The sequence below is a fragment of the Agelaius phoeniceus genome, chromosome 3 (assembly GCF_051311805.1).
Source record: "Agelaius phoeniceus isolate bAgePho1 chromosome 3, bAgePho1.hap1, whole genome shotgun sequence".
NCBI classification, from domain to species: Eukaryota; Metazoa; Chordata; class Aves; order Passeriformes; family Icteridae; genus Agelaius; species Agelaius phoeniceus.
In genome coordinates this window covers 60,876,310-61,017,836 of record NC_135267.1, presented here as the reverse complement: position 1 = coordinate 61,017,836, position 141,527 = coordinate 60,876,310, and the positions used below count along the sequence as shown (strand labels likewise).

The 141,527-nt window shown below is 40.3% G+C and overlaps 1 protein-coding gene and 1 long non-coding RNA gene across 2 annotated transcripts; one reads left to right on the top strand and one right to left on the bottom strand.

The window, feature by feature from the left end:
* Positions 1–31,220: 31,220 nt before the first annotated feature.
* Positions 31,221–32,354, bottom strand: LOC129118901 (uncharacterized). Its single transcript, XR_008534027.2, has 2 exons — positions 31,781–32,354; positions 31,221–31,424 (listed from the first exon to the last, which is right to left on the bottom strand). It is a non-coding gene; the product is annotated as an uncharacterized LOC129118901 (long non-coding RNA).
* Positions 32,355–79,289: 46,935 nt separating this feature from the next.
* Positions 79,290–140,358, top strand: CNKSR3 (CNKSR family member 3). The gene is made up of 13 exons (XM_054630401.2): positions 79,290–79,451; positions 107,415–107,578; positions 114,147–114,349; positions 115,567–115,654; positions 118,180–118,221; positions 120,075–120,194; positions 121,938–121,997; positions 124,747–124,815; positions 125,526–125,672; positions 127,252–127,376; positions 129,752–129,960; positions 130,424–130,513; positions 131,988–140,358. The coding sequence occupies exons 1-13, from the start codon at positions 79,400–79,402 to the stop codon at positions 132,284–132,286; spliced, it is 1,668 nt and encodes a 555-aa protein (XP_054486376.1). The 5' UTR covers positions 79,290–79,399; the 3' UTR covers positions 132,287–140,358.
* Positions 140,359–141,527: the final 1,169 nt, after the last annotated feature.

The following is a 141,527-nucleotide window of genomic DNA, read 5'->3' as shown; positions in this document are numbered from 1 at the left end:
TTTCTAAAAACATGCTCATCACTTAGAAAAGAACAGCTCAGTCAATGAAAGCTTTGCACTGGAAATGTTAAATGGGAACAAGCAGAACAGAGGTAATTGCATATACACACATAAGGTGTGGGCCAGGACAAAAGTCCAAGGAATTTTAAATAGCCACCACCTTACCCCGGGATGATAAGGAAAACCCTGGCAGGAAAAAAAAACCAAAACATTAGCTACTTACAACTGTTGCAGGAGAAACTTACATAACTATGCTTTCTGTATACTTGTGTGTTCCTATTTCAATGTGTTTACTGAAAATAGATACTATAAAGACAATATTTGCTATTTACACTATTAACTCTATTTTCTAATAGTATATGTTTCTGACCTGGCAGTTAGCTTTTTCTATGAACCATTAGATTTCTCTCCAGATGCCCTAGAAAAAAATTACTCTATTCAGTTATAGGTTAGGATAGGTTAGGATGGGTACAGTTAGGATAAAACAAGTTTTAAAAAGTGATCTCTTGAGTGTAATGCTCAAATTCTACCAGAGGAAACATTGTCCTTCTTGAATGTTATTAGGCAACACCATCTGCATTCTTCAAGCTCGGCATGAGCACATGTTCACTAGTTTAGGTAAGCCATTAGTTAGACCATCTGCAAGAATTATTGACCAGAACAGAGCAAAGGAATGATGGCAAATCCATTTCTACCTCCTCCAAGAATGAGACTTATCTGTGTAGGCTCACAAAGAAAATATAAACATGTAATAAATACAATTGCACAGAAATATTAATAAAACAATAAAATCACAGGGTATGAAGGTCAACCACGTTGAAAGGATAGGCAGAAAGGAGTAAGCTGAATCTGCAGTGTAGCAGATGACAGCATGGCACACATGGAGCTTGGCAAGAAGAAAAACACCCCCTGTGTGGGCAGAATCATTTGTCCTCTAAAGTCTAGTGGTTAATAATACCTCTTAATCCTTCACCTATCCAAAAGATTCAGGAGTCCACAGACCTACACTCTGCTATTTCTTGGCCTATAACTAGCACAAGACAGTAACTAACATAAAATTATTTGTAAACTCCATCCAGGGAAGGAAATGCTCAGCACCTGAGTACACTTAATTTTAACACTTTTGAAGCTACAGTTTCCTAAAGAGTGTTTGCCAGACCAGAAATCATACAGAAATCACCCACCTGGTTAACCCTGACAACCACCTGCTTGTGAGCATTAAAGCCAAGAATGCATAAGATAATATTTGGAACAGCACACTGTCACAATGGTTGCTGGTGCCTGAACTAATGGAATTGCTGGGGATAGAGAGCAAAATGTTCACTATTGCCTCTGTAGGAACACTGGTATGGACTTCTCAGTACAGTCCAAATGCCTCTGTTTGCTTTAGCTTTGCTACAGGACAACCTGTAATCTACCTAGCCTTTTTAAGTAAATACCTTTACAAACAAGGTATTGCATTGCCATGCTTGATATCCCTATGTACCTATGATACCCCACCTTCAACTTTCAGGCTTCTAATTTAGACTTCCTAAGGGTATTTATAGCCAAAATGTAAGATGATGAGAGGTATGTGGCCTATATAGCCTTTAAATTCCATATAGAACTATGATATACAGGCAAAAAATTAATGCTACAAGGATGGAAACACTAAGAAACTTTATATACACTTAATATAAGACTCTCAGTGTAATAAAATATTATTTTTTTTTATTTACCAAGCAATAACAGGTAGATCTTACATTGGTCAGAAGTTATGGGATGAGGTATTCAAAAGCCCTTTACTGGCTTTCTTAAGACTTTGTGGCTGTAAGATTTGAATTGTTGATTCTTAGAGGAAATCATGTTGTCTGGCAGAAATCATCCTGTCAAGTCTGATGTTTTTTACAGTGGTCACTACCTTTAAGGGCAAGCCTTAAGAAATTAACACTGCTATACTGTGTCTCGATTGAAAAACTGTTTTGCCACTACAAGAACATGAATATGCAAGAACATTTGGTTATCATCAGATCTGCTCTTGACGTGAATGCATTAGTCAAAAAATTGCTCCCATTAATTTCAAATAACTCAAAAGATGCTAAATGAGGCATTCAGAAGCACAGTAGGGCACAGCAGAGACAAGCTTTGGATGTGTTCGGGGGGCTTTCCAGTTCAACAGCAAAGTGATGTTAATAACAGTGCTTTAAAAACACACCTCCCCAAAATCCTCCAGAACAAAATGCAAATAGTAAAGCTTATCTCTCCAGACTAGAGCTCAGCTGCTGTTATAAGCCAGGTGAGACTTCTCAGTCTTATGCTTACCTTGCAAAATTCACAGAACAAGATTATATAATTCAAAACTTCTTACACAACCCAAAACATGGTATGTGCTGGCCAGCTGGCCAGAAAACCTTGACCAAACTGAGTATTGAACTTCATATGTATCTATTCAGGTATAATTAAATTGAGAAGAAACTAACCTGCAATCTGCAAAAATATCAGTCTCTTAAATGTCCAGTATAAAACCACTGTAAGGATGGTACAGAGATAAATCAAATGCATGTAGTAGGCAAACAGCATAAAAAACTAAAAAATATTAACATATTAAATTTTCCCCAAGTTTAAAAAAGTTTTCAAATGCAACCTTGTCTTGGTTTAACTCTGTCAAAATCCACGTAACAAGATGTACTAAGATTTATTCTTGTGTCCTTCAAATAGAAGATACTGAGAAAGTGGCTTCTGATGAAAGCTTTCCCTGAGCCACAGTTTTCCTGGCATGCTGGCTGTGTTCACCAAAAGTTTTACAGCTGCATTCCCCAAAGGGAAATTTGCACCAGCAGTCACACTTGACAGGTTAAATGTCTGAAAATGCCCTAGCTCCTGGCCCCTGACTTTTTGGGGACACAGCCTTGTAGTCTCTTTGCAACTTTGGCTGGGAAAGAAGTATGACACAAACTTTTGTTCAAAAACCACATGGAGGAGAAACAATTCTCTGGAGCATGATCACAGTGTCATGAGCCATCAGGACCAGACACCTCAACGCGAGCCCTGGCCTCGCTCATCCAGCCGCAGACCGGCAGCTGAGTAACGCTGAGGGCAGCACTGAAAGGGGAAAAGATGGTGGCGAAAGATGCTTTTGTGTTTTCGCGCTGCACTTACAGTCCTGAAGGTTTTTTCCTCCCCTTGCTGCCCCAATAGCCTACAAGGCAGTCCCGGCTCCCCGTGGAGGCAGACCTGCTGCCCCCGACGGCGAGCCCCCAACAGCGGCACGCGTCGGGCGGTCCCATTACTCAAAGTTCAGGCCGGTGCTTCCAGCCCGCTGCCGGAGCCCCGGCATTGCCCGCGCCTTCCCCGGCACGGGAGCGCCCCGGCACCGCCCGCGCCTTCCCCGGGCCCGCGGCCCCTCAGGGCCCGGCCGGCCCCGCCACTCCCGCGCCGCAACGGCGCCACCTGGTGGGGCGGAAGAGGAAAGCGCCTTCCTCGGGCAGCCTGGGCCGTCCTGCCGTCCTCATGTCTCTCTCTTCCTTTTTTCTTTTTTTCTTTTTTTTTTTTTTTTTTTTTTTTAATTTTTAAAAATTATTTTTTAGCGAAATAAGGTTCCCTTCCCTGCGGTCGGCATTCCTTGTTTCCCTGCTCACATAACCCCGCTGCACGCGTACCACCGAGGGCTTCACGCGTACTCCCCGCGGCGCTTGCTCCAAGCGCTTTGCAGCACAAAATCTGGGGGCGGGCGAGTCCCTGCCCGTCCGCAGCTGCCGACCGGCCTCCACTCCCGGCTCTCCTAAAAATCAGTGCATCCTCCCCAACAGCATGGCCTTAACAACCCACCTGAAAAGAGGTGGCTGGTTCATTAGCCAATCTTTTGTATCTCCTTCTACCATTTCCCAGTGGTGGAAGTGATTTTAAAAAACAAACAAAAAATCCCCACTATTCTGCTAGCAATCTATATTCATAAACGATTCCCTTTACTTGCGTGCTGCTATGCTAATTACATATGCCACATCAAAACCAAAGCCAGATTATTAGCATATGATTTGCACTTCAGCTATAGTTTTTGCTGATTTTTATTCAGTTTATGTACTTGCCCCCAGTGTGCTTTGCATACTGAGGACCATAACTTGTGAACTCAGCTTTTGCCCATCAATCACCACATTCATACAGAGCTCTGCTCAAATAAATGCAAGTGGTGAATCACCTATCTCCTCCTAGTCATTTATGGAGAAATGATACAAAGTGTAAATACATATGAAATGGGAACCTAGTAGTTTATTAGTGCCATTATAAACTCATTAATTTTCTCAATTTAATGACTCGGTTTTGTATTTTTAAATTTTTGTTGCACTCTGAGAAAATATGGTTCAGTCACAAGCTACCTAAAGCCTAGGAAAATGACTGTCTCTTACAAAGGTGGGACTCCAGTCTTAATTTTGGCCTCTCAAAGCTCCTAGTTTTAAGCACTGGTGAATCTTCAGACTTCTTTATACAATTCTGTACCCCCTGATTTAGCATCAGGTAAAGCACATTGGTAATACAATATAACAAGGCTGAAGCTATACATGAATAAAGTCCATTATAACCATAGGCATAAAGTCTGTCAGCTAAAGCACCTGTATTTGCTTAATAGGTCTGACAATCCTTTAATTAAAGCACTAACTCTAATAAAGGGAAACCCGGCACTAGTCATTTATGCCTGGTAGGTTCTCTTCAAAGTGTGGCAAATGATGATCTAAGTACAAAAAAAAAAAAAAAAGAGCAAAACTCCAATTCTCTCTATGTTCAATACCCAACAAGTTGTTCATGAACCAAGTTGATGCTAGAAAATTGACAAAAATAATCAAAATATAAGAAGACTCTTTAGTAACAAATGCTATGGCAGGCAACAAAAAGGAAACAAGCCTATGCTCCTATCCAAAAATACTGCCAAAATAATTAAGTTAACAGTTACATGTTCATGAACTAGTAAAAAGGTAATATATGGCATTTGAACCTTCTAAGCATGCTGAGTAATGGTAGGTCATAATTTCTATAAACCTGATTCCTACATTCATGGTGGAATCAACTTTTGAGAGAGAAAAAGAAGTATAATACACCCCTAACTCAACATGCTATTCTTATATTGGAATTCTCTCTGAAAAAAACACCCCAAAACATAACAAATTAAAAAAGCATTTATTACAAAAATTTGGTCCTAATAAGTCACTACAGTAATTAATCTCAAATCTAACATCAAATTGTCTGCCTGAGTTGGTGGATCTGAGCAATCCCTTGAAGTTTTACAGAAAGGAACAAAGGATCAGACTGTAAGACTGTAACTCATGTTGACAATTCCCTGGGATTTCTCTTCAAATCTATTTGAAGAAAGATTGGCTAGACTTGGAACACAAGGATTCAGTCATGGGCAAAGCTAGATTTCATGCTTCTGTTGCTCGTGAGAATAAAACAAGCAACAACTGTTCCTCTAATAAGGAAGGTACAATAAATGCTATTGTGCACAGTTTCTTTACCACAAGTTAGATGTAGTCCTTAAAATTTTGGTAAGTTTCCAGTGCCATCCTTCACACAGAGTTACCTACCAAGAAATTAGTATTGAGTTTTCATCTGCTGTGACTTATTACATATTGTTCTTTCTCTAATACCTACACAACATATGAGCCTTGAGATTTGAGGAAGACCTGGAGAAAAGTGGAAAGAAGAAAATGCTACAGAAGAAAAACAACTTCAGAAAGCAGGTTAACACTAATTAGACTGTAGTTAAATACAAACAAACCAAACCCGTTTAAAAAATCATGATATTTAGATCACTAATTCTGCATTATTTCTGTCCAGAGACCACTTCTATGTAAGCTTTACTCTACCAAGTAAAGGAAAAAAACAGCTTGCATGCATTTTGCAGTTATTATTAACATGGCTAAATTCTATTATCTTGAAAGAGTGGTGCATAGTTCTTTAGGCATCATTACTAGTAATACACTTCCTCTCCAAAAACATGACTCTCAAAACCATAAAGTAACACCTTACTTTTCCAGGTTAAAAGTCCTTACTTCACTCTAAACTATACTGTTAATACTGGGTTTTGTGGAAAAGAGAAATACTATATCAGTTTTTCTAAGGAGGCATATAACATAATTAAATGGGGAAAAAAAAAAGAGATAGATTTAATCTGTCCATATCTAAGGAACATAATGAAGAGTTCCTCCTTCTGAGCAAAACGCCTGACAAAATTAAGGTATGGAGCAAATACTGCTTTAAGAATAAAAGTGTTGTTGTTTTAACAAACCATCTTACACCTAAGATGTAAAGAACACACTACAGGGTGATTACTCTGTTTCTGTTGGGTGTCTATCCTTTTCCCTATTCTCTTATTGGGTAGTTCCCTAAAAATAATTACCTACAAAGCCTCAGCACTTACCTGAAAAGCCTCTCTTAGAATAGGTAAGAAAATTAATGCCCAGTACTAGCAAATTTAGACCACTGTACAAGGAGTGGGATTTGGCCTAGAACACAGCAATTTTTATGATGAACTACAGGAAACCAGGGAGGGTGCTCTGGTTGATTCAAACAGAGAAGCTGTAGTAGCCTGGCTCTAGAGAGATAGACACCAGAAAAATTGCAACCCAGCCACATAATCATAAATAAAGTTTACACAAAAAAGAACAATAATAAAACAGACAGAAAAGCTTTTCCAGAACTACTTTTGTATTTGAAAACTTTAATGCCTGTATTTGAAAGATTTAATAAGGCAGCCTTTTTTCTCTGTCTTTTTGAGTGCATCCTCAGCTACATCTTTCTTCAGCCAGTCTATCACAATAGTACAAAGGCTTCCTCAGTAGAAGGTAGAATAAGTGAAAGTGAGTCAGAGCTTCCTTAGGCACAAGAAACAAGAGAGGAGCTCACACTCTGCCTAAGTACCCATGAGAAAAAAATCCCTTTTTTTTATTCTACATAATTAATGTGCACAGCAGTGTCAATAGAAGACAAATGCTTGCTGCTACTTCTTAGAAAAGAACCAAGGAAAAAGAATCCACTTAGCTCTGACTTAAGACTGCCTTGACACCTAGAGCAGATGCAGCACTTTTCTTGCCTCAGACACAAGTTGCTAACAACAACTGGTTCTCCAAAAACAGCTGAGGTATTTGAATTACTTCAGTGATGTCAGTCAGACACTTCCTTGACTGATAAGCATGGGCAGACTTAAATCAGGAAAAAATATTTCCATCCTGATTATTTATCCCAGCCTTGGAAAGTACTACCAAGCCCAACTAAGCACCTTTTGGTGTACTAGTTTATAACTCTGCATATTTAAATACTTCTTGACCTTAGTGTGGCAGACCCAAAGCCACAGCTCTGGGACTCTGGCTTGACACGAGGTTCAGCTTTTCCTGCCAAGGAGCTGCAGTCACTGAAAGAAAGAAAAGAGAAAAATTAAGTTCCTTTTCTATTTTATATCCCCTTGTTTTCTTGAGTTTATGCACTTATATTGGATGGTAAACTAGTTAAGCCAATTCTGTAGCAGCAAAAAGAGCTCATAATAGAGGTATAAATGCTTTGAAAGTTCTAAAAAATTGAAACACTTTAAATTATTAGCATATTTAGATTAGAATGTTACAATAATTGAAAATAGCAGGCTCCTTTTCCATTGTAATGAATATATATACTGAACATTTTACATCTTAGTTGCATTTATTATCGAGGGAACAAAACAGTAGATTAAGTACATAAACCACCTTGTTTTTTGGCTTGACTTGTCTTTGAGGTGGTAGTGTGAAAAAAACCCACCTTAAATAGGTAACTTCATCTTCTTGATGAGAATAAGATACAGGTGACAGAAACCTACTTAAGGTAGTTTATTGTAAGGGTAAGCTATTAAAAAAGGTCTTTATTAGCATATGTAAGGAGGTTAGAGGGATTTGTTTGTAGCGGGGGGGGGGGGGGCAGACTTGTTTGTTTGTTTGTATCTTTTCTCTTTCCCTAAAAATTAAAATCTTGATTCTGGTGTTTTGCAGCTAAGAGTTTTTGATGTGCACGCTCCTGTTAATAAAAGATACAGCTTGTCTACTTCTCCTTGAAAGGCATAATTAGTTCAGGGACAGAGGAAATCATGCTGTGGCTGTATTGAAAAATATGTTAGTCTGTAAGTCTTTTACAGAAAGAAAAGACAGTAATGCTTACAGCTACTCTATTATTGGTAGTCTTCCATGCTGTGCTGCTGCGTGGGCTTCTTGCTCATCACTGATCAAGGTTGATGCTTTCTCTTAAAGCCTCACACAAATGGATGAAGTGGCTTACAAAAATTGAGCATGTTAGAAAAATGAACAAGGAAAGGGAAGTGATAAGATTGTCTAGGGAAAGAATTTGTATTCAAGGTAGAAAAAGAAAAAGACCCTTGTGCTGTTTAGTGAGCTATCTCTTGTGTAGTTTAATTAGTATGTGGCTTGTGTGATGAGTAAAAAAAAATTCTGATTGGTACTTTTAATTTAGATTCCTATAGGGCCTTGATATAGTAGAATAGGCTTTTATTGGAGGGTTCAGGGTTTTTTGGTAGCTTGAATTCTCAAGCTATGTGCTTTGTGTACTTGTCTTGTTCTGTCATCTCTAAAAGCTGAGATGGGACTGTCTGGACTTGAACATAATGAAACTTTAAGCCCTGATGTTTATAGTAACCTATAAGCTAAGGGGAGTAAAAATTACCTGAGAAAAACTACTAAAGTATAGTAGCTCACATGAAATTATTGACTTATTTTCAAAAGTGGCACTGTTTTTAACCTAACTGAATATTATTGAATTCTAGTACCTGTGAGATAGTGCTGCCTAGAGTCTTGAGTTGTTTTGTCTTTTTTATTTGAAATCTCCGTGAAAATACTGATAGTGTGATGTAGAAAGTTATTAATATTTCTATAGAGGTATCTTGTTCATTACAACATAGGAGAAGTTTAGGGAAACTAGCTTAATTCAAGTAAAACTTGATATCTGTTAAAATACAGTTATAGTTCAGTTATCAAGTATAATCTTAATACAAAAAAAGGAAGCTATACAGTCTTTGTTTCAGTTACCTCCTTTTGGAACAGAGCTGCAGCTATATGATGAATTACATGGTCACACTCCTTGTAGAGTTTGAGCTTTGTATATAGAAATTTGCAAAACCAGCGTTACTCCCTTTTCACTGTAGATTTTTTATAGACAGGTTTGTCGTCTTGAGAGCTAGTTTCTTTTTCTCATGGAGAATAAGCTGTCACCAAAAGTCACTCTAAGAGTAGTAGGAGTTGAACACTTAGTTACAAATATGTACTTTTCCTTTGGTCTCTTATGGGGATCAGACTGTTCCCTGGACAGTGTTGGGTGCAGACCTCTGGGGTCATCAGCTTCAGGCTGCCCTGGGGTAGGGACCAGTGCTCAGGTAAGGAGCAGAGGTGGCTGCTTGAGTTAGCTAGCCCTCAAGAGTTGAGGGTTTTTTTGCCAAAGTCCAGCTGCCAGTGAAAACACTATGTAATGCCTGCCTAATTTTTTCTATAGCCCTTAAGCCAGAGCACCTCCCCATCTCTTTTTCGGCCCATGCTACTGAGGATCAGTTAAGGCAGTTTACACAGAACAGGTCAGAATAAGTTTTCAGTCTTTCAGAATAGGTTCAGTCAGTGGAGATCCTCATCCAATGACACCAAAGAGACGGTGGCTATCACACTTGTAAATTCAGTCCCTCTTAGTCTCAGTAAAACTTGTGTATTTATTCTCTTAAAGGGCTTGTATGTAACTTGTGTTCTGTTCCTTTAAAATTAAACCAAGAAAATCCTGCTGAATAATGCTTATCTGATCAAGAAAAATGAGAGAACAGAACAAATCTGGACATGCACACTGTAAAAATCTGTTTTAGGCCCCAAAAGCAGTGCATGGGTGTGCTCCAGTTTGCTTTCCCTCCTCCAACTTTGGAAGTAGATAACCATTATTTTGATACAATGTTACTGGGTTAGATGCAAAAAGGTCCCTTGACATCACATGGCTAATTGGGGCTCCTCAGTGAATAGGATCTGGCCTTTTAGCTGTGTTCTGAATGCACTATTGACTTGCTGACAGGAAGCCCTGTAGCGATAACAAAGGAAGAAATGATTCAGCAAACACCGGAAAGCCTCCCTTGATTTCACATCTGCTGGCCCATCTATTTCCATGCTGGTGGAGCTGCCTTCACATGAGTGCAAAGTCTCTCATTGCTCAGCACTTGTTTCCTCTCTTTTTTCTTCCTTCTTTCTTTATTTTTACTTTAAAATGTCGAATTTTCCACAGGCAGTATCAAAACCAAAATAAAACAGCTGCTAGACTGATGGAGTGTCAAAAAGTATTAAATACTGCTGGCTGTAGCAGAAAATGGATATGTGAAGACAAAGTGCTGCATTATGAATGGCAGAGTGATTTCCAAAATTAACTGAAGAAAGTCCAAGGGATAAAGGTATTGTCTTACTCAACTGTGGCAGGCCATTATGTTTCTAGTGTGACTAGACTCCAGCCCTTTAATAGCATAATCCCAAATCCTGCTTTATATAAATTGGTTTTGGTTTGTTACTGTAACAGAGGCAGCATTCAAAGTTTAAAATGCTTTTGCTTTGTATTACAGAACCCAATGTGCCTAAACAGCTAAGAAAATACTGGAGATTATTTTACTTAAATAATAAAGCAATAAAAAAGCAATAAAGCTAGTTTTTCTGTTGACTCATGTTCCTTGTGAGGGTACAGCATATACCAGCATATTTAGCTTGACTTGGAAAATTCTCTCACTGTATTTGGGCAATACATAAACCAGCATTACTTATTTGGATACAGTTTTACTTATTTGGATAAACTTAAAACATCAGATGTTCTGGTCTGGATATTGGAATACAGTCAAAATTAATAAGTGCATTAGGAAGTGCATACAGTGGTCTAACCCCAGTATGTTTATTTCAAAATGTGTCACACACTGTGTTACACGTCCTTGTTTTAATGCAATTTGTGACTTAGGAACCTCCAAATTTCTATAGGATATCAAAGCAGTTGTCCATATACTTTGTCGTTTATTCTCCTAATTAAAGAAACAAGTCTGAGGGATCCCTGAAGTTGTTTTTGCCTTAATTAAATCAGAGGGAAATACAATTTGCTCTGCCTGCTCACGGAGAACACTGTCTTCCTGAATCAGCTTATCTTTTCCACACTGTGACTTGGCTAACTCCTTGCACTGCTCCTTCTCCTCCAGCTCTTCCATTTTTTCCAAGTGTCTGGGTTTTCCATGATGCTATATGACTGCATGGTTTCTGAGGTTTTTGTCATTGTAATTTAGGCCTCTGGATTAACTTCCCTTCTGTGAGGGAATGTAGGAGAGGTAAGGATTGTTTGCTGAGTCATCCTTAAGATCTGGTATGAGATCTTTCTGAAGGCGCAGGGAAAATCCTGGCAGACAATGTCCTTTTGCAGAGCTGGTGGGGATGCAGTTTTGTGTCAGAGGCATTGGAGCCCAGCCAACACATGGCAAATTTCTGGTTAATCCTGTCTGGGGAGAATATAAAATGATTATATTCAAAACAATGAAAGTGAGTCCTAACTTTAGGTCATATCTTTGGAAAATGGTTGTAGTTACTCACCACTGTAGGATTCTGCACAGTAGGATGGAGGTGACCTGGGGAAGCGCAGAAGGCAAAACACTTTCCTCCATAGCCTGAGCAAGATCGCAATCTCTGTTAACGTTGTCAGGGTCAATATGAAATAAAATGTTAAGCTGGTGTTAATCTACCAGTGACACCAGCGCCCATATACTCACTCCAAGGCAGCAGTGTCACATCCAGTTATGATCCTTAATGGGATTTTTCTGGGGAGTGCCTATGGACCCCAAAGGCAGGAAGCATTTCCAGTGTGCTTTTGCTGTTCCCAGCAGAACTCTTACAATTGTTTTTGGGAAGTGTTTTAGGAGTGCTTTAAAATTCTCACAAGAGTTTTACAGAAGGAAATATGACTCAGGAGCACAAACCCCTTGGTAAAGGGAGTGTCAAGCTTTAGTTAAGACTTTCTTGCTGTGTCTAAAAGGCCAATCTGTGTCTTATGGAAAGCTGGGAATAAAAATAATCACAAAATCTTAAGAGAAGGGAGGGAGGAGGGAGAGAGCATGTATTTACAGAGCAAGATGTTCCTTGTTGATAGGGAATTCAGCTGTGAAAATGAAATGGGGATCTAAAGCACCATCTTTATCACATAAGAACCTTAATTTGTTATAGATACGAGAATTCTTTGACTTATCAGTGTTTCTTCATCACACCTAGCACTACCCTCACGCATTAATTGCCGTACTGTTTGTCCCTGATATGTGCTGATATCTACAACCAAAAAAAGTGCAAATGCATTGTGTGTTTAAAGGTGCTTTTGTGTGGAACAAGTAAATATTTACTTGTAAAGGGGAGTGTATATGTAATAAAAATAGATATATTCATAGAATGCATATAGTTCTGTGATGTGGACATAGCTCTATAGATATATTAATAGAATATGTATAGATCTGTGAGCATGACGCTCTCTATATGTCCTTACCGCAGTTCTGCTCCCAGGAGAGGCATATGCGGTCCGGAGCCGGCTGCGGCCGGGGCTGAGCGCAGGCGGCTCCCGGCGCTGGGGGGCAGCGCTGGCCCGCGGCTGGAAAAACCCCTGGATCTGGGGTGCGAACAGCGCGCCGAGGGGCTCCCTGAATCTGCAGGGCAGGCAAACGCAGCCCTGGACAGATGCCCTGCACGCTTCACTCTCTTTTTTGTTTTAAATCCCTAATCCTGTTTGCCGTGCGCATCCTTCATGCACTCCAACCTGTTAGCAGGGCGGGGGGAGCTCGTAAACTCTGGCCCTGGCTATGAGCAGTTCTGAGCCAAGCCGTCTCCACAGCCCATTTTTGCAGATCTGTCTCTGCCCGTGGAATCACAGCAGTCCAGTCCCTAGAAGGCCTGGAGTGTGTGGATTGCACTCACAGAAAAGGAAAAGTCAGGGGGATAAGTCTGGCTGTCCCAGGCAGTAAAATCACTATCTATGTCCAGTTGTTTATAGGAAATGTGTCATTCCTGTATGTCTGTAGGAATATAGAGATTAGTTTTGTGTGTCTGCATGCTTCATCTTTACATGTCTAGCAGCCCAGTGAATGCTGAAGAGATCCTACCTTCTGCTGGATTTGAAAGAGCAGTCTATTACAGGAAGCTGCACATTATGCTCTCATGGAAACATTTTTTTCCTTCATACTGCTATTTTCCATTAATTCTAAGTGAAACTTACAGCTCTTCTCTGACTATGTGAAGTATTAGCCAAAGTGACAGAAGATGTATCCCATATAAAGAAAATTCTTGATCACCAGTGAAATGAAAGTCCATTCTAAAAAAAGCTAAATATTTAGTGAATGATGCTCCTAACATGAACTTTTTAGCTGTCCTGGGACAAGAGGACAGCAAGCAGTACTGCATGTGTTCTATAAAACTGTATGTGGCATCCAGCTTTTTTTCTGTCACTGAGGAGGCTCCAATTCTTCAGGAAACCTCATATATTTTTTAAAATTGTCTCTATTAATGATTGTCTTCATTGATGACTTTGTTTGTGTCACTGGGAAATGATATTTTTTTCTTATCTGCTGTCTTGATGCTTTCTTTCTCAGGGAATCAGATTCTCTGAGCCTCTATTCACTAACAAAACATAAGGTGATTGCTTATGGACTTCATTTGTCTGTGTAAAGACTGCTCACAGTGCTAAGATTGCTGTGATCAAGCTATTTCTGTGTGGGTTTCTTACATTGAATGTAGGAAATCTTGCATGATAAATAACACCTCTCACTCCTCTGAGTTTTTAAATGTAGTTCTTATACCCAAGTGGGAAAATGATGCTGTGAATGAAGTGCATTTACTTGTTTTATTTCCTGATGGAAGAGGTATCTAGTCCTTGTTTATTTTTAGAGCATTAAAACCACAATACCAAGTGGTGAGGCTTTCCTTTGGTTTAGCAATAATGATAATATCTGGTTCTGATATCATGCTGTTGGATAATATTATTTCCATTTCATACATGGGGATCTGAGCACAGCAAAGTAAAATGAATTCCTGGAAAACACCCAAGAAGCACATGGCAGAAGCTGGAAAACAATCAAGTATTCTCAGTACTAGTCATCTGCTTTGTGCACAATAGCTCTCCTTCACTGAAACTGGAAGGATTTTCTTGGGAATGAGGACATCAAGCACTGTGTGAGAGGCATTCAGAATCTAATGTAGCTTCAACTAGCTGAAAAAAGAGTACAACAATCTGCACTTTTTGATAAGTAATTAACTTAAACATTTTACCAAAGATAATTTTATGTAATGGGGGAAGAGAAGGACTTGGAGATGAGATTTCAAAGCAAAGGAAGAAAGAAATATAAGTAAAAAAGTGAAATTGCTGTTACTATATTGCGATAACTAACCTGTTCTAAGGGTTTGTAGGCTTAATAGAACTAACCTGTCAAGGCCTATTTAAAGAACACAAAGTTCAGACTAAAATACATCTTATAGGTACCTTCAGTTCCATATTTTCATTGCTCTTTTCTTCCATGTTAAACAGGAAGATGGCCTGTCCCATATCTCCCTGCTGTAGGTGGTCCCTCAGCCACTGTGTGCCCTGAAAGGTGACAGACCCTGTTTGCAGGACAGGTGCCATAAGGCACATGCTTGTCAGCCATGGCTGAGCTACGCTTTTGATCCTGGCCAGTCACATTTTCCCTTTGAACCTACAAGCGCAGAAAAGTGCCTTGTGATGCTGAAACTGCTTCTTACAAAACATCAAACATCCCACTTTGGACATCAGGAAACAGACTTGCTCTGTCAGACTGGAAATAAAAATCTCTCTTCTTCCATCATCATCCTCTGATCTTGTGCCAGTAGGTCACAACAACGGTGGTTGTCATTACAGTGCTGATGCACCCTACTTTTCTTGTCCACCTCCCCTTGTGACTCAGCATAGTATTCTCCAGTATTCCAGCTACCCTTTATTCTACCTCTATCCTAATTCTAATCTGCCTCTATCTGCCTTTTTTGTAGCTCAGCAATAATTTTTCAGGGGTGACAGTATGCCATATGACACTTCATGTTATCTTAGGCCAGGCTAATTTGCCTTTTTGTCCATCACGAGGTGCTTGCTCTGAGCATCCTGTAATCCCCATACTGTTGCAGGAGTAGGCAGCCGGCTTTCCTCAGATGGAATTTCTGCCTGTCCATGGGTTGATATTTTTGGTATGGGCGCTCTGACAAAAATAATAAGAGTCTGCAAAGAGATTCATGTTATGGTTTGACATTAATTCTTTTGAGAAAACAATCAATGCATCTCCAAAGAGGTACTTGCTTGAAGGCAACAAAACTTCAAGATTACTCTGGGACTACTAAAAAATATTAGTACTTCCATCTTATGATCCCTCAGAAAGTGAAAAAAATATGCCAGTCCTGGTGAGATTTAACAGTCAACTGGTTAACAATTAAAACCCTGAATAACACACAATGCCTATTCACTGAGAGACTATGTAAAAGAGAAACTAAAATTTTGCTTTCTTTTCATTGCTGTGATTGAAATTGGGGAGTACTGTTTATTATATTAGGGGCCTCCATTCCCTTCCTGTAATGAGTCATGTCATAAGAAGACTTTGGTAAGTGGAAACTCTCCAGTATTCCAGGATATTACAAGATGATGCCCAAAGATGTGCATGAGACACTGAAGGCAAGAAGAAGTAATTTCCAAAACTATTTCATTTTGCAACAGGTCTTGTTTATGCTGTTAAACATGTGCAACACTGTGCAAGACAAAAGACAAATATTTTTCAAATGGGCTCAGGTGGAGACACAGCTGATTTGCTGTGCTCAGGCAACCAGGAATTCTGCTGGTTAATACTGGTGTGCCTTAAATGACAGGGAATGGAAGAGAAGGGCTGCCCTGTGGTCTTACATGCTGGAAATACATGGCAATGTTTGTGAGTTTCTAATTGGAAAGGTATGTGCTGCTTTTCCAGAAAAATTGAGCTAGAGATCTATCGTAGTTATTTCTGGTGATCACATGAGTTTGCTGGTTTCTTTGCAATACATTACTATTTAAGAATGTAAAAAGATGGCTGTTCTGGTGGTTTTAGGAATAATTTGTTCATTACAATTTCAGTGTTATGTTTCACATAAGCCTTTATTTTGACTGTAAAAATGTAGTTGGAAAATAATGTTAGTCCCTTCGGTTTTTCAATGTTTCAAGCATTATTCAGCTCTAATAAAATTCTATAATTTATAAATATCTTTGAACAACCACTGCTGCATAGGAAAAATTTTCAAGTTCTTAAAGACACGGTTAAGGGAGGTGTATGCAGGTTTGACAGATGACCTGTCTGATAGCAGCTTGAATGTGAATTTTTGAAGGTATAAGCAAGTGCAAATGTAAGCATTCTTGGTTTTAGTTAGTCAGTGTACATACAAAATGCTTAAAACCTTAGTCTTAACTATTTAAATCAAAATATTGCAAACAGAGTTTTTAACTTTCAAGGAAGATTTTAAATCAGGTTTGATGAAGGAAGAGAAACTGAGGGCTAGAGGTGAGAGAAAACACTGCAAAGAAAGGGATGGGAGCAGGGAGGTGAGGAGAGGGAAGTGTGCCTGGCAGAAGACAGTCAGGAAGACTTTGGCATTGCCAGTCAGAGGGGCAGGGTGCTTAGAGGCTTATTTTGTGTGTAGTGGCACTAACACACTGAGCCTGGGTGGCACAGGAATGCTGGAGGTCCTAATGCAGTCAGGAGGATGTGTATGAACAGATTGTGCAGTGTCATAAGGGTGCTCTCATGCCTCTTTCAAACCAGATTTTTGAGCTGGTTAAGCATGTGCAGGGCCTATGGCTGTGTTGGGTTTGTCTGCAGATGGACAGGATGCAAGCATTGCTTAAAGCCTTTTCTCCCTGCCTCAACTTTTAGTACAGCACTGATTCAGGCCAAAGAATCTACTGGATTTCATCCAGATTTCCCTTGTTCTTAGGGCTGTATTTACTAAAATTCAAAGAACAATGAAATGTGAACTGATTTTGCCAATCTGGCTTTTCTTTAGGTCTCAGACTTCTTTGTCTCCTACTACATTATATATCCAAAAGTGATGCAACCACAGGTCTGGCAAGCCAGGATGTTGCTAAAACCAGTGCATGTAGGAATAATGTAGTATATGGTAGAGATAATTCATGCTATACATGTATAAAATATTGTAGAATCCAAAGTATGTCTTTGACCACCCTGGCTGGGAGCAGAGTCTTATGTTTATTCAAGTAGTTCCCTGACAACATTAAGATAATATCGAGTCTGTTAAGGTATGAATGAAACCTTCCCGGACCATGAGTGCTGACTTCCTTGGAATGCCTAAGCCACTCACGAGGACCTGCACCTGGGAAGATTGCATCTACCACACTCAAGCACCAGCAGCCACTCTGCTACATGCGAATACAGACTCTGCTGAGGTGCTCAGACATCCTCTGGACACCTGGACTTACCTTTGTCTATTCCTGCACATGTATGGCCCCAGTTCTACATGTGAAGAGACACAAAGGAACGTTTGGTCATCCCTGCCTCAGGCAGAATAAACTGTATATAAGCTAGTGGCATGAAGCAGTCGGGGTGAGCCACTGGGGAAATGCTGGCACTTTGTCGGTCGGATCCAGGTTCGCCCAGCGCCTGCACCCAGGGTTGACGCTGCCTTGGCTGTGGTGGTTTTTTGAAATTCTATTTTTGTTAACGATCTAATAAATCATTGTTAAATTTTCTTATAAATTTGGCTGCCGATTTGATCATTTATAACAATAAGATCTCAGAATGTCAACACTGGCATTTTGAGATCTAATTGGCAAATCTGAGATCTAACTGGCAAAGCTGGCTCCTGGTCTGTGCTAAAGATCCAGCAGTAGAGAGTTCTGGTATCCTTGCATTGATATCGGTCACTCTGGTTGATGCTTTACATGCTCAGACCTTTGCATCCAGAATCTTCCCCAGAGCAGCTGCTGCCTTTGGTGAGCCAGAAGCACAGCCTAAATATGTTCTGGCCCCTTGCTCTGGGCTAGCTGGGCCAGAGAGCAGCCAGAGTAATAACTCCAGTCCCAGCTCAAGTAAGGCTCCTTCTAAACAACACCAAGAAGCACAGCTCATTTGGAGGAGAGAAAAAACCACTTTCTTGTTACTCAAGTACCAGCTCTGGTCAACCAGTTAAGGAATATTTGGTGGTGCTTCAGCTTCTCCTGCCTACTAATGGCCAAGCCACAGGTCAATCTATGGCAACTCTGGAGAACTGTTACAGGTCTCAGTCTCCCCATGTAGCTGCTGAGACACGTGGGATGTGTACATGTGATGGTGTGTGAAGGCAGTGACCAATTGCCCAGAAGAAGAGGTGGAGAATGTTCATAGTAATAACAATGTGAGCTGGGGTGACGGCTCCTTTCCGAGCACTCTGTGAATGTCCTGTGAGAGTGTCTGAGCATTTGTAGGGTGTTTACATCTCTTTCCTCTCCAACCTGCTAACTTGCAGCTTGTTCAGAGCACTGAGATCATGTAACAAAACTGACTCTTGGAAGCATTCAAGTTTGTGGAAATAGCTTTAAATTCTCCTTCCCAACCAGAATTTTCCAAACCTAATATCTGTTGCTTTCCTTCCCAGTGTGTTTGGGGATTTTTGGAAAGTGGGCTTTTGGTTTTGTTTTGTTTTCCTGGTGCTCATATGGTCTGAAGCAATGCAAAGAGAAGTTGCTTATTTGAATACCAAAATTTTAAGAGAAGAGTGTTCTGATGTGAGACTTTTTTTTTTTTTTTTTTAGAACATGTGAAATAGTGCTTTGATAGAGGAACCAAAGGCTGAAAAGGCTGTAACAATTTCTTTGCCAAAGTATAAACATGCTTATCTATTGAGCAGATTCTGACCAGGTAAATAAACTTCTGAAGTGTATATAATTTCTATAGAATTGGGGAGGTATTTGGAGAGGAACTAGAGATAGAAGAGGGTTTGTCTTGGAAGGATTTTCAGGAAAGCTGGGGTTTTCGAGGTTTTTAGTAAGCTGCGAGTGCCAGAGGAAAGATGATGCAAAACAGCCTCTCGTTGTTCTGTGTGAGGCTGGGCACACTGGCTGCCTCTGCTGCCAAGTCATGGGCAGTCCCACAGGGGTCTGTGTCTAGCACCTCTTGCCCCAGAGGCTGTGGATGCACAGTGCCAGCAGGCAGTATCTGTTCTAAAGTTAGGGGGACCATCAGTCTGACCAGTGATGTTTTCTTGGAAGATAAGTCAGCATGGGATTTGACTCTTGTCCTTTTTCTCTTGAAGTTTTGATTGCTCTACTCATTAATACAATGAAGGTTGATATGTTGCTCTATTCTATTAGCTTATTTCTAGCTTTAAGGCCCTTAAGCCAGTGTTGTCTGCTTGCTGTACAAAAGGTAAAAAGGCAGGAAATGGAAAAATGGGTTTGAGTTGATGGTCAGGAGGTTTTCTGGGTTCTAAAAATGTTTTGTTTCATGGTTTTGAATAGAGTATTGCAGCATGGGGGGAAAAAAGGTTTGGTTTTTTTTTTTTTTTTGTGTAGCAGCAATAGTGATAATGTAGTGTTGCTGTCTGGAAGTATCATGTTTAGTGGGAGTACAGGTGGGAAATCTGCTGTGCAAACATCCTGCCAAAAAATCCTCAACCCCCCGGGAACGCCTTCCCTGCTTTCAGAAGTTTCCAGTTCAAATAACTAAGACAGAAAGGAAGGCAGTCATTGAAGTGCCTTGGAATTGCTGTATGTAGAAGTTTGCTTAAGCTATATACTAATGTATCTCTTAAATAGCTAGAAAAATATAGAACCTATAAACATGTATAAATCTATCCTTTCCATGTTTATGGGGCCTTTCTATGACCTGAGAATATTTTTCCATCAAAACGCACTGCACTAGGGTGAGCATTCAATTACAGCACCTGTGTCCAAAGAGCTTGTAAAAGCAGCATTCCCTCATTCAGTTAGCATTGGATATGGCTGATGAAGGTGATAAGGAACCTCTATGGCCAAGGAGTAGGAATGGCTCTTCTATAGGAACTTTTGCTGCATGAGGAAGAAAGAAAAACTATAAAACTGAGCTGCTGCAGCACAAGCACTATTGTGTGATGTTCTTTCCCTTTGTAAGTAAATGTAAGTTGCTTTCCCATTCATCGTCACATGTTGGTGTGTATTTAACAATTCTTGTCTGCTCCTAAGTTGGTTTGGGGGTAAGCAATCCAGCATTGTGGAGATGCTAGCTCTGGTATTCATGCACAAACAGAGAACTGTTCATAATCCTCTTCCCTAGCTCTGTCCTCCTCAGCATGGAGAGAAAGTATTCCAGACAATAGCTTCTGTATTCTGTAAACACACCAAAGGTCATAAAAATATACAGTGCTAACATTAGCTCTGGCTTTTCAGCCTTTGCTTCCCTCATTTGACTCCATATGATTGCATAAAAAGGTGAATGAATAGCTGTCTTCAGCCTTAGCAGCGAGGAAAAAGTGAGTTTGAGCACTTCTGTGGTAGAAAAAAACATTTCCTGTGTTGGTGTTACTGGCTTTTGAGAGTTCTGTTTGCTTTTTTTGTTTTTCTATCCTGCCTGCACTGAGGACAACCATAATAGGCTTTTGCCTAGAGTTTTACTTGAGTGGTCAGAAAAAAGTCAAAGTTGCCTGTGGTTAGATACAGTTGCCTTACCCCTTGGTTAAAGTTTGCATACTCTGCTGTCTGGGGTCGTTCATTTGACTGAGTAAGTGGCAAACACAGTAAAAATGGAGCATTTAGCAGAGTCTAAACTTTTAATGGCACAGGCTTCCTCTTTCCTGCTCTGATAGGATTTTATTCTATGGGTTTTATTCTGTGAAAGTAATGAAAGAAATCTGTGCTCTCTTTGAAATACTTGATGAGCTCTTTCAAGAGAGGCTTTAAGTTACATGTCAACAAATTGAAGTCAGGCCTATAAAACTGAGCTTAGTTTTCTTGTAACATTCACTGATTTCCAGGCTCTATGTATCTGTCAAGCCTGGCAAGGCAGTGAGGACATCTGTTTCTGCAAATGAGCAGAAGGTGTGTTTCATACTATGGTATCATATTTTTGCTGTAAGAACTTTCAGGACATAGCTTCTGTGTGTTTAAGGTTGGTGGCAAACAGTGTGAAACGTATGGAAAGCTACTCCTGCTGTTAAGTCACACCCCTTCCTCTCCTCTCTTGTTAAAAGTATCTTACCTACCCTCTTAAAGAACAGGTAATGTTAAGGTGCTAACTTGCTCCAGCCTAAGTAAAAGGATTTGGAGATCCATAACCTCACTGTAAGTTGATGTGTCCAAGTGGGCTGCTGGAAAGAACTGCATTCAAAATTGGCAACTAGCTCTTTAAACCCTTGTTTTCAGTAATGTTTGTTTGGAAATGTATGATCTGAAATCTGCTGTTTTATTTAGATTTTAAAAGTTTGCCTTTTTAATCTTGTTTGCTCTGCATGGCTCTGAGGATGCCATCCTGACCCCATTGCAGCCAACAGTAAAACTCTTATTTGACATTAGTAAGAGCAGGATTGGACTCCCAGTGTTCTGCATCTGGCTCGCAGTGCACAGTCAGCTTCTCAGCTTTTCAAAATGTTGATCTTACTAGAATAAATCTGAAAAGCCAGCAGGTTTGGGGGCCTCTTGCCTCAGCCAGGTACCTGGAGTCCCAGAGCCATAATTTAGGCAGTGACTTAACCCTAGAACTGCAGTCCAGGGCAATGGCCATAAAACTGCACTCCTCTCTGGGGCAGCAGCACTTCCAGACCATTTCTTCCTTGCATGGAGCTGGGGAGCCTTGGGCTCTCCAAAACCTACAGGAGGGTGCAGGTTGTCACCATCCAGGCTGCTGCATTGCAGGAGCTGATGACACAATGGGCAGTAGTGTCATACTGTATGAGCACTTTTGCTAGCAAGCAGTGCCATTCTGCCCCATCTTGTGTATTCCTTGCTCCTCTGGAGTCATGGAGAAAGAATGTCTTTGCTTAGGCTGTGTTAAACATTACAGGATGTCATCCCCTGTATTTGGCCAGATACTTCTTTCACATGAGCCTTGCAGTCTTTTTAGTCCAGCTCTATGCCTCCAGCTTCCTTCTTAATTCTGTCTTTGCCTTTGGACTGACTTGAAATCCAAGGCCATCCCATACTGCTGTTTTTATTTAAATATGTGACTCCCCATGCCCTTAAAATTCTTTTAATTCTTTAGTTTTGCACTAAAAGCAATGATAGCTTAGAAAGAAAAACAAAAAGAGAGCACTTTATGTAACCCAAACTTCAGCTCCCCTGATTATTGGCTCCACTTTCACAGCTTGTGATGTCAACACAAGTCTTGAAGATTAAGAACTCATATCAAGTTGCACTGGCTAGCTTAAAGTTACCCTACTGGGAAATGTTGCTTTTCCCTCTGCCAAGTCCCTTTTTCTCTATGCCAAGTCAAATTTTAGGAAGTTTAATAAATAAATAAATAAATAAATAAATAAATAAATAAATAAATAAGGTCTGAAGAAAAGGCTTCTACTGAAATGAAATGGATGTGGGCCTCCAGAGCAGGCTGTGCACTCTTCTGGCCAGGATTTGTCAGCACACTACCTGCCCACCATCAGGAGTTCTGCTTCATCCCTTGGTACCACCACAGCTGTCACTCCTACTCCCTAATCTACACTTGGGCTTCAGGTACTCTTGGTTCTTGCCTAGCTGCTCTAGGTCTGCCCTTTCTCCAGTGCTGGGATGCTCTCAGGAGTTTGTCTTTTCTGTCTTCTCCCCACACCATCAAATAAGAAAATCCAAGCTTCTACACTGTGTTTCCTTTCTCTAAATAAATCTGAATTTTTTAAGATCTAAAAATGAGGTTGTGATGAAGTTTAATACAGAATGGAAGCAATGGTGTGTTTCTACTTATAATGTGTTTGTGTACATCTAACACAAGAACTTTGTTTTTTCCAAGGGAATTGCATTGTCAAAATACAAACTTTTCTTGCAAGTCCTTCTAATGTGGTGAAATATAGACCCAGCCCTTGCTCTCATCTGCATTCAGCCACGCTGTGGTCAGCAAGTGAGGAAGCTCAGTCTGGATGTGTTTTGACGGTGGCACCAAATCTTACACCTTTGCTATGCACTCACTGCTAATCCCACACATTGCTTGTTATCTGCTTGTTCCCCGGGACAAAAACTGTGCCTTTTGGGAATTCAAACACATAAGAGGAAGGACTAATTTAAAGAGTGATTGGGAGTAAAGGGTCCAGCTTCTGGGACGGCTTCCTGCTTTCCCTATCAGATCAGGCACTGGGTGATGCTCATGGAGGAAGCAGAGCCTTCATTCCCTCTTGTATTTGCATCAGATAAGGCAGTAATCTCTGATTTAAGTTTTCCATGGGGGCAAACTTTCACTTCATTGACACTGGCGTCATTAGTGGGCTGGGGTAATTCGCCGTGTGATCCAGCCCCGGCTGTGACCTGCACGGAGCCATCCAGTGGCAGTGCTAATTAGTGCCTTAGTGCCACGTGAACACTTCCCCGCAGCCCCTTTGGCTGAGGTCACGACTAATTTCGCATGAATCACTAAGCAGCCATTGCCTGGTAACTAATTTTGACCTCTAACTGCTTCGGCAAGACCTCCAGCCCCGCTGCTGAGGATAAATGACATCCTGTTGTTATCTGTTGTCCGGGCAGCTGCTGGATTCCCGCAGCAGCTTTGGTTTGCCCTCCCTGTGGGAGGATAGCGCTGCAGGCATTGCAGCCTGCCCCTGAAATGAACGTGAAGAACGGCTGTGATCAGGGCTGGCTGCACTGCGACCCGTCAGACCTCGGTGGCAGAAGCTGAAGTTGGAGCCTGGAAATATTTCTTCCTTTTAGGTCTAGTTTTTGGATGAAGGGGGAGAAGAGCTAGGAGCAGAAGTGCTGAGGCAGGGCTAAGAGCTTTCTCCTGTTCCAGGATACACACCCAACACTTCTATGCATCCACTTCTGCCTCTGATCATTTGGTGTGGCTGTGCAGCTTACAGCTAAGTGCACAGCACTGTGAGAAGCTGCAGGGGAAATACCTATGGTGAGGGATTGTTTGGAAATGCAGGGGAGGAGAGAAGTGTGTTTTGGCAGGGGTGCAGGAGAGTTTACCCAGGAGATGTAGGAAAGCTAATTCAAACTCTGATTAGCTGTGTTTTGGAGCTGAGCAAGCCCTTGGAGTTAGCGGTGTTAAGTGAGCTGGTACCTACAATGAGAAAGTATCTTCTTGCCAGTAGTCCAGAATGTTCTCTAGTCTTGTTAAACTGTAGTTTGGTGTTTATCCTCAAGGGTTTTCTAGCTGTTTTCCTAGTGTTTACTGTATTAGACAATTGAAGCAGCCCCTGTTGCCTCAAGAACAGGCCCTGTGTGATCAGAATGAGCTTTCGTGTGTGCAAGCGTGTCCCAAGAGCATGTTCTGACTGTGGTGCTTCACTGAAACATCCCAATGGAGTTATCTTCGTCTGACCTGTTGACAATAGCTAAGCTAAAATGCTGTCTTCATTAAACCTTTGGGAAATATATCAAGAAGAAAAATGGAAAACCTTTTATTGGAAAAAAATCCATCAAACAAAACTCTCATACCACCCAAAGTTCAAAAAACGCCCCCCAAACCCAGTGTTAGTACAGAAATAAAAATTGCTCCTCTGGCACTGGTTCTTAAATGTAATTGCTGTTACAAGTGGTCTCAATTGGGCAGTATTCTGGTAACTAATTTTGAATATCTACTTTTGAAATTTTCCCTGAGGAGACAGTCTCTATGCTGGTGGAGTTTTGGTGGTGGGGTATTTTTTTTCTCAGGTGTTTAGCTTGCCTTTCCCCATGAGAAATCAACCCTTTTCCACAGAAAAGCTTCAGAATTGCAGTAGGCAATTCAGTAGAAAGCCAAGGGAAGAAAATTAGGCAACTGGAAATTCATAGTATCTTTTACAGATGGATTATCATGTAAAGATACCCACACAGTTCAGTAAGTCTGGATATCTAGCATTCAGGGTGTCAGGTTTCAGCTATGGGACTGTGCTTTACCCTGAGATAGATATTTATCTACTGATGAAATGAGATGTGTGGGTTTGAACCTTTGCAGTGAAGCAGAAAATCAAAGCCATTGACCATTTGCAGTCAGTAAAACTTACACTGCCCTGTTTATAAGGGTCTTATTCCATGACTCAGGATATATTTCAGTTTGTGTTGATGCCTGACCTGCTTAAAATATTTTCCCCATGTTTTCTGTATTTCACTAAGGTTGTACTCTTTCCTTTGCTCTACAAACCATCACTGTATACCATTCAAAAATTCCAAATTGATTAAGTCTAGTGAAGGATGAAGTGATCCCCATTTGTGTGTGTTTTTCTGAAGCACTGCTGACAAAAGCTATGTAAATGTAACACATGACCGCTGTTTATGGTAGATTAAGCTTGTTCAGCTTTTGTAATGTACCCAGTTTGCAAGTAAAAGAAAAGGATTTGTGATGGGGTTGTTTTTGTGATTTGTGTTAATAATTAACCTGATCTGACAAAAACTGTCTGGCAGAAATTGTTAGACTGGACAGATATGTGGCAGAAGGCTCCACAGCAGGAAGAAGGTGACCTTTGGAAGTGAACAGCAAAGCCAGTATGTTAACTAGCAAGCAGCCTATCTAGATTTTTTTGTTTTTCAACAGTGAAATATAGTTTAAACTGTCTCTTTTTCTGTTGTCCCTGTCAGCAGTAAGCTCTCATTTGCAGACCCCTCCAAGAACATAGCTCTGTGTGATAGCACACAATGTTATGCAAGCAAATATTTATTATTACTATTATTTATTATTAGAGAATTTCTGGACTCTGGGAAGAAAGCTCTATAACAGCTTTGACCTGTGGAATCACACTAAATTTTCTGTGTTTCTGGACTAATTTCACTTCTGCTTTACCTGTGTAGTTTTCTGTAAAAGAGGCAAGCTTCATGTGAGAAAGGAAAGCTACAGTGGTCATTGTCTACCAGGTTTGCGAGAGTAAAATTGGTGAGAAACTAGTTTGGATCTTGAAGCTACAATGTGAGTGGAAAAGAAACTGGTGCTGTGCCTGATGGCACAAAAATTGAGAGGAAAGCCAACATGTGTGGAGGGATGTCTTGGATTTTTTGGCATTTAACAAATTCTCCTTGACCTGCCCTTGCATTTTGCCCTTTGTATATAAAAACTAATAAAGAAAAGAAAAAGCTTATGTTTTTCATTATCAAGGGCAGTGGAAAATCTGCAAAAATTCAGGACTACAAAAACAAGGCAGATGAAGTTAGTGGGTGGTCTGTGTTCACTGCAACATCTTCTCAAGTGTCTGGACATTGAAATTGCTGTAATCGCTCTCTCTTTATAAGCATATAACTGGGTGGGAAGGGAGTGGGGGAAAGAGAAAAGTAACAAATGTTATTTACTGGACTATATGTTCCTACCAGTACTGATTTTAAAAAGTAAAGATTTTTTTTTCCATAAAGGAAACATAAATCAGTGTCTTGTTAAGAACCACATTGTTTATATTTTTTGTATCACAGTAGAGCCTTTTGTGTCACTGAATTTAATTTCAGTTTAAATCTTGCTTTTGTTTCTTATTCAAATGAAGCCCATGTTAAAAGCTTCTGGTTCCTTTTAAAAATGCTGATCAGCCCACGGATGCTTCATCTCCTTGCTGGCTAGAAGAGCCAGACTTTGCTTGTCTTTGGGTTTTGGGGAAATGCCTCCATATGTGGAGGCATAATATGCATTTGCCAGTAGTGAAGGAGGCTTTTCAGATGCAGAGTGATGGACACCAGCAGGCAAAGCTTTTAAAGCTTTTTTCTCTCTCTCTTTACAGAAGAACAATGCAACTTTTTTTAAAGGAATGGTTGAGAAAGCCATTTTGTATTTAGTGTGTCTGTCCAGGGCAGCCTTCACTTTCCCTGTATAACAAATATAGTATGGAGATCACTTTCCTGTGCCAGGGATGGCTGTCCTCCCCGTGGGGTCACTGAGGAGTTCCCTCCCTACTGCCCATGGGTGCCAGGCTCTGTGCAAGGTTATCTGAAGAGGCCTTTAGCAAACAGTTTTTAATCTGGTTCTCAGCCCGTGAGCCTCGTGCCTGCTCCTGAGCTTCAGTCTGGGTGCATGTGCTGAACCCCTCCCTGCAGTCATGGGACAAGACCTGGTGAATGTGTCCCCCCTCCTGCTCCTGCATGGGGAAATTCCTTCATGCTTCATGCTGGGGGGCAGCATGGTATTTTCTGGCATGGTATTTTCTGTCATATGTGCAGTCTAATGAGAGAAGGACATAAGGTCCTGAAGTGCACAGGTTCTACACACCCGAGCATATCGGGGCAACCTCAACTGCATGAAATCTTCAGTAGATAGTACCATGATTGTAAACAAAATGCCACATTTCCAAACACCGGCTGTATTACATCACTCTCTACATTATTGTTATGACCTTTTTGGGCACTTTCTCAAGGAGTTATTCTTTATTTTTCATTTTTTAACACAGCAAGCTGAACTGTGAAGGTGAAATTGTACAGGGAGTATTTTTGTTCTAAGGTAATCGGGTAGTGTTCTGTATTGCTGATAGCTGAATCTGATTGCCTTGCATTGCTGTGTTGTAGGAAGTCCCTCAGACAATGTAATTTTGTTTCCTGTTTCTTCCAAAGCCAAGAGCCAGAATTTTTCATGTCTACATCCTCTGTACTCCTCTTTCCCTTGGCTTACTGGATAAAGCTGAACTCAAGCAGAAAATCTGACTGCTTCACAGATGGGTGAGGTTTGTAGCAACTCTGACCTAATGCAGAAACCAATTACATTGTTAAGTTGCCTCCTGTGATTGTTTTGTTCCTAACTACTGCTACTGTGTGCCACCTCAGAGCTGATATAATTCAGCTCTCAGACACTTTCACACACTTTCCTGGTTGGGTGGTTTTTGTGTTATTTTTTTTTTGTTTTTTTTTTTTTTTAATAAAAACTCTTTGGTACTCACTGTAGTGCAAAGCAACTTGCAGGAATATGCAGTGTGCTCTCCCTGGAGCTGAGTAACCCTCCCCATCAGTACCAAGGCCATGTCCCACTTTTGAGACCATTTTCTCTTGGGAGTTGCCAAAGATGCAGAAGCAGCTTCCAAATGCTTTGAACTACCTTGTGTTATGTGCAGGGATGTGCCTGCAGCCCATGTCCTTGCATGTGTGCATAGTCCTGCTGCCTCTGAGCAAGCTGTTTGCAAGCACAAGAGGAGATATTTTCTGCCTGGAGAGTTCTCCTTGGGAAAAAACATAGTGGGTGAAGGAGGAACAATCCATATTCTGGATGTGGTAGAGAGGTTATTACATCTGAATAAAAATAAATTTAATTTTAGATTAACATTTTATTCTTTGTAAAGGTTAAATGCCTCTTATGTTATTGGTATCACAGAGGATCTCAAAATTCAAATACTTTTAAAGTGTATGAGTGAATTATGTGCTGTGTTTTATGCCATGCATTATGTAGCAGCTAATTCAAAGTATCCCACAATTTCTCAGGACCAAACAAATGGATATGAGGCCTTGCATATCAATGTCCCTTTACCATGTGCAGAGCATTGTAGAGTTGTTTGGATTTTTTAGTTTCTGTTCATTTGCTCTTTGTCTTGTTCATTTTTTTTAAACTAATGGTGGTATGCCATTTTTATATTATACAGTTGCATGCAGCTTAAGTGTACTTTCTTCAGTTTTATGAAGGTGTCCTTTCTTGCATGATCTGTATCAGTACTCAGCCCTCTGTATTACCAAAATGGTGCAAAAGATGAATGAAGACCAAAGAAAAACTAATTTTGCTGGACTCTACAGATCTTCCTTCTCTGCATGTTACCGACTATAAAAAATTAGGATTTATTTATAAAAAATTTTGGTGGATTCAAATTCAAACTAGTCTAAGTGCCAAAACTGTGGATTTAATTGTACGGTATATCCCTACAATTTATAGTAGAAGTTTAGTTAGCTGTAGAATTAAATGACTTTGTTTTCCACTGCTGTGGGTCTCTATTGAATTTGGCACAAGTTCAAACAGCCTTGTAGCATCCAGCATTTGCTGGATCATAAAGCAAAGACCCTCCCTAGGAACACAAATGGAATTTCTTTCCACCACTGCAGTGAGATTAATGACAGTTTAGCAGGGTTTGTTCTCCCTCTTTGTCCTGTAAATCTGAGCTCTATCCTACTGAACTGCTTTTTAAAGAAAACAAACTAAAACTCAGGCTGCCGAAGTTCTCCTGAGGCACCATTCAAGGGGCGGTGTTTTGCTCTCCCCACAACCCTTTCAAGGCACTGAATTTTGGGCAGGAGATGTATACAGGATCAGGCATGCTGGCAGAGACTACTGGATTGTAGGCAAAAGGGGCTGCACATCAGCTGATGCTGCTGATGTGGTGTTGGATTAGTGAACAGAGAAAGGTTCGCATTGTGCCATAAATGGAAGGATTAGCAGCTGCCCTTGTTGAGTCAGGCTAGAGGGAGGAGGATGAGGAGGACAGCAACATACTGTGACACTGGTCTGTATTAAATTGCTATCAGCAGCCTTCTCTACCACTAATCTCCATCCCTGTTCTTCAGTGATAAAAATAAATTTTATTTATTCTTTCCTCTTTCTTATGCTTTTTTAAAATTTCTCTGCTTATTACATTTTAAGTTTTCAAATATCTTTAATAGGAAGTAACTTCCAGAGAGAAAAGAGTTAGTAGTACTATCTTAACTGCAAGGACAGATCCCAGCCTGACACCCAGCCCTAACACCCAGAGAGGGTTGTGCATATGAGTTTATTAAATGCAATAATGTGTGGCAAGACACTATATTCTCATTGAGATCTGCTCCTTCAACATGAGGTTTGAATTTAGATCCATCTCTAAAATTCATAACCCACAATATTTTCTGTTAATCTCCTAAAAAAAAGGTAAATTGGTTGCTTATGTTGATTTTTATCAGTTAGTTCCTTAGGCCCCCTGTTTTGATGCAGATCAGCAGTTAAGAGCCTTATGTTTGGCACAAGACCTGTCTCCGTAGTGTCACCAATAATGCCATTGCTGGTGGACTCTGGTAAGAGGAGCTTTCTCAGACACCTGCTGCCTCTTGCTCTCTGCTCTCCCCTTTGCTGAGGGCTGCCTGCCACTGAGGTTCACCAAAAAGGTCACCTGCTGATGACTGTGTTGAAAGGGGCTGGAGCTGAACCTTAAATAATTTCTGAGTAAGGCTCTGAGCTCACTTCTTGGGATGAGAATGGGAGCAGCTCTGTGACTGTGTAAATCTCCCCTGCCTGCTCTGCCACCAGCCTGCAGACCCTGGCCAGGTGGTGGGGTGTGCTCTGTGGCTTGGACTTCCCAAACCTACTGCAGCTTGCAGGGCTGTGCTTAGGTGTTTTACTGAGCTAGGCCACTGTCCCTTCAAGTACTTCTAACACTTTTGAGTGCTATTTGGCCAAAATGAATTGTACTCCTCAAGGAAACAGCTTTTCATCAACCAGACACCTTTGATCTTAGCAGAGAACTCAGTCTAATTGTTGGAAGTGAGTGAAATTCCCCTTTTCTTTCCATTGAAGCCAGTGAAGCTTCTCTCCCACAGATGAATCTAAAGTTAGTAAAAATGAGGGCTAAACCAGGGGGTTTAAGTTACCTGACTGTTGAGTGGTGAGACAATGCAGTGGCCAGAGCACTCGCAGGGCTCACTGTTCCCAGCCACTGCAGCTCCCCACCCCCAGGTCAGCAGAGCACAGAGTGCTCATGGGGACAGCAGCTTTGTTCAGAACCCAGAACTTCTACTAGGGGCAGCAAAATTTGGCTTGTACTAACGCAGGATAGTGATTTGTGGTATTTTTTTAAAGCAAAGAGCTTTGTGGATTAATATTGGTATTTTAGATCTAACTACAGCTTTTAACAAAGAGAAACCACGAGATTGCTAAAATGTGTTGTATTTTGGTACAGCAGAGAAAATTGATCTGGACAGCTTTGCATTAGCCAGCGTGCCACATCTCTTCACACTTCAAATTTCTTTTAATTTAAGGAAAAATACAAGCCTAAATTTAAGTGCTCAAATTCTCAAACTGAAGCACTTAAATAAAAATCTCTAGTTCATTAATTTATTTTACCCTGTATGGGTCAAGTTCTTGAGAGTTCTTCAGAAAACAGGGCCATTTTATCCAATGTCTCACTGTGAATGAAATACTTCATTTGGGTTAATCCAGTTGAAAAACATTGTCTTTACAAGACAGCTTGCTCATGTAAAGAATTTTACTGACAGACAAAGAAAGTTAAAGAAGCTTTTTTGAAAATAGCTTGATTTTAAAAAAATACTGCTGGGAAGAATAAAAAATATAAGTGCTGTTCAAAACAGATGATTCCTCTTCTTTGAAAGCAGAGTCTCTTTGCAGTGCTTGGAGGTATTTGCCGTGTGGGGTCTGCTCAGCTACATCTCTTCTGAGGAAGGACAGAGAAACATTTGAAGATGAGTACTCCTGGTCATTTTTTAGAATCATGATTTGCTGCCTTATTTTGTGTCACATAATAATGTAGAATATTTGAGATCTCCAGTTGAAAGGAAAAAGAGGCGCTGTGGGTACATGTACTGTTTAGAGAAAATGATAAGAAGTTGCCAAATAAGAAAGCATTTCACTATTTTTCTTCTCAGAAAGTTACTTGGGGAGTTAGGGGAGAAGGAGGCTAGGAAGAATTTGGCTGTATCTCACTTCCAGATTTTTCTTCTCCTTTGGGGAAAAAAATCCATTTTAAAAGCAGAAGTTAGAAAGAAGAGAAGAGTTTACTTAACATCTTACCTTTCTGTCTTTAGGCTGCAAGAATGAGTTTTTCCTCATCTCTAAACATTATTGCTGCATGAGGTTGTCATTGTGATGGGCACTGGCCAGAGCTATAAAGGACATGCCTAAGAGAGAGCTGAAATCAACTCTGCAAAACCACCAAATCCTAAAGAGTCTGAAAGGATCTCATGATATTCTGTAGTTCGAACTCTCATACAGAAAGTAGGCCATGCCTTTACCCATCAGCCAAGAGTACTTCTGGACAAGATTTTGGCACCTTCTGTGTTGACATTGCACAGGTGCTCTGGGTACTTGTGCCAGGCCTCCAACACTTTCCTTGAGAGGAAAGTAAGGAATTTCTACAACACGTAGAGCAAACATGCTCTCAATACAAGTATGTACCAGTCACCGTTATCTGCAGAGAGGAAGATGATGGAGAAGATGACCTTTTTGGTTGTTTTTAATCCCTAAACACAAGAAGGTTTTGTAGCCTCAAAAAGAAAAGGGTGAAGTCAGTACTCTAAGTTGTTTGGAAAATGGATGTGAGAAATCTTTACAGGAGTTACTCATGGGATCTCAAATTCATTCCTTTCTCTCTTACAGCTCAAACCGTTTTGTAAAGTACTCCTGTTTTTTTTTTTTTTTTTTTGGTTTTTTTTTTTTTTTTTTGTTTTGTTTTGTTTGAGTTTGTTTTTTCTTTCAACATCTCATAGAAGCTTAACATGCCTCCTTCCCTTCCAAAGTACAATAAATTTCTTTCGTCCCATGGAGAAATAGCAGGGTAACGAAGCCCTTCAGCATACACTCCCCATGTGCACAAGCTCCTCCCTGTGCTCTGCCAGCTCCTCTGCCAGGCTGTGGGAGCAGCTGTTGCCAACCTCCATGCAGATGGGTGCATCCAGCTGGTGTCTGAGTACATCAGGAGCTTATGCTAAGATTAATCACTTTCTAACATTAATCACTTTCTACCCCTTTAAAAGTCTGTGGTGAATTGGGCTGAATCCTGCTTCCACAACAAGCAGTGGAAGCTCTTTAATGCATGGGCCCAGCATGGCCTTCAGCTGGGCTGGCAGAGCAGTGGCATGGTTTCTCTAGGGCAGGAGGGGCCTCCTGAACACCTGAGTCACAGGTGCCTTTCAAACAGCTCAAGTGCTTGTGCTGTACTGCTGAAAATGCTCATGACATCCTGAATTTCTGCTGACTTCAATGCAAAACCGGCCTTTAAGCAGGTAAAAGGCTGTGTCAACATCTACATTTTATTTGAATTATATTCCTGTATTATTTCAAGAAGAGTTTGAATTATTTTGACATAGCCCAAGATCTACCTGCCACAAAAAAATGCTGAAGACTCCATGGTGTCATTTTTTAAGTCCTCAAGTTCATCTGAGAAAATATTATATATTTCTGTGTTCTAGAAAGTTTAGATATGACCTTTTTGAAAAATTGTACTTATGCACAGCTCAAGTATCAAAGCTGTTGGAATTTTATGAAATTTTCTTTCACTTTCAGAAGTATAATTTTTAACATCCTTCTTCAATAGACTGATAGCAACAAACTACATTTTCAGCAGTGGATCTCAATTTCTTTTTCTGCATTCAGGTGCTACCTGATAGGATTGCTAGGACATTGTGAACACAAAAGGCCAATTTCTTTGTCAGGAAACAACTTTTCCTGAATAATTTATAGCTAAACTCATAACTGAACTAAGTATGAATCTTCCATTTAGTTCAGTGATAGTGAGTCACTTCCCTTCCTTTTGTCGGCCATTCAACAGCAAAAGATAAGAAGATATCTTGAACTCTGTGAAGTTTCCATTTTTTTATTAAATGGGCTTGTGCTTGCCAGTGATCTTTCAGCATTAACACTGGACGTGACTCCCGTCTCATGCCACTCTCCAGTTTTTAAATTTTAACTAAATTATCCCCAATACATAATAAAAACATCATTTGAGAATAAATGCATTTGAAAAAAACCCAACAATGTAAATCTCATGCCATCCAAAGACTTGCTTTTGCTTTGGCTCCACTAACTGATAAAGCTACAGCAGTGATGTATGCACATAAATTTTCCATATGAGATAGATAAGCATGTCTAAGTCCAGTTTGTAGAGTGGGTCACACCCCTACCATTCAAAGCCTCACTTTCCTTCTTCAGATAAATGTATTCTGCAGTTACTAATAATCAAGTACTTTACTCCCAGGCAAAGGGAAGTGGGGGAAAAGAATCACTAAGAATTTCTGAAAACCCTCACAATCTGTGGGCCCTTGAAGAGACTCACAAATGCCATTCAGTCAAGGGCCACAGTACAGTGCCACAAAGGTGATGAATTTTTAAAGTGAGGTTACAAGATCTTCACAAGAACAGCAGAAGATACTACACCTCTGATGATAACATCAAGTCTTCATTTTACTGACTTTTGACAACCAGCTCTGGTGGCATTTGAATCTCCCAGCTCTGAACAGCCTCCTTTGAAACACACAAAAAAAAGAATAGTGTTTGCACAGCATACTCAGCCTTGCCTTGCATTGCCTTTCACCTGTCTTTCAGAAACCCAGCTCTGACAGAGTTGCCACTTCCACCCCTCTTTATTTTCCACACACATAGAATCATAGAATCATTAAAGTTGGATAAGACCTTTAAGACCATTGAGGCCAGCCATTAACCTAGCACCGCCTTGTTCACCATTTCCCAAAGTGTCACATCCACATGCCTGTTGAGCACTTCCCTGGGCAACCTCTTCCAATGCCTGATCACCCTTTCAGTCAGAAATTTTTCCTAATATCCATTCTAAACCTTCCCTGACACAACTTGAGGCCATTTCCTCTGGTCTGGTCACTTGTTACTTGAGAGAAGCAATCAACTCCAACCTGGCTACAGCTTCCTTTCAGGTATTGCAGAGAGTGATAAGGTCTCTCCTGAGCCTCCTTTTCTCTATGGCTAAACAACTACAGCTCCCTCAGCTGCTCCTCAAAGGACTTGTGCTCCAGACCCTTCACCAACTTCCTTTCTCTTCTCTGGACATGCTCCAGTGCTTCAATGTCTTTTTTTGGGGCCAAAACTGAACACAGGTTTTGAGATGCGGCTTCACCATTGCCAAGTATAAGGGAATGAAAGACTTCATGGTTTCCTTGTGTGGTGCTCACACGAAGCACAGTGGATTCTCTGCTTTGCAAGAAAGTTTCCTCTAGAAAATATGTCCTATGGGATAGGCACATGTTGAAAAACTTTTTCTAGCTTGGGACCATAGAAGGAGTGCAAACAGATTTTGCCTTGTCTAGCTGAGATGTGCAATAAGTGTACTTTAGATAAAGATTTGAGAAGAAAGATGAAAGAACAGTGGAGAAAGAAAATGCAACAAATATTCTAGGGACCTGATAGAGCTTGTGAACCCCTCCAAATGTAACAAAAGAAATCGTCCTCTTTATTTCTGTGCATCTGTGGTTAGAATTAAAGGAGTCTTTGATAGGAGTCAGGCTAAACTGAAGCTAGAGCTGCTTCATCAAAAGACAGCACATTAATGCTTTTAATTTATGAAAATATGTGCCATTGATACATGAGGTAGACAAATGTTAAACAAAAAGTCTGTACTATAAATACAGAAAAGAACTGTGCAGCCTTATATGTTACCAAAGACTCAAAGCTGGAGATTGTTTTCCATGTACTAATGATATATCTCAACACTGACATCCTTTCAAGAGAGCTTAGCTCAAATGCTGTTTGGGATCTGGAGATGGTAGCTAGCTCTAGTGAGCGATGCTACTGCAGGAATCTGGCTCAGATTCAGGTATGCAGGAACTTAAGACTGTTTATCCAAAAGCTTGAATCACCCTCACTTGCATCTGAGCAGTCTTGGCTGACAATCAATCAGGAAAGCAGAACTCTTCATCAGCACAATGCTAGAGGCAGGGATCTGTTTTATGGATAGGGAGGATGCAAGATGTCATTGCTGAACTGGGAGGAAAGGAAGCTGTTGCTATGATGAAGGAATAGAAACAATCAAGTGACTTTGAAGATAACAGCATGACTGTGAACCTAGACATGTCTCCAACCTGGGAAATGCTGTAGTTGCCCTTCTGGCAGCTTTATTGGTTTATTACTGCTTACTTGTGTTCATGGGAGTCTGTTCTCCCTAAGGTTGCTTGTCTCCCTGCAAGTCACAAACAAAACTGTTGCTAAGGGGAAAGAATATTGTGTGAATCCAGATGCCATTCAGATATGGAAAAAGAAGTTAATATCTGATGTCTGCTGAGGTTAAAGTTACTTTGAACTACAGAGACCACAAAACTGTAAAGCACTGAGTTCTGCAAAGCTCCTTGGCAGCCCAAGGACTGGATTTGCTGGGCACAAGGGTCAAAAGGCTTCAATAATCTTTCTTTCTATATTTTTTTGAAAAGAAGCAATTTGAGTAGTGGTCAGAGTGTAGAAATAAAAGAGGAGAGATACATTTGGGTTTCAAAACTGGAATTCAAGCATCAGAAGGCAGTTTTGGCTCAGCTCTTGACTTGTTGTGTGGCCTTGGACAGCCTGGTTTATAAAGAGGGGAGGGGAAACTGGCACTGGAACATCTGAGGATTAAAAGATGTTTACAGAGTGCTTTGTACTTGATAATTTTATCCTTTCTAAGTGTTTATTATTTTGGACTAGTCTCTTATGCCACTGTAATAGTACTGAACTTCCCTCAGCTGGATCTGTTTCTTCACAAAAAACCCTCGCATGGACATGAATAAGACAGAGCACTCTGCACAAGTTCTAACCAAATAAGCCTTAATATCATCTTGTAGGTATTCACTGTTGAAAAAGATTGGAATCCCAAGGAGGAGAAAAAGACTTTGTGGGATAGCTGTCTCATGAAGGCTTTCTTATGTCTGCATTTCTTGACTGCTCAGTTAAGAAAATATTAATTTGACTGAGAAATATACCTTATGTTTTTTTAAAACTCTCTGCCATTTTATTTTATATTCATTTAGTGACATATCCTGTGGCACAAAGTCCACCCACAAGTGGATGTTTCTGAGCATCCAAGCCTTACTTTTCTGTATGAGAATAAAGGAAAAGCAAGTGCTAGTAGATCATCCTGCCCACAGTCAGTGCTATGTTTGTTTTGAGAAACAAGAAATCACATATTAATCATCATTTCAGTATGAAACTTCTGAAATGGAGTAAATTTCAGGATTTGTGCATAATGATTCCCCTAAACCATTTGGCTGCATGGGCTGGCTGTGTTCTCTGGGAGACACTGGCTCAGTTGAGCCACTGAGGGAAGTTGGCTTGTGAAGAGCAAATGAAAGGGAGGAGGAAACCTGAATTCTGAAGTCATGCTGATAATTGGTATTATCATGAACAAAATGTGATGAGTCAAAGGTCTGAAAAAATGCAGAGACAGATGTCACAAATTTATGCTGTGAATACTCAAGAATAATGAGATTCAGTCATAAAGGAAAATATGAAAAATATGAACAGAATGAAGATTGTGAGCAGTTGCACAAACACATTCAATGCAGATGTAGGAGATCACATTTTTTGCATGCATACACTGAAAGTCTGGAGTTCTATGTACAGGAGCTGTAAAGGAAATATTTCTGTGCTTGTTTAAATGGCTGATGGAGTTCAGGAGCTCAGGAGCTATAAATATCTTAAAGTGGTAGCTAATATCTGCCACTGCTGAACGTTGTACATAATACATTGTAGTACTATTTGCTTTAGCAAAGCAGGTCTGAGCATACAAGCAGTCATGTGCCACGTGTTTTGGGTGGCTGGAGCCCTTGGTAGATTTGTGGTTCCTACTTGCAGTTCACTAATTGCTGAACTACAGGTACATTTTCAATAAGCTTGAGAAGCAAACTAGTCAGGGAATGGACAGGTACACCTGGTTCCCACCTTGAATTTTTCAGGTGTGGAGTCATGAGAGAAACCCCTTCAGACTCAAGTACCTTGGTTCAGAGAAACACATTCAATGTTGATGTATAGAGATAAGCAGTCTGATTTCCAGGAATGGCAAGACGCATACAAACTACAGACACAGAGAGATTTATGTAGCAATCAACAACTCTGAAAACCAGGCCCCAGTATTAGGTGCTTACCACCAGGCACCTAATCTTGAAAATGTTGGCCAAAAGCTACAAAACTGTGCTCCTTTATGCAAACAGAATCTGTTTGTTTTTTTTTTTTTTTTTAATCAAACTCTGCAGTACTGGATCCTTATAAATAATCTCAGGTATTTCTGCTATAACATTAATGAGTAAGTAATTTACCAATGGAGAAATAGATTGGCTAGTTTTTCTCTCATTGCCCTTTCTTCTGAGGTCAAGGTTGAAACACTAGAGCTGAAATGATTACTAAAGGAAGAATGCTCTCTGCTTCTGCCTTTGCAGCTAAAAAACTTGTAAGAGAAAGAGTTTCTCACTCTTGGCTGTCATTCCTGGGAGTTCGGCAGTTCTCCCCCCAAACGTTGTTCAGTTTGCTTGAAGTGCTTCCCTGTGCATTTTTATTTAGTGTCTATGTACAATTGGAATTAAATATTCTCATAGGTAGTTAATGCAGGTTGCAGGGTATGAAATCTTCATGGTCTAATGATATTCAAACACAGACTGAGTGAGACTATTATGAAGGAAGCATGGCACTTGTGCTCAAAAAAGTGCTGTTCAGTCGCAGTGTCTGTTACCTTGTGGTATCTCAAACCACCCCTAAACTTCTTAAGCCTTTTTCCCACTTTCAAATAATTTATTCAGGAGTAAAATGAAATGAGAGTGGGCTGGAGTATAGTATTCCCAGTGGATATATCTGTTGGGTTTCTCTAATGTTCTTTGTCTTTTGACTGTTTCTTCCAGCCCAACAGGCTTTAGTAAAGTTTAAAGATTTGCTTCAAAACTTTCTGCCAGTTCCAGGTGCCTTGGTATTTTTCAGTAGTACAATCACCTCATTATTCACTGAAATGATTACAGAAGATTAACAGATTTATTAGCTAAAGATTGACAGGAATGTCAATGGACGTGTGAGAGAGCTGTGGAGTTTCAAATGGCAGAATTTATACATGGAAATTGAGAATGAGCATTCATTCACTTTCTTGATGCATCCCCTGGAGAACTGAATCTTGATCTTGCTGAAAACTGCTCTCCTATTGCTTGATGGGCCTGATCAGCATTCACATTGCCACAGAGGAAGAGAACCAGAGGTGTCTTTGCAGGAGAAATATTCTGATATATAGCATTAGATGGTCCAGTAGCTGGGCTTAGTGATCCAATAAGACTTAAAACCTAACAGGTGTGCAATTTTTTGTTTTAACATGTGGCACTAAACCACTTTGCAAAGCTTAGTGCCTCTCTTTCTTTGTGGCTTTGACTGCAGAAGCTCTAACTTGACAAGAAATTTGAGATATGCATGCATGGTGCTTGCCACCAGCTCAGCAATGTCAGCAACATCTTTGTCTTAGCAAAGCTCTGGGAAGACTTTCTAGGCATGCTGTTGTCAGGGTCCTCAACTTTCATTGCCCACAAATGTCCAGCACTTGGTAGGGCAGAGCAGTGATTGAAGAAAAAGGAGTGAGGGAAACTGTTCTGGCCAAGAAAAGAGGGAAACCTGCAAATGGAAGCCTCAAGGTCAGCCACCAAAAGGGTAATTTGAGCATTAATTCTTTGGAATCTCCTGTGAATGCAAAAGGGCTCAAGGAAGGGACAGATTTATGACTTCAAAGGCAGGCGGAGGAAAGTCCCCAGAGCATTTCCTTTTCTTGCCTTGCATTTATTTTGTGCTGACCACCACAGGAGAAGCCTTTCATGGGCAAGGATGTTTTAGTATAACAAGAAAAGAAATGCAGAAGCAAACCCTTGCTGCATACTTGTCCTTTTAGAGCTTTCCAAAGAAATTTCTTTCCAAAGAAATCAGAGTGTAACTTCTGACTTGCCTGCACACTAGAAACAGGTACACTAGTATATAACCAGGAGCTATTTTCCTCTGCTGTTTCCTTTCTCTGAAGCATCTACCTCAGGGGCCCTACTTTGCTTCATCAGGCAGACTTTGTGATGAAATGAGCCATTCTCTACACAGTCTGCTGGCTAATACATAGTAATTTTTTTCTCAGACAGATCATTCTTTTCTATCCCTCATGTCCCATTGGGGTTAGCAATTAATATTTTAGTCCCTGCCTGCTATTTATTTATTATTTATTGACAGTTTTACCTAGACAAAGCAAGTTTGGGAATACCAGGCTGTTCTCAGAGAGACAGGAGGTAGAAGGAAGTGCCAATGGCTAGGGGTAGTATAACAAGTTGAAGATAAGCATCTCACCCACATACCTCAAATGCAGAGCCTCCAAGTGGGAGCCTCCCAACAGAACAGAAGGACCTGGGAACTGAGAGAAATAGGAACACCAAAGGTGTGAGGGGAAAATGGGCTGGAGGTATTTTGAGGTACAATTGAGGACAGCAGGTCAGAGAAAAAAACAGAACTGAAGTAGGGGTTGGGAAGCTGAAAAGTGGGAGTGCATTAGGCCAGCAAGGAGAATGAAATGGGATATACAGGGTGGGTGAGCTTAGGGCTAGATGGGTTGGAGAAGGAAGAGTTTTGGAGATGGTGAGGTTGTATATGGGAGGAACATTGGAAAAAAAAAAAGCAGTACAAGGCTGGATATTCAGCTTTGGGAAATACTGGGAGATTCTGAAGTAAGAGCAATGGTGCCATTTGATCTCTTGGGCATTTTGGAGTATGAGAAGCTGGAGAGAGAATCTGTGAGACAGGAGCCTTGCTACTGGCCTCTCTGGAATGTTAGGGACTTGCAGTCCAGAGAGGACCAAGGATACTCTGCCAAATTCCCCTTCCACTTCTGCTGTGATGGGAGGGACACCACTGAGGTGCTCTTCATGTGTCTGCTAAGTTACCCTACTGCCTGACACCATCCTCTTGAATGTTTCCTACTTTCACTGGGGTGGTCCAAATAATTTTCAATCATGTAACATCCTATGGTGGCTAGAAGAATGCTGGCTTTCCCGTAAAAAGTTAGAGGTACATTTTAGCTGCTAATTATGAATATAATGTAAGGTAGTATGGACTATAATCCAAATGTAGTTTGACTGTACCATTTAGCAACTGGAAACAAAAAGACACAGCAAAATATCCCTCTTGCAATGGAACAGAAATCCTTCTTCTCCTTCCCCAGACTGTCTACAATCTGTGGGAAGGGTCCATAGTGATGCAAAGTCCCCAGCACAGGTGCAAAGAGAGCCACTTCATTACAAGAAACCTTTTTAAGCAGTTAGCCCATTTTCAGTTATATAGTTTTAAGACGTAACAAACAAAACTCAACCAACCACCATACGCCACGATGTGAACACACAATGGGTACATAACTTGGTTTTGTACCCCTAATTCAGCTCAGTCTCTTTCCCAAAGTCCTTTTCTACATAGCCAAAGTAACAGGCCTGATTTTACGGGGCCTTCCTTTTGCACCTTTAGGCAACAATAAACAATCTAAGAAAATTGTAAAAGTTAATCTCTTTTTCACTGGAAATAAAATTGCAAGCAAATGCCCGACATTCAGAGAGATCCTACAGATAAAACTGAGCCCATGGAAGCAGAAATTCCATTTTATAGGCATGTGTGAAGCTGTATTGGGGTCACCTCCTACTCTGTGGAGAGACTACCTATTGTCCAATGACACTACCTGACGACATAATGGTAATTAATATGAAACCTGGTTAGTTTTCAGCAAATTTTACTCATTTTGATGAAGCCAGTATCAGTCAGAGAAGAAAGTTTTGTAGCCCTATCAATTGTCATTTTTTTAAGAACGTTTCCCTTCCCAGAGACTGGGAGCCCGTCTCCTTACAGGAGTGGCAATGCTGTCTCTCTATTCTGGAGGAATGAGGCTCACCCTGAAGGAGCAGTTTGGAAGCCAGCTTCTGAACTCTGCCAGTGGTAGCTGGAATGCTGCTGAGGCAAATGCTCTGGCAAGCGCGTGGGCGAGCACATCATCTTCCTGCTGCCACCCCGCCTGTAACCAGTGTGTGTTCCTCTCTTTTGCCTAATTTGTAGTGTCTTCACCTCAGGTTTGTTTATACTGAACAAGTAGATTTATTACTTGTTCTTTGCTTACAGTTTGCTTGCATCCAGGTTACACTAGGTTTGCTGGCAAATCATACTGAATTTGTGATCTTCATATAATTAACTGATTTCTTAATATGTAGTTTGCTGTCAGTTTACAAAATTTGACAGCGTAATTTTTTTATATTATCCAGGTCCCAATGAGGTGTTTTTAATGAGGTTCAAAATGTGCATGAACTGGGCCTTATTTGGCTAAGCTCTTGAACAGACTGTCATGTTAGTGGAATAAAAAAATGGGCTATATATTTTAAGTGGGGAGAAAATGAATAATTCAACAGTAAGGGTCAACTCATCCTGCCAAGAAAAACCTACTGAAAAGGAAGTACATGGAGTTATAGTTATTTGCATTGTAGATAATAGTATCAATTATAGCTCCCAGCTGGAATCAAGCCTCCATATTTTGGCTTCTGTACAGCCCCGGAATAACTGTTGCAGTCACAACAAGTTTCAGCCAAATAAAGACAAAGCTCAATTAGCAAAACAACACAATTTGCAGAAGCATACGCTTGAACAATATGAGACTAATGTTTGGACATAGTTACATATGGCAGCTCAGTGACAATTAGCAGCTCTAATAATTTATAGTTAATATCATTTTGCAAACACAAAGTTTTAACCCTTACCAAAAGCTGTAACAAAGAAAATCACTTGTTGGGCCCACTAGAAACCATGTGCAAAGGTTTGAATCTATGGTCTAAGTGAAATTGCCAGCCCTCTAGGTTGTGTTGTAAGTGCTGTACTATCAGCTTATTGTAAAAGCCCCAGCTTTTGAAATCCAGTTATTAAGGGAAAAAAAAAAAAAAAAAAGAAAAGTCAGTAGCAAGAAGCACATGCTGGCAGGTGCTGAGGCAAAAGGGGATCAGACTGGCTTGAGGCAAAGGCAAATCAGGCTGCTGCCATGACAGACTGATGGGGTGGCAGAAAGCTCTGAAAGCCAGACTAACACTGCAGTTGTCCCAGCAAAATATTGGGGGATCTAGGGTAGCAGTAATGTCAAAAGTGTTGACCCCACTTCCACACCTTCTGTGACAACAGGAGCAACAATCTTTGCTCTCTGAGCTTCTATTCTACTTGCCTTTTCCTAATTTCCCTCTAGTTTCTGCATGTTTTCTATGTCTTTCACCACACCTCTTCTCCCTCCATAGAAGTAGCTTTGGTCCCTCCCACTTAGGGTTGCAAAAGTCATGTTTGCCTACAGAACAGAAAAGTTTCATGAAGTTTGCTGTCCCAGGTGGGGGGACTAACTTTTCTGTGGGATTGAGTAAAGAGGCCCTTACAGAATTTAGAAGGCACAGAGCTGGCTGAAAACCAGCAGCCTCCTTTCCGTAAATGAAAACATTGAGGGAGGACATCAGCCTCCCTAGTGAGACATAAAGCATTCTTACATGTCACTGATCTCCATGGAAATGGCAAAGGTTTTGGCACTTCTTGCACCATTGCTTGGTAGAAATAATCTTCATATACTTCTAATGGCTCTGATTGTCCTACCATCCCACACAGAGTCCCCACATCCTGGGAAAACTCATGTGTCACTAATGGGACAGAGGAACGTACCAGGAAAAGGTAAAGAGAGAAATAACTTTACTTGTTCCTGTGGAAGTACATAGAACTATGGTCAGTTCTCTGAAGTAGTTAGTCTTGACTTCATCTTTGCAAAACTTTTTTTTTTTAATTTAATTTAATTTAATTTAATTTAATTTCAAGGCAAGCCCAGCAAATTCTAAGAGGTGCATCAGTGGAGTAAATGGAGGCCTTCTGTCTTCTTGTGTCACCTGTCCCTGCCCATTGCATAGTGTGCTGGTTTGCACCATGCTGATTCTTTTTCACACGCCCTGTGTTGCTGACACATGCAGAAGCTACTTTTGTAGGACAATAATCCATGGTGTAATCACAATGGATTGTCATTTTAATAACCAATTGACAGGTGAATAGAAGCACTACTGCATGCCTTCCTTTCTAGCTCATAGAAGGAGACAAAGTCTTCTCTTCAACTCCCATCTTTTTTCTTCTCTTGCCTAAAGAGAGGGCCCTTCTCCTTTCCTGACAGCAGTTGTGGTCATCCAGAAAGGTGACCTATTTTTGTCTCCCATTAAGGCAACCTTTGGAAGACAGATGATTCTGGCTATCTTGTCCCTCTTGGGGGAATCACACATGCTCCCAATTTCAGATTATATCTCAAGGCCCCAACTTTCCTGCTTAGCAGCAGGGTTGACTCAACAGGCCCAACTGGATTTGGCACATACACACCCTTTATCTCTATTGTGACAGCAGTTAATTAAAGTGACTCAGAAAACAGCTTCTCCAAAACAAAGTAGTGTTTATTTGCCAAAGATGTACCCAAAGAAATGGCCTAACAGCAAAGAGCCATAGTCCAGCTTGACCTGCTTGTAGGTCTGGCTCTGTCCCAGACTGGTGGGGAAGCCTGCTGCAGCTACACCACCTGACTGCCCAGAGCTCCTCTCTGCTCACTGATAGTGGCAGCTCATCCCTCCTCCTTGCCTAGCCAGCACCTTCAATCTCTGAAGTCCGCTGTGATGTCAGCTCTTGGCCTGAAGAAGCCCCAGCTGAGAGAAGCAAGCCTGGAGCATACCTCTTTTCTTCAGAGGCACCGTCTTTCTTACTTCCTTTCCATTAAGAGTTTAATTGATTTTATTTTGGTTAGTTTGTATCTCAGCAAGACTAAGATATTAGTGATGGGCAAAGCCCTAAATCTGGGTAATTGACTGCCACAATTTTGGCCATCATTAATCAGCATAGAAACTGAAAACTAACATCCCATCTTTGATTAGGAAGATGGAGTGCCATTCCTAATCACTGCACAAATAAAACTAATCATAGCACAAAAAATGCAGTTGCCTAAGGAAAACATACCATTTCCTCCACATGAAGAAATCATGTCTGGAAACTCATAAAGGTATTGCTGAAACTGCTCTGATGATTGTAACCTCCACATGTTGCAAAGCAAGTAGATCAGTAGATGCAATGCCTTCCTAATCTTGTAAAGATTTGGGACAGAAATCTGTAAGACCAACCCTTAGAAACATTTCTGAATTTATAAAAGAAAACACTAAGTCTTGTGTTTTCTGCTCTGTTTATTCAGTATGATAACCAAATGAGATGTATGAAGAAAAAAATAGAGAGACAAAAAATAAAGCAAGATCTTTCAGGTCACTGAGAAAGAAACACTATAAGCATACAGCAACTTACTGGTGATACCACATTCGAGGTCCCAATAAAATTTTTATATTTTAGAAATGATTGATGTGTGTTAATGAAATAATAAGTCATTAAGGAACTGTTTTCTTCATTAAGGAACTGTTTTCTTTTTCCTTCTCTTACAAGGTTTCCTTGGATATTTGGCTCATAATTTTGTGGAGGGAATGTTCACCCATATTAAAAACCTTACTTCATTTATTAAAAGGCAAAACAGGGTTCATTTTTTTTTCAGCATTTGCCTTTTCATTCTTTTTATTGTTCTTGGCACATTTTCATTGCTTACACTCAAAGTTTTCAAGTATTAATGTCAGACTATGAAAGCAAATACTCTTTTATATTCCAGCAGTTTAAAAAATGCAGTTTATTTATTTCCTTTTCATAATTTTTTTTTCAGTATTCAGTTTTGGCACTGAGTGTATGAAAACCTTTATTTGAGTGTCTCAGGCATTTTAGTGTTCCTGAAATAACTATATAGTGAGAGCATAATTCTGTATGCTCACTATTAAAATAAAGGCTGGTATTCGTGACATTCACAGCACTACTTTCCTCAAGTTGTGACACTGGGAATGCTTGAATCATAATTTTATTTTTGGTTATACTTTCACCCCTGGTCCTTTAAAAGTCTGAAGACCCATACTTTACTGGGGTATTAGGGGATGCTCAGAATCTCCTAGAGCCCCTGTGGCAACTAAAACCTACTGGGGACATGGTAACACTCCAAGAACAGGTACATTTAAGAAGAAAAAAAACATTATGGAATAATAGTTTATGGCTGTGACAGAGATTGCATACATTGACTTGTAGACAGCAATTGCTCTATACCATGTTTACTGTGCCTGGTTTTAACCTCAGAGCTGTGTTTGGTCGTGGGGTAATGAAGCACGTCGCAGGACCGTGGGCTAATTTCAGCTTTAGTTTCTGAAACAATGCTTTAAGTAATTAGCTCCTTGGAACTGAAGTTTGTAGGTTTTGGAAAGCAATGTTTTAATCTATTTTTTACAGCTGGTTCTCCTACTAAAATGTAACTAAAATTTGTGCCCTAAAGGAACACTGTTGAATATTAGCTCCTGATTGCCCTCTAGTTCTAAAGAAATTACCTTCTAATAATACTGCTTTTGCTGTTGTTCACGAATCTGCTGGCCTTAATGAAGTGATGTAATTTGTCTGAGAAAAAATAATTCTTACCTGAACTGTGACACGAAAAGTGCTTGGCTTGGAGCACTATGATTTTCCTGGATGGATTTTATTCTCATGTTGACTTTTTTAAAAGGAAGAAAATAATGACAGGAATAAAAAATAAAGCTATTACTTATGCTATAGTTTGTAAGAAACTTCTTTTCTAGGAATTAAACACAGAATTGAAGGTTTCTTTATATGGTGATCAACAAAGATTGATTCTTCTAAGACCCTACCCTCAAAAAGAAAAAAAAGAAGCAAAACAGAAATAGGGGTGTTTTTAATTCCTTAACTAACATTTTATGTTCAAATTATCAAAATTTAGTTTATCTTTTTGACAGAGAAAGAAGACATCTTCCTCTTTATCTTGTGATGCACAATGTTTCATGTCAGGACAGCTCTCCTGCGCAGGTCAGTGAACAGCACAAATTGTTCTCAGCATATAGATCAGACTCAGGTAAGTTAATAGACTTGTTACATTTTAAAAACACCTATAGTGAAATAAGGACTACATCTCTGCATTAGGTGACCAGATCTGCATTTTCTTCTTCCCTATTTCTGAATAATTTAGGCTTCCTGATTGTCTGAATATGATCTCCAAACCTGTAGCAAAGCTGTTGGGGTTTAAGCTCTTTGGACATCTATAGAGATGTCTAGGCTTCTGTACAATTCCTCTCCAACATGGGAGTCATGGGGAACAAGATGGGAGACATGCAGAACTGAACCAAGCTCTTCTCAAATATTCTTCATAGTTTTTAGTGATGAGTGTGGCTCAGTTCGTGTCCATGCTTGTATGTTCATGTGTCTGTATATATGTATACATTAGATATTATTTCTATATTAAATATTTTTCACTTTGCTGTGGTGTGCAGTGCTAAATCAGCACAGTACAGAATTTTTCTTTCAGAATTTATTGATGGTCTAAAATCATTATTGATAATTGGAGGATGCTGCCATTCTCCTGATCCTTATGAATGTCCCTTGCAGTCTGCAGTGGATTAAATTTCTTATGGTTATGGCTGATAGCTAAATGCTATACTTAATCCTTAATAATTTATATGGAAGACAGTTACAGCTTTAAAAAGGTTTCCTTTCCTTCTTGTGGCAGGAAACTTCTCTGTCAATTCCTTTAAATAGTATTTCTGAAACAGAACATAAGTAAAACATCTTTGCAATAGTGGACGTATCAGTTAAATTTAGCAGATATTTCTTATTTTTCTGTTTGCCAACTTCAAACTTTCTTTCTATCAAATACCACTGGGACAACATCTCAGTGACATTTCAGGTTTTTATTTGTTTGTTTGTTTATTTATTTACTTCCTTTCTCTTTACTGAAAGGAAATACAGTGAAACCTGTTTTGCAAGAATATAATTTAAAGGAAGTATTTTTTTTCCTTATCATTTCAGAGGTAAACAAATTTTAATTTTTCATTATTATTTTAAGGTACACTCTAATCAGAAATTTGATTTTTAGAAATTATTTATTTTATTTGAGAAAGCTGCATAAAACTGGTCAGTTTTAGCTTTCAGTAAAGGTATGTCAGAACTGGCATATAAAAGCTGCTGTTCATTGTCTCAAAAGGGTTATGAGAAATATTTTTCTAGCAAATTGCATTCACTGCTAGTGTAAGGATTATGCCAGCAATAGCTTCCCCCTCTGCCCCCTCTGCCCCCAAAGAAAATTCCTTCACCATACCAGTACTGCTAGCACTGGAAGCAGTAACATAGACCAAGTCCAGATGGTTTCTAGTGCTTGACTTAAAACATTGCCAATATGTTGTGTAGACGGGCAGCTCGTCACTGGCAAACAATTCTTTTATGCCTGTTAAGTAACAGAATTGTGTGTTGGATGTATATCCGTGTTGTAATGATGTAAGTCTGGTTATGCTTCACTACAACATTTTTCAGTGACAGAATTTAGAGCATTTTAGCTATTGATCCAGCCTGGTTAGAAAAGAGTGAGATTTTGCATCTTCACTGAGTGCCTCGCCTATGCATCTGTAATCTCCAAAGCCACACTTATGTCACTCACTTATGTGAGGATCCTGACTAGTAAGGGAAGAATTTGAGACAGATTACAAACTTTGCAATATATAAGACTTATTGCTGATCCTGTAATGTTCTTCAATTTACATTAATCAGATAAGACTGTATATTAACTGCAGAAATCCCTTACCATAAGATTAGGTAACTAACCAAAATGTATGGAAGCATTTGCAGGGGAGTCTCTGGGAGGCTCTAATGGAATTGCCTTCCTACAGCTCCAGCTCTAAGGCTCACAGGTTTCCCCTAGTCCTCAGGCATCCCTCACAGCACAGAGGAAATATTTCCATTTCCAGGGAACTGATATGCTCCATTATTTCTGTTAACAGATGTGACATTCATGGGACTTAGCCATGTGCTACAGTACTGTTTGTTCTATAAACATTTTGTTTCTTGGGTTCAACATTATTGACAAGGCATGTTTATGCTTTGCTGTCTTTATGGATGGTTGAAAATATATTGCAAAAGACATGTCACAACCTTTATGAAATACTTAAATGTATTATTATTATTGCATTAGCACTGTCCCTGTCCCTGCCTGTACTTGAACTATGGCAAGGGATGGTGACAAGTGCCAAAGTCATGAGAGGACTCAGAGTGCTCCCAGCTGGTGAGTGGCTCCAAGCTGTTCCCCAAAAGGAAGGAGCCTGGCTTTGTGCTGATGGTAGGACTGTGCTGTCAGGAGAAACTTGGTTGCTGGAAGCCTTTTTAAAAATAAAATCTACTGTAATTTGTGACCCCTTGGTTTACCACTGAGAGAAATGTCAACCAAGGGACGCTGGAATGGAACACCAAACTCACTCCACAATTTGTCCTATACTTTCATTTGCAAAGAAGTGTTGAGAAGCACATATGGACACCTGCAAATCCTAGAGGGATAACAAAAAATGCAGTGAGTCAGACTTTCTTGTGCTACAATGAAATGTGGGGACTCCAGGCATTGGGTATTGCCAATTTTATGATACTCACTCCTGTTGTCAATGTGCCGGTGCACAAGGAGGTGTTTCCAACAGTTGAGTGAGGTACTGAGTTCTGCAAGGAAGAGCAGGACATTGTGGGAAAATATGTGCCATGTCACATACCTGACACTTGGCAAGTCTGAGGTAATAGTTATGCCTAAGATAACAGCAGCTAACGCAGTGGAAGCAGGCAGAGCATGCAAAATATTCACTATGCCCTGAGGTCACTGAACACTCCTGGGACTAGATATACCCACCCTCAGATCAAGTAAGGATTAGAGGGAAGGTGTAGCTGGCACATGCATCAAAAACAATAAAAACCCCAAGCAAAACACAAAAAACCCCAGCCCTTAACCCACTGAGTTCAGAAGCATAGGAAAATAAAAATATTAAACTGAAACTATTCCAAAAAGGACAGGTGTGTGAGTAGTTCCTGCTGAAGGGAGGTATAATGTTGTTTACATTGCTGCTCTTAAGCAAGACTTCACTTTGGCACCTCCCAGAGCATAAATATTGAGATTTTTAATGAAAGCAGCTGCGGGATATTTAATAATAAGGATGGTATCTTTGGATCAGAATATATTGACACAGGCTACATTAACCCCGTTAATGAAGTAATGTTCTTTTTCTGTTTCTATACTCAACAGAGGGGTTTAATAAGGCAGAAATATTTTAGGCTTTTTCCTATGTGTGACTCCCTCTACATTCTGATCCCTTAAAATATATGCAAATAAGTAGTTGCTATTGTGGGTCAAAATGTCCAGCTGAATAATCTGGAAAGCTTGTTTCTAATTAGGCCCCCAATTTTGTCAAAATGAGTAAATATGTATGAATCTTCTCTAGAGAACAATAGCAACAAACTGGGTACAGTAATTTCAGTAAGGGGTCCAGTTAATCAAGCATAAGGAACTTCTTGAGGAGAAACCTGTTAGGTTAAGTGTTGAGAAGCTGGAGTTTTATGCAGTGAATGCTACAGGAGATTGCATTTGTAAATGGACAAATATGGTGAACTTGAAAGCAGAGAAATTAATTTCTACATCCTCATCCAGTACTTGCAAGGTGTAATACCCAGAATAATAATATGGAAAAGAGTCCATACATGAAGCTATTTGGGATAGTTACCCATATTGCAGTTGAATTCTACCAAGTTGCTTCCAGAACCTGCTGTCCCAAGCAGTGTCAGCCCATCCTTGTCCCCAGTGAGGGGTCCAGTGCCTGGGGCTGTGGCTGGAGCTGCTCTGGTGCCCCTGGATGCTTTCTCCTGGCTGGGTCAATGGGATGGGTCCTGGCTGCTGGGTCCTGCCTGGCTGCCCCCATAGGGAGCTGCCATAGTCTGGGACACCCCCTCTTGTGAAACACACTGGTGTCAGACTACGTTACATTCATTAAGTAGGAAAGGAACAAACAAGGCAACCCAGCACAAGCTACCAGAAATGTCCAAGAGAGATGAAAACTGGGTGCATTTGCAGCCCCATGCACCTAGGCAGCCATCTCCATTATTTGTAGCCCAAGAGCCATTCCCTACTCAGTGGCAATAGTGATACTCCCAATTATCCTCTAGTCCTAAGTGGGGAAATATTTTAAATAGAGTGCTTGAGAAAGAGTGCTTATGAAACTGGAATTTTATTCAGTTACTTGTATCAGTTCTTGAGGTAATGAAATGCTTGTGCTGACCCTTCTGTGTCCCAAATCAGTTGTCAGTGATGAACAGGGAATGAGTACTCCCTTGCTTACACACATCACTACACAGCTGGCATTGGCAGGGCACAAGAGGGCTTGACATCATCTAGAGCAGATCACACAGATCTGACAAGAGATTGACAAGTGTAAATATTGGGCAAGAAGGACCAGTGACTGCACCCACTACAGCAGGGCCAATTTTTTTATCTAATATGCATACCTACTTCATGGGGAAAAAATAGACTATATCAGCTAAACTAACACTGAAATCAAACAGCAGCTCTTGCTCAGTTATGTGTCCTGAAGGCATGGCATAGGCAGTGCTTAATGGTAGCTCCCTGGGATACCTGATAAGCATGAACTATACCTCAGTAAAAAAAGTGATGTAACAGAATTTTGTTTTTCTTAAAAAATAGATGTTAATATAATTTTTAAGCCAAAGGCATGAACTGGGTCGAACATTTAAACTCAAGGTTTCCAAACTCAATACAACTATTACCTTTTTCTTTTTATTTCTGTATTCCTCAGTGTCCTTCTAAAACTTTCAAACCATTTTATCCACTTTGAAAAAGGCATAAAGACCTCAGAGACATGGAACTTTCACACACTTAAGGCAAGCCAGTGTTTGGAGAGTGGAATAAGACTGAGAAGGGTTCCCCTGCTGAGGAAAAGCCTGGGCTATAAGGGTGTCCATTGGCCACTGGTGATGGGGACAGCAGCTGTCTGGCCAGCACAGAGACAGTGCACAGCCAGACAGGGTACCTCCTGCCCCTCCACAGTTACTAGTGACAAAACACAGTGTGGAAGCTGAGAGCTTTCTGAGGTGGGGGGGAGTTGAATTTTAATGGAAAGGGTGAGCCGTAAAAAGTCGTCCTGGAAAAATGCCAATTTTAAAGGAAAAAAATGATTCGGCAATTTTCTTTTTGTGGAATCATTACTTGTTGGTATTTAAAATTAGCACAGTACAGGAATAAAATTAATAAAAAATTCTCTATCTGATAGTGTAGCACGTTATCCTGCTAAGTTACCACTATGTCTTAGTGAGTAAAAAAATTATTTTTTGAATGACTGGAGGATTCAGAGGACCATAATTCACATGGCCTGAAATACAGTTCAATTTCTTTCTGAAAGGAGCCTTTCTCACAAGATTCCTGGCACCTCTTGGGTACAGCTGGATCAGAAATAAAATACAAATAGCCTCTATTTGAATTCAGTGTTCCTTCTCTGGCCACAATGTCAATTAAGAAGCCAGCAAGGGTGTGTACGTGTGTGGGTAGGTAAATGAATAAGTGACTTGAGTTATTCCCACAGATTTGACTGCTACCTTTGTGATGATGACTCTAAAAATCTATTTCCAACCTCTCCCACTTTCTTATATAATGCCAGACGTGTCATTGGTGACTTCCTCAATCAAATCTTCTTTATCTTATTCTTCCCTGGGCTCCTGCCAGGTCACATAGCTTCATAAAAGTCCTGAAATTCATTCCCACAGCCACTGATCTGATTCATCCTGTGACTCGTTTTTATCTCAGCTGTTGCAGGTTCTTTGTTTCTATTTGCAGTTTCTAAAGCCTGCACTTGCAAAACTAGTCATGTTGGTTATAGGCACCAGTAAAACCCCATCCTTTCACTGACAGATGAGAAAAGAACAGTGTGCAATGAAACTGCCAGTTTATTGTTTTTTCACCTTTGAGAATCTAGTCAATTTTATTCATTGTGATTTTCTTAATTAATGCAGCTTAGAGGGTCAGAACATGAATGACCTTATTTGGCCTCTTCATATTTTTATAATAGCTGGTCAGTTGTGGGAAACTCAAATTTACTTCCCACCTGATGGCATTGCCCTGTGGGGCTCTAGATACAGCTTTGAGTGGCAGAGGATGGAAGACAGGATTCAGGGGTGCAATGCTTGGTAGGATACATCTATAAGGAATGAATAGATTTTAATTTATACTCAAACTCCAGCTATCTAATAATTCTCTTTTTTTTCCCTTGCTGGACATCCACAAAGGGAAAGCGTATTTACTCAGATCATCCTAACTGAAGTGACACATCCTCATGTCCAATAGAGAGTCTTCTGTCTGTTTCTTTAGGTGGTATTTTGGAATGGCTGTCAAAAGATTTACTATTCACAATACAATGTTTGCTGAAGATGCTGATGAAGACCCCATTGTGTTCAACAGTGTTAATATTTCCAATATCTCTAACAACCATGCCAAATCAGACAGAAACTCAAGGAGCTGAAGGGCACTTCTGAGTCAAGTACATCCCATGGTTGGCAGTCCTGATGAGGGAAACCGTGATCATCCAACTCTCATCTCCTGGCTTTTTCACTGGCTCAGTATCATTGACAGACACTACGGTTTACAAATCCCCTTTAAAAATAGAGAGAGAGAGAAAGAAAATGCATTTCAAACCAATCCCATAATAGCATTTTCCAGGCTTGTCCTTCTAATTGTCCTGTTACACTTGTAGGGTTAAAAGAAAAGAAAAAATAATTACTACATAAACAGACACATCATAGTATTTGCATTCAGATGATGATTTTGGGTAGGGCTCAGGAAATAGACCTCAACTACCAGGCTGTGAATCCATCTTTGTTTTCTTGCCTGTTTCCTGCAGGAGAGCACAGGGAGCGGGATAGCAAACTGCAGAGTGTGCAGACCTTGGACTCAAGCATGGCACTCCCAGGTTGCACTGCCCGCTGTTTTTATCTGGACTTGTCTCATTGCCCTGAAAGGGTTATAGTCCTCTGCAGTCACTGAACCCAGAGACTTGGCTTGGCTGCAGATCAAGCGCGTGAAGAACGTGTGACCTTCTCAACACAGAAAACCTTTGTTGTGAAAAGAACTCAAGTAGCAGCACAGAAATTTATAATGGGAATAACTGGTGCCCCTCTCATTCTTCTGTGAAGGAATATATAGAGTTCAGCCAGTGCTTCTCACAGGCAGTTGTTGCTTTGTAAGCCTAAATTTTCCAGGGCTCTTCCTGAGTCTGTGGGTTAAGCAGTTATCACCACATAAAGAAAGGACGCTCAACTCTTCCCCACACATAGAACCAAGGGAGGAATTAATTCTTCTTCTTATCTGCTTCTAAAGGCAGGCTCTCCCCTCAGTGAATGAGGGTAAGGGCATAAACCTTACTGCTTGGATCATACTCTCTTACCCCTCCAATGTGACTGCAAACATCTGGGTGCCATTTTCTTCCTCTCTAATGAGACAAGTTCTGCAAAGGAGAAGAACTTTGGTGCTATAAAAAGATTGACCTGGAAAAGGCCTGTCTGAAAATCTTCTGTATGAAATTCTAAAACGTGGTTACAAACAATAATGAAAAGTGTTTTGCAACTTTCTTGTCAGACAGGTAATGGTTATTATCACCATTTGATGTCTTGCATGAACTGAGACAAAGACTATGTGAGTTGCTCAAAGTGACAGAGATGAGAACAGCATCCAGCTCCCAGTGCCACAAATACATAAAACATGGCAGATCCCCAATCCAACTAATTTCATGAACAAAGCAAATTAATGTAAAGATGAGGAGTACAAAAATCTGTTTTAATCTGTGTGGTGACGTTATTTTCAGCAGGAATTGTATGAAAGATGCTTCAGAGAAGCCACAGCTGATACAATGGGTGATGTGTCTTGTGCAGAGCCCTTGTGTGAGAGGGGACACTGAGACACTGGGCTTCTATTTCTGTGTCCTGTGTTGATCTGGTGAAAGCCAGTGCTTAGCTGTGCAAGGGTAGACTAGCCTAGCTATTGCTTGAAATTGCTGGAAATATTAAAAACAAGTCTGTTTCGAGGCTACTGACAAACTTGTTCGGGCTGGCACTGTCCTTTTTCCTGCATATAGGAAAAGAAAGCGAGACACGGTTGGTTCATCCATTATTGAATTTTCTTGCAGCAGAAGTGAACAGTTTTACTATGTAGCAGTCATCATGTTTTACTTTGCCTAAAAGGAAATGGGTGAAGTTTCTTCAGATACTAGGCAAGTTGCATTAAGATGGATTAAAATGACAGCTTGTTCTACAAATCTTTAAAGATTAAGAACATTTATTTCTAAACACTAAATCCCAACAAAAGGACAGGAGGAGTTTGGTTTTGGCTTGGATGAATATCACAGCTGATAGTAGAGACATCAAGTAAGATTATAGTGAAACAAGGCTAGGAAAATGCATAAGAGCATAATTCAATTTATTTCTTAGTTAATTTATTTTTACTTTCTTTTGTTCAACAGGTTATTGCATTGCTATATATTAACAGTAGAGTAAAAGCTATGTTATACTTTTATTTTTATTTCAAAAATACTTTATATTTTGTTTTGAGTTTATTAAGAAGTATATTATAGGTGGAACTTTCTAAATACTGCAGATACCTGATATGTATTTTATTGTTATCAAGTATTTATAGTTCCAGAAAATCTGGTATATTAAGAAATTACTCAGCAGGCAGGAGAGAAAGGGCAATGAAACCTAATTGTGGAAACTTCTGCCTATGCATAGAGAGTCATTGTGCCTGTAGCAGAAGTCCTCTTCTGTGGCAATGTTGTAGGGCTTGGAGATTGCAACGTTGTAGATACACAACACTTACCCACGGTGTCTCATTTGCCAGCAAGCACTCTGATGTGATAGTGAAAGAATTCCAGTATCTCCAGCTGATGAGATTTCAGGTATGTTGCTGCACCAGCTTATTCAATTTCTTAAGATTTTAATGTTAACTCTACAGCTTCTGTGTGCCCCTGCCTGGTGGGATGTGGCAGCATCCACAAAGCATGGAAATAGATATTCAGTATTTAGCAGCTACTGTAAGTATCACCTGTTGGCAGGGAAGGCATTATATTTGCAAACCATATGTATCTCACAACCTGCCCCATCACCTTCCTGGGGCTCTTGCAGTTGTCCTGCTATGATTTACTTGGGGAAGAGGTGGCAGGAGGTAAATAACTTTGCAATGATTGATTTGCCAGAGGGGTTGTTCCAGGTGTTGAGGAATTGTTGCTCCCCTTTGAGTATCAACACTGATATGCTTTAACAAGATTCTTGCACTTTGGCAGTTTGCTTCTGAGATTAGGAGCTTTTCCAAATGATCAAGATTATGCTTAGACTGTGAGGGAGATGCATTCATGGCACCTTAATGTCTTGGGTTTTTTGACTGTCCCAATTGTCCACCACTGTTTTGCCACTCATACTATGGTAGTTATTACTACACACACAGTTGAGTTGTAAGTACTCTGAAATAGGCCATTGCAGGAAATTTTACATTCTCACTCTACACAGTCAGACATTCCTCTCTCAGATGGCTCCAGAGAGATACAGTCCTTCCTCCACTTGTGTTTGTGCCTGTCCTGTGCAGTTGCTCTTATGCAGCTCTACCACTCCTACTGTACACAGATCAGTCTTCTTTGCAGAAATAATCCTGCATCATCAAATTATCTTTGCTAAATTATCTATGCTTTTATATTTCTTATGGAGACTGAAATCACTGAAAACCCCTAAGACATATAAAGGCAAAATAGGGATGGTGCAACCTAGTCTTGTTCTGTGAATCACAACAGATATGTCTTCCAAATACAGATGGAATCTCTCTGCTGCACAGAAATACCTTTCTGGCCTTCAAACACAAAGCAGTTATGGGGCTGGATGTTCTTCCCTGTCTTCCTGTACATCAGCATGTTGACATTTCATCGGTGACATGAATTTTCCGTGTGACTTCTGTTTAGTCACTAAAACCTGCCTGCATATAACTGTATCAACATTATCTACTCTCAGAATCATTATTATGCTTTAAAATGCTTGCAACTGTGAAAACCCATAGACAGATGTTTCCTAGTGAACAGTGTGTGCCACAGCTACTTGCATGTGAACAGCAGAAATACAAACTTTTCAAAACAATACACATTTTGTGGTTGGGTTTCTCCATACCAGTTCGTGTCCCCACCAAAAGCAGTTTCCTGGCAGAACATGAGGGTACAGCAGCTGTTTGAGCAAGAAAACAAGCCACCCTGTTGCTGGGGTGGTTTTGTATGTCCTCAACAGATTTTTTTTGAACTACATAAATTCACACTGCAAATTCACAAGCAACATGCAGAAAAGAATCCTTCATATGCACTAGGTATGGGATACCAGTCATTATTTCTGTATGCAGGCTTCTTGTATGGAAAGCTGAGTGAAAAGTTACCATTTGTGAGTCAGGTGCATTTATCAGAGGTAAAGGTGCTTTTCTGAGTCCATGCTTCCTTAGCAGGGTAAGCCTGACTGTGGAGGACTGTGTGTATTCTGATCTCATTAAATGAACTAGAAATATTCATTATCTCAGCTTATTCTCTCTGTAAAAGCAAAACAACCAGAAGTGGCAATTTCTGTCAAAGAGGTATATTTTTTAAGAGGCAGTTTTTGTTTGTGTGCCAGTAGGAACATAAATATATCATTATTATTACATAAAAGAATTTTAAAATTCATTTCACCCACCATTAATTATGTTCCTTGGCCATGTGTTTGTCTTAGTGTCTGTATTTATCTCACAAGATTAACAAAGTCAGTGTACTACATGGGACACTTCACTGACCACCAGCATTTTCCTATTATTAATTAATTATCTTTTCTTATGGTAAACAGGAGAAGACATGCACTATGTTGGTACTATGATGTTCTAAGATGCTGGCTGAAGGCATTCTCTCATGTATACCAGAAGAAGAAGTTTACATATTTCTTTGGTTTTGCTTAGAATAGAGAGGCTTTGGAATTTATTTTTTTCATAAGAAGTGAAAGACATGTATTTGTTTGTGTTCTGTATTCTACGAGGCACATCATAAGGAAAATAGATTAAAAAATAATCATTATGCTTCCAAGTATATTTAATATGTGTGCACTTGGATGCATATTATTCACTTTTATATTCTGTTTTATTACTTGCTTTCCAGAACAAAGAGACTCATGAAAATCCATGCCAAAGAAATAGCGTGTGAGAGTGTGCATCTGCATAGAGAATTTATATACTAACTGCATTACATAGTAACATGGACCATCTAGCCAGCAATGCTCTGCTGCTTCATTACACTGTGCACAGAAAAATTGAGCTTTGTGCTAGAGATCTTGTTGTATTGACTGCCATCTGAATCCTATGCCTCTTTCATTGTTCTGCTCATTTCAATTTAAAATGCAGTTCCGATTTTGATCTCAGAGTACTATAAATCCAAAATAAGTCTAACAGCTTCAAATAAGTTTATTTCTGCTTTACATAGTTATAACTAAGATAAAAATCTGGCCCATAGGCACATTCATTTTATAGCAAGTTAAAACATGTGCCCTTACATTTGGCAAATCCTCAAGATTAACAGAGATACATGTGTTGCTAGAATAGCAGCTATGGAGCTGCTTTTCTTTTTTTTTGCATCCAGTTCTATTTTTGGTTCTTTCCCCTTTGACATACATTCCTGGTAACAATTAAAAGCAGCTCTTCTTACTACAAAATTAAAGCTGATAGCTGAACATTTTATGTATCATATATATTTTCTGTATTGCATATCAAATACATTAGATGCTGATTGTGATATGTGGAATAGAAATGGGAGGTCAGATTGTCCTTTTACTTACAGTGGTGTAAACCAGCAGAGTGAAAGATGGATAGAAAAATTATTGATGTTTGGTGCTTGGCTGTCAAAAGAAGCAAGTAATGCAGAAATAGGGATTGCTTGTGCTTTTGTGGGCTCTGAGTGATCCCTTTCCTTGCCTGTGGAAAGTCTTGTAATGAAGAGCAATGCACAAGGTCATTCACATCTTTCCCTTCTTGAAGGGAAAGAGCCAGAGCTGGCTCTGCAGGACATTACACTGGTGTGTGTAATGCTACTTACTGCAGCAGGCTGCTCCCATTGCCACACTGGAGTTACAGGTCCTGTCTCCCCTTAGACACAGCTCTTGTCCTTGCAGGTTGAGATGGACTTGGTGTCTGCTCTGTCTGTGGACAGGCTCCACACCAGAGGTGTAAAGGAGAAGTGGATGACCTTGTCCATCACAAATTCCCACAGCCTTAATTCCCATGAGCTCTTGCTGACATAAACTACTGAATGTCCCTGCATCTAACTGATTTCCTCCAGAAAAGTATTCCAATATTTTTGGAGTGAGTCTTAGGGCCTAAGCGTTGTTCTCTGTTGAGAGGATATGACCTGGGCTGACCCATGATATTTCCCAGGATGGTTTTAGGCTTACTCCCCAGATTTCAATTCCAGGTGCTGCAACAGAATGTTCTTAGTGGAAAGTCCCTGGGATGCTAACTCATTTCCTCTTTTTTACCGCTGGGATACAAATTTTCTGACTTCCAGTATGCACAGCCAGAAATATTTATTTGATTTAGCATTCCTTATGTCAGCATTCCTGGAAAAATTCTAGGAATTTATTGTAACAGTAAGTGGGGTGGGCAGATGGTGGCACAGGTCAGGGCTTTTAGCTCTTTTCTTTACCTGTGCACTTTGCCTACATTTGGCATTATGATAATAGGGATAAATAGCCATGAGTAGTGGTGAAGGGGATCAGCTTCTAAGAAGAGCTCCATTATGGTGAAAGGGTGATAAAGTCACAGCCTATGGTCACCTGCAGGGACTCCATGCGGTCTATTACCCCAGAGATCACTGCAAGTTGGGTAAAATATCAAACCCCTGCTCAGGAAAGGTTTCTCTCTGAATGTAGTGTGAAGGCTTTAAGTTTAAGACAGTATATGTAAGTATATGCTTCTTTCCTGGAGCAAGACTTTGCTAAATTTATTCCTAAGTTTATTATGATTGCTAAACCACAGCATTGCTGTCCAGTCTTCAGAAAGAATAGGCAACCAGTTTTCCCTGAGACATGCACCCAGAGTCACTGTGTTTCCAAGAAGACATTTGAAGAATGAAGAAAAATATGGGGAAAGTGTTCTGTTTTCAGGACAGTTGCTGTGATAAATGCTGACAGTGTGGTCACCAAAGGATAAAGAAGATTTGCTGTCATCTCATGATGTTTTGCCAAACATGTACTTCAACGTAAAAACATAGGTACAATATAGCAAAGAATATAAGAATAATTTGTTTATTTGTTTATTTATTTACATGGCTTTTTTCTGAGTGTTGCAGGAGCTGTGATCATAATTCCTGTCATAGTCCAGCTCATAAATACTCAGAATGGCATGTAGCCAACACTTTCTGGTGCAGCTGAATCTTGTGTTTGCCTCATGGTAGTTGGATTCATGAGGCATTCTTTTTTGAAGAGACTCTAGCTAAGTTATATCTCTTAGTACAGACTCTGTTTGAGTGAATCCTGTGATGCCCCATATCACACAGTCAGGTGATGGCTGCTTTGCATCACTGGAGATGTTGTAAAGCCATGATGTCCAGTGCAGCCTTAAGACAGTGAGGTGCTCAGTCTGGAGCTCATAAGAGGCTATCTGCTGTAGGAAAGAAAACCACTTCAGCTGAATTACTTAAAATGAAATATTTCAAGTCAACAACACAAAACACTATTTTCCTCAGAAAATTACATTTGAATATAATACTCCTCTGGAAAAAAATATCTTTATGGGAACTGCATTTTCTGTGGGAAAGGCATTGCAGTGAGAGATCCTTGATCAGCTCCAATAATTTAAGCACTGTAACTTTTATGGGGTGTTGTTATTGACTCTGGCAAATAAGAAAATGTCCTTTACTCCCTTTTTTTTTTTTTTACCTGCAGTGCCCTTTCTCTACTTCCATTGCAATGGCCCCAAACCCCTGACTAGACAAACAGATCATCTGACCTCACCCATCTAGTTATTTTTCAGCTAATTACTTTGTGCTCCCAGCCCCCAAGCACATTTCATGTAAACGTATTTCAGGAAATACGTTTCATTGTGGGTAATTCCCTTGCCACCCTCAAGTTCAGGCAGGTGTTTCATTTGTTTTTGTACAGGTTCTTATTCTCTATCATTAGACTTTGCAAGTCATTATTCTTGTTTTAACTACTTTGATCTGTTCACTAACTTCAAACTAGTTTAAGTAAAAGTTGACTCCTGTATGTTTTCAGTGATTGATTTCCATATTATAATAATGTTCCTAAACACTGTTTAGCTTCGTGCAGCTTTTTATCTGTGCTCGAATAAATGAGAGTTCTGCCACAAATAGGACCCGCAGACCTTTCTTTCCCACAAGAAGAAATGCAGATGATTACATGGCATCAGCTCTTGGGTAAAATTCCTGCCTGCATCTCACTAGGGGTGCATGAACTCTGTGGTGAACTGCAGGAGCGCTCCTGTGTCTCTGCAGGATGTTCAGCTGCAGCAGGTCATGCTGCAAGGGTCCAGATGTTTTAGAAGAACATCTAAGATGTCCAGAGTGACAGCCCTACTCCCAATGGCAACCTTCAGCTTCCACAAGGGAGAGAAATGAGCTCAAGTGAAAACAATTTATGTCCTGAAATCTTTCTAACCTTCAACTTCTACCTTTCATCTCTCATCTCCAGCTGTGACTAAGCTTGGCTTATCTTTAGAATAGGTGATGTTACTTGATGATTATATTAATGCATGTAATTACCTCTCAGTATTCACCAAAAGATGAAGCAGATCATGTTCCTGTTTTCTTATAAGTAGTTCTAAAAGTGACACAATCCTAGAGAATAGGCAGGGACTTTAACTTTCCATATTTTATGAGGAGGGTAAGACAAGAAGACAAGAGGGTAAATATACCACCTAAAATGTGGATTATCAGATATCAAATCAAACGACAAAATAGGCTACTGTAGTTTGTTGAGGTAGCCAGTGAAATCGAGTCTTCTCTTTCAACAAGCTGAAAGTCAGATGTGTCAAAACATTTCTGAATTAATTGGAGTTTTGTGTTTGATTTACCCAAAGCCCCTTTAAAAACAGAAATAAAATAGCATTCATTTCTCTCTTCTGAAGGGAAAGCTAAAATATTGCCAAATTTTATTGTATTTAGTGAGGGAGATGAAGAAAGGATAAAAAATCTATAATTTCTTTCATATCTAGACCTGGCCTGGTCAGGTATACATGAGCCTGTATCGATGACATTGTGCTTCTTCTTCCTGGAACGAGCAAGGTGGGGCTCTTCCTGTTTGTAAAAGAGAAGCACAAGAGAATGCTTAGGATGGGAATTCTCCATCAAAGCTCATACTAGTAGCATCCTCATGGACCTCTAGTGGGAAACCCCTTCAGACCTTTGTAGAAATCCTGTTGGCTTCAGCTGGGTGAGCACCAGACACTGGAGGTTTCCAAGACTTGGCTGCCAAATACAGTTAGTAGAAAGCTATAATTTAGAATTTCCTCTTTAGGGTTTCCTGGTAAAGAATCTAAATGCAGAATGTGGCTTAGGGAACCCACATTCTCCCCAGGGAGATAAAACAAACACACCCAACAGTCAAAAAAATAATCTGCTCTCATGGTATTTCTAGCTTGTTTTCCAACCAGCTGGGATTTCCACACTGTGAAACTTGGATCCGTATGGAAATGATGGCATACTGCTCTGACCCTCATTTTACTTTCAAACTTTAGAGCTTTGTCCACCTCAGGGAACAGTGCAAAATGGAACCAGGATGGACCTGGAGGAATAAACAAATTTGTGCAACATATTTGCCTTCACTGTTAGGCATTCTTGCTGCTAAACTCAGTCAGCAAGTCATTCATGGTTTTCATGGGAACTTTTGCCTCTCAGTGAAAAGATAAATGAATGCAAATATTTCTTCTTTCCCAGAAAGAGAAGTTATGTGGGCATGATTTGGCTTGACAGTAAAAACAGTGTTGACCTAGCTGTACCACCAGGGCCTAATGGGCTAAAATTTCAATTCATTAAGCCACCATGTCAGCTTGACTTTCCTTTCCAGCTGTTGTGAAGACAGAACTATTCATCTAGTTTCTTATGCCAGCTTGGTCAATGTGTCTTTTGAATAAACATAGCAGACTCTAAAGCAGATCAGTACATATTTTGTTATTGCTACCTTCAGGTTAGTTCAAAATGGGACTTTGATGCCTTCTCCTCCTTTGTCTTGATTCTATATAGTTTGTTGGGGTAGGATCTGACTTTCTTTTATAGGATGCAGGTCTGTCTTTGACGGCACAATAACTGCCTTCTCAAAGCACAACATAATGTATTGTCAACAGTGCCTGTAAGCACAGGAATAGTAGCAGCAATACATTTCTGTAGCTGTGATAGTTGCAGATATGAGAGGGTACTTTTTTGAATGCATTGAAAGGGATTTGGGAGTAGATCTACCTACATTGCATGAGTTAATCTTTTCCTGCAATACTTACTCCTGTTTGCTAGTAACCATAGAAAAATGTCTATATGAATTCATCTCTATCTAGGATGTTAGTTTACTCGCTTCCCTAGGTTTCTGAAACTAATTAAGACTTGAATAATTATTAAATAAGAAGACCCTTTACTTTCTCCTCAACTTGCCAATCTGGCAACAGAATGGAAACAGACTTGGCTCAGTGTAATCTGTAATATTACTTTCATTATCTCTTTTTTCCCTTGAAATCTAGTTCCCCAGGGCTCACAAATCTGGAGCAAATTGTGTGGTGATATTTTTCAATTACTTGTTGATGGAAACAGATGCAAAATGATCCATGTAACTGAGTAAATTTTAAAGTCTTCGATAACATCCAAAGCTCTGCTTTGTCTTCACAGCATTAGCTTGTTCTTGTAAACAGGCAGTGCTTAAGAGAACATGAAGATTTTTTTAAAGTGTATTTTATTTGCATTATAGAGTAGTGTTGTAAGGCCATAGCATTAAAGAGTTGCCTCAATTTACTCCACATGTTGCTGAAAAAAAAACAAAGAAAAAACTACCAAAAACCTACTGATTTTTTTTTTTGCCAGATGGTTGAAAATAAAATACAGACTAAGAGAACTAAGTACTTTTGAAAATGTATTGCTATGTTATAAAATTCTTATCAAGGTGTAAAGTTATTTGGTACAATACAGGAAAATGTGTGCCCCTGTTGGGGGAAGTTTCTATAAATGAGCTCAACTGTAATACCAGCCACTAGAAAATGCCACATGGGAGACAGATGATGGAAATTCAGAAACATTCTGATCAGACACTGCCCTTGGTTAAAAAGGAAATAAACCATGTCAGTACAGAGACATAAGAAACTGACCCTCACAGCTCCCACTACCAGCTAGTCTCTCTGATTTACATGAACCGTGTGGCATCTATCACTGTTCAAATATTATTTTGGTAAAAACAGAACAGAACTGAACAGCTTACACTGAAGTTTAAAACAAGACAGTTGTATAGGATGATAGATATCTAGAACACTGTTTAGCCCATCTTTTATTGATTCTTTTTAACAGTATGAAACCTGTAGAACATCCTGTCAGGCACTTCAGGGACTCACACTACAACTAGTTTCCAGTGTCCAGTCTTTACTTGAGGCTCTGCCCAGTGCCTTGCACTGAATGAATCTGTTTCCCCTTCTGTGTCCCCCCACCAGCTGTCCACTGCACCTTTCTGCTGGAGCTCATCTAAGGTGCTGCTGAGCTGCTGTGCAGCCTGAGTACTAGAGCCTGGGCTGTCCCAGTGTGCACAGCTCAACAAGGCTTCAGCTAGGGCTGAGGGGAATTTCAGTGTCCTCACTTAAACCATTTCACCTATAGTCATCAGCAGATGGTGGCCACTCTCATGAAATAAATATGATTTGTCTTCTTTGGTCTCTTGTAGTCATGGTTGTGTTTGGATGAGGCCAGAGACAGAGCTTTTTTTTGCTGACTGAATGGGTGCAGAAGTCCACTGCAGTGCAAGGTTCACCAAGTTGCCTAATAAACAAAGTTAGATCATGCTTCAGAAATGAGCTTAGGTATCTTCTCTACTTTGAGCACCTGAGTAGTGCTCAGATGCTCAAAATGAACCTTGATGCTCAAGCCAGGCATAATCTCAGTGTGCTCATGAATCAGTAGCATGACTGTTGCTGCAGTCAGAAAATATGAGCTCTGGGCCTTTCTCTGCTATTGATTTTTGAATTATTGTGCATAAATCAGTCAATGTTTATCACTTTCTGTATTCTCTGAGACTCACTTAGTCATTCGGGAACTTCCTTGAACTCCTTGGACAAAAGTCTATGCAAGGACAAACAAATCAAAATGCAGTATCATGATGTAATGCAGTGAAGAGAACATGCTCCTTCTGCCATGCAGATATTTGTGAACTTCCTTGAACTCCTCAGATGAAAGTTTATGCAAGGACAAATCAAAATGTATTATCATGACGTAATTCAGTGAAAGGAACATATTCCTTCTGCTTATCTTTGCCTCATAATGTCATCATTGTATTTTTCCTCTCCTTTAGAAACCAGACCTTTGCTAACGCCAGTGAGACCTCAAAGTGCCTTTTGCAGTAATGTTTTTGAAATATCTTCTAGTAATAAAAATAAAGTTGATGCTCTGCTAAAAGGACTGGCTTCATCAGATGATTCTCATATTTGTAATATCATGATAAAACAAATGAATAAGTGTCCTCTTTTCACTTTACTAAAATACTTGTGACATTGAATACCAATGAATCTTCTTTCTTTTCTGCTAATATGCATGTGATAGCTGTCCATTTCAACTTCTTGTGTAAGAATTTTCCCACACTTTCCACTAGCACAAGGAATTCCTTGTGTTTATTTGGTAGCATAGATTTTTGATCTATGTTTACATTGCCGAAACATTTTGAGGGAAAAAAAAGGATAAAAGCCATTATATTTCTATTTAAACTTGGACTACATTCTCTCTTACATCAACGGGCAAAGATAATTATATTTCACAGGATTGCTGAGCCCAGGATGAGAAAATTACCTTTGAGAAAAAATGAATATAGGCAAATGGCCAAAGGGGATGAAAAACACTTAATTTCTATAATCTGCTTGGTCAAAAAGCAAATTCTCCTTTTGATTTCTCTGATCTCCTTTCTTTCTCTATATTTTTTTTCACACATTCTCAGAATTATGGGATGTAATCCAAATGGCTGTCTTGCTCACTCCTCATATGCATGATTCTTATACATGAGTGGTGTCTTTCTGGGGAATTTTACAATATCTCTTTCCTTGGCATCTGGATGACAATGAGTGGCTATTGGGAGACACAAAAGTTTAAGTTGCCAAACAGTAGGCATTGCAAGCTGACTGTCCAGTTGCCTTGCTAGGTATTAGTAGTTTACTCTGCAGTATTTCTGGTTTTACTGACATGCTTTGCTTTTTTACTATTTGATATGTTGGGCCCGGAAGCTCTTTTCCCTAGAGTTTCTCCATTCCTCTATCCTGGTGTCCCTGGCAGCCAAAACACCCTCCTGCCATGATTGCTCACCCCTTGAGCCTTCACCTCCTTCTCCAAAACACTTGAATGTTGCAAGGTCAGTACCAGCTCCAGTGTACTGCTAAACTAAACTGAATAATCCTGCCTTCTTTGCACACCTCCACACTCAGGAAAACCTGACTTCTCCACTGCAATGCCAGCAGCACCTTGGGGCTATTCTTGGTCTGGTTAGAAGACAAAATCCTTAAGGCACAGGTGAACCTTAGGCTATCACCTGTATAGCCCGAATGCGTCACTGGTACACAACTCTATGGAATAAACACAAAATCAGCCCACAAAAATCAGGAACTGTTATGGCGTTAAAATCTTTCAAGGTGTGAGTTTCAAAAGTAAAGTGCTTAAGGAATTGTGAGTCATATTGAAAGAAAAGGAATAGGTCAAGTTTAACAGATTATTGGAGAAAATATTTTAAAAATATTGGATAAAATGTTTTAAAAATTAATATAAATTCATTCAACTTCTCAGAGCTGAGTATAGATTGAATATATATTGCCTGCTCTGATTGATTCATTGAAACACTTTGCTTCCTCAAATTCTTTCATTTTCCTCCTCAGAAGTGTGTAAATAATCAGACAGATAAAAACAGATCAACCCTTTATAGTCCTTTGAATAAGTTGAACATACTAGGACTGCACAAGAACTGTCTGGATAGAGATGCTGTCACTTGTAAAAGTCTTAAAAAAGATCTGCCACATCACTGCTGAAGCCACCAAGAAGAATGAGGTGATTATTGCAACCTCTTGTTTTAAGCAAATTCTGTAGCACAGTTAAAACCATAAAAGCAATACATCACATGAAAAGTGAACCCAAAATCTCAATAGATTTGGAAGCCCTTAATATCAGCTTTTGGCCAGTTTTCAGTAGACTGAGGAGTTAAATGGGGAACCAACAGTAGCTAAAGATTCTCAAAATATTCAGAGGCTCCATTTAGTTAAATTTATAACTTGGTTATTTGGCCATAACTACCTATTGAAGTACAAAGTGCTGAATCTAATTTTATTTATATTGAAATCAGTGAGAGACCATTCACTATTTTTCCATATGAAACATTCTTTTGTTTCAACAGAGGTCACTATGAAATATCCTTACTTAAACATTTGAAAAAAGCGATGCACACATTGCCACAAATTGTGACAGCAAATGTCACAATTACTACTTACAATTTCAACTGAGTTTCATCAGATTTTGCCAAATAACAAGACCAACATAGGAAGTCTGAGATTAGCACGAAACATGGCTTAGATTGTTAAAAAATATTCAAATAAGACCACTGATCTTTAGAAACAGTGGTTGCTTAGGATTTTAATGAGGGTCTGTGTACCCCAGAGAGTTTGCACAGAAATTGCCATAAACCACATATGTGATATCTCAAAGCTGCCTGTATAAGCACAAGAACACTGGATGTTGTAATGGACTATGAGAAAATCTAGTGGTATATATATCCAGGGCGAAATTCATCTGAGTTTCAGCAGATTTCACTTTATTTCTGCTGGATTGAACAGTTAAAGATGTCAACAAGACAACATTCAAAAGTTCCAAATATCTTCAAGACTTCATAACTGCACATGTAAGCAAATCTTCTGAAACATAATTTTAAAAGTTAAAAAAAAAAGTAAAGAAAGATGGTAGAAAAAAAAAAGAAAGAAAATGCTATTGCTCACTGCCATAAAAAGAAAGGATAAATCCAATGTAAAATCCCACTAACTCCATGAACACATTCCTGTACTTTTGGTTTTTTTAAAAGAGAGATTTGTGAAAAATAGCCCCAAACTACTGTCATTAGAGACTTTTGCTTACTCAGCAGAGGAAGACAGTATTAGTTAAACAGGGAGATTTTTGGTTGGTTTGGGTTTTTTGTCTCTTGTTTGTTTGTTGATGTTGTTCACCTGCTCTTTTTGTTCTTGCAGCTACAGTTTTTGTTGTAAATGGCATTTTGTTGTAAATGGCATTTCTATACAAAATATTTTGTATAGAAAACTAAATACTAAGAGTAAAATGTCCGTTGGAGACTTATAAATTTTGTAAATATTCTCAAATGCAGTGTTAAGAATTGTTCACACAAGTTGTGCCAGCTGCTTAATGGTTAAATGGTTACCTTCACACTGAAGCAGCAGTGAAGACAACACATAGAGGAGGAACTTACAGTTAGGAGCAGCATAATACATCATTTAAAGAAATACTGGAAAATTTGCCTGCTGATGGAGAAACTGCTGATGAAGGTTTCAGGATGCTTAGCACTTAGCACCCAACACTACACTGTGCATACAGAAATAATGGACTTAGGGGTAAACCATCAGTCATCAGTACTTTCTGCTGGGCCTTCTTTTCATTAAAAGCCATGGACCTACATTTTCAGAATGGCTTGTTCACTTGAAGTTAGCTAAATTCATTAATCAACCATTTTTCACTAGACAGATTTTATGTAAGAAGTTAATAAGACATCTCTTATTTACATTAGCCATTTTCATTTCTGCTGGTGGGGTTGCATCTCCTTACATCTCATATTAATGATATTGCTGAGGTTTGAGCTTCTTGACTTACAATGGTAGAGCCAACTAAGAGAAACTCATCTTTGGAATTTTAACAAAAGCAGCTGTTTGATGACTTACCAGGAAGTGGCAATATTTTTTCACATAATATGATATTTTCCCTCAAATGAGTCATCTCAGTTTAACCCACAGAATTAAGGTTTCACTCCATAAAGCACTTTAACACCAGTGCAATTTTAAACATATGAGTAGTGGTAGTGTTTCAAAAATAGCTCCATCTGTCATGCCCCCTAATTTGCAAATTCTGAAAGACCTTGTTGAATCAGCAGCTTCAGTAAAATTGGCAGATTTGTGTCTGGATCACAATCAGTTTTCTTGTTTTCCTTTTTTTTTTTTTTTTTTAATAGCATAGGTCTTCAAAACAAGAAAACCAGTGGGAAAAACCCATGATTTAACTGACAGTAAACAGAAAGCATAGTCATAAAGAGTCAAATATACAGTACTGTGAAACTCTGTCTTTCAGTAGATGATTACACACAGAGGAAGAAAAAGACTCAAGCCTCACCAGGCAAGTAGCCCATTTCTAAACCTATTTTGTTCAAAAACATTCAGCAGCCTTAACTACAGATTGAGATACCAAACATAATAGTGCAATAAAACCAGAGCAATTGGTCACGATAAAGCTAGAATTTTGTCAAAAGGTGGTAAAATATTGCTATATAAAGGAATTTTTCAGTGCAGTAACACTGAATGAAAAGGGAGTCACGAAGCCTTTGGGACATGTATTTTATTTTTCCATTGAAATTGGTTCCTTTCAGAACACAGACAAAGGACACACAGGGCTGCCTAGCTCTTCCCTACTTTTTCAGGGAGAAAGGTTTCTGTTGATTGCTTTCATGTGCAGTATACATATTTGCCTTTTTGAGAAGAGGTTCATGTTTTGATGCAAACAGTGCAGAGGAAATTGCCAGGGATCCAAAGGAGGCAGGCTTCATATAAACCTGCTCTAGGCAGTGAGTTCAGAATCCATTCATGTTAGTGTCAATTAGGCCTTTATAGGGCAAATCCTGACCACAAAAAGGGTCAGTGAGTGAAGAGCTGCCCCTGTGCTTTCACAGCTGGAATCTACCCCAGAAAGCTGATGGGAATCCTGCATGGAAATGTGCCCTTTCCACTTCTGGTGTTTAATTCTTATAGTATCTTTTTTGGTTGTGGTTTAAATTGCATCTGATTTGGTCCCATGGAACAGGAAGGTCTTCACCTTTGAGATTTCTGCTCACTTTTTCTGTTTTCAACCATGGAGGGCAAAACAAACAATACAAGAGCTTATGGGAACACTGTTTTCTCTTTCTTCTTGCACAAATTTTTATCAAAATTTCTTTAGTCTTCCCTTGAAACCATCAGAAAATGTCCCAAATCAAATTGTAAATTAAAAGACAAGTATTTCAAGAACACTGGAAGATCTTAAGTGAATAAATCTTGCTAGTGTTAGACAGTAACTTCCCAGTGGAGGAGAATTTCATTCCACTCCCTTACCAACAGAGCACATTTGCATTCTGGTGATTTCTCCTCTTGACTTCAGAAAGGGAGTGAAGCCATGAAGAAAGGCTGATCATAAGTGAGTTCTGTCTTCCTCTTGTACTTCTTTTGAATACTGATGTTCAGATGCTCACATGGGATTTGGTATTAAAACAAGCATCTCCCAGTGACTGGGCCAATTCCCTTCTGCTTTCTTGTAAAGGTACATCATTTGGGGAAGACAAAAGCAGAGGTCCTTACAAATAATTGTCTGCACACATCAGAACTGCTGTGCTTTGGCCAGGCTGTGTAGTGAAAACAGCTTTGACATGAGCTTGCACCAAAGGCGACTGCTGCTAATGTGCTCAGCACACCACACCTTTCTGTGCTTTGCTCAGTTAGAGTTTTTTGTCTCTACCATCTTCCCATGACCATGAAAAATAGATAGTTTCATAAACTAAACCAAAATCAAAATTAAAAAACAGTAGGTTCCAAACAAGTATGTTCTAAATACATCTCCATCTGTGTGGTAAGAATGTTTAATTGAGAGCCAAATGAGGATTTTGAGCTCCCACCAGATCCTTGAATTGCTGTTTCTCTTTAAAGGAGCATGTGAGAGGTGCCAGCCTTCCAACAAAACATTAAATATTTAAAAGCAAGAACTTCACTCATCTGGTGGTTGGGTTTGAAGAACAAACATCAGCCCATTGTCTGGTTTCTGCCGTCATCTTGTACACACAGAAAGCCAAAGACTCCAAATAATTTTGTGGCCTCAGGCATCAACAACAAACAGTGTATATTTGAGGTACTGGCCTAATTTCTGTCCACTGAATATGCTGTTTTGGAGCTCTTTACATGACCTTTTTTTCCTTTTTTTTTTTTTTGTTTTGTTTTGTTTTGTTCTGTTTTGGTTTGATTTGGTTTTTTTCCTACGTTCAAGTCTTTATATGCCCTGGGATATATTTTTTTACCTTTCTCAAATTTTCCTTCTTCATGTTTAGGATGCTGTTACTGAGGTAGAGGTGACCAAAGTGCTCTTTTACTAAAAGCATGATTCTTGCAGAAACTTGCTATTCCAGTTTAATAAACTTCTTGCCTGTTGCTATACTTTCTAATTAAATTATCCAATGTTGAGGAAAAAGTTCTGAAAGTGGGGGGAAAGGAAACATAATTATCCATGCAGTGGAGACAAAGAATACAGTTTCTAAAGCTTTTTGCCAGACTTCTGCTATGAAAATTATTGTCCAGAAGGGAGGCTGTAAACCTGTTTTGAAGATCAGTATGTTTCAAAAAGGACTATTGTACTTCAGATAATTGTTTTAACCTTTCTCATATGATTTATAAGGTCTTCCAACACTTGTGGTACCAACATTTGTTTGTGACTTTTATTGCTCTCAGAGCAGTCATTCATTCAAAGGACAGACCTAGTCTCTGGTCTCTGCAAAGCCATATTTTCAGGGGATTAAATGACCACTTTTTCCTCTCCATTCCTCAGAGCTTCTCTTCCCTGGGGCTTCACTTTGCATCCCAGTCTCAACACAACCAATGAGTCAACTCTTTACAGAAGCAAGAGTAACATACAATCTAAGGAAGTACTATGCATAATGTAGTAATTTACTGAAGGAAAAAGTTTCTGATGAATGTGCAGGAAATATTTCAATGCTGCTCATCAAAGAATGGAATGACAGGTATATAGTTCTCCACATTGATGATAAAAAAGCTGTAATTTCCCAAGCAAATAGTTAAGTGTGATTTATCATTTCATTTGCAAGCTGTGTTTTATGATAGCGGTACTTTGCCAGCACCAACAGCCCTTGCTGTCAGGGCAAGGGCCACAAAGGTGTGAGCTTTCTCCTCAGACTGCACAGACAACACGTGAGGAAAGCTGGCCACATAAAGGGTATAAACCACAAAATCTAAAAAGCTTTGGAAGAACTAGCTCAGCCTGTCTGTTAAGAAATATTGCTAGGGCTGGACTAGGGAGTGAAACCTACACCTGTACACAGCCCCAGGAAGAAAATTGAAATCCTGTGGGGCACAGAGGGGAGCTGAACTGAGATGCCCCACAGCCTGCGGCTCACCCAGGTGGTGGATGAAGCCCCAATGTTTTCACCCAACTGGTTTGATCAGACTTGCTCTGAATATGTCTATTATTTCAGGATCCCCACATGCCACAGAGCAGTGAACAAAGTCAGCACCCAAACCCAGAAGAGCCCTTGGTCCAAAATAGTCATTGCTCTTGGTCCAAGAGCCTGGACCAAAGGTCTGGGCAGATGTGTGACAAGACAGCTGGGGCAGTAGCTCAAAAATTGTGTTTTATCATATTATTGCTTTTCCTCCTACCCCTGGAGGAGGAGGTACCTACCCCTGCTCTATTTCTTAGACCAGACCCTCAGCCTGAGATCTTCCCTTTGCAAGGGAGTACATGGAATTATTTTTGGAATCTCCTCTGGTGCCCCAATGGACAGTAAGAGGTGAGGCTATTAGCAGCTGCAGGATGGTTGTTTGGACTTTGAACCCAAAAATGTCCTTAAATCCCCTTAATATAAAAACATTTAGGTACATTCTTCTCACAGAATTTAACAGAATTACCCTCATCCCTAATCATAAAGAATTTCAGGATCAGTCTTAGTCTTGTGTGAGCTGGGCTGTGACGGAGCAAGGCTTTGAACGTCGTTCTTTTGAAACTGTGTTGGGCTGTCTTAACCACAAGACCACAGGTATTTTGGAAGACTGCTCATTAATGTTTGCAGCATGTTTGAAGATCTGAAGATTTGAGAATTCTATAGAAGACACTACAGTAATAGTTGGCTTTCTAGCTCTCTAGAGAAACTGGTGCTTAAGTTACTGGGGATTTTCATTCCTGATTAGATGGATTTCTACAATAACCTGTTGCGATACTGCTGCCAATTCAACTTAAATGTTTTAAATAGACGACAGTTAGTAAAAAAAAAATCAAACCTTCTTTTCTGAGTTAAGGTATTATTTTTAAAGCTAAACAGATATTCAAATGAATTGTTTGAATTCCTATTACTTTTTTGCCTTCCAAAAAAGCCCTTCCGTTTGCAATAAAAGCTCAAGCAGCTAGAGTTAATGCACCTTTCTTACATTTCAGAGTTTGCAGATAAATTTAGGCTATTAAGAAAAATGGGTGAATTAAAATACTTGCATATCTAACTTCCTTTGAAAAGGGGGAGTAAGAAGACTGCAAAAGTGAGAAAAATTTTTCTTGTCAAGGTCACATAGCTTTTTAAAAGAGATGTGTCTAGCTCATGGTTCTACTGTTCCATGTGCACATTTAACCAGCCTGGTCTTAAATCTCTTTGGCTGTTGTTTTCTAATGTCTGAAGACTTTAAAAAGGGGAAGACAAGTTAGTGTGATTTAGGCAGAACACAGGCTTCTTGAATCAAGGTCTTGAAATACAAATATACAATATTCCTACATGCTCCATGTAGGAATAACTCTGGTTTTCCTTCCCTAAATTTGTCTCTCTTAGACCTTATTTTGAGCAAGTTTCCAGACAAATATGGCCCAGGCTGTGTGGACAGTACCACTGATACATGAGAGGTGGTCTTCTCTGCCTTGGCCCACAGGTATCCCTTTAGCAGGAGGAGGTTTCCACCATCTGTCGTCTGGCTTCAGGGGTGTTGGGGACATCCCATCTGCCCCAGTACCCCTTTTGCTCCTGCACCAGCTGCCTGTTGCATCCTCATTCCTCACACTTCCTCAGCCCAAAGCAGCTGAGGTGGTGCTTGAAGGGAGCTGACTGGTACCTCAGTCCCCTCCTCTGGTCCTGAGCCAGGAACTCAGCTGTGCACATCTGCTTCACCGGCACTGCGCCACATCTCACTCCCTCCACTCTCCAGGCACCAGGCAGGACTGGGTCCCACTCTGCTGCCTGTGCCTGTGATAAATGACTGCTGGACAAACATCCACAGCTGGTGGGGCAGATGCTGCTCCTGGTAATTTTGCAAAGTGGTTTCCCTGCTCTAGCTGCAAAAATGTCTCCTTGCTAGTGCTAAGCTCCCAGAAGTTGTTTTCCATTTGGGAATGTAAATCTTCTGCAGCCAATCAAATTCACTGATGAAGTATGTTCAAGACAAATCTTTCCTCTTGTGTGCCTTTTGGGCAGGGAAATGAAGACCAGATAAAATAATTTCTCTCTTTCTCTATACAAAAATGCTCTCATTTGACTTTAAGTTTCACTTTATATGTTGATATTGGTGAACTTTGTAATTTTCCACAAATTGCTTTTGTGCTTTGTTTACCTGAGAGTCAGATAGTTTCATAGCCAGGTAAATGGACCTAAGATAGACCAAAATAAATTTATAACCTAATTTCTAATAATTATGAAATACATTTTTAATACATTTCTCTTTTGCACAACAGGTTTGTGATCCTCTTCTTAAACATGCTACCTTAGCACAAGATGCAGTGGAGGAAATTATTTCTATGCAGGGATTTGAGATCTGATTAATAAAACCACCTAAGGAATTAAAAACACCAGTGTATGGCAAAACAGGCACTGTATCTGCATTCTTGAAGGAAAAACATATTCTTGTTAAAGTTTTTAGGATTTTTCTCTGAGGAAAAACTTCGGAGAAGACCTTTCTCCTTACAGCCTACATCAGTTTTGTGCAGAGTCATCAGTGTACAGATACACACACATCTATTTATATGCAGACATATATATATATATATATATATATATATATATACACCTCTACCAGCAGACAGTGGCAACATTCACCCAACTAGGAACTTTGTGTAGGTAGTTTAAAGCTGAATAACAAGGACAATCCAAATACAGAACTCCTATCCTTAGGAAATAAGTAGCACAGGAACTTTATTATGGGGGAAAAATAATAAATCTGATAGATCCATTATAAATACAGTCATATATGTGGGTCTTCCTAACCTAATTTTGGTTACTGATAAACAGGAATAACCTTGTATTCAAAACACCACTGGGCAGACCTATTTCTCTCATCAGGCTACACCAAGATCTCCCACACTCTCATGTATAGAAGAGATACATCATTAAACAGTACTGGTATCAAAGTGAGAAATAGGATGTTGATTCTTATGCAACAACAGTTTCCCACTAGCATGAGTTTTTTTAATTACATGATGATTGAACCAAACCCAGTTCTGAACTTGACTCACTCTGACTCAGTTAAGTTACCTGTTGCAATTTCCAAAAGAACTTGAATACTCACTGACCTTACCGGGAAGTTCTCAGTTCCAGTTATGTAGGGTAAAATTTTCTTGTTGTGCAAAAAGTCCTACTGACTTCTGTGGCCTCTGTGTGTGATTAAGGTAATGCTTGAAAAGATAAATCCTAATTTTTATTTTTTTATTTTTTTGTAGTGACAGCATTTGAGGCATTATGACTAATAAAAGGTTAGGGATGAGCACCTAACTGCTCATCTATGGATTGTCAATAGAGGCAAATAGTGGATTTTTTACCCATATACTGGTTTTTGTTCTGCACACTTTAAATTTGTCAATTTTCTTAGCTTTCAGCTATGCATATGAAACAAATAAACCTTGAGCCTTTCATGAATAATGTAATTAAAATGTAATGTAATGTAAAACTTGCTTAGTGCTTTGTGGAACATAAACATCCCTTCCACTCAAAAACACAAACTGCAATATGCTGACCCTAAAAAAATCGATCCAGTAAGAAAATTACCTTTTTGTGGCCCTAAACAAAACCCACAATTTTTGAACTTGGTATGTGACTTTTGGCAAAGCAGTTGTTTATTCATCCCCCTCGAGATGAGTAGCAGTAGTTACCTCTCTTAGAGAAGGGGGCTGCTGTCCCTGCAAACCTGCACAACACCAAGGAACGTGAGGCATAGCTCTAGTGGGTGGTAGTAAGTCTGGTAACAGACACACTGTGATGCAGCAGCCAGGGGACAAAAACAGCAATGTGATGTGAAGAGATACCCTGGTTCAAACTCAAACTGTTCAAGGAATTTTGGTGTGTTCTCTCTGTATCATCAGGTATTTGTGCCAGATCATCTATTGCCTCTCACCCTCATGCTAGTTAAAAACTTGAATGTCATCCTTGTTGCCCACTTTGGTTACTTTCTCAGGCATATGACCATCCATATGTCAAAAAAACAGGTCCAGGCAGGTAACCTGGTAGGTCACACATTTGGAATGAAAAATTAAGGCCTAAGAGGCAGGGTCAACCAGACTGTGTTTAGAAAAAAATTGTAATGCAGTGTTAAGCTAGAGTACCGCCAATATAGCTAATGAAATGATGCTAAGCTTTTTCAATTATCCAAATACTCTTTTTCTTTCTTGAAAGGATAATTTATTTCCATAGACTTTCTGTTATAGAGAGTCATCTGCCTGGCTCTTGCTGATCAGCTGCCACGAGAGAAAGCTGAAGATGGCAAACACTGTGTAGCTTCTTCTGCCATTTTGACAGGATGTGGCTGTGGGTTTAGACAAAAGACTCTTTTGTCTTTCCTCTGGGGTGGTGGGAGGGTGCATACTGCTGTGCCTAGGACTGTGAAGCCGAGATCATGGTCCATACTAAGCTCTGTGTTGTTAGGCAAACTGGCCTGAGAGCCCTTTGAGAACCTGGAGTGCAAGAGGATATACAAAGGAAGAAAACAAAACAGGGAATCAGCAAACAATTGGTCTGAATTGTCTTCTCAAATCAATTTACTTTTACCACTGGAAAATGGTAATAAAAGAAACCTGTGCACTTCTGGAGAGCTGGCAGCCAGGTCCTTGGCAGTGCAATGAATGCCATGCAAGGCTGCAAGCAGAGAAAAGGAATGGACATCTTTGGTAATAATTGGTACTGGCTAAAAACTCATAAACAAACTTACAGAGCATCTGAAGGCATTCAAAGGAGAAGTGTAGTTTTTTAATATGGCATTGCTAGAAAATGGACAGAGTTGCTTGGTTTTTTAAAAATTATTATTTCTTTTGGCAATGGGTATTCTTTTTAAACAAAAACCACCTTATTCTATAGACAGAACTTCTAATTGCATCATGCCAGTGACTACTAGGTAATCTCATCTCAAATAAAGATCAGATTATGGTGATGTAATCATGAGAAAGATCAACTCAAAGGCAGCTGTAATGTGTGTTTGCAAAGAGTAGCACAGGTAAGCAATGTGGCTAGGATTCTTTTGAGAAACAGGAGACATGCTGCCTTCCCCTGCCAGCCCCATTTCTTTTGTCCAGAGGAGGCTGTAAAGCAGTTGGTGTTGGGGGACATCATGAAGTAAAAGAATGAAAGTCACTGCAATGTTGTCCTGCTTAAAAAAAATAAATTAATAGATTTGTCACTTTGAAAATGACCAAAAATACTAAGTATTAATAATAGATTTGTTGGATTGGCAATCTGCTAGCAACCCTCTCTGCATGCCTTCTTCACAAAATATGGTGCTCATCTGACCCAAATCAGGCAGAGGCACTGGCCCAAGACCTGTGACAGAGAAGGATGACAGCAGATGAATGTTCCAAACACCAAGGACGAGAGACATTTGCTATCCTGCCTGCAACCTAGGAAAGCATCTGTGTAGTTAAAACAAGTGCTGTTACATTAACCCATGTGAAACCATTAGCAGGGTCCATCTGTTTACTCAGGCCTTTGAGAGGGGGGAGAGCTGCTGTTTTACCTTTTTTAAGCATGAATGGCAACATGATTCAATAGGGAATCAGGAAACTTTTGGTTGTTGCACCAATATTAAAGCTGTGAGGAACTGCATTTTAATCTTTCAGATAGGCAGAGAGGTTAACTGACAGCTGTTCTATTTCAGAAACTAGAAAGCAAATACAGAAATCAGCTAAAACGAGTTAACCTTATAATAAAGAACTAAAAATATACCTTCAATCACCATGTAACAAAAAAAGAGAACAAATTATACTTTTTAGGTATACATGCACCCCCCCTTTCTTTTAAACTACTGGTTCCCCAAACTAGAACTAGATCTGAAACTCCTCCTGATTCCAATAGGGGTCTGCAGCAGTGTGTGCCAGAAGGCAGCTGTTTGTGGTGCGGTGGGAAAGCTGGGCTCTGCACAGCTGGGTGTTGCACAGCCCTGCATGGGACTGACAGCCCCTGTCCCAAAGAGCTTACATTTCAACTCCATGACTGAGGATAACAGATGGGTCGAGATGGGAGATGATGAAAACAGTGGGATACTGGACAGTCTCAATTCCCAGCTGCTTGCCCACTCTGTAATATTGCCAAGTTAAAATTTCACACTCTTATTGTCACAGCAGTGTTTACACTGTTTCTTCCTCATTGAGGAAGAGGAGCAGTGGGACATTTGTGCATGCTACAAAAGGGCTTCAGGCTGCAATTTGTTGCTGAACCAGATAGTATTGTGATAGACACAATGAAAACTCCTGTTTTCTTCATGTTTCCTTGCGGCACGGAAAGGTGTTTGCAAGGCCGATTTATGTGCTCAGTGCTAGGGAACGGCAGAAGCCGGTATGCTGGGCACACAGTTCTGGAGGTCAGCTCTTTAACCTCTGAGAAGAGACTGACATTCAGTAAGGACTTCCATGGGCTTCGGGAGGTGGCCAGGACACAAGCGACAAATTTCCCACGAGGAATGCGAGTCTAAGGTGTAGCTGATGGCTTAATGTAGCCCCCAAGAGAAGTGAGCAAAATAAAAGTAAACTCTTCTGGCGAAACAGCCTCCACACCCAAGGACGCTTTTAGGCGCGGGATTCAGAATCAAAAACCACAAATGCCAATTCGGGGGCAAACGTGGTTCAAGGCACTCTGATGCTAAATTTGCCCCAAGGCTGTGACTCACTCTGAGCCACCACCGAAGCAGGGCGCAGCGCCTGGCCGCCGCTCCACCCCATGGCCCGCCCGCCGCTCCCGGGGAAGGATGCTGGGCGACTCCCGAATCGCCGTGTCTCCGGACCTGTCGGAGCGGGAACCCCTGGAAGTTTTTTCTCGGCGCTTTCCCAAGCACGAGGCCCGGGCGGGACGCGGCACCTGGGGGCGGAGCGGGGCGGGCCCGGCCGCGGCCGGCGGGAGGAGCCGGGCCCGGGAGGGGGCGGCCTGGAGCGGCGCCGCCGGGATGGGAGCGTGAGAGGGGGCGAGTCCGCGGCCGGAGGAGCTGCGGTCTGAGCGGGGGCTGGTGCCGGCAGGCTCGGACCCGCCATGGAGCCGGTGACCAAGTGGAGCCCGAAGCAAGTGGTGGACTGGACTAAGGGTAAGAGGGAGCCGGCCCTGCCGTCTGGGCGCAGGGGGAACTTTTCGGCGGCGCGCTGGGGGTGCTCCGCTGCCGCTGCGGCTCCTCTGCCCGGCGGGGCGGCGGCGTGGGGAGCGGGGGAGCGCGGCCTCTGCCAGCGCCGGCCCCGGCCGAGCCCCGGGACTGCCCAGCGTGGTGCTCGGGAGCTGGCGGCTTCCCGCGCCCTCCTGCCGGCGCTCCTCCGCGCCTGCTGGCGCCTGCTTCGCCTTGCGGGATTTTCCGTGTTGTTTTGGTTTTTTCTTTTTCTGACGCTGGGACAGAGAAAGTTTTGCAGCGAGATTGGCTAACTGCAGGTCCACGTGTATATATACATATATATATATATATATATCTGCAGTGGGGTCTCTACCCATGGCTTGGTCCCCTTCTCCCTGGTTCGTCCTGGCCAGCCTGCTTGCATGGAGCGGGGGATTACCGCGCTCCTTCAGGCAGGTAGGAGGATCGTGGAATCAGAGGAGTTCAGGTTGGAAAAGTCCTGCGAAAGTTAACTTGCAGCTTCTCAAGCGAAAGCCGCTGACAGTTCGAAAAAACTTCAGGTTTGTAACTTAAGCAAGAAGTTTTTAAACTAGCTCAACTAGGCAAGAACTCCTGTTCAGCGGTGATGGGACTGAAGCGCTGGGCTGCCGCTCGGAGAGGTGAATAGCGGCCCCTTCGTCCGCCAGTCTGTCCGTCCATCCCTCCCACCCCTCATCTCTCGGGTGCGTGCTTGTGTCCCTCATCCCTCTCCCGCTAGCATAAACGTCCTCCTCTCCCTCGACGTTTGTTGGCAATGCTGACATAGCAGCGAAAGCCTCGGCGGGGCCGTGGTGTGCAGCCCGCCCAGCCCCGGGGGGCTCCGGGGGGCGGGATGGCTGCGGGCGCCCCGCTCCGGCCCGGGCATTTCGGTAGCGCTGGGTGTTACCGGGGCTTCCTCTGAGGGCAGGTTCAACCCCGTGTTGTCATGCTGCACTTGGACCCTGCGAGCGCTTTCCGAATGCCGACCGGGGTGTCGCAGTTCCCGCTCTACAGGGAATGAATCAAAAGGGAAGTGGAGCTATGGGTTGGGTGAGGGATTTATGGCTTCTGGAGCGCGCGTCTCTTTTATTTTTTTTTTCTTGCGGCATTAGGTTTTAGTGTGATCCTCTTTGGTTACATAAAGTATTTTCGCAGGCTTAGCTGGAGTTTTAATTTGCTGAGAAGTTGGGAGTGTTGTGAGGAGTGCAGGTTTGCCCGCGCTGGGGGCGGCGCTCTCCCTCTCTGGCTCGCAGCAGCCATTTCTGCCGGCCGTCCCTCTCTCGGGACCAGCGCGCCGCTCGCACCGCGGGCCTGCGGTCAGCGCTTGGCAGCAGCGCGGCCCCACACTCATCCGGCAACTTTGGAAAGCAGAATCGTATTTTCAGACAGCCAGAGATGGATACTCCCAGCCCTCCTGAGCGTGAACATGTGCCTGAAGGGGCCGGTGCCAGTGAGGGACTGTCCAAGCAGCCTTTGTGAGGAGAGGATTCCACACAAACGTGCTGTGAAGTTATGCGTTAACATATAAATAACTCCTCCAGAAAGATCTCTCTTTTTTTTTTTATGCTTGGAATTGGTTTAAACAGGAGTGCATTGTTCCAATGAAATAAGCCTTTTGCTTTGGCATGTGGGATATTTATATAAGGCTTTTCCCTCATTGTGTTTTTTCTCTTGGGTGCTGAAAGTTTGTTGCCTTGCCAGATTAAAGAGTAAACCTGCTAATCATTTTAAAAGCCTTTATTATTCTTAAACATGCTTGGCTTCCTTTCTTGCATAATTTATTTTACTTGCAGGTTCCTTGAGCAGGTAACTCTTCAGCTGGACCCTCAATTAGTGTTATGCAGAATAATTTGAGGGCTGGCTGTAGTTGGGGAGTGGATCTTCTGACTAATGCAAACACGTGTACTTTGAAATGCAAAGGAATAAATTAAAGACTCCTGGTGACTTTTGTTTGTGCTGTTGTTTTTTAGTTTCGAGGTAAGCGTTGGACTTGTTTAGTACACAGAGTCATTTTATGTCACTCCCTGCATGACAAGACTGTAATAAAGAAATGACATGTGGAAAATTTTTCTTTATGGTTATACTTTCATCTCTGAACCTGAAAATAGAGGCTTTAATAGCTAGCTAACAGCCTTGTTAGCACAATATCTCATAGTTTATTTTCAACCTGAAGTAGTTATTTACTGTGTAGTTCACAACCACTGGGTTTCATGTTTGACCAAGACCAATTTAATTTTAACTTATGAATATTTCATTTAATTCTCAAGGTTAGTTTGATGAACAAGTGTTTGGAGGGGAGCTTAAGCTCTTTGTTGTCTTGCGCGTGCCTTCTGTGAGAAGTGATGCCATGATCTGGTTGAACTCTGGGCAAAATTATTTGGCTGGTGATATCTGCTGCCAGTAGTCAGTGCTGTGGTGCTGTGGAGATGTATTTTAGGAGCATGATGTATAAAACTGCTGGGAGATGCCAGCTCTCAGTGGGGAGATTGGTTTTGCAGATAATGATTCTTACTTATCATACAATGATAAAAAATTTCTTTGCAAAATGTAGAGAATGGTGGAAATAAGTGGTCTGACTCAGTCCATATTAATGTTTAATGTGAAACTGAGCCCCTTCTTGCTCCCCCCCCCCATCAAACTTTGATAAATTAAATATTTTTTTATAACTTTTCCAGACCTAAAGGAATCATGGAAACTTACCCTTTTCCATAAAACAAACCTGTAAAAAGTAAAATCCCAAAGTAGGCTGTATGACCACTGCTGGACAGCTTATTTGATCCTGGTCAGCTTACTTTTTTTTTTTTAATGTTGCTTTTAAGTAACTTTTCAAACAGGGTAACTCTTGTTCCTGAAGAGTTTTGCTCTGAGGTTTTGAGATGTTCAGTCCTTGGAAAATACTGTAAGAAGCATTTATCTAGCATTTAAAATGGAACCTATCAAGAAATAGTAAGCTAAACATAAATATTTTTAGATGTTTGTTGTCAGGTTTTAAATAAAAAGGGCTCTGTTCATTGTTACCAACAACAGCTGATACAAAACACAGTTGCTTGTCTTCTCTTGCTAATTCAGACTAGAATGCTGCTATTTTTTGTGAACAAGGGTGTTTTTTCTGGCACAGGGTGCTGTACTGGCAATAGCAGGCTATGCAGCTAATAAGAGCTGGTCTAGTTAAACTGAAACTGCAGAGGAAGACTTGTGCTTTTATTGCCAACAATTTTCTGTGTACATGAAGCATTTTTAAGCAAGGATGTGATAACTTTTTAGCTACAGCATCAATGTTTGGAAACAATCTGATTTTTTTTCTATAAGCACCACCTTGATTTCTGTCTGAAAGAAGTGATGGTGTAGTTAAAGGTTTCTCTTACAGCACAATGAATTCAGATAGTGTTTAGGGGGCATATTCAGCCAGGAAAAGGTATGCATTTTCCTAGGATGCTGTGTTGATTTACTTGTGCTTGGGCTGGCGTGCAATTTGTGCTCTTTAAACAATATTGTCTGCACTGTTTCCTACCTCTGCTGAGAAGATGTATTTGGGGTTTGGTTCTCTGGGCTGTTCTGAGTTGATTTTTGTGGTGGTACAGACTAACATCTGAGTAGTGTTGTAGTTGACCTGTGATCTTGCTTTTGTGCAGTGTAACAAAGGGGCTCAAAGTCCTCACCTGTATATCACAGCACTCTCTTGTGTGCCTGAATTTCTTGAGAGTTCCTCAAGGAGTACTCCCAGAGTTACTCAGCTTCTTGCAGGGCAGGTGAGTGGCCATAGAAGTTGCAGCACATTTGCAGTACGCTGTATAAAAGTGACTTAATTTTACTGGCATAATGACATTTGATGGTATGGTGAAACTTTTTCTGGTCTCAGAAGTCCCTGGCTACTGGAAACCCTTCAGTTAAGGTCATTCCTCAAAAGATGTGAGGAGGAGGAGGAGGAAAGCAGCATTTGTCATAGAGCTCCTGTGTGAGAAATGTCACTGTTGTCTTAGGGACATCGCTGTGCCTCCTCTTTGTTTGCCGTAGCCTGATCTGTCTCTTCCCCCTTTCCCCAGGCTTCACATGCTTGTGTGAGTTGTGACTTCAAGCAAAATTTTACATGGTAAAGACAAATTTGACATGCTTGTGGTTAGAAGCCTCTGTTGTTGTGAGGCTCCATTACAGTCTGGCCTTTGTCACTGGAGCTGTAGACTTGGCTGGCTGGGGATCACATCTGCTTTGGGCTCATTATTGCACTCCAGGTTCAGTTATTCCTTTTCTCAGGAGTTCATGGACATTACTTATTCCTGCATGTGTCATGAAATACTCAGATTTCCTGAGTAAAGTACCTCAGATTCCTGGTAAAGCTGTTGGGCAGCTACATTTATAGGTATGTCTGGGAGAAGAGGGAGAAATATGCTAATTTATTAATAGTTAGCAATTAATCTTGAGGGCCTGGTGTTCTTTTTTTAGAGCTATCTTGCTTACCCAGGGAGATTTCAACAAGGTCAGTCCTGTTGACTGTGTGTGCTGGGAGCTGCACAACAGAGCTGGATTTTAGAAGAAGTTATGGGTGATGCCTGGAGTTATTTTTTAGCTTTTCTTTTTAGGCATTCTCAAGTGAATGTCGTTGTGTTCAAGTTATTTGGGAAAATCTAACACTAAGAAACCCCTGGTATTTTGCTTTCAGTGAGGAATAGCAGGGAGAGCTGCCCATGCCTGGGATACAGAACAAAGTTCTTTCCTCTTTTCTAACCTTTTCTTGGTTACCTAAAAAATACTCTGTATGAGTATTTGTTAATTAGATCAGAGAATAGTATTACATAACCGCTCTTTGCACATCCAAGCTTGCCCATAATGTTTTACTAGGAAAAGGTGGACTATACTAAATACATCTATTTATATTTATTTGTGGGCTGAAACAAAGTAAAAACTAGCACAACGAGTTTGTACTACTGCAGTCTTAAAGTTATTCATGCATCATTGTTGCTAAGATGAGTGAATATGTATGAAATCAAAGTTGGCCTCTGTGTTCTTGTGTTTAGATCATGTTTTCATGGGTTTTTCTGTTGCACTTTCTTGAGCTGCTTGTGGGTGATTTTTTTTCCCCTTGATGTTTTTGTATTCACAGTCAGCTCTGTTTATTTGCCATTAAATTGCTGTTCAAACTACTATAATAAAACATCGGGAACTCTAAAAGTTGAATGCTCTCAGCATCGTGTCTGGAAAAGCAATATTTGAAAAGGTAAAAATCACAATAGGCATTAGTGGAAAGTTGATTGTAACTTCATAGAATGTAGTGAAACTGCCTAGTTAAAGGTGCAGGGATTGGCCACCGTGCAGGCTGCTTTTGTCCTTCTTTCTTTAAAACTTGAGGGTCAGGAAGTAATTTGTATCTGTTGTTGGACACTTCTATAGGAAAAGTCCCATTTTTGATGAAATATTGCTTGGGCTCCAGGTTTTCAGAACTCTTGTTATGTGTTCCTTCCTTGCACTTCTTGCCTGGTACCCTGTGTTTTCAGCATGCAAAACTTCTTAAACAAGAATCACGCCTCTCCTTGTTTTTACACTCATTAGCACATTGCAAGAACTACAGGAAGACAAAGTACAGGGGCACTGGATAAAAATGTACGTTGAAATTTGCCATGATGATTTATTTTCTGTACTAAAAGACCCCAACAAAAAGCTGTTACTCAACATGTGCTACAGGATGAATTGCAGTTATGAGTGATGTGTGAATACACATCAAGTATTATCAAGTACTCAAAAGTGTGTGGGGGTTTTTGGGTGGTGTTTGTTTGTTCTTTTTTGTCTCTTAAATCAAAATTTCTGAATTGCCTGGTTTAAGACCTGGAGCTCCTTCCAGGCATGTCTAACAGATGATGACTGGTCAGGATTAGGGAATTGCAGAAGAGGCGGCAAGACTGCTCAGTGTTTGGTTTGCTCCATCGTCTTAGGACAGGATTTTCACTGATGCTTCACACAGAAGGCATATTAATAAGTCTAAACAGTGCCTCTGTGAATTAAGTGAAAGACATTGATTTCTGTTGTATATTTTCCATAGAAGTGATGATATTGTTCTGAATTTGCACCTTGTCTTTGCCTAATGGTATCACACAGTCAAGCCTTGCCTTCCTAGAGGAATGGTGTATCTGCAGTGTTTCTCCTTGCTCTATCCTCCACACACCCCAAATAAGTCCTGTCAAAAGGAGGGGGTAGTGAGGTACTGACCAATGGCAAGGCACATTTGAGGAGAGGAATGGAAGGGTGGGCAGGAGTTAATTGAACTGGGGTCACTATAGCAACCTCTCACACATTTATGGGAGTTCTTCAGGCCCCAGCTGCCTGTGGTGATGGGGTAGCTCAAGATTTTAGTGTGTTTGTACACAGGGCTGTTGTAAAATAAAGGAGATTCAAATAAAAATGCTGTTTGTGGGTCTCTGGCTGATGTTAGACCTGGTATAGAGTCCTTGTGTCATTTGGGCTCTCATTACCAGAGTGGGATAACTTTGGAGTCTGAGTCTATCATTCAGGTCCCTAGGCCATGCTTCCTTTGCATGAGGAAATTGCCTGTGGGTTTCCATATGCTTGCCTCCATCTTTTCAGAGTACAAGCAATGACATTTCACAGCTTGTAGGATCTGCAGGAGGTGTACTGAGTCAGCCTGATCTGTTTTGCTGGCTTTAAACATTCATTACCTATTAAAATAGATATTTATGGTATTGTGAAATGTAGCTAATTTTCATCAAGCATCACACATGCTGGACAAAACCAAGCATCTGTGTTTGATTTGGTGAGCTCAGATCACTGACCTCTGTAACTCTGGTCTACAGTCTTGTGTTCAGCACCTGGCTGAATTCTGTTATACTACTGTATCAGGGCTGTGTTAAAGTAGTTTCTAATATGCTCTTCTCTATACAATGTTTTAAATGAAGAATGTTCTTTGTCACTGTAATGACAAAATATATTTTTGGACTGTTTTTCAGACTGGTAGTTAGGTGTAGGTAAGCAAAGTGTATGGTGTGTTGTTGCAATCAAAGCTTTGTGGCATAAATGTGATCTTATCTTGCTCCTTGATCAAAGGAAAGAACTTAATTGGTGCTCATCAAGGGCTAAGGCTTCTGCTAAGCAAGTGTTGGTACATGCTTCTGGGCTAATCATCCTGATGTCTCTGTCTTGGGTGTGCAAAATGAATGTTGCTTAGGTTGCCATCCTTTTATCATTGTGTTTATTTATCTCATAGTCTTGTTTTAATGAAATTAAGTTGGCTGGGTGAATGCTTTATTAAAAGCTCTGTAATAAGCCCATTTTATCATTAAATAAAGGAGACCTTCTCTAGTACATGTGCTTTTCAAGCCAGAAGAGAAGGACTCAAAGTTTTGCAGGAGGCAGAAGGCTGTGCCTGAGCAGGTCTCTTAGCACTGCACTGCTGACTGTGTGTGCTTGGCCATGCAGGTGGGGAGGGAGACAGGATCAAAAAGGGATGAACACTTATTTTCCCTCCTCTTCCCCCTCCTCACCCCCCCCAATAAGCCTTGTCCTATGTAGAGGGCACTAAGAACAAGTTCAGGCATGCCTGAGGAATGTGGCCTGAAAAACATGTGTGGAGGATGGAGATGTGCCCAGAGAGTACTGCAGAGGAAAAGTGGGAACCTAGTGAAATACAGATACCTACTCTGAGGTGAAACCTTTTTTGTCCTCCCTCCCTGTCTTGTTCTAGTCACTGCTTCACTGCATCTTGTGCAAGGTGTTGGATTCTGTTTGTATTCTGTCAATTTCAGCAAACAGAATTATAAAAGTATTATGGCAAAAGTTACACTTAATATTTGTTGACATTCCTAAGGTGAGCTGTAATGGAAACTTTGGAAGGAAGAGGAGACAAAAGATAGATATGCTATAAATTCTGTATGTTTGTAGTCTTTTTCATCCAAATTTGTAGTATGTCTTGTGGTATTTGGACTTTGTTTTTACTAGAGGGTGTAATGTAACCTCTTGTGAAATATAATCCCTGTGTCAACATAAAAGCATTGTAGTTGTTTCCTTGTATTTCAAAATAGTTCATCTTTTCTCTTGGCTATACCTACTTCACACTATTTCAGACATTGGATAAATAAATCTATATGGGATTGAAATAAGGACTTGGAAATCATACCTGCCAATAACATTTCTGTATCTTGCTGGTTTTGGTTTTGTCTTCTCATAACATATTAGGCATCACTGCATAAAAAAAAGAAAGGTAAGAACATATTTTGCCCTTAGTTATGATTATAATTTAAAGATAATCTTGGAGGAACATGTAATATTGGAGTTTGGCTGAGGATGAGTTTCATTGCTTATTTGTGGGGGTAAGTGTGGGTTTGATGCAGGAGTGCCAAGGCTGGAGCATTCAAATGGACTGAGGTGGGTGCTGTCCTTCCATAGCAGGTACTCTCTGCCAGTGGGTGCTCTGAGGGGTGGGGGGATCTGTTTTTATGGTTGCTCTTATGACAGTTTCATGGTAATTTAATATTTGGGACTAGGGTACACCTAGGCTTTGGGACTAGGTGTACCAGAGTGATGCTGACTGCTAGGATTCTGGCCAATTGTACTTTTATTCAGATTTTAAAACTTCAAGAGAAGATGACTGAAGTAGAGCCTTGAGAAACAAAGCCTCTGGGAGCTGATGAAGTGTTCTTTTGTTGTCTTATGCAATTCTTGTCTAAATTTAAAATTAATACATCGTTATCATGGTGTCCCTGGTGTTACACGTTTTTTATTCTATTTCATACAATAACATTGGACAAATAAATCTATATGTGGTTGAAACAAGGACTTGGAAATCAAACCTGCCAATAACATTTTTATATCTTGCTGGTTTTGGTTTTATCTCCTCATAACAGACCACAGCGTGGTGTGTAAGTTCCAAGCTAGTTAGCATCTTTGGTGTATAAAATCATCTCTTCAGACAAGACAATTAGGTAATCCCATTGGATGTTGCCATGGCACCAGTAGCAGCAATATCTGCCATTTTTTATTGTAAGATTATTGCTGCCTTCTCAAGGTGATGTATTTGGAGAGGAATTCTAGCTCTCAGTAGAGTCAGTCATGTGCTAGGCATGTCTGGAGACTTTTGCTGATCTTCCTTTCATGGAAATGATAATTTCCAGGATGGTCAGGTTGTATGCACGCTTGCAGGTTTGCTCAAATTAACATAGCTTGGCTGCTGCAGAATACTGAATGGACTGTGTGGTTTCTAACACATGTATAATTGAGCATAATGCATGTAAATATTACTGTCCAATATCATCCTCAATTTTCCAAGGGTTAAGAGAGCCTTGAAATAATAGTTGGAAACTTAATTATCTTTTGTGGCTTTACTGAATTATATTTTGCTCCTTATTATTCTGCCCTGTCATTGGGTGTTGTCAAAAATGTGAAACTTGTGAAAACTAATTTTCAGGTAAGATTTAAACTATTTTCATTCTGCCCCTTATCCCCCTAGCAGCTTTGCTAGTTAGACATGCATGGGTCTTCCCTTGAGATGCTTCTTACACCTAGGAATTATGCACCGTCTGGAAGTTGCACCAAAAAAATTGCAGTCAGTAAGAGATTTAAAAATAAAAGAAAAAAAAGAGCCCAAACCCAATTTAACTGTGAGAGAGAGGCAAATAGCCATCAATCAAATTGCCTGACTTCCCAACAAATACCTGATGGTGCTTAATACCCATGCAAATACCTGTGGCTTAAAAGTATCAGCAACACTTGTCTGGAGCTTCAGCAGAGGGTCAGAAATATCTTGACACCCCTTCACTAGGAGAGTAGAATATCTGCTCACACTCTTGCCTCTTCATCATCACGAAAAATGAGGATGTCAGATGGACTGGCTGAGGTGTTTGTAGGACTCTTCCCTGCCCTCTTCTGCTCTACTTTTTGTCTGGGAAGGTGGTAGGTCTCCTGATCAGTTTAATGATATTTTAGACTTGCGTATGGTTCAGACAGAGTCCTCAGCTTTGCCACTGATGATCTTAAGACACCTTTGGCTTTGTTATGGTTGGAGCATTGCACTTGAACTCTGAGGTCTCTGCTGTTTTAGGGAGTAGCATCATAGCTAGGGCTGAAAGATATGAAATAATGAAAGTGGGTCAGGCAGCTAATTGTTTCAAGCAATTGCTTTAGATGTTTAAAGTGATTATAAAATTATGGAGAAGCTCAAAGATTTGGTGTTCAGCTGCTCAGTTGATACACCTTTGTTTTTTGACCCAGTTGTGACATGCTTTAAAATGGCTGTTTTATTTGGTGCCTCAAGACAGTATGGCCTGCTTCATGGAAGGCAGCCTGAGGGCTGGGTAAAATAATGCAAGGAGTAACTTTTAAGAAGATAGAATTCCTAATGGAAATGTTGCAGAGCTCTTTAAAATGAAGTAATTTATGCATCCAAGTAATGACAGCATCTCCTAGGAGAATCCAGTAGTGACTCCTGGGGATCTGTCCATGATGGAAAAGTGTATGCACCATCAGCTTCTTTCTGTTGATGTCGTGTCATTCAGCTTGTAAATGTCATTCAGCTTGTCATTCATCAGCAGGTGCTAATGGCTGGTGATTCTCATGTGCCTGTACTTATTCCTCCCTGGTGACTGTCAGACTGTAGGGTGCTAGGCATCCGTGTTTCCTAACCGAGTAGGAGGTTGTCATCCGAAAGCTTGGCTATCTGGCAAGTGCATCAGCTGTTGCCTTGCAGCAGGCTGCTCCCTGACTTGCTCATGGGTGGAACAGTAATCACAGTGTTTGCAAGGGTGCACACACAAAGGAGAGGCAGATGTGAGTAATGGACCTTGCTGCAATCAGCCAAAACAGTTCCACATGGTGCTGCGAGAAGGCAGCCAAACCAGATTAAAGGGATCACCCCATTTCTTCTTGGGAGATAAGCGGCAGGCAGTTTTGCAATGTTTCTTTTTGTTTCCACTGTGGGAACAGGCAACAGAGTGTTAATTGCCAGAGTTCAAGAAAAGGAGCTCTTGTGACTAATGAACTGATTCTTCAGCCGCAAAAACCTTGTAACTTTGAAAAGGCAAGCTCTTAATTGTGTGGTGGCTGTAGGGCGGGAGGGATTGTTGCTTCGTATTAAGCACGTAAAGTTATCAGGAACACAAGGTTCATGTGCTAGACACACAAATAATGTAGAGTGTACTGTTGCTGCTTTTGGAAAATGAAATAACTTTGTGCTTGACCTGTTGAAGGATAGTGTTTATTTTTAGGGCCAGCAAAGACCAATAATGAGTATAAAGTTTATTCTTGCTGCAAAGATGTTGACTTATTTTCCTCATGGAAGAGTCATAACCTAATACAGCTGACAAGGCATGGAAGCAGGCACCTTAGGAGACATGCTTTGAAGGGGACAGTGCTTTTGTGTTACCTGCAATTAGTGTGTAAATGTTGTGATTAATATTAATATTGCATGTGATTGAATTCTGTGCTCTTACTTACTTTCATTTTATTCCTTTGGAAGTGTAATTCTCTATGCTATTGTGAACAATAATTCTCTATGCTATTGTGAAGTGTAATTCTCTATGCTATTTACAACAATAAACCAGAGGCTTGGTGATGAGATGTATGTATGGGCTGATGGAAGCCCAGCTCCAAATAGAATGGACTGAAGGTTGATTTTTTTTTCCTCCAGGTGGGATGGGTTTTCTGTTTTACAAGTTGACTTTTGCTTTGCGAGGAAGTTTTGCTGTGCAGTTATCTCTAAAGGGTTCCCTTGCTGGGGGTTTTGGCATGGAGGTGGGTGGGGGTCTGGCCTGTCCCCTCTATCCATAGGCTCTCCAGGCCTGAGCAGTTTACTGTCTAGGACCAGGGATTGAGGAGCTGCTGTCAGCTCTGGCTTGCAAGTAAGTACATGCTTTTGGTTTCTGTGGCTCCCATTCCAGCATCTTTTCAGCAGGATTAGTGTGTGTGCATGAGATGGGTAACAGCAGCTGAAGTTTAGTGTCTGCAGACCAAGAGGTTGATGACAGTTTTATATCTCTTAGGGTTGAAAACATTGGGCTAAAATAAATGTCTTTCATATTTCACATGAGTGGGATGGGATATCTGGAGAGATTAATTTTGGGATTAGAAGACTTCTATGTTGCCCTGTTTGTTGTATGCTTGTAATGTTCTCCTGTGGAATGCTTGCTTTTGAGATACTGCTATTTCTGTTGATTTGAAATAAACATTAAGAGGAAGATAATGCAAAGAAATTTTTTGTGCTTGCTGCAGTTGAAGCAGCATGGCTGTCTAAAGGTCTGTTAAATGGCTGCTTTGGGGTGAATATCTACAATGAAAACTTTCAGTAGTTATTTCTGATCAACATTACTCTTTTGGCTGTACTTCCCTTTATTCCTTGTATTTTCCTGTTAATGTGATCTTTCCTAGATGATATTCTGTTGTGTTGGTCTTACTTGGGTAACTTGTCACTTACTTGACATAACTTACTTGTCTCCTGTCTGTTTTACAATAATTTTCAGAGGTATTTGGACTTTTTTTCCCCCCATTGTAAAGAAGATGCTTATAGATGTGAAAAAAGAAAGTTTTTTTTTTAAATTTAATTGTTTTAGCCCTTGTATGGAGAGCCCTTATTCTTTTCCAGCTAATGGTAAGAAGAAGATGGGAGTGCTTGGTGGCTTCTGTGATGATAGCTTGCAAATAAGTTGTTCACAATTTTCTGCTTATTGGTCTCTGTTGCTGGTGCAGAGGGCACTGCTGGAGCTGGTGGATTTCCTGGTAGTTTTAGTTGAGGGGCTGTGGGGAAGGTGTCACTCTCAGCAGTCTCTCTTCACGGGGATGCGAAGCCAAGTCTGCATAAACAGAGATTAATGTGTGAGACACTTTCTTTGCTGTTCAACAACTTCTAAATATCACTAATGTCTTTAATTCAGAAAATAAACCCTCCTCTTTCTGCCTCTGCCCCTCCTTCTCTTCCATTCCCCCACCATTCCCCACCTCGTGTAAGGACCTAATGATTAACTCGGGTGTAAATAAGGTCACTGCAGTGCCTGTAAGAAAAGAATAGAGTAATCACAAGCTTCCATAAATCACCATCTTAAAAGTCCATTTCCATAAAGTTGACAAATAAGGGCACTCTCAGGGGTTAAAGTGGTTCAACCTGGTTGCAGGTTCTGTCTTCCCTTGCAAAGTACTGCACCAAAGTATTACTTTTGAATTTATGTTTGCAAGTACTTTGGGCCCAGTGAACAATTTCTTATGATTTGGAAGTTTAAAAAGTCAGTCACTGACTGGAGATTGCTACTCAGCAGTGACCATGTGGCAGATTGACTGCAGAAGTCCAGTCAGAGGACTTGAAGAGGTTATTTGATCTCCTAAAGTAGCTTGAAAATGAGGCTCTGTGATACAAGAGATGCAGTATGCATCCAGGAGAGAGGCTGCTAAGACAACTTGGAGTTGGTCAAAACAAATAAGTATATTTAAATAAAACTTCTGATATTTCTAGATAGGATGTAATATCTTTTTATTACTGGGCAAACATCTGCTTCTAAGTTTTTGCACCTTCCAGTTTCAAACAGCCCTTATATCCACTAGATGAAATTTTTAAAAAACAACATAAATGTTAGGAATAAATGTCCTGGCTTCTTCTAAATCAATATTTCAGGGACCAGAAAAGCATTGAATATTTTACAATGCTCATGAAATATAACCTAATTTTTCTTTCTATCCCATTCTTTAAGTGTAATGTTAGTCATGGAGCTATACAAAACACTCAGTTTCACATGAAACCTTGTGTTTACTGCTTCTCATTGCTTGGGTTCTTGATACTGATTTGCAAAGAAATATGAGCACAAAGAGGATGCTTGATGTGCTCCTTTAAACTTAATGCTATTTGAAATGCAAGTGGAGCAGAAAGTAGAAGAAAAATAAGAAAATGTCTAGGTGACCCTAGTAATAGAAATTGGGGAGGGAAGTACATTGTATTGAAAAAACAGGTGTAAAAATTATCACAACCATTGTTTTTAGGACAGCATTTACATCTGTATGCTTCTAGCCTGTTTTTAACCTGTTTATTGCAGCAGGGGGACAATAGGTTATTTTTGGTGTTTCAAGTAATGTTACAGGTTCAGCATCAGGGCCTATTGTGAAAGATTGCATGCCATCTTCCACATTCATGCACACACTCATGTGGGGTGCTCCCAAACGACTGAATTGTGTCAGGCACTGCAAATGCAAACCATTTATGGGATTTTCATCCCTTCTTGCATCTGTTTTGCAAATACAGAACTCAAAGCTTTAAGGGGAGATTGTCCAATTAATAATCTCTTGGAAGAGAGGCTGTTAAGTGGTTATGTACCACTTTCACAAATGCCATCTGATCCATTCAGTCTTATTTAAAATCCAATTTAGAAAATCCTTCCCCTTGGTTACTATACAGCAGTAGAGTGGCTGATGTGAAGTTTGGCATAACTGAAACAGAGAATAGTTGTTTTTAGCATGCAGAAGTATGGTGCTTACAAGGTGGATCAACCACTAGGGTAGCACATTTTCTCTGTGAATGGCTTGAGGGTTTTAGGAGGTATCTGCCAGTTTGTGCCTCTTGTAAGGGTTTCTGTTATCTACCAGTTCATGCTCTTTCAGCTACTGACTTTTTGTTGACTGACACAGTCATGGGAATTATGTTTTGTACTTTTTTTTAAACTTGAATAATTAGTTTGGTATGAAAGCCATACCTAATAAAAAAAGTTAACCTACGGAGAAAATGGTATTTTGCTAAAAAAAGCCCTAAGTGTAGCATTGTTCTTATAATAAGAAAAACCAAACAAAAAACTTACACAAAATCGTACAGATCAAACAAAAAACCCCGGCCAACTGTATAGTGGCACAGAAAAATCTCAGTATGAGGAAAACTTGATTATTCATAAGAATTCAGGGATGCCTTGTAGACAAAGAGAATAGTTTAATGCATTAAAATAATGAACTGAAGAAACACTGCTTTGAAGTGTCAGTAGGCGAAAAATAATATAGGTGGAAATACAGGTGACTGTTCTACTGGAGTTACCTCTCTGTGAAGCAGAAACACTTCCTCTTTCAGACACCTTTGAATTTTTGACACCTTGAAGTTTCATCTTGTGATGGTGCTGGTGTAAGCTTTATGTTACTGTGAATGCATTAACATTACAATTGAAATTCCAAGAGTCTATAAGGGAAAAGGCTCATTAAGTTGTCCACGAGTGTTCCTACGTCTGTTCTCGTGAAAATTGTTTGAATTTGATTGTGAATTACTTTATAGTAATAATGAAGTTAGGTAAACTGGAAAAGTACAACGGTAGGAAGATTTGTAAGTTCAACTTCAATGTCTGCTGCTTGGAAAACTGGATTAAGGATATGTGAGAGTTGGAGTGAAACCTGCCAAACATACCTTTTGTAAGGAGTTAAATGTTTTGTTGTTTTTTTGGGTTTTTTTTGCAAGCAGTGCAACCCTACGTCCTATACCACATTGGGTTCCTCCCTGTCCTCTCTTTTGTAGCATTCACTGTTGTAGAGGAATTCTTGGCAGAACAAGCACATGCTGTACTCCTGCAGGGACTGGACAACCCTGGCCTGCAGATTACAGAGTTACTTTGAAGACCATGTATCGTCCTCAAACACATAGAACAAGGAAGAATGAACACTGTGCAAGGACAAAGCCAGATGCCAAGCAAGATATGAAAACGCTAAGTTAGCACACCCTAGCCAAAGCGCTTACAGTGTGACACCTGACAGCAAGTAATGTGTAGGCATGATTGCAGCCACTTAACCAATGAGTGTTGGGCAGTAGTCACGTGAAACAGTGTATGGAAGCATAAATATGACAAGATTGCCAAATGAAGTGGAAGGACATGTAGCCATATTGGTGTGCTTGTCGTTACTTGGCTGACTCTCCGCGGGACCCTCTTCCACTGTCTTTTGTCCAATGTCCTATCAATCATTAAAGAGCCTTATATTCCTTAAATCCATGGTGCCCAGTGCAGTGCTGCACTGCTTCCCCCCTGTATGGCACCCATAATTCCCCAAGCTATGCCTAAACCTGTGCCTTGCATGGTGTAATTTGCTGCCAGGTGGTACACTAGTGTGCCAGGAATAGGGAATGTTGGTCCAGCCTGCTATTTGCAGTGTTTCTCTGGTGCCCCGGCATTCCTCCCAGAATATGCTCAGGTACAGCCACAGCACATGGTGAGACCCCCTCATCACCTACAGTTTTCCTCCCTTTTGCTATGGACCTGGCGGGTTTTCTGGCAAGGTGCAGGTGGTGCAGTGCTGGGATGTTGGATCAGGAGACCCCACCATGGTGCCTTCCAACTTCACCTGCTCTGTGATTCAGAGGTGAGAAAGTAGGGGACCAGGGGTGTTGGAGAGAGGAGAGACTGGACAATGGGAAGAATAAGACTAAAGAGGTGGTCTTCAGCCATACATCATGAACTACAGACTCAGTCCGAATTCCATAATTTCCACAGCTTCTAGAGTTTTTGCCTCTGGAGATTGAAACAATTTCCTATTCCTGCTATGGATTAAGCTGCAATATGTATTCCACTTGAACAATAAAACAAAATTAAATTGTTTCCCTTAAACAAAAAAAGCATCTGGTTCTTGTAATCTTGTGAATGACTCCATATCTAACATTAGAACTATTTTATGTTCAGTGCTATTATATTTCTGTAAGCAAAATGGTGGTGTTTTAAAGACTTGAGTAAAAATTCTCCTGTAAGATGTGTGTGTTAGAATAGTGGTATTAAAAAGAAACCACACCACAAATTCAGCATAGTTGTGTGAGCTGGAAAATTCTGGGAAATGTATTTCCTCTGCGGTTGCATTGATTTAGTGAAAACAGCTGTATCTGTTAGTAGCAGCAGTGAGATTTCTTTTGGGCTTCTCTTTGGAGCTGTTAATGGGTGTGAGGAAATACACGTCTCTGAGTGGGGTCTGCAGCCAGTCTGGTGCGGAGTGTGCGGGGGGTCTCACAAAGCACGAGCCAGGTTTCAGATGGAGGAGCTCTCCTGGCCGTAGTTGTGCCATTTTCTGCTCTCTGTCCCCCACCCCCTGCATCTTTTGCCCTTGTGTTTTGCAGTAACTCCATAGCAGAGATGGCAGACTGGGTTGTGTCCTCCTGTGTGTTTTTCCAATTTGCAGCTCATTATACTGGCTGAAGCTGCTGCTGCTGCTGAGCTTTTAGAGTCCTATTGCATAGTTGAGGCACAGGCATCCTCATGGCTTGCCTTCTGCTTGCAAGATGTTGATGTTACATGGCTGGGCCAAGTCTCTCTGGTGATGTGGGGGAGCTTTACCCCAGGTTTTGGTAAAAGTGAGTCGGCAGTAACCACCTGTACATCTCTTTGTGCTGTCTGGGATCCAGTGAATCTTTTGAGGTCGTGTTTGTCCTCCTGCATGAGGCCTCCTCACTAAGAGAGTGAGTCAGGGTGCTGGACCAGCCTGGAGCTGACATGGCAACTGTTCTCCCATCCCTGTTCCTGTTGCCACCTGGCTGCAGAAGGGGACAAATGGGGCTGTGGTGTGCCCATGAGTGCTTTGTTTCTGCAGCAGTCATCCTGTGTGCCCTGCACAGGAGGGAACACATGGTGAAGGGGAGTGATTCCCTATAAAGTCAAGCACTCTGTGGAGGGGGGGACAAAGGCCTTGTTTGTAGATTTTTCTCAACTTCAGCTTTCAATGGCCAGATAACAGTGTGCTTTCATTCTTGCCAAAACTCTACTGTGCCTAGGCAAAGCTTTATTTGCATCAATGAAGCAAAACAGTTTTTTGGTGAATAGATCTACTGGGACTATAGAAGTTGCAAACTCCTGTCTGAGTACAATTTAAAATGGCTTGACCAGCATGTCTTAAAGTGTACTTAGTGTGGAAAAAAAGCCTTAGTGGGCTGAGAAAAATGAATACCAGAATCATCTGGTTTTCTCCACTTTTTGCTTTTGATTTTACCACTTGCTTTTTTTCTGCTGGAGAAAGACTTAGTATTTCTTTGAGTTGTTGGGAAACAACTTGGGGGTATCCAACAGGAGTGTGGTTTTCAAACTCAGGGTGGAACAGATTCCCCACACTGAAACTGCGGCGAAAGTTTCATTGTCAGAGTTTTGGCACAGTACATGAGGATGATATGTTGTGTCACTAGCAGTCCATAGGACATATTAATATATTCTGATGTATGTGGAGCAGTTCAACACTCAGTGTGTGAGTGAAATTGATGTATGCTGTATGCTGGTGTAATAAAGTAACACACTTCTGGTGATGCCCTGTTTAAGCAACATCATTAGTTTAGTCACTGTATCAGTTGCAAACCATTTAAGAAGAGAACTCTTTAGGGTGTAGGAAGAAGCTGGCAGTATTTTAAGTCCTGTTGCATCTCTCTCAGTACAGGTATTTGGTTGTCTTTCTTGCCTCACATAATGTATGCAAATGTAAAGTCACACTGAGTGATTGATTATGCTTCTACTGTGCTGAAAGCTCTGTATTTGCTGACGCTGTCGGTCATGTCTTCACCAGCAAAACCATTTTATTAGGTTGTGACAAACATAAGGTTTGTTTCTCTGGGCATGATAGCTATCAAAAGTTTGCATGAATTTGTTCAAGAACCATCTTTTTTTGTTTAAAACCCCCTTATTTTTTATTAAAATGTGCAATTTTTTCTGCCATTGCAGTAGTCTACTACAATATGCTCTGTGGGTTTAAAAGAATTTTTTGGAGGGGTGTAAGTTGATTGCTAGATGTAATGGTAAAGAATTAGGATGAGAAAGAATAACAAGATCTGGGTGATGCTGGCTGAAGTGCTTGTGTGTTAGTCGGGGCCATTCTAAACCCATGTAAGTACCACTGTTTTAAATGCAACCAACAGACAAATAGGCACACTTCTCCATGTATATTGGGGAAAAAAAGATGATTTCTTGTTTCAGTTTGGAGTTTATAGTAGTTCTTAAGTGATACTGGAGCAACAAATAAAAGGGCCTCATTTACAGCTACAGCATACTGCCATTGTATTTGGTTCATATTGCCTTGCTTGTGCTGCACCCAGCAGATGAATACAAGTTGCACCTTGCCACAAGTAGGATATTGTTTTTACTGTGAGGTGAGGGAGGATGTTGTCAGAAGTGTCCCTGATGACATCCTGTGGCATTATTAGCTAGGAAGCTATTTGGGCTTGTCTGCCTAAAGCAGGTGTGTTCTCTGTTTTAATGATGTGTTTGCATGCATTTGCTGAGTGTTGGCTTTTATTGCATGTTCTGTTGAAACTAAGAGTGCCAGGTATGTCTGCCCAGAACATGTGGATATGCTCTGCTTCCACCTCATTCATGTAATGTGCCAAACAAAATCTGTTAAAGCATGGAAAGATTGATTTTGCAACATGTAGCTGGTCAGTGAGTGATGCAGTTGATTCTTACAAAGGGAAAACCAAAGAGTGAGTGTTGCCCTGTGTGAAGCTACTGCATCATATGAACCTTAATCCCAGATGCATGCAGAGCATACACCAAAGTCAGCAGGAAAAAATCGTTTGCATCGGTTCTCTTCTTTTTTCACCCTTCATCTTTCTCTGGTCAGGAGTCCTTTTTCTGGTTGTGGGATTAGCAAAGAGTTACAGTTACAGCTGAAATGCTGGCAGCAAGATATCATGCTGCTGTTTTTTTGAGTATGAACTCTTGTTTGTGGTTTCTGTTCTTTCTTGGAAACCCATTTTTTCCCAGGATGAGTATTTGGGGTAGCACCATGGAGTCTGACTGCCTGGGGCTGAGTGGTAACTCCTCAACAAGGGGGTGTCTCATCTCTTCCCTCTCTCTCCCAGGTGAGTGAAAATTTCACCCCTGGAAGCCAAATGAGATTTAATGGCTGAATATTCACAGATGAGTCAGTCTCTTAGGGAAGTGGGTGATACCAGTGAATGTGATGGCACCAAAGCCCCATGGGGTTGTGGCCTAGGGCCCCACAGCTTTGCACAGATATCCAGTCCAGTTTTGCTAATGAAAAGCATGACTGCATGTATATACTGATACCTGTCTTTTCTGGTCAAACCTTTATGATGTTATGCTGTATTCCAGTTGTGTTTTCCCTCTTCCTTTTTTTTTTAGATACATGGCATGCTATCACTACTCACTTTTCTGTAACATTGCATTTCAATTTTGCCTTTAATTTGAAGTCTCAAAGCTATGTCATAATAATAACCCCGCTATGGAAAATGTTAGAAATAAGTTTCTCTTTCTCCACCCCAATTTTTTTCATGAATTATCTGAAAAGGAGCTATTAAAAAGAAAGAAAAGTCAACTTTACTTTGAATTTTAGTTGAAATTTTGGAATTAAATACCATTAACTTCTCAACTATTACAGAGTTGCCTTTATCACTGCTTATTGTACACTACCATTTCTCCATGTCAAATCTCTTTTTGGAGTTCTGATGCAAATTCACTCATTGTCAATCAAAGCTGCAATTTATAAATTAATTCACTCTAGCAATTTTCCATTTGCTGTTAATATCTCAATCTAGATTGCTAAACCCATGAGAGCAGCTGTGTGATTCACTGTGATCTATTTCCTAGTATTACTAGGGTAAATTTTTGGCTGCATTTTTTTAAACCAGTCTGAAAAAGCTTTGGATCTATCTTTGGCTTAAATTGATATCACAATTCAGTATTAGTGTATAGCTTTGTCTTCTTCCCCTCTACCTTCCCAACTCCAATTACTCTATACAGAGTTTTGCCTTTTTGGGAAAATCTTGTGTCACTCTTACAGAAAATGTTAAAACCAAGAGTAGTTTTTATAAGTGAAGAGAGACAGTTTTCTCAAGTCTTAGAATAGGAGCTCATCCTTGCTGTGAGAAGGGCGAGGCACTGGAACAAGATGCCCAGAGAAGTTGTGGGTGCCCCATCCCTGGAAATGTTCGGTGCCAGGCTGGATGGGACTTTGAGCCATCTGGTCCAGTAAAAGATGTCCCTGCCCATACTGGGAGGCTGTGGAGAGAATAATGTGAAAATAGATGATCTTTAAGGTCCCTTCCAACCCACACAGTTCTATGGTTCTAAAAGTAATTAAAAGGGAAGCTGCCATCTATGTTTTGGTGCTGTGTATGGCACAGCTGTGATAGTCCTGTGTTCTGTGCTGCCTAGCTAAGTGTCCTGTCCAGAATGTTTGCCATAAAGGAATAAATTAAGCAATATAAGAGGAAAGATGAAACACTGTATTTCCTCTTGCATTTCCCATTCCTCAAGCCTTAAACCATCTCTGTTTAAATCTGTCAGGGTCAGACTTGGCTTCTGTGGCACTTTGTTTCATGAACCTCTTCACCTTTCCCTGAATCTGTGTATGGATGTTGAGCATTCATTGCATACTGCTGTGTGAAGGAAGAGTCACTCCTTTATGACTTGTTTTGACCTGTTACATGCTTGCTTCACTCTGATTCCTGTGTTGGAAGAGATGATGAGCAATATGTGTTCTTTCTGGCCACTTCTGGCTTTACAGGCCTTTATCATGTCCTTCTCCCCAAAGTATTTTCTTCTGTAAAACTTATTCCATGTCTGCTTAGTTTCCTGAAAATATTTTTCGAGGAAAATTCGAGTTAATTTTTCTGGCTCCTGTAGAGAGAAGTCTTGCCTTATAAAACTTCTGGAGTATTGGAAGGGTTCAGCAAGCTATTTTGACTCTTTCTGAAGATACTTTGTGATTGTCAAGTGCTAAAGCTTAGAGTTGTCCTCAGATTTACTGTCTGGACCAAGTAATAGGCACTGCCAGAATGGTTGCAATCAGTGGCTTTGTAGGGAGCACTGATAAAAAGTGTAGCATAACACAAGGGCTGTCAGTCTAAGATTGTATCTATACTGAGCAACTAAAGGTTAAACATAGTCTCTGTTTCCCTTCTGATTGGGATAGCTTACAACCCAAATTTACCCACGAGTTCTTTTATTACAAGGCAAAGCTTTCAGTTTTGTGCTAAAAAAAAAAAATAAAAAGCTAAGGGATTTATGGATGGATTTGAATGGAATGAATGGATTTATTTTGAGGTAACATGAATGCATGAGTATGGAGCTTGTTTTTCCGGGCTAAATATATTAGTTGAAAATACTGAAAATAGAAACATGTTGCCAAAGCCTTTCTGTGCAACTGTCAGTCAGGGGGGATTACAGAGGGGACAGTAAAGCACTCATTATCGAGGCTGGAGGCTTCACCATTTCCCTCTGTCCTGCTGTGACCTTAATGAGAGAGCTGCCCTTTGCATCCTGACTGGCAGGCAGGGCCCAGCAATTTGTCTGCTACCATCCCTGTGTGATGGGGAGACTGACAGGAAACTTCTGCACAGCTCTTGGCAGTGCCTGTGCTCAGCAAAGCTGTGCCCAGTGCCTGGTGAGGCAGCACGTTGTGCCCGCCTCTTCAGAATGCAGGTGCTCACACAAAACCATAGAAGAGTTTCTTACAATTGACTACATGAGGAGAGCTTACTTAATAAACAATCTGGTTAGGCTGGAGACATTTTTCCATGGTGCTAATAAGAAGCTCTTGCTCTTTGGCTATGTGTTGTTTTGTTTTGTAAGTGATTGATACTTCAGATGATGGCAGTGTTATGAGTGAATTTAAAATTACATGAGAGTAAAAAGTGGAATGAGGAAGTTTTTTTCACATTTGTACTAGACAATAATATAATGATCTCTTGAAAGCATTTTCTTGGAAAGCTAAGACCTTTGAGGTATTTTCTGGCCCCTAAAAGTGGCTTACACTAGTTGATAACTAAACTTTTGTTTCAGAAACTTCTGGAAAGATTTACATGAAAACATTGATGATAGCTAACAATCAGGCATGAGGATCCTAGGAAGTCAGTTCCTACCTAGGATCAAATTATTAGTGAAATAAGTTTCTACTGACTGCTCTAGATTTAATTTTTTTATCCTCCTTTAAAAGAACCTTGAATTCCTCTGTTAAAGTTATCCCTGGTTCTGTTTGTGATACTCCAGGAGAGGAATGGCGTCTGTGATGTTATTGTGTAAAACCTTCCCACTGTGTTCTATATTAAAGAAAACCATGTATTTATTTTCTTCTCCTTGAACTTTTCTTATTTCTTTTCACCCTGTGTCTGTCCTACTGAGCTGCTTCAGCTTTCAGCTGCCTTGCAGACCCTTTTTCCTTATTTTCATTTGCCATCTCAGGTGCTGGTTTATCTGCTTATGAAGTAGTTATTTTCTCTTTCTAGTGTATATTTGCTGTCCTGATTCCCTCCTTCTTTATCTTTGATTAATTTCTTCCAGTCCTGGAAATAGAGGAAATGATCTCTGATAGAGGAAGCTATCACAGTAGCTGTTACAAAATGATGTGGAATGTAAATGACAGTATAATGGCACCATGGGATATGCCTAAGATTCTCATGCAACTGATTATCTTTCAAGGCTTGGGAGGGATGAAATTGATGTGTGCAGGGAATCTTTTGATACTAAAAATGTCAACTATATAGACCCTGAAGAGGAGACCAGAATAAGTGACTTTTTAAGGTGGGAAGGTCAGTTTAAAGGTGAAGAGGCAAAGATGACTTTGGCAGTCCTATCCTAACAGGCTATCCAAGGTCCCAGGGAGCCCCTTAATGGGATGAGGGCTGTAGCTGAACCTTGGTTCTGTGCTGAGATGCCAGGTGCTGCCTGCTTGTTAGAGTGGCCCAACAGAGGAGAGAACATGATCATAATAACACTTTGTTTCCTTGAGGCAGTGAGCAATGATCCCCATATTCCTGCTAGGTAAGGAAAAGCTTTTGTACTTGTGAGTTCTTCCTCTGTTCAAGTGGCTTGAGCTCCTCCCGCTTCCTGCTGTCAACTTTTGGCATTTTATGAGCTGTCCCGAGAATCTGTTCTTAAATGCACGTAAATTAATCCCTGCCACATTGCAGCTTCCCCTCCCCGTGCCTTCCTCAGTCCCTTGCTCTATCTCCCCTTCCTTGCTCTCTGCTCCCTCTGCCCTGCTGTGTCGGACACTTGACTGTGGTATCACAAGAAAAGAGATCACAGATGCCACTGTCTGCTGAATGTAGTATCACAAGAAAAGAGAGTGAGGGAGGGAAAAAGAGGTGGTAAGTCAGCTGTGCCTGTAATGGATTAGCTAATTGTTGCTTTATGGTAAGTAAATTGTTTGGTAGTGTCCAACTCAGCTTTTTTAAGGACTCTGCTCACAAAACACACCTCTCTAGTTTTTGGGGAGTCAGGTATGCCACTGCCCGATGGCTGATGTCTCTCAACTATAGAAATGTTAATTGTGTCTGAAAAGAAAACCGATAGTTATGGCTGGGAACCAAGCCTCACCCATAACTCCCTCCAAGTTGTCTCTTTCTTCCTCTCAATTCTTATACAAAATAACTTTCTTAATTGTGGAAACAGACTGAGATTGGTATCAGTGCAAATCCTTAAGTGTAAGCTCTGTCCTAATGTTTTTGCATGAATGCAAGGTATTGAATGTCTCCAGGGGTGCTTTTCTTGGTGGTTATTTTAGACAGGAAAGTCTAGACAGTTCTTAGGATCTATTGCACATCTCTACACCTGCCAAAATTTTGGAGGGAGTTTTGTTCAAATTACACTCCTGTTCATCAGAAAGTGCTGTGTGAGTTGTGAAAACCTAACTGAATTAGTCTGTTTCTCTCACTCTCCCTCCCCCAGTTAATCTCTGCTACTAGTGTTCTAAAACTTGAATAATATTCTGCAATTGCTATTTTTATTTATACCTTTCCTCATTCTCTAACAATTACATAAATAGAAAGGACATTCTTTTGTGCATGATTTTGTTGTATGTGCAATAATGTAAAGATTTCACACGTGATTGAGACAAATGCTTTTTAAACACGTTTTGAGTTGAAAATAAATAGGTTAGTTTTGAGAAAGGCTCTTCAGTGGATAAAGGAGATAAATATAGATACCTGTTTTCAATGTCAGTCTTAATTCTATTCTATCAGAAATACAGAAAACTACTTTCTTGCTTAAACCTGCTAATATTGCACTGTTGAAAGTGACCTGGCATATAAGAAAGTGTCTTTCAAATAATGTAAGAATTTATCTAAGTGATGTCGACTTGCTTTTTTATTGTTTTTAATTCATCTAAGTTCTTCAGCAATATCCAGACATTGCAATTGACAATACCAAGTCTCCATAAGGCTCTGAAGTTCGTGGAAAAAATACATGGAAAGAATATAGAGATGTGTGGAAGAAGGGAAAAATAAGCAGTTCATTTAGACTACTGGTGACCTGTGAATGCTGATTTTAAAACTTTGCTTAAATATTATTAAAATTTATTGAATTGGGTTCTGAGTCCTCCTTCCTCCCTTCTCTCTTCCCTCTTGGAAGTGTGGTTTGCACATGATGTGTTTGATTCCCATGTGATTAGACATTTCATTCATATCATGGAAAATTAAACTATAGTCTATAAAATGTGATCAATCTCAATTAAAATGTTTGATATTTCCCCCTAGGTTTCTTAGTAAAAATAATAACAATTTTCCTAATGCTGGTAAGCTCATCTTAAACTAATCTACCAGTACATGAGTTAGTGGATCTGTCTTCACTTCCTGCTTTGCACAGTTTTGTAATTTAATCTTCAATACAAGTCTAGCTGAGCAGTTGTGCCACTGTATTGCCTATTTTGAGTCAACATTTGTGCAATATTGTAATATCTTATTTTATTAAATATAGTCCTACAGTGTGGTTATAAAAGTACTGTTTTTAAGGGCTCTTGATTAATTTTTTTTTTTTAAAGTAGCCCTTTATTTTTTAATAGACCATCAAGAATGGGCAAGCATGAGTTAAAAAAAGCACAGGCAAATGAAGACCCATAGTTGTATTTTTTGGGGAGGATATATACATTTGAATCTCCACGTTTTAGCATAGAATGAAGTTCTAGAAAGGATAGTAGGCAAAATCCAAACTGCATTAAAAAAACAGTAAAAAATAAAACCTTGACTGCATGCTGAATGAAGTGTTTTATTTTAGGTGCTTGTGTAGTTTGTAATGGAAACTATGGGCTTACAAGAGCAAATGATGGGAAACAGTGGTCTGTGAGGCAGCAATAAAAATTGGGAATGCCAAATATGTGCACTGTATGTCAGCCATGGTTGTGAATTTGTTTGAAAAAATAAATTGTTAAATAATGAAGGCCAGTTATTTTTTTTTTAATTATTTTTCCTGGGAAAAGAGTTTGTATAGCCTAAGGAGGAATTTGGTGCCTGTGGGAAAGAGAACAGTGGGCTCAATTTTCAAAATTTGTGCAGCTTTGCCAAGACATATGGGAAGAAACAAGAGTGCACCCTGAACAACTGTAGCCCTGGGAGACTCTGCTAGACTTGCATGCAGGTTTTTCCATTTATAATTATGCTTAAAAATCAAGCTGTGTGCGCTGGTAGCTCTGCACAGGGAGGAGCTGAGCTTGTTCAGCCAGATGTTGATTTACTCCAGCAATTAAGCTTGCCCGAGTCGGGTGAAGGGGTGTCTGTCCTCATTGACTTGGAAGATGGAGTGGTGTGTGTCCACCACAGTCAGGCTGTGCCTTGGGAGCCCATCCTCTGCACATCTGTGTGATGTGAGCAGGCACTGTGGGGAAGCTGTGCCTGCTCCTGCCACTGTTTGGGCGTGAATTTGTTTCATGTGACTCCTCAAACTCCCTTTGTGGTTTGAGTCAAGTGTTTTCTTGGTGGTAGAGTGTGCTGGGAGTGCTTGTTTTCCAGGCTGCTGCTGCAGCCCCACGAGTGGAGCTGAGTGCTGGTGTTTTGGCTCTTGTTTCTCTGTAGTTCAGGATGCTGTTCGTGTTTCTCATCTGCTGCGTTTGATATCCTGTCCATCTCAATGGTTTCCTTTTGAACCGGAGTTGTGCATAAACATCCTTTATTCAAGTAAAGGTTCAACCTTTTTTTAAAAAGGAATGGTAAAACAATGTAGCTGTATTGGACAATACAAAGAAGACGTCAAATATGTTATTTGAATTTTTGCTCATGTCAACTGTTTTCAATGAGTGTGGTGTATTCCTGTGAAACAGACCTAATTGGGTCTGTTCCTTTTGCTCCAGCCAAAATATTGAAGGGGAACAGAGTTACAAGAGCACTGAAACATTTAAAAAAGAACACATCCATCCAAATTCTCCCCCAGATTGTTGCTGTTCACAGGCTCTTAAACAACAGAGGAAGTAAGGAAAATACACAAGGAAACAGGATTAACACATGAAGCTTAGAGTAAAATGAGATAAAAACCAGAAACACTTTCTGTAATCACTTGGAAAAACCTACTGTAGAGAACAGGATCATAGAATCATTGTTTAAAGTGAGGATTTTGGGGATATTGCTGGGACAAAATAGTCTAAACTGTTTTAAAAATACTTCTAGATAGAAAAATTATTTAGATTTCTTACTGGTGTGTGTTGTTGATCCTCAGAAAGGGGAAGCAATGGCTGCTTCAGGAAGCTGCAGGCTCTTATAAATCAAGGTAATAATGAGACTTGAGCCAAACATCCTTTTGATTGCTTTGCCTTTGTGTTTTATTTTTTTTTTTTTTGGTCATTTTCCTTCTCATCATTTTATGCTTTTGTTTCTTTGCTTTTTTAACAGGCATTGGGCAAGGTCTTTGTTCTTGCCTTGCCCTGGATCTTTGGACGGTTGTTATTTTTGTTGTTGTTGCTATGCCCCTCAGGGTTTGGGTTACCCTGATGTGTATGTCCCTTGGTCACTTTGCCTATGTAGACAACAAAGCACATTTTCACTGGCTGAGCTTGATCCACAAGGAGCAGGCAGGTTGTGCCTTGACTTAGGTGACCCAAAGATCCCCATGACTTATGTGCTGTATTTCTGTGCTCCTGTGGCACAACCTCAGTCACACTGCAAGTTTCCTTCATAATTTTGCATTGTATATTATATGAACTTAAAATTCCTGCCGTTTGCAAGTGGTTTTTTTTGGGGGGGGTGGGGGGGAGGGGTTTGTTTGTTTGTTACTAATGTCCCCTTGTCTCTCTTTTGTGTTTTGGTAGGCCTGGATGATTGCCTGCAGCAGTATGTCCATAAATTTGAACGGGAGAAGATAAATGGTGAACAACTGTTACAGATTTCTCACCAGGACCTTGAAGACTTGGGTATCTCACGGATTGGACACCAGGAACTGGTTCTAGAGGCTGTGGATCTCCTGTGTGCACTGGTTAGTTACGCTGTGAAGAGATATGCAAAGAATTTCTTAAAGGGCTTTTTTGGGTAATAGCCAAAGCAAGATTGATAAAACCAGAATACCTTTGTTGCTTTCTGTTACACGTCATAATAAAAGAAAAAAGTAAGAATTTGTTTAATTCTTGCAAGCTTAGTATTAAATAGTTCTCTAACTTTTTCCTGATAAGAGGCAACTTCAATTCATTTGCTTGCACTTCCAAAGAAGAAGTTGTCTGAGTGATGTTGTTAGATCTTGTGGCTCCTGTTAGTGAACAGTTTGTCTTAGAAGACAGAAAACATCCTGTTGAAATGACAGCTGCTAGAAGTTTCTCACATCAGTTGAAATGGGTTTAGGGTAATTCTGTAGCAAATCTAGGAAGTTAATAAAATTCTTGAGATGAGGGATGTTTCAGCACCTCAGTTACAGTTTAGCTGAACTCTTAATTGGATTCAGAACTTAAGCTGTTCTTTTGTCCTACTCCTGATACATAACTGCAGATACTTTGAAAACAAACATGCTCTGAAAAGCATAAATGTATTTGGGATTGTTTTACTAGTGCAGGCTTTATTTAAAAGCCATATTCTGGTCACAGCCCTGAAGGCCTGTTTGATGTAGTGCAGTGTAATGAGCAGCAGAGGTATATATAATTACATCAGGGAGGAGGGTGGGAAAGCTTGCCTGATGATTCCATTCCTTGGCCAGCACTGGCCTGCCTTCCCTACATTAGGCAAGGTTTGGAGCAGCCTGCATATGCTTCTTGAAATGGAGAGTATTTATTGTCTCTGTGATACGTGCTTTATTGGCTGCAGAGAGGTGCTGCAGGGAGTGTTCCTACTCCACAACCTGGAGCAAATTGTACTGAAAGAAGCATATTTAATGAAATCTCTTCAAACGATCTAAAATGTTTCTCAAAAAAGTTACTCTTATACTTGAAAGACATTTTATTTCCTTTAGGTATTTGATCTACCAAAAAATGTTAACATTAACTTGAAAACCTAATAGAAGAATGTAGCTGGACTGAAAAGCAGTTTGTGGTGTGGGAAGGAACTTGTTGGGTGAGTGTGGGGGTCTGGTGAGTTAGTAAATGTAGTATGGGCTGTATATGGTCCTGACTGAAGTCATCTATGTGGTAGTCCCCAAAGGCACTTTTTTATTCTCTTGAAAATGTTAGAATAAAGTGAACAAAGCTGGACAGCTGCCAGAACCTAAAGCTGTGTTTTATCTCTTACAATTTCCTTCTAATTTCCTTTGTAGACAAAAGTTTTGACCTCAGACCCATTTCTGGAAATCCTTTGTGAAATGCAGCTCAAGTTAATGCATTAGACAGATATTGCATATAACAGCTGAAATGTACTTGTTCCCTTTTTAAGAGGTGAAGGAAGAATTCCTGTGTTTTCAGTATGCCCTTTGCCACCTTCTTGATGCCTGTTCCCTTGGGTTTTTGGAGCTGCATAGAATCACCACTGATTTTGTTTCCAAGGGATACTAAATGCTAACGACAACTAATTTTTTTGTTGTTGTTTCTTCTTTTTGTGCAAGAGAGAGGTTTCCTGATTCCACCTCCATTAGTTCTTTGAAAGTGGTAATGTTTATTGTTTAGTGGATGTTTTGGACATATGCTGACACTTTCCCAACTTTTGGGGCCTTGTAAGCAAAGGAACTATTTTTTAAATTTATTTTTTTAAATATTTTTTTCTTTTTGTTGCCCCCTTTTTGACCCCACTGCCACCCCCACTAAGCTGTCAGCTCACACTGTGGCAATGTAGCATTGGCTGAGCCAGCCTGATGTCACTCTTCAAAAGGTTGTCATTCTTGGTGGAGAAAGGCTGAGAGGGGATTTTGGTGGTTTCCCAGTCCTGGAGTTCCCAAGAAGAATTTCCCCTTGTATCTATTTTGCCTTGGCAGTTTCCCAGCTAAGTTTCCTTCAGATCAATGCTTTGGTTCCCTCATACCACAAGAACACGTGTGGCTCTCTACAGACAGTGAGGAAGCTCTCTTTGGGACCTCTTTCTCCTGCAGTATCTCTTTTCAAGCATTCCCCACAGAGACCTTTGTTCCAGCCTCTGTAGATCAGTCACTAAATAGTGTGAACATAATCCTTGCCTTGAGAAAATACACCAAATGCACCCAATTTTTTAATTTAGTTTTTCTAGGCATTGAGTACTATTGGGCAGCACTAAGCTAAAAATATGTCTGGAAGTTCCTGGTGTGAAAAGGAAATAATTGCATCTTTCTCTACTGCTTTGGTGATGAAGCAGTGTTCCCTCATGTTCTCATAGCAGTGGCTGCACATGCAGCATCTTGAGGAGTCAGCAGGAGAGTGCAGACTGGAATACAGCATTTCTGTTGCTGTTCAGTTGGTCTAATAGAATTTTCTAAACGGGTGTTGGAGACTTATTTGAGGAATTTAGAAGATATATCAAAGGACCTGAATTCCCCCTGAAGAGGGGAAAAAAATCAGCTAGAGTATATCAACTTTTTGTTGACAGTACTGCTTGGTGGGGGGAGGAGGAAAAGGGATGGAAGAAAGATCATGTTTCTTTGTTGATTGAAGTAGTTGGGGGAGAGGGGAACAAACATACCTAACTTTGCTTTTCAAACCACAAAAGCAGGGACAGAAAACAAGCTTTTGAGGGCTTAATGAATATAAAACAATGTAAGCAAGAAAGTATGCAAATATTTTCACTTTAAATGTGTTCTTTGGATTTGATTTCTGAATCTTTGCCTACACTGTATGATGGGAGAGTTTGGAAACAAAATGCAGTGGATTTTTCTTGAGATTAGAACAAAGAGGTACTCGTTATATACAATTACAAAACCACCCCAAGCCCTGAAAAACCCATAAACAAAAAAAGGACATAGTTGTGCCTTTCATCATTTTACTGGTGGTAATGTTCTGCCAGCATGTTTGCAGCATAATAAAATATAACATCATAACATGAAAAAAAAAGCATTCATGAACACTTACCCTTTGGGTACTAATCATTGTCAAAGGATATCTATGCACTGCCACATAAGATTTTAGATCTTTTAGATGCTTCAAATTTTTTGTTGTTTATTAGGAAATTTACTACTCCAGAGGATTCTTTAGAATGCATTTTTGTTAGAAGGAAAAGAGCAAGAACAGGTGACTGTGACAGTGCCTTGTGTTAATTCTTTATATAGCCTGCAGTGAGTTGGGTCAGCATCTGAGCAAGCATTTGAACTGGTTTTATTCATTTTTTTCCCCCAGAGCAGGTTTTCAGTTCAATCAGCCAGCATGCCCAACTCATCACATTGCAGCATGTGACCATGGCTGTGAAAGGGAAGAGGATGCTGTCCCTGGGCAGTACCAGAGCTCTTCATCAGCCCAATTCAGCTCTGACACAACTGCTCTGCTCTTTTGACTTCAGTTAGCCACGTTTGGTTTTTTGTTTTGTTTTTAATTTTTTTGTTTTTGGCTGCCTGACCGTGAGCCATTATTTGGTCAGATTACCTTTTCTCATTAAATGTGATGGAGTTTAGAAGGAGTGAGCTCATGTGCTCTCTCCTGCACGTGTGGGTGCTGCCTCTCCTCCAGCCCTGCATGTGGCTCCCCAGGTTAATGAGTAATAGCCTGGGAATGTTTGACATCAGGTGCTCTTGACCGCTGGCTTCAGCCTGTGTTTAGGTCAAAACAACTTTGATGTTTAAAATCGGGAGCAGTAGTAAAGTGCAACCTTTTTTTTGGTTCATGAGCAACATCTTACAATTACTTAAGCAACCAAAACCTTTTGGTTGCTTAAGTAATGATTTGATAACTCTTGTAGCCTTAATCCTGTGGAAATATTTCAAGAAAAGCCTGTTAAGCTTTGCACTTCAACTGTGTGTCACTGTGAAGGTTGTTTGGTGTGCTGCCATAGTATCAGCATTCCTATCTGTCGTGGATTGGGGCTACAGTTCCATGACAAGTTAAATTAATCCAAGTCAGCTGCTGTCTCCACCCCCTCCTGTCCTCTGATTAGTGATCCTTTGTGCTTGCACTCACCTGACCCTGAAGTGAGCTACTTCAGGGAGCTAAACCAAGGGATTAGATTTCTTTGTATTGCTTAGATCCCCAAGCCAACCCTCCCAACACACTGGACATTGCAAGTGAAGGAGAAAGAATAGTTGATGATGTCAAGAGAGTTTCAACTCCTGACACCTCCAGCTGGTGGTGTCAAGAGAGCTGGTCAAGAGAGTTTCAGCTTGGATAAAGGCATTGCTGTACCTGGTGAAGGGGCAAAATGCTTTCTGTGTATTAGAGCAGACAGTGAGGGGACTGGTGGAGCAGAGGTGGCTTGGGTTGGGATGACTCCTATTTCTGGCGTAGTTCATCCACTAGGGCTGATCCACAGTTGTCCAGTTTGGTGTCCTGGTACTCAAGAGCTGCATACTCTGTGTTGTGGGTAGGTGTGGTGCTTGGTCAGGGCTTTTCCTGAAGCACAAACTGCTGGTTTAGCAGTTGAAGTGCACTCTGTAGAGCCTTTGGGGGAAGCTGTAGGAGGGAACTTAGAGCAGTGACCTGGAGCTTAGCTGTGGTGGGGTCTTGGGAGTCTTTTGGGAACACATGTTGCAGTTATGAGCTGGAGCCCCTGCATCCCTAGAGGCTGCACCTGTGTTGCTGAAGTCACCCTCAAAACTGAGAACAACTTGACAGAATTATTTAAAAACTACCTGAACTGGAAGAGTCACACCAGACTCACCTGTGGTATAGATAAGATGAAAAGTGTGATAAGGGGTATGTGAATGTTTTAAGGCCAAGCCCAAAATCTTACCTGGTATATCAACAACACATGTCCTCTTAAATGCCACCTCTAATCTCAAGTACCCACAGGTGGTTGGCTGAGTTTGTGCATCTGAATGACAGAAAGAAAGATCTGGAGATACTTAATTACATGAAAACTCTCAAGTTCTGATCAGGGTGATTGGGTTGTACCTCTGCACAGAAAAATATCTTCTGTTTTCTGTGCCTTTATGAAAGCAGGGGATCAGCGTCCCCTAGTTCCCTTCTTTAAGGGCAGGGTTTCTGATATGTGGCTACTTTCTTGTCATCATAGCAACTTGCCCCACATCCAGACCTGTTTGTGAAAAAGTATTCCCTCAACAATAGACTAATATTCAGTCTTCTAAGAGGGGGATAAAACTAACTGCAAGAAATGCATAAAAATAATGCTCTTGGGATGCTGGGTTTTCTTGGTGGGTTTTTTTTTGTTGTTGTTTTTGTTAAAATTTAAAGGTGATAAGTTCACACATCACAGTGTGCAAGTACTTTAAAGTTGTTTAGTAATCCAGATCTTTCCCTTTCTGTAATCCTGGAAAATTTAAGGATATCCTTTGCTGTTGCAACAGTGGCATTTTTTAAAATTGGACATATCCTTTCAACCCTTACTCCTGGCTGCACATTAAGGGTATTTCCTTGCCAAGAGCCCTGAGGTGGAGGAGGGAGGCACTTGTGTAACTTAAACCCACTGGGATCTTATCCATAGGAGGCAGTAGGATTTTAAAGGTAGCTGTGAAGCTGACACCTCTCCATACACTGGAGACATGTGTTTCTTTGGGTCAAAGATTCTTACATTTTGTAAATAACTTAATCTGAAATGTTCCAGCCTGCTTTACAGGTGCTTCACTCTGGAGGGAATGGATATACAAGCCAGCATCTAGGAATTAAATGGAATTAAAATTTGCCTTAGTTGGTTTAGGTTTTTGTGTAGGAAAGTAGAAGGAGTAGAGAGTGTATTTGACTGAACTATGGAACTTGGAGTTAGTTTGCAAGAATCTGCAGCAGCAAAAGAAAAGTGAAGGGCAGGACTCTTGTACTTTTGTGTGTTTGTTTTGTTCTGGTGGGAGTGGTTTTTTGTTGTTGTTTGGTGTTCTTTTGTTTTTGTTTTTTTTCCTCAAGAAAAGTAGGAATTTGAATCTATACAGTTGAAGTTGTAGGCACGGCTCTCAGATCTTTGTTTTGTAAATGAATGAAAAATTTGATGTCTAAAAATGGGTTTAATTACCATGTATGATCTTAACACTGTCCTCAAATTTGCAAGTAATTGCATTTTTGTAGTCAAGAAGCACAGTTGCTGAAAACTAGTGATTCAAATATTTATTTAAGCTTTTGATTGCAAAACTGCATTTGCTTCCTGTTGATGTTTTAATCTCTTACCAGATTTAACTTATCTTTAGTTGTGAATGAAATGTTACTTCAGTGTTTATTTACCACAGGATAGAAAATGTTTTAAGAAAAACAAAATGCTTGCTCTTCTTTAACACAAAGAAAAACAACACATTTAACAAGTAAGTGATATCTATTAGGACATTGGGACTTGATTCTGATGAAAAAGTGTCCTTAAATCTCATTAATGACAGAAACTGAGGTTTGGCACTTATAAAAGTATTCTTTACTGGCTACAGTGTAGAACAAATCTTTCAAGACATTTTTGCCAAAAAACCATGAGAACGTTGTGCAAATCATCAAGACTTTTCATCCCATGTGAGCTTTTAACTTGTTTTATAATAAATAGGAGAACTCAACAAGGATATTTAGCAAGCCTCATAATGTTCCTTGCAGAACTATGGCCTTGAAACAGACAATATGAAGAACCTGGTTCTCAAGCTACGAGGGTCATCCAACAATCTGCAGAACTACATCAGCAGCCGTAGGAAAAGTTCCAATTATGATGGAAATACCTCTCGCAAGCCCCCCAATGAATTCCTTACTTCTGTCGTGGAGCTTATTGGTGCTGCTAAAGCCTTGCTTGCATGGTTGGACAGGTGAGAATGAAATGGTTATATTTTAATTTGCTGCTCTTAAGAATTGCTTCTCTTAGTAGGGCCTTTCCTAGATGCTTGGGTGTAAAGATCTTGATGTTACTAACCCCTTTTTTGGTGTTGCTAGAAGACCTCTAGTGGATAAATTTAACCTAGGGTATAATTCTTGCACTTACACTCTTGCTAAAAGCAATGAAACTGTTAATGTTGCACTCAACGTTATAAAAGTATTTATAAAAGTAGGAGTGTTCCCTTTTAGGTCAGTTTCTCATACACATGGTTTTCCCAGCTTCTAAATTACTTGACATTGGCAGATCCCTTCCTGAAAGAATTTTTAATGTTCTGCTGAAATCATGGCCTTAGCTATGTGATTTGAAAACTGAGCAGTGGGAGAGATTATCCCTCTGCTGTTTCATTTTCTCTTTTTATTTGTTTTTTTTTTTTTTTTTTTTTTTTTTTTTTTTTTTTTTTTGCCTGGAAAGAGACAGAATTATTTTGTTACAGCTGCAGCAGGGGTGCAGTCCATGTTAAGAGATGAATATAAATTCTCAAAGCCTTAGCTAGCTTCCTGAGAAGGAGAGTTAGGAGAATAGCTGCACAGGGACTGGCAGCAAGGTGCACTTTTATCCTTTGTCCTGCTCTCAAGTAAGGACTTGATCTGTGTCCAGTCAGTGATGTTAACACTTTGTGCCTCTCAGCTGGTCCTCTCCTCTCACTCTGTTGCCGGCAGCTCACCCTAATTTTTTTCTGTAACTCACAGTCATCAAAACTGCTGGCTTGTCCATTTCTAGACCTGCTATGGTTATTTCTCAACCCCTCTTCTAGGCTTTGAAACTGTCTGAAAGATCAGAAGTAGGACTCTTCAGGTCCTAAAGCTGCCCTACCTATAATGATTCTTCTCTAAGTCTCACTGGACCTCTGTGTGTAAAATGTGAAAATCTATTTTTCTTCTTTTAGAGAACTGTTATCCCCTTGTCTGGTCAGAAAGTTAAAGGTTCTCTCACTGGTAAACCCAAGGACAGGGCTAGAAAATTCCCCATTTTGGTGCAAGAGTGGAGCAGGACTACGCAGTCAGGAATATTTACATTGTAAAACTATCCTCACACCTATATCAATGTCAGAGTTGCAGCACTTAGCAGTGAGGAAGAGCATATGGGACTAAGGTAGGATGGGGAGAAGGCTGGTCCTTCCAATCTAAGGGGAATTTTCTCTTGTTGTAGGACCCCATTTACAGGTATTGCTGACTTCTCATCAATGAAGAACAGAATCATTCAGCTCTGCTTGGACCTCACTACTACTGTTCAAAAGGTCAGCTGATTTCTTTTCCTCTCTGCTTTCCAAAGGGGAAGGAAAGGAGATGTTGGGGAAGTAGTGTGATTGCTTTGTGCTGAGTGCTAATGAATGGCAGTTCTGGGAATGAGAGCTTACTTTTAACTTTGAAAGTCCATGAAGGTCAGTTTCAGCTGTCTGTGTTTCTGAGTCGTGGGATTTTTTTGTTGTTTCCCCTGCCTTTCAATTTAATTATCAATTTTGGTATTGCTGGCTGTGTCTTAAGTGACTGCAGCTTAAAGGCTACTCTTATTTTCTTGAGCTTTCCTGGAAAGAGGATTAGTCTTTGAAATAGTTGATCGGCATTTGAAAATTTTCACATTCCAAGCAGCATGTTGAAAAACAGTTATCATTGCTAACTCTAAACAAAAATATGGCTCCATTGTTTTTTGTACCTATGTTTGCAGACTCCATAGATCTTGTCCCATGCAGGAAGTTTTAGCTATCAAATGGGAAATGCTGCATGTAATGGAAGGAGCTGACACTTTTATGATACAGATCCCACTAGCCAGACTGCTTCTGCCACTACTGCAAGACCAGAATATTTTTCAAAACTTTAATTTACCAGCTGTATGATGAGTGCTTGTATAGATAATAGCTAAAAGGGCAGCCGTGGTAATCTTGGCAGCTGCCATAAAATTTTGCTCTCTGAATAATGCTGCCTGTTTTTGAGCCTGTTCTGAGAGCGTGGCACTGCTGTGGCTGTGAAGCACTTCAGTGCACACAGTGCACACTTCAGTGACTGCCAAACTTGCTCATAACCATTATTCTGTACCCATATAATGTTTGAACTCTGGAGGACTATGTCCTGTTACATGGGTGATTTCCTCCCCATGCTGAAGGGGATGATGGCAAAGGACAGAAACATCCTGAGTTGTCAGGGTGTGATGCCACCCAATGATGTCAGTTGTCATTGTGAAAGGATGGTGTCTGGGTACCCCAAGATATGCATGCCTGCTGCTCAGTGCCCTTCTTGCTGGGGCACTCTGTGTGCAATTGCACAAACTCAGTGATTTACAGCTACAGATGTGCAGACTGTGCAGTGGAACAGTTTGTGTTTCTAGCAGCAGATAGTGTTCACCCAAGAGTGCTACAGGAACTGAGATAGGAGATTGCTGAATGTATTAGTAAAGCTGCTAAAAAGTGTGTCTAATCTTTCTGTTAGGTCAGCCTTTAATGGCAGGGGAATGGAAGTTGTGAACAGCAACCCTGGCATTTAAAAAAATGTCAGATTACTTCTCTGCCAATTTGATATGACCTATAATAAAAGATGGGCTATGGTAAAAGCATTAATGGGGGAAGAACCAACCAACATGGTTTTGTCCTGGGACAGGGCACATATGCTAGAATAGTCTAAAGGAGTCTCCTGATGTGGAAAAGAGAACAGTGGAAAAATCATTAGGAGGATTTTTAGACTTCAAAAGTATCTCTTATTAAGACATAGACTACAGAAGCAGGTGGTCAGTTCTAATGATGAAGAGGCCAGTGGCTCTCATGGAACCAATGCTGCTCTGCATAATCATAAATAATGCATAAAAGCATATCATAATAAAGCATGGCAGGAATGCAAGAAGATTCTAGTTACCTTTGATGATAGCTATATAGATTCAAGGACAGGATTTTACTCCACCTAAAGTTCCATGTCAAACTTGAAGGGTTAAATAATAAACAGTATAAACGAAATGAGTGGGAGCAGAAGGACTTTGCAATATTGAGCATTTTGGCTGTGTGATGATAGATGGCATTTCCTATTGATTTGTGCAGATGTATTTAGCAGAGAAAAATAGGGGAAAGTCCTCCACAAACTTCTACAATATGACTCCTCCTTCAGCCTATTAAAATGCTTGGGGGTTTTCTCCTTGTAGATATTGTAAATCTTGGTCTATTATTTACTTGCTGTTTTAACTTTTTAATCTGAGAATAATATCATTCTCCAGTTCAGCACTTCTTGCAGAAAACAGTGACAACTTCTGTAGATTTTTACATGAACTTGTTTCAGGTCAAAGGCTTTTATACCTGGACTATGTAAATAATGCCTTGTGTGCAGTCCTCTGCCCTTCAGGAATGTCACTGATAGCATATTTTTTAGAAAATCACATTCCCTTCTATATTTAACAGTATGTTTTAGATCTATTTTGATGCCTGGGGCAGAGGAGTACCTGAGTTGGGGTTTATCAGTGAAAGGCAGGCACATCTGCCTGGCCATCTGAGAATCTGATTTAATTGTGCAAGGTTCTGCTTTTCTAGAAAAGTCAGCTGCTGTAATTGAATCCCACATTCTCTTAGTTTTCAAGGTTTATTATTGCTTTTTGCCAGGGCCAGAAAATAGTTGCTTAATAGTCCTTTTGAGCCCTACTGGGTGAAACTAATCTGACTAATCCCTGCAGCATGAATAACTCTCTTTCTATTTCAGGTTAAAATGGCGGTTTTGTAGAGTTTTCAGAGATTATTTGTTTCCATGTTTATTGGTTAATGTAGGGGTTTTGTTCTTGTTTTATTTTTAGGATTGCACTGTGGCTGACATGGAAGATAAAGTCCAGACTGTGGTAAGTTTATGTTTCTGTTGAAACTCAGCTGTCTGCATTCACATTCATTTCGGCTGCTTCTATGCTGACTGTATTGACAGCAGCTTTTCAGTCCCAAATGCACAAGCATATCATGCAAGTAAACATTACTATGAGTTGTTTTGTGAATGTTTTTTCATGTAGAGGAAATCACTGAAATTTCAGCAGATGGATTGTGTGCAGTGATAGCATGTAGTCAAGTATGCCTTAAAGTTTCATTACACAGCTATATTTCCAAGAGAATTTAACCTCAAATTTTCAAGGGAGGACTAGTCCTGTAAAATATCACAGGTTAAATAAATCAATTATGCCTGTGAAGTGCATTTAGCACCCTAATAAGCAGAAGCTCTGCCTTATTATGCTTCTTCCTGTAAAAGAGCTGCCCTGCCACAAAAGTGAAGCTCTGGCTCTGTACTTTGAGCTTGAGTTTTTAGGGCTGTTTGAAGCAGCCTTGTGACCAAATGCAGAGTGTAATGGAATGCTTTTTATATTTTGTAACAGTTAATCATCGCTTCCTGCTTTTGACATGAACCAGGCTGTGCTCTTTGATAAGGCCTTCCGGTAGCTCATAGATGCTTAGGAATTTAGTAGCACAATAACTAAAAATAATTTTGTTCATAAATAAGGAGACCATGTAAAAGGGAGTTCTCTGTATCTTTCTTTTTCCATTTGTGTACACCCACCCTGGAAGTAGGTATTGTTGTTTGGAATTCCCTTGTTTGAGCAGTTCCTCACATTCACACTTAAACATTGTTTTGATTTATTTTATTGCTGCTCTAGAAATCTGACGTAAAACGAAACAGAAAACGTTGGAGCTATTGTTTCCAGGGACCATTGTAATCCAAACCAATGTCTTCCTATGACACAGCTCCCCCCTATTCTGTAGTTACACGTGTCTACTTTGACTAAAGGATTCAAGCCCCTTGTGAAAGGTGACTTACCTTGCAGGTTCCCAAACTGTTTATAGCTAACTACTGTACTGTGTACTAATCTTCTCTCCCCTCTCCTTTAAGATTTTGTAACCTACTTGGAGTGTCAGCTTTGCTCCAGTTGATATCAAAGCAGAAAACACAGTGGGACATAATGAAATTTGTGAGTGTAGAGAGGGCACAGATTTTTTGACTGTTTTTTCTTCTTTTTTCGTGGTTAATTAGACATTCTGGTAGTTACGTGTTCTGCAAGGCAAAGCCATTCTGCCTCCAACTTTACTGACACACATGCCAAGGTCAGAATTGGCCTTTATTTATAATGTTGGCTTAGGATCAGTTATGTTTTGGTCAAAAGGAAATATGAACCTTGCCTGTGTAAGCATTCCAGAAGAGGTCAGTTCAGAGGCATAATGGAGAGAAGTACTGCAGAAGCACTTGAGTGCTGGATGGTCCTACCTTATACCGTCAGGTTTTGTGCAGATATGTCAATGTCTAACACATCACTTTTTGTGACACATGGCTAGTTGTATTCTTATAGCAGAAATACAGAACAACATGAAAAATGTCAATTGTTCCCACAAGGAAACACCAAAATGTTTCAATTTTTAATGAGTTCTGTTTTGGTTAGAGCAAACAAACTCCAAACCCAACTTTTTGGCATATTTTTTGTGTTTATTTTTTCAGACAGAGGCTGTGTCAGCATCTGTTAGTGATGGTAAGGTGGCACTAATGGAAACAGGTTGTTTCTGTTTTACAATAAGGATGTAATCACGCTGTAGAATAGATCTGTACAAATGAATCTTCTATTTCAGTGATTTTAGAACTCATTTGCTTTATATCTTTTGAAACTAAAAGATGAAGAAGCCAAGAGAGAATTTTCCTGTTTTTTGTGTGTTCTCATTGCAGGCCAAGACTTTAAATGGCATTTGTGACAAAGCCATCCGGTCCACTACAGACCCACTGATGAGCCAGTGTGCCTGTCTGGAGGAGGTCCATTTAACCAACATTAAGCCTGGGGAAGGCCTGGTAAGAAGCAAGGCTGGAGGGTCCTGATTTTCCCAGTATTTAATAGGTAGCCCTGTGAGCCAATACAAGTGTGTATTTATAATAAGGTATTTCAAATCTTATGGTAACCTGTGGGGAAAAGAAAGAGGCACAAGAATGAACCCTAAAGGTCAGTTGTCAGGTGGTGTGCTGGAGTGGCTGCCAGGGACAGATATGCACATTAATAGGCTTGACCCCAAATATAATTTCTGATTCTAAATTGTTGAAGGTTTGTGTGTTAACCAGGATATTGGAGAATTTACAAATTCTTGTGAAGCTAGGAGTTTTATTTTTTCAGGTTACCATAGCCACTTTTTTCCCAGGGGGGCTGGGAGAGGGAGAAGGCAATGAGAAATGATTGTTTGAAAGATGCTTTTTTATGTTTTTTATAGCAAGGTAGAGATGAATGGGAGAATTTTGGAGGTTTGCTGTTAGCAGGAAAATGAGAATTTTTTAACTCTTTGTTGGCCATGTCTTAATACTGACTCTTATTCGTTCAATGGATTCTGCTTAGCTGAGTGCTGGTTATGAGAAACTTAATTTGAAATCTTGGTGGATTTTCTGTCTAGGGAACAGATGTGTTAGAATGAGTTGGAGGGAATTTAAATTGTTACATGCATTTGTATTCACTCCTAGCCCTGGAGGCAGGAGAGATGAGCATTTTTAGAGAAAACTGCACAGTCTTACTGTGCTATATAGTTTTACCTAGACTAGTGGATTTGACTGAATCAGTCATGCATTTTTGAAATAATGGGAACTTCTTTGTTAATACATAAGCTCCATTGAAGCAGAGTCAGTCTAGCTTGGCCTAAATAAGAAACAAGGAGGTGGGTGCACCCAATTGGATACTGACTGGAAAACAGGCAGAGAATTGGCTGAAGAGGAAGGGTCAAAAAGATCATATAATTTTCCACCTATTTTTAAAGCAAGTGTGATAACTTCAGGCATCTAAGCTGCTTTCAGCCTCTGAGTAACATCCAATACTGTACTTCTCAGAGTTTCTAACAACAGATGTAGAAAGGAAAAGTAGTCATGTATTTGTTCATAAATGATGAAATCAATTTGCTGGTCACCTCTTGTGGGAAATCTATGTAATTATTAGTTAATAGCCTATTCATGATTTTTAATTTGGTGCTCTTGTAGTCAACACCCACTTCATCCAGTTTGCCCTTGTGTTCACACTCAGCATTAGCATACAGAGCCACAAATACTCTGCTGGAACTTTAATGCTTATGTAAGCATTGTGGTTATGAGGCTGTCTGTGTATCGACTTACCAAGAGAAGCTGTAAAAGAACATGTCAGCAATACTTGTAGCCCATCTGTGTGGGTCTGCTCTGTTTGGAGAGAACTGGTGGCCACTGAGTAAAACCTGTAATTCTCTAAAGCAGGCTGGATAGTAAGGAAATAAAATTCTGTTCAAGGCCAAAGTCTGACAAGGCAGAAAAATCAGCAGTGTTTGGTATTACCAACCAGAGAGTGTTTCTAAGTCTTATTCCATACACTAGGTGTTTTAAGTCATTATAAATATTGTAATAAATTACACTAAAAGTGATCTGTGAAGAAGTTTAGAGTGTTGTAATATTAGACTACACACTTTTTCAGGGAGAATATACAAATTGTTAACTGGTTTTAATAATGTTTTGAGTCTGTTGCCAACAGTGTTTTAATCAGATAAGTTATGTGGTTTGTTTTGCCTTTAAACTTGTTTTTCATTTTTTCTTTAGGGAATGTACATCAAATCAACTTATGATGGATTGCATGTAATTACTGGAACTACAGAAAATGTAAGTGAAGCAAATGTAGATTACCTCAGACAGCAGCTTTGATTGAGTTAGTTTGACTTAACTACTTTTGTTGTTTTAGACATGACTTGCATGGCATTACTACTTTAAGTACTGCGTGATCCATGGTTTGTTTTTTCCACAGTTTGTAAATATTTTGTGCCTGCATGTTTCACTGTTAGTCTGATTAAACCAGTTTCTGCAAGTACACAAATTAGTTCAAATGCTTGGCATTAAAGTAATTGCTTTAATAAGTTACTGTATCTGCTGTTCTGAGCTCTTATGGTATCTTGCTTAACAAAGTCTTGGGCGTATTTGCTCTCCACTGGAAAAGGCAATCTCCCTTAATGGGACCATTTAGGTGGTAGTGTGCTAAATTCAGTAATGAGTAATTAAATCAATGAGCTGTCCCATAACAAAATTACCTTGCAGACTAAAACAAGTATGAACAAGTAAGACTTTAAGAGTGGTCAGCTGGAAGGAAGTAGTTGGCAAGAGAGGCAACTAGTTTTTTACTGCAGGTGGTTCCTTGTTTTATTTGTACACTGAGTCCTTTGCAGCTGAGGGTTTATTGAAGGCTTCTGGGCAGCCCTTGAAGGAGTAGACCTCTAGCCAGCAGCTGAGGCTGGCAGGTGATGCTGTGGTGTTTTCAAACAGGCTACTTCTGTCCAGGAGCAGTGACTGAAAGAAAAAAAAGAGCAGAGAAACTTGGCTTTTGCTGCTGCAATGCCTTTTTTTTTTTTTTTTTTTTTTTTTTTTTTTTTTTTTTTTTTTTTTGTGAATAGGAAAGAACCAGTGATTCTAATTGTTCCCCTGCCAGGTCCAGGGACCAGGCAAGAGAGTGTGGAAATCTGTGCTTGCCAAGTGTAAGCTTCTATAGCTTTGATGCTATTGTCCTGGCATAACTCTTATAGGATCTGCCACAGAGATCATGTCCACTTCTGCAGCAATTTTAACATCTGATAAGTGCAAAAGAATGTAATGTTGACTGCTGACAAGCTGCTTCTGCATGTAGGTCTTGGGTCTGTATTCCTTCTGTAGCTTTCTGTGTTGACCTAAGTGTCTGCTTTTTGTTATCAACTATGGCTCTTCCTTTGGGGAATATCCTTCCTTGGGGGAAACTCCTTCCTTTGGAGCAACAGAACTTGACAAGCAACTGAGAGATCTGTGAGCAACTGATGGCTTTATGGTGGTGTGGTATCATTTAGATATGACCCAGGCTGGATCTTAGCTCAGTTTTCTTGCTAGATTTGGAATGGTATTTTAGTAGCTATCCCCAGGAGCTGGTGGATGGAAATGGCAATGGAATTACATCCCTGAATTGAACAATGGAAGAACTGGGGAAGTCCACTTGGTATGAGTCAGCCAAGAGGATCCCTCAGTAATGCCATCCTACGTGAGACTTTGCATGTTGTGTTCGCCTAGAGCCAAACTCTGCTCTTTCCTCTGCTCTCACAATGTGATTCCAGTGCTGTGACCTGTCACTTGCTGCAGGAGTTCTCTGTGCAAGGGTCCTCCACCCTCCCTCAGATGAGCTGTTGGTCACCCAAAGGACAGCTTGAAAGGAGCTTTGTTTTTCACAAACTTGACTCTGGCCCAGCATTTTTTCATGATCTTGGTTGACTCCTATATATGCAGCTTTCCACAGAGGCATTTCCTCTCAGAGGAAGCAAGAAGACAATGAAGAAATGGGGTTACTCATGATAGCTGAAGCCTCCCACAAATTCCCCATGTTTTCTTCCTTTGTTGACTGTTTATTCTCACAATTCTTTCTCATAACAAAGTTACATGAGGTCTAAAGGTGTGATGAGGTGGAGAAGGGAGTCCTTAATCCCAGTGCTTAGTTCTGGAGTCACTAGGAAGAGCTGGCCTGCTGCCTGGTGGTTACTCATGGGGTGGAGGGAATGGTAGGAGTTGCTCTCCTGTGACCAGGGTGCAGCATGTACCAAGGTAGCGTGTGTGTGTGCTTTGGGTGTTGTCAAGGCTGGTAGGAGTTGGTGTGTTACAGCAGTGAGAGTGTTGTTAATAACTGCAGTGCAGCAAAGGCTGGTGCATTGCACCAGCTGTTGATAAATCTAAATATTGACATACTTATCTGTTTCTTGCTAACGGCTCCCCAGAGCTTAGGTTTTGTTCCAAGAAAATTGTATTTTAAAGTGTATTATTATTAGATAGGTATTTGAAAAATACCTGTCTGTGCAAGTATTTTTATCTGCTGACTTTGGTGATTCAGGCAAGCAGTTTCACATTAAAGTCAGAAGCTTCTATTTACATTGGAAAACAAAAAGAGTAAGTGCAAAGGATCTATCTTGTGGATTGGAAGGGTTTTGATCCTTTGTTCTGTACGTTCAAAGTCTTGAAGTATTTTTTAACATAAATACACATTTGTATAAAATTTCTTTGAGATGGTTGTTGTGTTAGGGCAGAAATTCTCCTCCTGCCTCTTCCATTACTGTCTAAAACTATAGTACAAACTGGAGGGAAAAGGAGAGTGGAGACTGTCCCATGACTTAAATACAATTTGGTCTTTAACAGATGGGGGCTATGCCTTCTCTCTTTCAGTTTAGTTCCCCCAGCATAAAAAGAAATAATTCAATTCATTAATTTACATTTCTCAAGTCATCAGCCGAGGTGAAAATTACATATAGCTAAAATCATTGCTGATGCAACCTTTGACTTGGATTGGTGGGGGGTTGTTTTGGGACAGAAGGAGACCTGATGCAGCACATAACTCTTGTTTTCCTCTTTGTAGTCCCCTGCTGATCGCTCCCAGAAGATTCACGCTGGTGACGAAGTGATCCAGGTTAATCAGCAAACTGTGGTGAGTAACTTCCCTTATGCTTCCTATGCACCACAGGGTCTGCATGGATGGGGTCAGGAGGCATTCATTTCTGATGTTTGAGGCTTTTAAACATTTTATTGTCAAGATAAATTTTATTATTTGCAATATTTTGATAAATATACAGTATTTCATGTTAAAGCGCTTTATGCATAATATTAAAATAGTTCATGTTGCATTTAAGACCTGTTTAAAATGTCTTGTTACAGTCCACTGAAATGCAGATAAAGAGCTTTAAAATGTCCCCACAATAATTTGCAAATGATTGTCCAATCATTTGCATCTGGGAACCTGGATGTAATGATTGCATTTTTGCTTAGCACATTAGGCAATGCCTTTCAATGTGAGAAAGAAATATGACAAAAGTTATTCACTCTGAATCCCAGTGTTAGTCAATTTGAGCATATCCATGCATCCTTCTAGGACTGGATCTGAGGTATAAAGAGCACTGCTTGATATCTTAGTATTTAGTTTACAGCTTAAGTAGAGAACTTGGAAAGAAAATGAAAAACCTTGCAAAAAAAAAGAACTTTCCATTTTTTAAAAATTCTTAAGATGGCTTTTTTGGAATCCTTTATTTCTTCTAGGTTCATGTCAAAACAAGCTGTCTAACTTGGGAGGTTTGGGTTTTTCTTGTTTGTTTGCTTTCAGAAAATAAATGCTGAATAAAAGATGTCTTTATTCTCTACCAGGTTGGATGGCAACTAAAAAATCTGGTGGCAAAGTTGCGAGAGAATCCTGCTGGAGTTAGGCTGCTGCTTAAGAAACGTCCTACCGGCTCTTTTCATTTCACTCCTGCTCCTCTGAAGAACCTGCGCTGGAAACCACCCTTGGTGCAGGTGAGAACCCGCCAGCTCCACTTTCATTTCAGGATGGGAATGCCTTGGTTGTAGCTGGAAAAAAGGAAAATCCCAGAAATGCCCCTAAGTACTGATGTTTGAGTATATGTCAAGGCAGGTTAGGTGAAATGGCTGTCCTCCTATGGAATAAAAAAGAAAATGTGGTTTGGTGGTTTTGTTTGTTTGTTTTTTCGTTTGTGTTGTTTTTTTGGTTTTTTTTTTTGTTTTTTTTTTTTCTGTTTCCTTGCTACCAGATAATGCCCTCTTGGTACACAAAGGGACTAGGTGTGCTGAATATTTTAATCAGTCTGTGTGCCACTGGGAGAACTTATCTGAGGCAAAACTGCTGATATGTATGGAATTCATCAGTGTGGAGCAATAAATAAATGCTTTCTCTGTTTATCACAGTAATATGTTTTTGCTGAAATAGCTTAAGTCTATTCCATATATTTGTCCTCTTTTTAGTCTAGTGAAGGGGGAGAAAGAATATTTTTTTCAAAAAAATTATTTAAACTACTTGTTTAAATAAGATTTGGTTGTTGAGCAATCCACAGATTGGGTACTGAGCAGACAGAGAAAGTGATTCTTAAATAACCATGTTGAGGAATGGCATGTTGTATTAGGAAACTTAGGGCTCAATGCTTGCAGGAGTGAGCAACCTAACTGAATTTATACTAATTATCTGAAATTAATAAAACCAGGGAGAATTCCCCTTCCTCCTCCTGTTGTGATACAGGTCTCCCTACAGCCATGGGGGTAATTTAAACCTGTAAAATGCTGGTGGCTATCACAAATCTCCATGAAAGCAGATTTCTCTCAAAATGGGTAGATGTATGCTTGACTACTTGTTCATCCTTCCTTTCACCAGTGCATGTGTCCTGTTTTTGTGGCATCGTGCCTGACATGTGCTTCCAGTGTGAAGAGCTGAGGTGGGGCTGGCTTATTGGCTATGTCCAGCAGTGTTTCCTTAGGGGAGGGAATGATTGGAGAATAAAGGTCTTTGAATCCTTTTCTCTCCTATAGGCAGACAGAAACCTAGAAAGGTGCTGAGAATTTATAGAAGTGAGGTGCAAAGATGAGCAATGCCAAATGTATTTTTAATTTGCTTCCCTGGTCCTTATATCCATTGATTCAATCTATGGTGAACTTTACTGTATTCCTGTCTGTGCTCCAGGCATTGGAGTGTATGGAATAAAGGTAGCATATGCCAGCTTCACAAGGCTTGCTAATCATATCTGTATTAAACAAATTGCTTTCTTTTAACACATCTAAATATAGAAGAGGGGGTTTTGTCTCAGTTGTTTTTTTTGTCTGTGGAATTTACATGAAAAATAGAACTGGAAAGAGCAAAATGTGCTTGAGCAATATATTACCCATGATAGGACTTCTGTGGGAGGGCTGTAAAGCTAGCCAAGACTGGAGGTGGAGGAAAATGTGGACTCCAAGAGTTTTTGAAGTGTCCATATATCACAGAGATAGTAGTTCACTAGGGATGAAAATGATGCTATTGATTATTAAGTTATCTTTTTGTGAATGATAAATGAATGTTCAGATGTTTGATAGCTGTTTAATATTTCAGACCAGTCCCTCACCAGCTTCAACTCAGTCACCAGAAAGCACTGTGGATACCTCACTGAAGAAGGAGAAGCCAGCCATTTTGGATCTGTACATACCCCCTCCACCAGCTGTTCCATATTCTCCTCGGTATGCAAACAAACCTGCACCACTCACAGAAACCTCCTTCACTGCACTTGTTTCTGAGCTGGCCTTCTGATAGAGCTCTGTGCAGATTAGCTGCAGATCTCAAACTTGCTTCTAGCTGCCTAAATGAGTTGGATTGCTTGATCTTATGCTTAAATGTGTATGCTACCAGGATTGTAGAAGATTTTATTACTGGAAGACTGTGTACCACAGAGAGCAGAGTTGTTCCCAGAACATGACCCCAATGTCATCTCTGGTTTTGTTGTGGAGTTATGTTTCTGACACTGTTTAAATCCAGCTGCACACAGTAAGAAGTAATTTTTGTCCCTAACATTTTTCACTGATGGATTTTTTTCCTTTTTTAGCAATTTGAGTAACTGCTGTGGGAGTTAGAAAAGAATGTCACGTTAAATGACGCCTATCACGTTAAATTTTTAAACTTGCAAGTTGTTTAAAACAAATATGTTCTCACTGAAGGGAAGGGAGAGGCAATACATCAACTCTTATTTTTTTTATCCTGTGGTGTAAGCTATAAAAATGCAGACCTGTATACACAGTGGGAGGGAGAGTGGTGTGTATGGTAAGGCTGACTGTTGTTCCTTCTGAAGTCCATATTGACTCATGCCAGAACCCTGCCAGCTGATCTGGGAATGTGAGGGGAAAAAAGCGTTTCCAGGCAAGATGTGAAAGGCTGGCATGCTTCCTGGCCTTCCCTGACATTTTAGGTCACATGTAGGTAGCCCAGCACAGAAACTGTGACCTTTTGCTGCAGGCCTTGTGGGAGGGCACTTGCCTCCTGCCATGTAAGGGCTGATACAGAGACAGAGGTGGTATTACTGTGGTTTTTGGGGCAGGACTTGGGGGGGGGCTTGCTTAGGTAGGGTCTCTTTACTGAAGCTGGACCCACCTTTACCTGCTCTTGCCTTGCTTTTATGGTTACACATGCTCAGTTCTTATTAAAAAACCCTCAAATTTTAAAATCTTTTGGCACAATAACAAACATACAGATTTAGCAGATGAATGCCTTAGTTGTTTCTTCAAATCATTAAATATCTCAAGCACATTGGTGAATTATGTCCATGTGCTCAATTTATCTTTCCTAAAGAGACACAAAATCATACCGAGCTTCAAATGCCTTTAGACCTGAATCCCTGTTGAAAAGGACAGAAATCGCAATACGAGATTTTAAAATTCATCCTGGATGATGGATGGAAAGGGAAAGGCATCTTGACTTTAACTTTTAAAGAAAGTAAATATGAGAAGATATGGCAGGCAGGAAGAGGAGAAAGGACAATTCTTTTGCCTTCTGTTTGGTCATCTATTTTGACCTCTGCATGTTTTGCTTTTCTCTTGAAATTGTGGTGCATTTGTGTGATGGTTGCTTTTCTCCTCCCTCATCATCCTGCTCTCTTCCCTTCCTGGCACAGATCTCCTCTGCTCCAGAGCAGTGATTGGTTTCCCTCCCCATGCACAGTCTCCACATGGTGGTGGTGTAGGAGAGCTCTCCACATACATACATTTCTGGTGTAACTCTTGAGTGCAATTTTTGGTCTCTGCATCTCCATAAATAGCTCCTTCCTATTCACTGAGCTGTTGCATTGTTCTTGCTGGAGAGCTGGACAAGTGAGATGTGCTGTCCAGGGACTGCTATGAACACTGGGGTATATGTGTGCTTAGGCAGTCAGCTATGTGTTTTTATGCCTGACTTGGCTAATGGTTGCTTCAAGCAATAAGATTGTAACATATAGGAAGGGGGAAAAACCTCCAGGCAAATTTTAACTTGAAGGGTAGCTTCTCTTCCAAAAGTAATTGCAGAATTTAATCAAAATATATGTATGTGTATATATATATATACACACAAATACACACACTATGAATCTGTTAGGAGGGAGAGAGAAGGTGGTAAATATTTAGTGACAGGTATTGAACTCCTATAATGACTGAAAGGCAGAGACCCTCAGATGGAGGTAATAGCTGTTACCATTACACATACAGAGATGGATAAATTTGTGTAGCACTCCCGAGTCACAGCTATGTATTTGAGCAGGTGGTGAATCAGGGACTTTGATGCCCTCAGGACAGAAAGGTCTCATTTATCAAAATCTTTTGCTGGAGTGGAGCCTCTGAATTTCTCAGTGTGTTAAATTACTGGCTTGTTAAGAGTAAATTAGCATGAGGAGGGTGGCTTTCTTTTCTCCTTGTTAAATATAATGAAGTCTTCTATCACCTGACTTTCTTGGGGGTTTCTTCCAGCTTGTTTGCAGCACAATGCCAGTTGTCACGAGCATGACTTGCTGCTAGAAGCATCTTTCAAACCTAGTCATGTCTGTAGCTTTAAACTCTTTGAAGGCACTAACTGCAGTGACATGTCCTTTCAGAGATGAAAAGGGGAGCTTTGTGTATGGAGGAGGCAGCAAACGCAGTCAGCCACTGCCTGGGTCCAAGGGCGCCGAGTCTCCCAATTCGTTTCTGGATCAGGAGAGCCGGAGGCGGAGGTTTACTATTGCTGATTCTGATCAGCTGCCTGGCTATCCCATGGAAGTAAATGTCCTACCAGCCAAAATGAGAGAAAAAACACAGTCCTACGGTGAGTTCATTCCTCTCTTGTTATCACTGTTGTGATAAGGGCTTTGATCAGTCTGAAATGATTTGTCTTAGCAAACTGCTTGTTGGGCTTGATTGATATTAAGGCCATTTGTACAAATTGTGAATCTGAAATTCTGTATCTGAAATAATGTCTCTTAAAACTCTTATTTCTCTAATGAATGTCATTCAGCTGGGGTCTGCTGCTATAGAGCACCATTTCCATATGTATTTTGCTTATAACATTATGTCCACTCCTGCTCTAAATGAGCAAGAGAAGGGCTGTTTAATCTCAGCACACTGATTTCTTATATGTCACCAGTGGAATTATCTTCAGATATTCTTTTTTTCTGCAATTTGAACTCTTTATTGCTTATCTCTCCTTTGCTTAACTGGGAAAAACAAAAATTTAAAAATTGGTTTCCTCAACCATATGTAACTCCTCTAACGTTCTATGTTCTCTCTAGGAAAACCTCGTCCTTTGTCAATGCCTGCTGATGGAAGCTGGATAGGAGCTGCAGACCCCTTCTCTAGGCCACGAGGATCAGGGAGAAAAGGCAAGGTTTTAGGTTTTATCCCTCATTCTCTTCCTCTCCAAAATCTCCTTGGTGTGAACCACATGAAAGTGTTTAAATTAGGAATGGAGGATTATAGTTTGCATATTGCTGAACTGATGCAAGGTGACCATTATTGGGTTTAGCAGAAATGCCAGATGGTAACTGAAATTTCTGAGGCTATTCAGTGATGGGACTCAAATCTTCTGCCCCAGAGTTGTAGTGAGCATTAAAAGTTAGCTAGAATGACTAGGGCAGATCTGTACTTGTGATTTTATCGCACATTTTGCTCTTGCACACAGCCCCTTCCCTTTCTACTGCATTTAATATTGATATGAAACTACTTTTGTGCTAAGTCTTTTTGTTTAGCTCACTGTGGAGGCTGTTAAAGAAGCAAGCTTGTTCACAAAATGTAAAATGTAGGGCCTTTTAGGAGCTGCTCTTTACTGCTACTGCTGTTAGAAAGGAACATATTCTCTAGGCATCGCTGAATGGGAGAGAGGCAGAAGCTCATAACATTTTGTGTTCTGTTGGATGGCTTTTTTACTTCCTACACTCTCCTCTTCCCACCTTCTGCATCAGAAAGACTATTTGAGTCCTGTTAGAGTGGGAAATAAGGATGACTAGTATATTCTTGGAATCAGTTATGAAAGCTAATGTCTAATTCTAGGTAAAATCAAAGCTGGTTTCTATTATTTTCATGTAAAAGTAGAAGTTGATACTGAGAAGCATCAACCTGGAGGGATACTAACAGAGCGATCACCAGGTGGCAGGGCTGGTTTTTGTGTGTGTGGTTTTTTGTTTGGTTTTACCTTTGGTTTTGTGTTGCCTTTTTTTAATGCTTGAAATGTACCTAAGTGCTCCAGGCTTGGATTTAAGCTGTGTTGGATCAGAACCAAAGGCCTGCCTAGTCCAGCAGGATTTTTTTAGCAGCAGCTGCCTTGGTCAGGTGTCTGGAGAAGAGTTAAAACAGAGAAAGCATCATGAATCACTGGTCAAAATCAGGGAGGGAAGTGCTTATATTTTCACCTGCAAAATTAATTTTTCTTGTCCAAAGTAATGATAGTAGCTTTTAAGCTACTCATGAGTTATACTGAGAAGTTTATGGATTCAACTCTGGTCTCTTCAGCATTTTGAATAACACATTAGAAGAAGATTTGTTAAATATCACCTATGATAATGATTTGCATGAAGGTAGTCTGTATCATCATTTTTGGTGTGTGTGAATCTGGAATATAACAGTCAAATGGTATCTCCTCTGTGTATGGATTTATTTCATTATTGTGTCACTTAAAAAAAATTAAGGATGCAAAAAGCTGTGAATCTATTGATAGCTGCTTATGTCCAGGTATTTTATGAACAAAACCCCAGATCTAGGTATTTGAAGTGTAACCAGAATACTTTTATAAAAATGCAAAATGTTAATGGAGGGTTTTGAAGTCAGCAATAATTGGTTTTCCCCCTCCTGTTTGTACAGGTGAAGATGTCCTCTGCAGGTACTTCAGCAATGAAAGGATACCCCCGATCATTGAGGAAAGCCCCTGCACGCAGCACCCGCTCTCCAGGCCAGTGTCTGACAAGCAGTTAGTGAGGGGAACAGATTATATTCGAGGCAGCAGGTGCTTTATGAATACAGACCTCCACAACAGTGCAACAATTCCTTTCCAAGAGGAAGGTGCTAAAAAATCATCAGTCACATCATCCACAAAATCCTCCTCGGCAGAGCCCTCGCTGCTGGTCAATTGGTTCACGAGACTGAAACTGTTGACTCACTGACTTGTCCCCAGCGCTGTCACCAAGTGCCTTTGCTCCTCGGTCACACTTCTCTACTCTGCAGCTTAACTGACACACAGTGACTAATGCAGTATTCTTTTCCTGGAGAATCTCACACTTTAGCCTTTTTGTTTGTCATTTTTGATGGATCAGAGGGTTTCATAGTGCAAGGAAGCAAGAAAGACCAAGTTCCTCTGCCTGGCCAAAAACTGAAGGCATTTATTCCCATGGAAATGAGTAAAATTTCAGTGAAGTAGAGGCCACAAGTGACCTGGAAAATGCATAATGACTCAGAGGAAAGCATTGCATTATTACTGTGAAGTCCAGTGGCACTTTAGTTGTCTGAATGCTCAGAGGCTGGTGCAACTGGCAGGGTGTCAGACTATGAAGAGCTCACAGAAGTTGTCACTCTCCTGACTGGGAAAATAAGCAGGGAAACAGCAGTTTCACGCAACTTGGTGATGCTGTTTCAAGTACTGCATGAGATCAACCTTGTGAGGAAGAAGTAGTGGTGTTACCATTCTTTCTCTGATATCCAGAGTTCCTATGAAGTCTTAGGAAGAGAGTTCTCTTATTCAGAGATTTTAGGAAGTTGGACTAATTTAATTATAAATCAATCCAACCTTATATATATAATCTATTTTATTTGAAATCACAGTACAAATAAGGAGCACTGAACAACTGCAGTGCTCATCTGTAAAGGTATATGGATTGCTACAACAAGCCAAGGAAATGCATCTGTAGAGGTGGTGAAAGAATCTATATTTTTTCCTTAATTGTTTAAGAATGACTTGCTGTTAACCAAAGTAACCTTTAAAGACAGTCCTGTTGGACTTACGAGAACTTTTACGGTGGTTCAGTTTTTGAATGATGTGTTGTTTTTATGAAAAATATGTGCTATCATACACTACAATTGTAAGACATCTTGCTATTTTCTATATAGCTCTAATTTTTACCCCTCCAGAATTTTAAAGTAGCCTTGGGTATTTTGGGAGGAAAATAAAACTTGTTTAACAAAAGAGAAGGATATTAAAGAGGTATTGTTTAAGAAGGAATGTACATAAGATTGTTAGTATGCAAACAGTTGTGTTTAAAGTTATTTAAATGTTAAATATAGTTGTATATATTTTTACATTTAAACAGATAGAGTTTGTACCTTCCTGTATTGAAGTATTGGGCACAGCTTAGTCAAATGAAAAGAAAATAAGATTTTGTATTACCTTCTAATTATAAGACTAACTATTTTTGTAGATGATACATTGCCAACAGCCTCTACTCCTTTGGTCTTGCTGAAAAGAAGGATTTGTATTTAATCATTCGTGGGGAAGGAGGGGAGTTAAATGCTAGTTTGCACACAGGATTGGGGCAGGAATCACACGTGATAACAGGATATTAAAAACACACTGTAATTCTGTCTATGAAGATGTCACCATTCTGCTGCAACGAGCTGATGAAGTTGTGCTACAGCCCCACAAAGAGAGACAGGGCGTTTCATTCACTTCTCAATTAATTGTGTTTGATTGTGACTCACTAATGACTGGAGAGGCTGGTTTGGACCTTTCTGATCAAAGCAGACGTGTCTGTCTTCTGGCACTCTCCTCCACTCCCCGAGATGGCAGTCTGTACTAGACATGAACTGCCACTGAACCTTGACACAGTTTGGTCCTGCCTCCAAGAAAAGGGCTGAAACTGCCATGCTGTGGGCTCTGTGGTGTAGTGTAGTCCAGCCTCAAAAAGGCTGAACTGCTCTAAAGGCGTTGTCCAAACAAGACTTTTAAAATGGAAGTTCTGCTCATCTTCAGTGTTGTGTTTTCTGTACTTAAGAAATGAATGGGGGCCATTATGCTTAACTTCTTATTGTGTGTAGTGAATATAGAGGATGCTCTACAGTTTAGGGGTAAAAAAAACTCCAGCGGATCTAGGAATAAATCACAGCTGATATCCTTCAGGCCTAACCTGCAAAAAATTCTGCTATGATACTAAAACTTGGCTCATCTCTTGATGTTGAAGGTACGTGTATCTATCTATCTACTGTACCTAAACTGACTTCCCTAATGAGTACCATGTACATTTCCAGATGTCCTGCCATGGTACAGTACTCCACAATACTCTGAATACATGGTCATGGTGGAAAAACAATGCAGTTAATTGGAAAAGATCATAAACCCCACAAAAATGGAAAATAATATTTAGTACTGTTGCATATATGTATAGTGGGGATCGTGCACTTTTGGAATATTGAGCAGGCTTCTGTTGAAGTCTGTAGACTACATGAAAGCCAATACCTTTGGTTTCTCTTACATAACCATTGCAAAAAAAAAAAGTCCTTTTTTGGATGGCAATGTGTGAGAGGAAATAGGACATAAAAATGAACACTAATGGCTTGTAGAGACAGAGTGCAGGGCAATTCTCCAAGCCATGTGTTTCCTCTAGTATTCATGGACAATTAAATTAATCAGTGTTTGAATTCTGGATGACCAACAGAGGTGAACACAGTACTGAGAGTATTATACTAGTTTTGTTCTAATCAATGAGCCAATAACTTTTCCTTCCTCATAAGCAGGGCTTGTTTTACGAGCAACGTGCTCCATAGTCTTGGTGCTAGATGAACAGAAAGGAGAGAGAGTAAAAATCCAAAACTTAACCAAGCCAGGAAACAGATGGTAAAGACTAGCTTTAGAGTTGGAGAAGATAAAGTCTTTTCTTCTTGCATAAATATTTCTTTAGTCCAGATCTTGCATCCTGTTTTATTACACTGCCACCAGGCAGTCTTCACAAATTGCTCTATATCTGCAATCACATCCTGAATAGACCAAGTTAAACCCCTCATCAGGCTTTAACTTAGATCTTGATGAATTCAGCTCAAACCCTTTTTTTTTGCAGGTTTTACTTTCCTAGGAGCTTTCCTGCATTCATCATTCAATTTTTGGAATATCTTACACATGATCCAAGGAGAAAGGCTTTCATGCTCATGCATTCTTAGAAATGCCTTTGCCAGCAGGATTGGTAGCTCAGAGGAGTGTGAATGTTGGCTTCTGCTTGAGTTTTCTGCACTAAAATATTCATCCCCCAATTTCCACCATACATCCTAGTGCACCATCTGAAAAGTGTGAGATGGAAATGCTTGTGGGCAATTGGAAAGAAGTGTTATGTCCTTTGTCCTGCTGTACAACTGTGGCTTCTTTCTTTGCTGTAGCCTGAGCTTTACTTTGGACATGCTGTGGTTATGGAGCACATGCTCTTTGTGGCTGTCACATAGGAATGCTTTTGTCTCCTTGGAGGCTGTAAGGTTTTTGTAATGGTCAAGAGCTCTTGAGGAAGCCACTGACTTAACACTGCATATTCTGTGATTCACTTAAAATGTAGAAAGAGCACTCCAAAAAAACTCAGTTTGGAGAATGAAAAAAGAGGGGTCAGGCTAAGCTAAATGTATGGGTCTGTGTTGTGTCAAATGCTGCTTCAGCTGAGTGGCAGTAACTGCAAAGAAAGCACCCCACACAACTGCAGCATGCACATTTGTTTCTACCACTACATTTGTATGATGCTGGAATATGAAACAAGGGCAGTCTTTCAAAGCAGTTATATATAGTTCCACACACCACACTTGAGCTAAGATATATTGACAAAAGCAGTCAAGAGTTGCTGTCAGTGTGTAATTTCACCAAATTCTGCTGCATCAGTTTAAAATAGTGACCTCTCTTTATCCTGTTGCCGGCACAATGCAAGTCCCTAACCATCAGTTTTGTCTTCCTTTATGATAGCAACTGCTGGTAAGATTGTGTCATTCCCACAGGGCCTCATGCAGTGGTCCAAAAGCTTAGTTAGTTTGGGTTATTCTGGACTTTGTCCAAAAGTGGAAAGTCAAATTTAAAAACAATATTACTGCTCCAACATCACTTAGAGTTGGGATTTTTTTTTTAATACATACTAGATATTAAACAGGCAGGAGTTGTCTGTTGTATTCTTTGCCAGTAGAAGAAAAAGAATGGATTACAAACTCAGTGGAGGAAAAAACCCCAGACCTTTGGGTGTCCTCCAGTTCCTGCCAGTGGGAGAAATGTGTTTGTTTTAGCATGACATGGAATAGATGTAAACATTTCTTTTTAAACCTCCCTGTGTGGTCACCTCAGTTATTCAGGATGATGTAAGCCACTGACTTTCTCCCTTAAGTGGTTATGGAGTTATCCAATATATTTTTTTGGGAGACAGTAAAGATATCTTAGACAATTATGTGATTGATCAACAGGGTATGGAGATGGAGTAATTAGGCATAAAGTAAGTGCCAGAGAGTGCTGAGTTATAGGGGAAATCCTTGGGGTCAGTTTATGATTGCGGTTGCTGTTTGTTCTCTGGTGAGGGTGAATGTTCTCCGTCCCAGACAGCAGCCAAGGAATCAGAGCCCAAGAAGTCCAGTCCAGTGTACTGTGCCATCTTCAGCTGAGAGGGGTAGTTGCTTGGGCTTTTTTGGTTGGTTATTTCTGACACCCCACACCCTCCTTGGTAAGTGCAGCCAGAATAGGAACTGTTGAAATGTACCTGTGGAGCAAACCTGACAAGATTCTGATGGGTCACTGGGCTGTGCTGACTGATGGTGCTCAGCCACCACGTGTTTAGATGTGCTCTGGGAGTGCCTTTGCAGGTGAGGAGCCTCAGACCCTTTTGACCTTTACTTAGAGGCTTTTTTGTTTGGGCAATATTTACTGAGAGGCATACAATATGCCACAGTCTAAACTGAGATTTATTGTTTTGACTGTGTATTTAATGCTTTGGGTTTTTTTTCCCAAGTAACTGCATGCTTCTCAGTGCTACTTATTAATGTGTTTTCCTCTTTCATCCCCCATTAGCTGTTTTCAGTACCAATGTTTCTAATAAAATCCTCACATATTTCCAGTGAAAATGTTCATAATGCCAAGTAGTCACAAACGAACCATAAAATTTTAATCTGTAAACTGTAAAAGAGCCCCAACCAAACAAAACTCCATTAGCAAAACACAAGAAAAAAATCACACATTTTCTGCCTTGTGAATAACAACTTCATGAATAATAATGAAACTAAGGATTTTCATCCTTAGAAAAAGGTAAAAGATCAGCCAAACTTTAGTGGCTGCATCTTGGGTAATTTGTTTGAGTTTATTACATGATAGTAGAAAGTGAGGGCTGTAGTTCAGGTATTGTAGATTCTTGTATTCAAGGTATTCTTGTAATGCAGCTGTGGTGTTTAAATGTGTCTCCACAGAGCATGACCAAAGGCTTTCTTAGGTGTGACACAGTTTTAGCTGAAATTCTCCCACTTTACTGAATGTCCCACTGAACACACAGAAGTCTTAATATTGTCTGGCATATTTCTTGACCACTGGTTTCTGGGGGGAAGGTTAGTATAAGTTCCTATAAGTGAATAGGATGAGAGCAAAATAAATTATGTCCTAAATTAATTATTTCCCTTTTCCTATGTCTTTACTCTCTGACCTTTTCCTCCCTACATTAATGCTAAGGGACTGTCCAAGAATTTATTTCACAAACAAACAGCTATAAAGTCTTTAATATTTATAGCATAATCAGTTTGTTTTGATGTCCGAGATAGTTTTGATCAGAGCCCTCCAGCAAAAATAGTGCTGCCCACAAGACAACATTTTCAAGTTCTTGATTCGTGTAAGAATTCCTCTCTGCTTAATAAGCTGTTGGCTTAGACTCCACTTTGAAGTTACTTAGACCACCCCAAGCAGTCCTTGGTACTTTAGGTCCAGACACATCAGCTTCTTATCACTGGATAGGAAGAAAGGTCTGGTTTTTTTCTCCTCTTTCTGAGTTTTGTAACACTGGATTCATAGGCTGCATGGGAGAGATGGGTGTGGACGTCCTGCCCTTCCCTGCCTGCCCTCTCCTGCTGTCTGTGCCGTGGCTGTGTGGGGTGGAGAGACAAGAAGGCTAGGGGAAACTCATCATCTAAAGCAGCAGCCCCTCTCTTCCCTCTCATGCTCAGGATAGCAGGGACAAGCCTCCAAATAAAAGGCTAATGGACCATGGTACATGATTTGCAAAGCTGGTTTTCCTGTGGAAGTGTGGGAACATTGAGGAGTGACACGATGTGTCGCACAGTGTTAGCACAGAGGTAACATGAGGGAGCCATTATCTAAGAACCAAAAAGGTTTGGCAGCACATGAGCTCTCTGCATGGCACAGGCATGTTTCACCTAGTGCTGCACAGAGAGGCCTTTACTAAAGCAAAGGGGACAAGTGAGCTGGGGCTGTGTGGGAGAGGCAGTCAGGCAGATACCCCAGGGTGCTTACACATGGGTGAGTCTGGTCACAAGAAATGTATTTGACCTGTACGGACTGTGGCTGGCTGCTGTGCGTGCAATGGATGTGGTCTGTGTGGGAAACAAGACTTTTAGAGGGATGTGGAAGAGGCTCAGGTTTCAGATGGTGACTCATTTTCCCAGTGGTTGACCAAAGCGAGGGGGAGGTGTGATGGGAAGCTGTGATGAGAAGTACTCCTGCTATCTTTCTCCCTATCAAGAAATGTCAAGGAGTGAAAACAAACATCACCAGAAGTCTGAAGTTCAAAAAACCTGAATCACAGCGCGGTTACCAAAGCATATGACTTCTCCCACAGGTCACTCTTGAAAATGTGGATTTTTCATCTAGTTTGCAATGAAGCATTTGGTGTGTTTTCAAAATGCAGAAGATTTTGGACACCATCTGGTCTCACACAGTATTTGCTGTTCATGTAGCTGGCTGTGAAGATAGACATCTTTGCTAGTGAGGCTGGCTCTGGCAGCGTTGTCTCAGGGCAGGAGCTGTGAGAATTGCATCACCCTGACTAGTTTGATACAAGCTTTTGGGTTGGATGTGCGTAACATGCCTACATTTTAAAATGAAGTGAAAGTCATTATAAAATCACAAAAACATACAAAAGCCATTAGTGGGAGAAGAGATGCTGCCAAAACATTGTGCTCTGGTTGCTCTCCAGTACTCTTGCCTAGTTGGCACCCCCAAGACAAAATTCCAGGTGCTTCCCTAGTGGAAGGAGGCACACTACATGACCCCGAAGGCTTGTTTCCATTCTTGAAAGCACAGGCCAAGCAACATTTCTGTTGTTTTTCTCTAGGTCTTCAGGTATTTCCAGTGATGACTAGTCTGCTCAGTCTGTTGCTACCTCCTCCCTTTGCTTAAGGTGCCCTTGCTGAGCACCTCAGGCAGTTTTGGCATTGTCACACTTGGGTGCCTGCAGAAGGCAGTGTTGTGTTCAACATGCTTGTGCTGCTTTTGTACTTGAGCATAAATAAGAAATTCTCCCACTAAGTAAACAGGGTTTGTCAGGCAAAATGTTTTGTCCTCAGCACTAGGTCTGAGTACTTCCTTCTACTTTTTGTGTCAGATCTGATTAATTGATTAGAGCTGTTTCTGATTTATGATTGAAAGGGTGAAATGAAAATAGGATCTTGTTGATGAAGAAGATTCAAATGAATGTTTGAACAAATTAATAAGGGCCAAAGAAACTAGAGAAGTAAAACCAGGCACTAATTCTTTATATGAGCAGTGCTAAACAAAAAATACACAAAGTAAATGTGTGTTTTGTGTTTTTGTGGGGTTTCATATCTCAGCCTACTGTCCGGAAACTTTTAATATTATTCTCCTACAAGTTTCTTGACAATGAAAGGTAACTGTGGGATGCTTATGATCAAGCTGCTGCTGTATTATTGTGCTGTTGTATTTTGGGAGAGCAGATTGCTTGCTACACCTGAGTTTTCTGTTCCTTCCTAGCCCTCCCACTCTAAAACCAATGCACATCACATCAAGTGGCTTTCAAAATTATAAGTTCGTCACTAGATCCTCTTTTCACTGTCCTACTCAGTTCAACTTTTGAGAACAATAGGAAATGTATTTTTAAAGGCTGAAGATGCTGCGTTACCATATGCACAGGCAGAAGTAATTATTGATTGGTTTGAGAACTGGAACCGTTGTAAGGTAACAGATATGCTGCTGTATTTAAGATGAAAAGTTTTTCTTCAAGTAGAAATTGTGTTATGTTCTTGGACTATTAAATACACTCTTGATTCAGAAATGCACAAAGCACTATTTGTGCCACTTAAAGTTCACATGGAAAAGCTGAATCATCCAAGCCATCTGAATGATGCACACTATTTGGTAGTTGTTTTCTTCATCAGGCAGCTGGTGATCTCTCTTCCTGTATTCAGGGCTTGGGTGGGGGGGGGGGAAAAAGGAAGAAAGGAGTCTCCAGGGTGGGGGGAGAAGCTATTGCTTCATGTGTGCAAACTTTATGGTTTTCCTGAGACCTCTCTAAATTTGTGGTAAGTTAAAACTATATTAAGAGGATTGAAGAGGCAATATATATTGCAATTAGGTTATAAAGTGTTTTTATTTTAAAGTAATAATGCTTTACGAACATTTTAGGCATTATTTGTTTATTATAAGTTATAGTTCAAGCAGTTCTTCATGGGGGAAGACATGAGATATGTGCTAGGGCTGGGGGTCCTTCAGACTTGGTAGCTTCTGTGTCTCCTGCTCCCCTCTTGAAATAAGGAGGTGAACCATGAGATTTGTTGCCTCAGTCACCAGCCAAAAAATGGTAACTCAATTTCTCTTGTGCTGGTCATGTTACCCAATTTGTGTTTGCCTGCTGAAGCTCAGTGGTAATGAAGGGCTGTTTAGTGCTGAAAAAACTCCCAGGTCAGGAGTGGGACAGGCATGTGACAGGGTTGGGGGGAACAGTAGTTTTGCAGAAAACCCCACACATACTCCCTGCAGCTACATCCTTAGTTTTCTAATTTGGGATGTACCTATTTTTTGGTGGATATTTTATTTATATTGACATTGGTGAGGAAGCTTTTTTCTTCTTTTTTAATGATCTACCTCTTTATTACAGTCTGTCTTACCTAGTTATATGGTAAGATTTTTTTTTATCAGGCCTTGTCTTCTAGTTTTAACTTCCTGAGCGTAATGAGCTGGGGATTTAATTGTTCTATATTGTATTTATTAGTATAGTTGAAAGGGTCTAAAGAGCAGCAGAATAGAAAAAGCAGTGCAGAAAGGCTTTGCTCAGATCTTGATTGTCTGACTTTTCTTTGGGTTTTACTTTTTTCCTAAAGCTGAAGAGGGACACAACCAGCAGGCATTCAAATCTTCTTTTGAGTCTGAACCAAACTGTGTGACTCTGTCAGTGTGAGTAATGAACTGCCTGGGAATTGATGGCAAATTACTTGTATTTCTAACCAACACAGAAC

Coding starts and splice junctions, on each gene's coding strand:
- CNKSR3 (XM_054630401.2), top strand. CDS start 79,400: ATGGAGCCGGTGACCAAGTGGAGCCCGAAGCAAGTGGTGGACTGGACT. Junction 79,452..107,414: donor AGTGGTGGACTGGACTAAGG/GTAAGAGGGAGC, acceptor GTGTTTTGGTAG/GCCTGGATGATTGCCTGCAG. Junction 118,222..120,074: donor AAGATAAAGTCCAGACTGTG/GTAAGTTTATGT, acceptor TTCTCATTGCAG/GCCAAGACTTTAAATGGCAT.